We start from the raw sequence: 144,179 nt of genomic DNA on the forward strand, positions 1-144,179 counted from the left end.
TTTTGAGTCCTGAGGAGAAGGTTGGTAAGTGGAGGGATGAAGCTTTTTGACAACTGAAGGCTGTGGGCTCTGCCCAGCTCTAACCACACAATTCTTCTTTGCAGACTAATAATGCCCCGGCTGCTACTCTGTTCCTATAAATCCAAATGTGGATTTATTCAGCCAAAAAATACTTGTAGCCTAGACATGGGCACTTCTTAAGGCAAGACTACAGCCACAAAACTAAAACTGGATCTAAAGTTCTCAGCTCATTTCTGTTGCCTCAAAAAGGCCCAAACCACTGATTTTCTTCAGAGTCTTGGTCAGAATCCTGCTTGTGATACTGATCTGATGTTGTAAAGGGAAATGCAAAGTACATATAATTGAGGTAAAGATATAATGCCACACATCATACCCCTTTTCTCTCAGCTATTGTAACAACAACTCTGAGTGCTGGAAAACAAGCAAATGTTTTCATGCATCAGTCCTGCAAACTGATTTAAATACACACTCAAAATGAAGATAGCATTGCATTTGCCATTAAACTATCCTCTTTCCTGTCCAACTGCTGCAGCTGACATAACATGACTAATCACCACTGCCTTTTCTGCACAGAGTGAGTGTGTGGCTTCTGACACTTCAACTAATTCCCTTCAGTTTGATATTAGGTTGAACTAATATCAAGCTCAATTTCACTACAGGATGTGACATGTATATCCTCTAAAAATAGCAAGCCTCAGTCAAATGTTTACTACTTGCAAACTGAAATCAGTGTCTGAACTGCAGTTATTCAGAACATAGTTAGTAAGGAAAAATAGCTAGGATTTTGCTTAATAGACATAGAAAGATATTACTTATTTAAGAAAAAACAAAAAAAGCCAAAAACACCCTCCTTCCCCTCCCTTAAAAATCCCCAAACCAAACTCAACACAAATTTCCCTCCCTTTTAAAAGTTTCGGAAATAATTTGTTTTACCCCTTTTCCAAAGAAAAAACAACTGTTCATTCATTAGGAAACATTAACTAGAAAATATACTTTCTACAAAGAATTTAGCTAGAAAATTTGCTATTAAAAAAAGAGCATAGTTGCACCTTCCAGCTGGTAAAATTAGCTTAAATGATTAGCAGTAGGAGTGCAGAACTGAGACCTGTCATATCTGTTCAATCCCTGAAGTAATCATCAACCCCAACCATATAAGACATGTCAATTATGCTATTTTTTCCCTCAGCCTTTTTTGAGCAGCTTCCTCATTACAGACTTTTGGAAACAACACATTCTTTAGCCTCTTTCACACAGACATGCCCATTAACAAGCCCAATTAAGCACAAGCTATGTGCTACCTCACTTCATTCTTGTTATTACAACCAGTACCACATAACTCCTTCATAACCTCCAGTTTTCTCCCCCCATACTCCTACTTGAGTGTATTTCATTCAATAAGCATTTTTCCCAATCTCATCCTGAAGCCTGCCCACACACATTCCCAAACTGTTTATAACTTTGTTCAGTGCCAACAGTACCCTTTAATTAAAGCACTCATGTTTGCTTATGATGTTTTAATCTTACTCTACAAGCAGAAGTGCAAATGTACAGTCAGGCACAAGAAAATAAAACCTAGCCTAGTCCAGGTACAATCTTGCAGCCTGCAAACCAGACTTGGCAGTGGATGCCCAGAACCACATCCTGTGGCATGCACATTCTCTGGACAGACAGACATCATTCTGTCTCTCAGGAGAAGCACAGAGAGAAGAGCAAACAATCTTTGTCTCTGCTCCTTTGTTTTTCCCATGTGGAATGTGGTATGGAGATTGTTTACCTGCAGTTGTGGCTGGGTTGGATTCTGGTGAAGGTTGTTTGGGGTCAGTGACCAATGGATCCAGCTGTGGCTCGGGCTCTCAGCAGAGAGTCACGAGTTTGTAGACAGGTAAGTAAGAAGTAAGTGTGTAGAATAGTATGGTATCTTTTTAAATAGTATATTAATGTAATATAGTATTGTTTTAATAAAGCCTTCTGATCTGGAGCCAGATATCATCATTTCTTCCCTGAGTCAGGGCTCGCCACATTGTTTTCCAATAATATCCTGCATTGTGTTCCTGCAGAGGCCTCACCTGGCACCAGATTATCCCAAATGCTCACAGAATCACTGGGCTGGAAGAGACCTTCAAGATCATAAAGTCCAACCCATACCCTAACACCTCAACTAAACCATGGCACCGAGTGCCACATCAGTCTTTTTATAAACACATTCAGGGATGGTGGCTCCACCACCTCCCCAGAGAGGCAATTCTAGAACTTTATCACTCTTTCTGTAAAAAACTTTTTCCTAATATCCAGCCTGTGGAAATTTCCTAACTCATCCTCCTGCTGCATTTGTCACCATCACACTGGTGTCCATTGTGTGTCTGTTAAAGCTCCCAGCTTAGACCACCAAATATTCACCATTCCTTCAGTAGTCTTGGCTTTACCTTCTGGGCTGCCAAGTTAGATCCTGTTCTCATTGCTCTCTACTCCAAGGTCATTCATTTATTAATAGAAACCCTTTTTGGTATTCCTTTTAAATATGATCTGTCAAGAAGTTCTATTGACAAAGATTTTGGGGAGTTTTGGTGGTTTCCCAGCTTATTTCATTTTCAAAATAAAAGAAATATTGAAAAAGATCACAGAGCCATAGAATGGTTTGGGTTCGAAGGCATGTTAAAGACCAATAAATTCCAATTCCTCTCCCATGGAAAGGGAGAACTTTCACTAGACCAGGCTGCTCAGAGCCCCATCCAACCTGGCCTTGAGCACTTCCAGGGATGGAGCACCCACAGCTTCTCTGTACAACCTGTGCCAGGGTCTCACCACTCTCAGTGGGAGAATTTCTAACATCTCATCTAAACCTCTTCTCTTACAGTTTAAAGCTATTACCCCTTGCCCCTGTGCAAACACAGATTTGGTTTTGGTGTTCATCACAGTTTTGTGTAAGAATCTACTGAGCCCTGGCAAGCTGAGATCATTTAGCATTTATGCAGACTGTTAAGATAATTCCTGCAAGTAGTACAGATGCAGCCTGAGTTCAAAATACATCTCTTACATGTACATTTAATTTAAATAAAGACTAAATCCTGGGGGGCACCCCCACTACCTAAGAAAAAAAATAATTACTTGTCTCTCATTTTCTACTGTGTATGAATCCCTTCTACACAGTATTAATAAAGGAAAATATACAAGGCATATTTTACATGTGCCATTAAATCAGTAAGATTAAGTTTGCACAAAATATAATTGCCTTTTGATGTGAGTAAAGCACAAAAAGCCCAATCAGACACAGCACAATCTAATTTATGACACAACCCTAGAACTTTTTGGTGATTGGTGCCACAACATCACAAGTCTGATATATTACAGTGTTAAGAGGTACATAGCCTTGTCATAAATTATTTCACTTTTCGCTCCTGCTCATCCGAGGTGACAGAATGAAGGTAAATTTCTTTCTGACCATTTAGACAGCTCATTATTTCCCCAGAACTCTCCTGTGCCATCACTAATCTCTGTAATGTATCATCATTCATTTAAAATATCAATTTTCTGCAACCCATGTTTAGCAGCACATTTTGTTTTCTAAGTTCTTAATATTTTTGAGGACAACTTCCCAACTGAATTCTGCAGAGACTGACAAATGGCAACTCCCAAAACCCCAATGGTAAGACACCTTTATGAACTGGTTTCTCAGGCAACACAAGCTGTATTTTCTCCATTTCATCAGGGCTTAGATTGGTTCTCGCAGTAACCAAGGGACACAAGAGGCAACTTTATTTGGTACAAGCTTAACAAGCTATCAGCTTCTTGTTATAAAATGTGAAAGGACTCTTTACCCAAAAGCATCTCCCTAATAAATGGTAATTCTTGCAATTACATTGTGAGCATCAAGTATGAGGTTCTGCAAACAAAGATGCAAATATCAACTTGCACTGCAACAGAAAAGAACAGCCAAAGAAAACAAAGCCTCAAAATAAACTACTTCAACAAGATTTCTTCCATTTTTTTCATCTACAAGGTAATCAGTGCTAGGTGGGAACATCAGATTCCATCAAAGATAACCTCAAAAATAAATTTGTGAAGCAAAGGTTGCAACAGCTGCTCCCAGTTGTGAAGTTGCATCATGGAAACAGGCATGGAAAAACAGTTTTCCATATCCACTGCTGGAAACAACTCAGCAGAATTGCAATGATGTGTAAGTTTAACAAGTAGACAAATTATAAACACTCAGAACTATGCATTATTTAACATTTTCCTTTATCACTTGAAGAGCTGTGACTGCTGGGAGGAAAGAGGCAGCAGGATTGGCACAGTACCTGGGAGGGAGACTGCAGAGGTCTATGAAGTTTGTGCATCCAACTAAGGGCTGAACTCTTACAGTTCCAGAGCCCAAAGTGGGTTTTTCAAACATCATCCTCATTTCACGCCAAGTTCAGATAAACTCCTACCATCTCTCCCTTTCCCAAGAATCACTACTGTTTTTTGCAGTCCAAATTTTCTTGTCACTTTGTCCAGCAACATAACCTTGGCTTTATCAGGATCTCAGCTTAACTAGGAGCAGAAGTTTTTTATGCTTCCTTTTTGGAACAAAGATAGTTGTTTATAATTATTTTTCTTATTGAGGAGGACAGCTGAGGGACTGACTTGGATTTTCCCACAAATCTACATAAACCAGTGGGAGCTAGGGCATGTTCTGTGCCAGAGATATTATTGCCTTCTGTTCAGGAGCATCTTTTCTGTGAAGATCTCAAACCAAAGAAATCTTTCGTCTTCCTTTTTTGACAGAACAAAAGAAAAGCTCAGAAACACCTAAACACAGCTGCTTCAGCACAGAACTGTTGCTAATCCATCAGCCTCTGGGCAGCAGAGCAATTGTGCCTTCTGACTGCTTTCAAACTCAATTCATAACTTCCCTGCAAGAAACATTGCATGTTTCTCCATACTGGATGTGGCAGGTGGAGACGACATTTTGTAAAATTGACCTTTTTTTTTTTTTTTTTTAATTTGGAACACAGTATAATCAGCCTGTTCACACATCAGGAAAAACTCCTAGTAGGCAGAGTTTTGCATGCTTTGAAACACCATCAGAGAAGAAAGGTGTCTATCAAGAGCAGTGATAAAAGATGTCTTTTTTAAGCCATGAGGTACCTGAAAGGCACAGAGCACCTGTAAAATTGCCATAAACTCCTGCTCCCAGCCCAGGCACAACAGAATCCTTTGTGTTGCACCCAGGCTGAGTGAAGCACAGAAGAGGAAAAGGACAATTGTGATTTTCATGTTTTAAATATAATCCTAATCTTTTTGCAAAGACTTCAGCCTAGAAGACAGACAACAGAAGAGACTGCTTGTGCCAGGGTATACACAGAGGTGAATCCAATTCAGCACTCACATCGTACTGAAGAGCTGTTCAAGACATGAACAGTTTCACCAGGTGAACTTCAAGGGTGGCATTCAGCATGATTAAAATTATGCTATAGGTTTGTTTGATTTCACTGACAGAGCAAAGAATTAATTCATTAATACAACTTGAGCAACTTGAAGAACCATTAATTAAAAATGAGGAGACCATAAAAACTCTTTTTTACCTACACTTCTCTAGTTTGACTGAAAATTCCTCCCTGACAGAAAACCTTCACTCTTAGACAATGTTGTTCTGTTTGAGCTGAGATGTTTATTCTGAGCAATTGCTTTAGTGGTCTCCAAGGTTCTTCTTGCCAGAGAGTACCTGTAGGTGCCATCATAAATACATGGACTCTTAGTCAATTCCAAATTAACAGGTGAAGCTCATTTTTAAAAACTTACTTTACATATCAGATTTTTTTCCCATAGTACCTTGATTCCACTGATATCCCTTACGCAGAGCAGACTGCTCCAGAAATGTTCCTGAAGTTACTTATGCTTCAGATTTATTAAGTCTGAATAAACTGTCAAGTGTATTGACTTAACCTCCACACTTGAGGGCAAAAAAAGTCATACCAAATATTCCTATTTGAATTTATTCCATTACTGCTATTAACAAATGCAAATCTTGACTGTTTAGAAAATATCAGAATATCAAACTGATGTTAAAAGCTTTAAATGGGAAGACTTCTCACATTGATTATGAAGGGAAATATTCAATATTCAGCTGCATAGTGTAATACATCTTCCATGCCAGAAACTGGTGATGGCCATTATCATAGCAAACTTGCTTTCAAAGAGGGTGAATTCGAATAAAGAGAAATAAACTGAAAAATCACATCTGCTCTGCTTCCTTGCACCGAGTCTACAGAGAAAGGTAGGCTGCAAACAAGGAGTTAGAGCTGACTTTCAATAAAGAGTAAGTTTTAAGTTCAAAAAAGCCTGGAAGAAATTGTTTAGCTTACTGAGCAACAGACACAATTTGCCAGCAGATATCAGCAAGCTCAGAGGAAGCAGCAGCAGCACAAGCTCAAGGGGTTTCTACAAGGAGCAGCAGGAATCCCCACTAGCAGAGCTGGGGAACTGAGCACAGATAACTCAGTTTAGCCATATCCCTAGCACTTTGTCAGTGAGTAAAGAGCATTTCGTTCACAAAATCCTCTGTTTTCTTTCCTTCCTGCTGTATGTCCCCAAAGAATAAAAATATGAAGTGCAGTAATCGGAAGCTGAAATTCTGCCAAGAGCACGGCTGAGCAAGAGGCAAGTCCTGGAGATCAATACTCCCCTGCAGGTGCCTCTCCCAGCTGTCCTGCCAGGGAGAGCAAGCATCAATCTGTGCCCAGCAAACCTGCCCACAGAGATGTGCACAGAGACTGTAATTAGACCCACAACAGCTCAATGGGGAAATAAAAAAAGAAAGCACACAGCTCCAGAATTCAACTTCAAGTGCTGTTGTCCACAATCAGATGCTCAGCTGGGACTGAGCACACGGGTTTTAAATAAGCTCCCTGCAAAACTGAAAGACTTGAACTGTATTTTGAGATACTAAAATAGATGGGTGGTTATTTTTTTATTTAAAAAGATATTTAAATCTGCAGGATTGAGCCTTTAATCCAAAGTTGGCACCTAATGGAGAGCAGCTCCCTTGCCACGTCAGAGACCAGCCCAGCAGCACAAACACCCCCCAGGAGCCATCCCTCTGTGCCACAGCAAAAGTCTACAGGCCACAGAGCAGGGAGGACCAAAGGGAAAAACACAGCAAAGGCATACAGTTCTGCAAACAGAGCCCCACAATTGAAAAATACATTTATGGCACTTCAGTGCATCAGAAGGATAGCTGCAAAACAGACCCTCAGGCAAAACAGCAATAAGAGAAGCTGATAGAGGATCCTCCAAGAAAAAACCACCACCTAAAGGCAGCCTTTAATATCCTAATAGAGTCTGCATCTCCTGGGTACATTACTATATATGTCAGATGCACAGCCTTTAACCAAGCACACTGAAACAGCAGCAGAAGAAATTAGAAAATAATACTTGAACCAAAAAGAGATAAAAATTCAATAAAGGTGGTAACAGCATTCCTAAACAGAAGTATTAGGGAAGAAACAGTGTTCAAGTCAGTGCTGAAGTTGCCAGAAAGTCACAGAAATCCAAGTTACTTGTTATTTCTTCACTAGCACCTTAGTATTTGGTACAATACAGCTCCTGTACTTACAACTACCAGTATTAGCAGCTTTCAGCATTAGCAATTTCTATTGCAATAAATCTTGGAAGATCCAGTTATACGAAAAGTCTTTAGCTAAAGCAAAGGTGAAATAGCTGTTCAGAAAAAAAAAAAAAAGAAAAAGCAGAAGTCTGGCCTCAATTATTTTATAGTTTGTACAAATAGAAGCAAGAACTCTTGTGGGAGAACAAAAAAGTCATAGGTAATTTAAAAGATGCAATATCTTTTATTTTATGCAAGAAAATAGTTTTATTAGTTTTGCTATTGAGGCGAAAGGAACAAATGAATCAATGCAATAATTCTGAAAGAAAAATCAAGTTTAATAACAAGCAGCTGTAATATATTAACTGCTACTAGAGAGGCCTTCAAGATGGTAGATCTGTGCCAGCTTTTAATAAGATGTGGCTAGAAGATTATACAGTGCATTTTACACTGGTTTCTACTAAATGGTTACAGTAAAATTGTGCTGTTCTCCATTGTATCTGGCATACCACTACTCAAAAATGGCTTTTTTATTAGTCTTAAAGTTACCAAATTGTGTTAAAAAATATCATTGTACCTGCAGAAACATCAGCTCCTCCAATACATTCAATTACAAAAACAATAACCCAAAAAAATGCAAATTAAGGCAAGGAAAAACCAGCAACTATTCCCACAAGGAAGATATCGGACTGAATAAAATGAAACATCTCAGTGCTACTGCTACACACAAGACAGCAGAAGAGTTTAAGTGGTATTTTAAAGGTAATCTGATAAAAATCAGCCACCCTTACTCCACTGATTTCCTTGCTCTACCTTGGTCCCTTGATGTGTAAACTACCACCTGGACTGCTGGTCAAGGCAACAGGGCAGAGACAAGCAGATACCAGAAAAGAGAGGGGAGCCCATGCTGAGGCTCTGCCTCAAGACCATCCATTCAAAAGGCACAATTCACAAAGGAGTTCCCCACACCCACTTGTTCAGATGACGTCCAAAGAGAACCTTCTTTACAGAATCCAGACCCCCGCTGCACAGCATGGAAGCCCTTGGGTCTCCTGGTTGAGTGGTTTCCTTCAAAATTTATTAATGCATTATGCAGTACTCAGCTGCTCTAGCACCCCTGCTAAATCCTTTAGTCTCCTCAAGCTTTGTGTGTCATTTGTCCCTGCATGAGGGCGTTTGGCTCTCCTTAGATAGGCTCTGCATGCTCTTACAGCTCAATCACTAACACACAACCTTGTTTTTTCCATATCTGAACTCCATAAAAAGGAATAAACACCAAGACAGACATTTTACAAACAGACAATATACCTCCAGAGCAGCTTGTGACACCCAAGAGAAGACACATCCCTTACCTTGCAGCAGGCAGCTCAACAAGCAGCATTCTTTACACTCCTTATTAACATGGATTATTAGAAAAACCACCCACAGTTCTGGGGGGACACTGTAAGTCTACTCATACCTCAAATATGAGGTATGCAAAACCCAACCCTTTATCCTGCACCCCTCTGTTGCTGTCAAGGCAGGACGGGAATGAGAAGACTTACCAGAAGGCTGCATGAGAGTGAAACTCCGATTTATTCAAAATACACTGCTCTTTTATACAGAGCTTCGTGAGGACCAACTCCATTGGTTCTGAAATGAAAACAACCCACAGCATTGGTGCAGAGTGCTTGACGCACAGTGATAGAACTTAACTATAAACAATGTGAAAAACAAGAGAGATAAAGAATTATTTACATTCGCTTCTTGCCTGGCTAGAAACTCTTAGTTTCTTTCTTTGACTGAATCTGAGCCCCACACCCCTCCCTCCAAATCTTCCTTCCTGTAATGAGCCTTGGCCACCTGCTCCATCCTACCCTCCACGTGATGCAGGTGATACCAATTTTCCAAGGCAATTTGCCTTCAGGGGTTCCAGCTGTCCCTGGGGCTGGACACGAGACTCCTCACATGCATTTAACTTTTAGGATTATTATCTCTGCCTCATGGCTGTGCACTCAGCAGCACCGTGTCATAAACAACATGAATCCTCATACCAACCACACACGAGGATACAAAGATTTGTCAGTGTGCTCAAGAGAAGTTTAAATTTAACTTTTACAGCAGGTGAAGAACAGAAGTTCTCTGTTCTCTGTGTGCTTGGAATTGATATCACTTAATTTCACGCAGCTGGAGAAGAAAAGTATGCAATTAGTAGTCTGTACAGTTTGTATTTTGAGGTTTTAATATGTCTAGAGGAGAAGTTTTGGCTACTCCTGTTGAACAAGCACTATTCACTCAGCTGTCCTGAGCAATGTGCCAGGGTCACTAGCCCAAAGAATTTAGTGTTCCTGAGCTGGAAACTTCAGAACCATGAGATTTCAATTAAAAATTGCAATTTTTTACTCTTTGCCTTCTGATTATTTTTTTTTCATTTCCAAGGTTCAGTCAATACCTACTTGCAAGTTTCTTCACAAGCCCAAAAGCTTAACAGAAGCTGAAATTCTCATATTAATTGCCAGCAACTGGAAACTGATACCTTAAGCAGGACAGTAAATACTGTATCAAAGGAAGAAGTTGTAAAGTCTGAGTAATTCATATTTCCAAAACAGGCTTATGACTAAACTTGTGGAAGTTCTTAATTATTTAAATTCACCATTAACACAGGAGACTCAAAGCTACTCCCAGGGTTATCAGACTTGCTTCAGATTTTGAGATCCTCACTGAACATAACTGGCAATTTATATTATGACTTGGGTGGAGCTGTGTTGGTGGACACCAGGAGGTGATCTAAAACTTCACCAAAAAGAGATGTTATTTTCAGTAAAACTTCTGTTCAGAGTTAAAAAGGATCTGGGAAGTTACATTTTTGCCTATAAAACAATCTAAATACATCTGCACCTTGACCATGCTTTTCTTGAAATACTTGAGCTTTCTTTGATAATATCAAGTTCCAGTACTTCAGAAATGCATTTATCAGTCCTAATTTTCTACTCTAGTGACCAGCTTTTTCCTTTGATCTCCATGCAAGAGTTTTCTCCTGAATGCTCTTTGCTCCCACCTTTTCTGGTCTAATTCCAAGTACCAAACATTTTCAGTTCTCCCATTAGCTTTTAACTTTTGTGGATTTTGCTTTATCGGAACTGGCAACATGGTGCTATTTAAACACAGCTCCATCTGTCAGAGTCAAGTCCTGCAGGTAGGGTGTCATGTTTGATTTCATGCTATCATTTGTTGTGTAGTCAGAGCTAAAGAAAATAAATGTTTATTATAAAACAGTTACCTTCAGAAATTCCTTTGGGAATTGAATTAAGTTCATAAGGACCTGCTTTTGTCTTTGTGAACACAGCCCTTCTACACTGCCAGAGAGAAAACTGCTTTACTTTGCTCCTTGTTTCCTTCCCTTTTCTGCTTTCCATGTGTCCTGAGCATGTATGTGGGTTGGAATGGCAGCATTACAGCTGATGGAAAACACTGCAGGCTTAAAAGAAAGCTGACATTTTGGAGATTGAGTTTTCAGATTTGAAAAGGAATCTACTTTGATTGCCCAGCTTCAGAGCTGCTGCCTGGTATGAGGTTACATCGGACACTGAAAGAAGAGATATGGTTGATTTTTATCCCAGCAGGACAACAGTTGTACTTCACAGTCAGGGCTTCCCAGCCAGAATGGGAAGCAAAAACTTAATTTCTTGGAGCCTTTCTGACACACATATCAAATAGGTCTGGTGAACACAATTATTTACTTTTCAGTCTCCTAGATTGCTTCCTCTGTTCCTCTTTCTTCTCAAAAAGATATAACTCCAAAACCAGCAAAACTATGATATTGACTATAATCCTGAGACACCACAGCATATCTAGGAACCTTTGAAGCCCATTAGAGTGCTTGTCTTTTCACAAACAATATGCACATCTTGCCTTGCAGGTCTCGATGATCATTAAACAAAAGCATCAACATTGGAGTTTTTTTAAGCCAGATAGAAGTGGCTATTCAGGTGTAAGAGCTTTCCCGAATTTCTTCCTTTTTCCTTAGAACTTTCACAGTTGTTTTTTTTTTTTTTTTCTTCCAAACAGCAGCATGAATGTTTCTAGTCTGACATTTCTTCTAGTAGACCTGCAATGCACACTGTGTACAGCCTCACCAAAGCAGTGGTGCCCCACGGCAGAGAGCATGGCCAGCATCTCTGTGCTCTCCCCCTTGGAGAGACACCATGACCAAGTGCTGACAGACAATCCATGTTTCAGCAGTGAGAGAGAGATCCAGCACTTCCCAAAGGACTGACATATGTGTCCTCTTAATATTTAGGAGAGCTTGAGTGCTGTGGGGCTGTTCCCTCATGGAGGATATGGCAGTAACTGGCACTAAGAGGAGTGAAGAGGCAGAGCAGCTTTCCTGGCACGAGGACCCAGCAGACCTGAGGGGACAGAGGGGCTGGAAGTGTAAAGACAGAGAAGTGGGATGCAGGTGGAGGCTGGAAGTGTAAAGACAGAGAAGTGGGATGCAGGTGGAGGGCTGGGTGCAGCTCTCACAGATGGCTCTGCTGGCACAGGCACCTGCCTCAGCCACAGGAGCCTGGCCTGACTCTGCACTTGGAAAAACAAACAGCTGGGGAAAGGCCATGTCTTAAACAATCAAAGCTCCTCTGCTCAGTAAATGTGAGCCATAAATCTTAGGGCTTACACTGACATCAGCACAGCTGACCCAGTGCTAGGCTGCTATCACAGGATCTGTGCTTTTAGTGCAAATAAAATACCATGTCAGGGGCAGGAATCAGCTAAGCCCTCTGCTATTAGCTCTGTTGTCATTGCAAGCACTTTTCCAGGAAGTGCTGCTGGAAGCAGCTATTTCAATTCACCCACAATTTGTTCCAAAGCACATAGGACCAGATTCTCCAGACTGATGGAATGTAAACCATCACAGTGGATGGAGCGTGTCCAGAGCTGAGGATACACACACAGACTCATCAGTGGCTGTAGTGAGCTGGGGATTTGAAGAGTGTTGGTGTGAAAACAGTGCAAAAATACCATGTAAAACTAGAAACAAAACTGCAAATTGATAGCTTCTACCTTCACATGTGACTTGTGCTCCAATTTAAACCAGAAAAGGGCAATCCAAGCCCTGAACTAATGCATTAGAGTTACATTAACATTGCATTTGCTGAGGTAGGCTGCTGGGATTCTTGGGACACTGTTTTCTGGTACAGTAAATTTATCCATGGCCATCTTCCCTCTTGGTTATTTAGTGGCTGTCCTGCACACATGGGAGGAAGTGGGGACAGCTGAAAAGCCCTTACCCTGCAGCAAACAGCTCCCAGATCCTCACTGCCCACAGCCTGCAAGGGTCCCAGAGCCTGAGCCTGGCCTGCAGTGGTTCCTGCTTCTAAAAAAAAAGAGACAAGAGCAAACTCTGGATCATGTACAGCTCATGCAATAGGCCCTGAAGCTGATAGTACAACATTGGAATTAAAGAGATCTTTCATTTTGTTTGCCTTGTATTTACAGCTGCAAACATCAAAGGCTGGCTCTGCACAGACCAGCAAGCACTTTAAGTACCAGGTTTTGCAGAACAGCTGCTGCCTGACCAGGAGAGCCACCCTTCAGGGCCATTGTCATTAACAATTGTGTAATCTATACTGATGGCAGTGCTGGGGAAAAAACCCAACTGTTGTTCAGGCACTAGAAATCCTCTACTGGACAGCCTGTCTCTCTCCAAGGGTTGTATACAGCCTGCTCCAGTTTAGGGAAGGATGGAGAAATGGAAGATGCTGCTTGTCACAGACATGTTCCAAATAGCTGTCCCATCCTTGGGACCAGCAGAGCAAAGGTGATCACCAAGGCAGACCTGGCTGCACCAGCACCAACCAGGCTCTTTTATACCAGAATTAGAAGTTTGAGCTCACCTTCTGCTTGTTTTTAAATAACATGGGTGACAAGCTGATTCAGGGTTTGTGTGCAGTGATGTGTGAGCTTCTTGTCCTCACATCAAGCTGACATGACTGATGCCACTCAAGAAGGCTGTGACACGTTTGGGATTTGACACCAAATAGCCTGAGCACCTTCACCAGCATGATTCTGACAGCTACACACCATAGCATCCCACCAGGGCACTAAATCCCTGCAGGGATTGTACCAAAGCAAGCAGAAGATTTCCCTTTAAGGGTTGCTTTCTGATTTTCATCTGTACCTTTCCTCCTTTTGTTTCTCTGTACATCATCTTTTCCCATATTGGTATTTATAGTCTAATTCTCCAGACACTTCTGATTCCAGGCAGTGATGAGCTCCTCCTCACAAGTCTGTTTTGTCTCCTCTTTGTCTGCAGCTTTTAACACTGTGCTGCTTAACCAACATGGGACTAAAATAACCAGAAAAGCATTAGCATTTTTAATCACACAGACAACTCTGGGAGAGCTTCAAATGCCCTGTGATTAATGTAGAGATTCTGAACAATTTAAGGCTCCTTCCCAGGCTTTTGAGACAAAAGAAGCTACAGCTCATCACTTCTTAGTTTGGAGAGGACAGAAGTGAGGTGCCCTGTCTATAGGTAACACAGATGTAAGTAGGAGTGTGAGAGCAAAATGAGTCAATGGATATAATTCTAATTTTAGATAAAAGCAGCCAATACATGACATACAACTCCTTTCTACTCCATAGACATTTTCTTTCTAGATCCCTCTCTATATCTAACTTATCTGAAAACTTTCTCTCTACCAAGGCAGAGAAGATTGCTTCAGTAATGATGTTCATTCTTTTAATCCTATCTTTTCTTCCTTTCTCTCACAGAAAGTTCTTTCTCTTTTTTTTTTTTTTTTTTATACAAATATGCCTAAATCCAACCAAGTCAGACTACATAGTTGTTGAGCATAGTTACAGTGAATTTTCATTTCTGCTCAGGGCTTGTTGTTCACCAATTCTTTGACTTTTGGTTAAACTCCCTGCCTTAAATTTTAAACATATTCCCCCAGACCCTCAAGATAAGGCACCTCCAAACAATTTGTCATTGAAAATAAAACCATGATTAGGGGTAGAAAAGAGAATTAAAATCGAGGGATGAGTTGGCTGCTTCCATGTGGAACCCATTCAACAAAGTCAATACCTGTGCATGTCATACCCTGCTGTCTGTGCTTCACACACAGGAACACTGGGTCAGAGTTAGACATCAGGTCAGAAGCTGTTCTCAGAAAGGGAATGAGGAGGAAAAAGAAAAGTGTTCACTGAATGTGGGGAGCTGCTTGTTAGGTTTCCTCCTGAGATCTGTAAAGTTAGACCTCAGATCTCATAGTGCAGTAAAAATCTGCTCCCCTGAAATACCCACATTTTCAATGTTAGCAGAAGTCAGGAGGATATCTCAGACCCGAAGCTGATTTCCAAATGGACAGTAGTGTGTTGCTCAGCATTTTTCTAGCCCTGAAAGAAAAACTTAAGGATGAGGCAGAAAATGTGAAGTTTTTCATAAATTATAGCAAGTTACACACAAATGCAGTTGTGTGTTCTGTACAGGAAAAAGCACACAATGACATGACTGATATCATGTCCACAAAACAAATTAGCAGGGCATTAGAGCTTTCAACCAGTTCCATGGGAACCCTCTCCCTCCTACTCCTCCTGTTAAAGGAAGGATTTTTTAGCTACTGATAAAAGGTGCAGTGGATGCAGGGAATTATTCCAACACATTATATCAGGTGACCCATGGTGAAAGTGGGCAGTGCTCTGACAAGAGGCAGCCTGCAAGACACAAATGGGAAATGCTTCAGGAGGAAGAATGGGAAATGGAGCCTGACTGATGATTTTTTTCTCTGAGAGTCTTTCTGGAGAACTACAAATGACAAAACTTCAGGTGCAGCAGGACTGTAGTGCAGCATGCAAAGGTTAATCACTCTCTCTGAAGCAAAGGAACAGCTCTGTTTTTTATTTTTCTGTCTGCCTTGTGCATCTATTCTCTACTGGTTAAATAATAGCAAGTGTGATGTGTCATTAATCTTGCATTCAAATCTTAGAATTTTTTTAAGAGAGGAAATCTATCTACTATAGGAATAAAAGTTATGTGATTCCTTTTTTGATGACTTATCATTGGCCAATCAGCCAGAAGTATTGAGAGATTTTTGGTTTCCTTAAAAATAAGTGTTTTCTTACTCTCAGAGGAGAGTCTTCCAGAATACACTAAAATTTACCAAAAAAAAAAAAAAAAAAAAAAAAAAAAAAGGAAAAAGAGAAGACTATGACAATATCTGATGAAGCAAAAACCACAAAAATCATTGCTTATATAAAAAGCCTAGTTTCTTCCATTACTAAATATTAGCAGTATTTTAAATGCTGTAGATTTCATAATTAGTTGTGTTCATAAATGCACAATAATAATTTCCTACGAAAACCTGAACTGAGGCAATGATGAAATGCTGGAAACATTAAAATAATGAGAACAATAAAGTTAAAGCCACACACATTTGGAGCTATGACAAGACTCTATGATGTGAGCCTGAATGTGAGTGGAGAATTCCCATTACTGCAATTGTTCACCCACATGTTCACTTCATTAACTGTGTTGCACACCCAGAAATCAGACTGCCACAAAAGTGCCTGGCATAAATATTACACTCATCAGTTTTACAAATTAAAAATGAAATTTCTTCTCTTTCTGCACCAGGGTTTGTGCTTGGAGCAGCAATGGTTGGCTGGTGCCAGAAGGGCAGTGGACCTGGGACAGCAGGGCAGTGGGGTGGAAGGACCTGGCTGAGCAGAAGGAGGGACACTGAGATGGAAGTGGGGGTGAGGATCTGGCCCAGAGGCACTGGCCAGGGTCTGTCTCAGTCCCACAACCACTGGGGAAGTCCAGAGGGACAAGGCAGATCCAAGGTCAAGCCAGGAAGCCAACTCAAGACTGAAAGCTCTCAGGCTCTGCTACCACATTTACACCACACACTGCTCAACACTAAACCATTTTAAAAGGTTATCTATTTTTTTAGGATTATATTAGTTTATATTCTGTTTGTTATTTCAGAGGAGAATAAATTCTTAGCTAAATTTACAGTGGCATTGCAAAAAAAAATTAGAAAAGAAAGGAGGAGTCACCACCATACTTTGAGAGCTGTGACTGTGCTTCCTGAGTGCACCAGACAAGAACCACAGAGCTCTTCAATATTCATATGCATCCCAGATATACTAAAATAGAAAAGACTCATTGAGAATCCAGTGTGAGGACAATTGCCTGGGCTGTAAGGAGTCCAGGATTAGCTCCCTGCTGAGCCATTCTCCCACTTCCCACAGCTTGGCATTCCCTTAGCTCAGAATGTCATGACTGCTCTAGGTGACATCAGCCAATTTCAGAAACCTTTTGCCCTGAGAATACATTCCCAAAACAAAATTACCCAAACTTTTAGTTTCAGGAAGAGCTTGAATTTCCAGATATTTTCACTTTGGGCAGTAGGAGACACCTTTTAAGAAATCAAACACCTCAAAAGACAAAGATTCTGATGCTGCTCTAAGACAGCATACCTCTCAGCCTAAATGGGCAAGAAAGTAGGAAAAATAATTATAGTAGAAATAGTATAGAAATAGTAGAAAGAACAATTATTCCTTGAGAGGAGGAAAACAGAGAGGCAAAGAATAAATATTCTGGGTAACCATTTAGTTTGTACCTTATTCAAAAGACTATTTCAGATCTTTAAAATGCATTCCTCTCACTTTCTGTCCCATATAACAAACACCAGACAGATGCTGGCATTCTCATAAGTGTGAATTTTTAATTCTTCTTCTATCATCTGTTTTAAACAGTAGAGTCTGATCTTCCTGCGATAGAGTTGTAGAATCACCACATATAAATCTGTTTGTGATTTGTAAATGTCAGTAAATAAGGTACTTGGGCATTTGATTACTGGCTGCCTCAAGCATACAAACTAGCTTATTAAAGCCTTGGCATTCTTGTCAGAATTAACTCGTCTTAATGCTTCTGAAAACAACTCTCACACACAAAAGTAATTCCCTTCAAGGTTTTTCAAATATTCCTTCATTTAAGTCACTCTACTTGTCCTTGTAAATTGCAGAATTTGTTTCAAAAAGACCCAGTTGACAACAAACTCACAGGGTCACATGTGCAAAGTATTTAGCTCCTTTTATTTTGAGAGACAAATATGAAACAAACAGAAGCCTAAAAGTCTTCAAAGTAATCCCAGTCAAAGTCATACACCAGCACTGTATGCAACTCCCACAGCTGTGACTATAAATAGGTATTCAGGCCAAAGCTGTGAAGGAAAAACAAGTTAAAAAGGTCCCTATTTCCACCTGAAAAAATTTCAAATATTCACAAAAATGTAACAAATGCCATCATTTCTCTGCTGAAAAAATAATTATCTCTCCTCAGTTATCCATCTCTTGCTCCTCTTGTCATTTAATGGAGCCCCCTCAACTTTCTAATTCAGATTCTTCTCAGTGGAATTCATTACTTTTTACAAGTAATGGAAAACCATTACTTTTGCCTTCTTATTGCTATCACTGAATGGCTTCTCTAGCAAATATCTTTTTGGCCCAGTACAGATGAAAACTAAACATCATCTTCAGCTCCACAAGCTTGTAAATTAGAGCAGCCTCCATGCACCTTATTTTACCTTCTCTGTACTCAAAGAATGTCACTTCAGGAGCCATGCACTGCCACAAAGAGGTGCAGGGCAGCTCGAGTTTCAGTGCCAGAGGGACAGATAAAGCACTGTCCCTATAAAGCACCTGCTCTGCTCCATCTGTTCCAGTCTGTTCTGTCCTTACACTGCTCAAAGACACATTGATAAAGTTACACAGTGCAATATAATACACAGGTATGTAGTATAATGTTAAAGAGAAGACTTGATTTCTCTTGTCTGTAAAGACTACTTTTACATATTAGAGTTTAATCCTATTTTTCTCAGAGCTAATTCAGTAGTATGAAGATTAAGCACTAACTGATGAAGGTGAAAATATACTTAGAACCTAAATTATGTACTATGTCCATTAAGACAATCACTCGTGGATGATTGCAAACGTATTATTCAAAATGTTTTATGAAAAAAGCTGGACAAAAAAGCCATATAACTTCCAGGAAGTTAATAATTGTTTTATATGATGGGTTGGGTTTTCTCTTGTTCCTGAGCTTTAATTTTGGGCCACAGCAAAGTAACCCCATTTTCCATTTAATTTAGAAGTGGCAGCATGACACACCTCCAGAGAATCCTGCCTACTGAAAATTCTTGGATTTTATGTCAAGGGTTCATTTTTTTTCCAAATGAAAGTGAGGGATAGTTAACAGTAAAACAAAGTGTTAACAATTTGTCTAAAATTCTGCAATTTGTGGAAGCTTCACTGTGTCTCAGAAGACAATGGTAACAATTCACTTTCAATTAAATGGAAAAGCCATAGGAATCCTACTGTTCTGCCATGGGATAGGGAAAGGTTTCCATGGTCAGTGCAGTATGCAATTAGTGAAAACCATTACTTTGGAGTACATTGCCAGCACCCTGCAGGGAGAATTAGATCTTCACAGCTGCCACTATGCCTAATTTTTCACAAGCTGCATGGAAGGTTTCCTGCACTGAGGATTGAGAGTGAACATCAAATGTGAGTGACTTCACTTGTGCATATTTTTATTTTGTTTTTTCTGGTTAAGTTAGAAGTAGGAATTGCAGTGTGATACAATGATATTGGACACATCCACGTAGATGTTTAACTTACATAAGTGTGTTATTTCTTTGAAAACAAACTACGGGAACATTAAAGCAATGCCTAAGGATTCGAGAGGTACAGACATACCTGTCTATCCAGCCATGTACTGGGTTTGTCACAGGAGGCTAAGGAATTAAATATCTATTGCAGATGGCATTAAATTAGTGGATTTTCCACAGGAGGATAAGGAATTGAATATCTATTGCAGATGAGTTTGATTCTAGCCACTTTGTATGCCTCAGGTCTGCTTCCATAAATTGTGACATCCTCAATCCAGGAGGCCTCCTGAACATTGCAATATCTTCCTAGGGAGAGACAAAACTTTCACACCCATCAGAGACCTCCAGCCACTGAGAACTCTGAACAGCCCCACACCAAACTCCTGGAGTATCTCCCTTCCTTGGCTGTCACAGCAAAGGGCACAAGCTCAGTTTGGACAAACTAATGGGAAGGAGGGAGTGGGAAGCTGAAGTGTGAAACCTAATCCTGGAGCATTGCAAAGTCAGCCAGCAAAACCAGTGATCCTGCAGTTCCCTCATGCACACAGACATGGCATGGTAAGGCCAAGCTTTGCTTGCCCCCTGAAATAAGGATCTACTGCAAGTACCTGAGCAAGAGATTCAAATTACAAAAAGTTTCAGAAATAAAGCAAAGTGTCTCCAAATTCCTGCTTGCACTCCCAAGGGATGTAGCACACAGAGGCACGTGTGAAGTAGCTGCTGTGTGCTAAATCCCTGCAGAGGAGAATTATACTTGTAAGGACAAGTATTAAATATCCACAGAGACTTGGATGCAGCTCTAGTGATGGTCAGGTTTTTTTGCACCCTAAAGGAATATTGAATCCCTGTATAAAAAAAGGACAAGGGCTGAGTTTCTGTAACCTAGGTGCTTTTGGCAATGCAAAACTGGCTGACTGGGTCCAGCAGACAGTCTTGTTCTATTTTCAAGGAAGTGCTGATTATTTTGCTTCCCTTTTTTCTTGCTAGAGCTGAGACAAGCCCTAGAGAAAACCACACTGGGATAAAATAACCACAGATATTTTCTGAAATCCATAAGGATTATTTAAAAACAAAAAAGTTCTCAGGTAGCACGACACACCTGAGAACTGTGAGAACTATGCTTGTTTGGAAAGTAAATAAATATGATTGAAAGCAAGGAAACACATTTCCACTTAATTACTATTTGTTCAATACCTACTTATAACACATTTGTCTTTAGGAAATTAAATTAACTGTTCAACCTCACCAGTGAAAGTCTAGACTTGTGCATCCTGTGATTATAGCAATCTCACATTAATGACCCACTGATTCCTGATTATTAAAGTTTAATAGTTCTGTGATTAGCATTGTCAATCAAACAATACAATTCATGGAGCTGGCTGAGGCAGCAGCACTCTTTGTTGTGCACGTGCTCTATCTACAAGTGTGAGTTATCATTTGCAACTCCTCAGCAGGAGTGACACAGTCAAGAATTAGCCACACACTGATGAATTAAACCATGACTTTTCAGTGGGAACTTTTTAAATAGTCACAGACTTATAATCCATGGAACCTTAATTATTACAGGTTGATGCACATTAAGCACAAAATAAAAAAAAAAAAAAAAAAAGCTATAGACACAGCAACTCAAGAAAGGACTCATAATATGAAAATCACTGCTTAGCCAAAATTTTAAATCCCTTAAAATCCCTCAGGAGGCTGGATCTAGTGTGCTTGTTATGTTATGGAAAACATGCAGTATTATCTGTTTCATGTTGCTTATTCTTTTCATTAAGGGATAACATGCACTGTGCTTCCAACAATAAATCTGGGGAATTAATCCTTACTTCCTGTGAGCTTGAATGATTGTAACTTCTCTTTAAACATCACAGAGAGTAAAATTCCCCAGAGAGAAAATATCTCTTATTTCAATACTGAGAACTCAATTTCTAGGACTTCACAAATCTGTGATTCCTAATGTATGTGCTATCAATTTAGATATTTTCTTGCTACTCTCACATTGTATCAAAGTAAAGTTTTTGGTGACATGCATGCCATGAACTTCCACTGGGTTATGGAAAGATCATTTGATAATTTCAATTAGTCATTTTTATGGCCAGCCAAAACTGGGCAATAAATACCAGCTCTGTTTCCTACACTGGACAGAGACTGGTCAATAGAACACATGGCACATTGAAAAAACCCTGTAGGACTTTCAGAGAGAAACTCTAATCAAATAAAGCTCATTATGAGAGGCCAGATATTTTAGATGTCATCAGTGATCCTTCTGAGTTTACATAAGACTTTACTCACCCCTTATTTGCACCAAGAGTCAGCAGCAGTGAGGTCCATTCACATGAAATTACAATTTTAACATAAATACTAGGAATAGTCACAGACATATTGATCTTTGATTTAGCCCTGCCCCCATGTGGTCTTTTATGTAGTTTTCTTTTACTAAAACTACCCCTGCTGAATACTTAGTAAACTCAAGATATTTCTTGCCACCTCCTATTTTTATTTTTAGCTCTCTCCATCCACTTGTTCTACAATTTCCTCTTGATCTACCTACTGTCTTCACTCCTTCCCATTTCTCATTCTCTTTCAAGTCTTTCTGACTGGCCACTTCTAATAGATCCACACCAACCTTCCCACGATCCACACCCAGCTGTAGTGTACAACTCAGTCACTGCATTTTGATATGACTCATATTGGTTGAGCAGAGATATCTGAGCACTAAAAGTCAGAGGCAACTACAATTCACAGATATTATACTGGACAGGAACAAGAAGTGAGACAAATTTTCAAGTTTCTGTGTTTCTGTGGATGAGCTCTGGTCTCAGGAATCTCTTTCCTGCCCCATAACAATATAAAGTAGTGCAACAATAATCCTATCAACCTGGGAAATTCTGAATAATACAGTTAATTTGCATTTAAAACTCAAGGAAAAGCTGTGCAAAGGTTGCTATTGCAGTGGAATTTATAGCTTTTCAAGTTACAGATGGGCATTTTCAGAAGACATAAAAGGAAATTAGGACAAGGAAGCATTATTAATAGTTAACATCTTCTTTTGCTCCCAAATTTTCCACCTTCCAGGAGCAAGTTGGCACTGTGAACTTCGTTTTATCACAGAATGTTTTTTTCATCTTTGCAGAATGGATGACATGTTAGACTGAAGTTTAACAAAGAGGGATTCTACTGATATACCCTAGTTGTGTTCTTTTCTTCACAAACTCATCTGGCAAAATACTGTATGATCTTACTCAACTCCAGTTCAGTGAAACTCCTGAAGTTCAGTACAGGTTCCCTACATTCAAAGACTGCATTCAGACTTCTCTAACCCATTTTAAAGGGTTTTGATGTCATCATCTCTGGAGACACCATCCTTGCTATATCCCAGCTGTATCTCTAATGGTAAAACATGCTCATCCAAGCAACTTTTCTTTCTCAGAATATGCACAGCCTTTTTCCAGACACCAGCCTGGACACACATTCCTGCCTTCTGTCTTGTCCTCTTGACATCAGCCCTAAAATCACAAACCTAGAAATGAAAATGCTGCCTGTGAAGTCTGTTGCCCTCCTGTCCTGATCACCAGAGGACAATTTCCTTTTTGCTAGCAACACAGTTTTCACGTTCATCAGGAATATGAAAACTTCGTGTTGGCTTGAAACAAGCAAAGCAGAAAACCTTCCCATATGAAACAGTGTATTCAATTTCCCCAGGCAGTGCAATACCCTGTGTAACCCCAGTACCAGTCAGAAATAGTTATAAATAAGTACTTATGACTACATAAGCTGACTTCTGGTGATAAACTACTTAATCATGAGCTAATGGCTCTCTTACAGTCAGTTATTCCAGTGCCAGAGTCTGCTGGCTCAAGTTGCCCTATATGCCCTTGTGTTAATTACTTTGACTAACTACAGGAGTGACTTATTAAATTTACTGATTGCCCTGTCTATAAACCAATATTTTCCAATTCTTCTGCATCCATAATCAGGGTACTGCTCGTTTAGCACTGATAATTTTTCATTGGATTATATTGTTTTTTTAGAAATTCAGTGACATTTCTCTCTGTTTACAGGGCCAGATTCAGTGATTGTGTTTTGTTATAGCCCTCTCTAAGGGGAAATTTTTCTTTAAACTCCAAGGTTTTAACATTTAGCAATCAGTAAAATAGACAAATATCATATGCTTTTGATGTAAAGATATATGGGACCTCATTCAATTTACAACTTCTTCTAATGCTGCTGAACCATTCTTGCAATTTGCAGGGAGGCTGCAGCAGTTCAGGCATTATTAGCAGTGCCATTTTCAATTTCTTTCAAGAACAAGTTAATGTCGTTATCATCACTATGTATCAGTGCCCCACCTGAGCTGACAATTATGAAAGCAAGAACATCACTGGAAAAAGTCAGAGACTTCCTCAGCATTACTAATTTTAATGCCAGAGTGCCTGTTAGTCTGCATATATGTATCAGGGAATAAATTATTTCAGCCTACTATTACATTTTCCATCCTCTCCCATCAGTAACTAGTTTCTGAAATTCCTGCTTATTTTGGTCTTCCAAGAACACAAATTTAAATATCTTTGCTTAAGGTGTCTTGAAGCAGACTAAAAAGGTCACCCTCCTGCTAGGTGCATTAAACTTGTGTCTCTCAGGTGCAGAGTTGGTGAGTACCTTGCTCCCCTCTCAATTAGTATAATTACTTATCTCTGTGCTTCACCAGGGGCAGGATCCAGAGCAGGCAGTGAGACAGCATTGCCTCTGGTACTGCAGGGTAACAATGGCAAGGTCTCCCATTTATTTGAGACAACCTGAAGAGGAACAGAATTGTAATTTCTGGTGTCTCTAATGCATTACCTTCCATACATGTAATTCCCTTTAGCTTTTCAGACACTCTCCTGGATTTGGAGGTCGTGTGGCAGCACAGCAGAGGCTGCTCAGCACAGGAGAATTAAGGGCTCATTAAACACCTTGGGACCTCCTTCTGAAGGGAATGCAGCTTAATTAGGATAAGGACCCAAGGCTTTCCAATGTGCAGTAACTTCCCCAAACTGTTTTATGGCATTTCAAGATTGCTGAGAATTTCAGCAGAACAGGTTTGGGTTTTTTGGGTTTTTTTTGCAATTCAATTTCCCCCATGCAGCACTCTGCATACTTTGCAAAGGAATTTCCAGAAGGCAGCACCTGATTATACCTAAGACAATAGAATATTTCCATGGTCAAGTGATAGACTCCTAGGAGTAGTAACATTATTTATATTAAAAATATTTATACTGTATTTCAAGTACGGGAGCCATTGTAGAAGAATAAAACCAAAAAGCAATTTAATACATGTTAGTTTTGTCACTGAGCTGCTATTTTACCAGGCACTAGAATTTAATAGTTACCCTGTATCATCATGAAGCACAAAGTTTTGTGAGTCCACGCTGTTCTGGAAGTAAGCCAGGCAATGAAATAATGAGGGATTTGGACATGAGTCAGAGATAAATGATTCTGAATATTAAAGAAGGAAAGAAAAAAAGAAAGAATAAGAAATATAATTGACCACAACAGAATAAAAATCTCAGTGTTTTAGAAATCATTGGTCATTCTTCTAATGCCGCAGCCAGGAAGATAATGAAGAACCTAAACCCAAATGGCTTTCTTTTCAGAGATTCTGAGCACTCTTTCATGCAGCTGGAATGGTTTCTGCTCAGTTTAAATGCTATTTCTTTCAAAAAGAAGTAATTTCCCACACTACTGTCTGTCACCTTTCGCAGTGTTATAACTACAAGCAGTCAAAGTCTTATGATGACACAGACTTCTGTTGAAAAAGGACAATTAGTTCTAAAAAAATTATATTTCATGGTGAAGGCTCAGATTTGCAAATTTTATAAAGCTTTCCTGCTGGAAACCTGGGTCAGACTTTTCAACTTTGGAGTACATTCAACTTGGAAATGTTTAAAATATTGCTTCCAAGGAACCAGAAGCATTATTAATCCCACTGTGAATCAAAGAATTTAGGGTCAAGGCAGTGCTTAGCACTTCACAGATCTAGTTTCTCTGTCACAAAATTTTGATCTTAAAAATTACAAGCTTTCTGTTCCAAGATGATGATATTAAATAAAATTTAAAAATCTCAGGCCTACCACAACCCATATTTTCAAGTGCATAGTCATAAGAACCAATTATTCAGCAGTCCAGGTGCTTTTTGGAGGGTGAGGCTTCACCTAAAATAATATAAATTACATGGGTTTTGGTTATAATCTCTTGGAGATTACAGGGAACACATTTCATTTCACAAAATGAAATCTATCATGTGTCATTTATAAGCCTTTTTTCACATCTTTTCTGGATTGCAACTCTGGACCAGACATAAAATATTTTTTAAAGTGTGGGAAGACTCATAGCCAGGTTTAGACAGTGAGATCCCCAAGGACCACTGTTTATTTCTGTTTCTATAGAGCTCCTCGGGACCTCTTACTAGAATGCATAAAAATAATCATTAATATGGCACAGTAAGAGGGGTACAAAGACACGTGTAAGCTAATTTGCAAAGAGCAGAAGATAAGGATTTGTGACTTTTTATTTATTTTTACCACAAAGACAAATTACCTTTTCATCAATCCACACTCCAAGCAGTAAATTATGTGTTATGGAAATTATTGATAAATATGCATTCATATTCCTTGAGTAAGCCTTTCACTCAATGACACTCCCAGAATGGGGGAAAAAAAAACTTCTCTTGATACAAGGCACAAAGGATTGGGAGACTTTAGAACCACCTATGTGGAAAAAACTCATAAAAACTAATTCCTCATCCCCAAATCTACCTTGCTGAAAAGACTGAAAGGCCCATTTACTAAGTTCCCTTCCAGACATTTCCTAAAGCTTGTTCTACTTTATCTCCTCAACTGTTTGATCAGACCTATATGTTCCAAAAAAAAAAAAAAAAAAAGTGCTATTGACTTCTAAACCTTCTCAATACAGATGGATCAATAAAGCCTCCAATGGAAAAAGCAGCTCCTATCTCATTGTCCTTGCTGCACTTGCACTTACATCCACTGAGAGTGATCAGAGACACGGGGTCTCTGCTGATCCCCTGAACTTCCCAGGATGTGTGCTAGAGGGAATAGTGTGTGTGTGGATGGATGCCTGTACATCAGACACTAACAAAAACACAACATAAAAATTTTAGCTAATACATAGCCTACATAGGAGAAAATAATGTCTTTTATGCAAATTTTGTTAAGAGGTCCTGAGGATTCTTTTCTGAAAGTGGTTTCAAATCTTATCTGTAGATTTCTCTTTTCCTGCTTCTCAGTAATCAGCATTGATTGGCTGGGCTGTGTACAGTGTTGTGCATGCAAACCAGGTACAGAATTGTTGTTAGCACTGGAAAATCACCTGCCTTCAAGCTGCACTCTGTGGATGCAAATTTAGCCTGCTTATAAATGGAAAGCTTGAGAGGGGTACAGAATGCCCCTACAGCTACAGCTCAGAATATTAATCCTTTTGAAATATATTTAGACTGGATGAGCTGGGATTAATAACATCTCAGAGATTAATAGATCATTCTTCTTTAGATAATCGATCCAGGTTTTACTTTATTACTGTTTTATAGCAGCATGATGGCCCCTGTGAAACAAATTGGAGGTCCTGAAGTTTCCTGGTGAACAGCTTTGCCCACATGTCAAGGTCTTTCATCCCAAGCAGTATTTGTGGTCCCAGATGAAAGGTGAAAGCCTGAGTGAGCAAAAGTAGCCCAGGCTGGGATTTTTCACAGGCTGGATCAGGGCATTGTGTCAGATTCAGAAAGTTCCTTTCCTTCCCCTACCCAGCTCAGGGTTAGAGAGAGGAGAGGGCTGCTCTCCATGACCACCTCAGCACTGCCCAATTCTCCACTGAGCACCAGCAGGGGAGGCTAAGAGGGAGGACACCTCTGAAATGCAGTGGTTAGTGTTCTCCTGGCAATAGAACACATTAAACATTCCTCTGCATGCAAAGGGAGATCTGCTGAGCCACATCTCCTGGTGGGTACAGGCTGTGCATGAGGCCAGAGGGCTCCTGCCCTCTCTTCTTCCTTGGCTGGAACGTTGGGTCACACAGCAAGAGGAGGTCCCAGGCTCTGGGTGGTACAAAACACTGCAGCACTGTAGCTGTGCTGGCTCCCATGAATGAATCTGCACTGCAGCATCCCTGTCGGTGTTGAAATCCAGCTCCACCATCTCCTCCTGTATTTTAGCTGTGTGCTTCTCACACACCCTGCTCTGACACTGGCCTTATCCCACAGAAAGCCAGTACACCTCCCTAGGCATAAATGCTGTTCAGAAGACAAGTTTTGAACTAAAACATTGACTTAGCATCAAATCCTTTTGTAGGTCTGAGTCCAAGAATGAAAGACACCCAAATTCTGTGTCCATCTAGGTCAGGCAGCCCCTGAAGCAGCTTGCCTTATGGTCCCCTTTTGCTGTGTTTGACTCAGCATTCCTGAGGCAGGCACTGGGACATGCACTAGGATATCCACATTAGCACAGGCTCTGCCAGACCTGCAGCTCAGTGCTCTCCAGGCATTTACATGGATGCTTCCCATTGTTTTCAGATGAGTTGGGAGCTTAAATACCTCTGCAAATGGGATCCTGCAAGCCCTCTTTTCCTGGCCTCAGCCCATCAGGCTTTTGTTCTCCATGATAGGAACTATCATTTTTGGTTACAAAAGGCTTACACTCAGACCTTCCTGATGACCTACATACAGGACTTCAATTTCTGAGAAGTGATTTTGAAATATGAGATAAATATGCCACAGCTCTTATGCAGCATGGTTTCCAACTTATTTTACTGCTGACTATTAGCCTAAAATGAGATTTTATACAACCTAACCTAAAAATGGAAGTTTATCATAGAACTGCTGATGGACTCTCTGTAATATGATATATGGTAATGCTTTTAAAATTCCTTACCAACAATTTAATTTTAAGAAAATGAACAGAGAAGAATGAAACCTCACCACTAATACAGTCTTTTCACTGTGAAAAGATCTTAGGGTATTTCCATGCTTTACCCAAGGGTAATTCACCTTTCAGTTGCCAACCAAAAAATTGCTATCTCCATAAAAAGAATTGCCTCAAGGAACTTGACAAACTTGAACTATTCCATTAATGAGATTTTAATGAGCTACCCAGTAAAGATAAGGGAATTTCACAAGGATTTTTTTTCTCCTGTTCCACAACTACAGTTGTATCACAATAGACTAAACACATCTCCACGAAAACATTTGTCATTCTTCCTGGTTTTACAGAAGGGCTAAATTAGACCTAATACTTCTTGTTGCAATTCTGTAGTGCTAGTTACAAAAACACCTTTATGCTTTTCTCTCAGGGGCAGAAACCTTGTTATTCCAAACACTGAAAGTTGACATATTGGATGCATCTTCCAGGCTATGTTGTGCAAGTCTTGGCAAAATAACCTCAATGCAGAATTTCTTTCTTCCAACATTGCATTTAGTTACAACACTTCATTCTTTTGTCCCTGAAAAAGGATCAACAGTCTTTTCTCAGAAATTTCAGGTAATGCTCATGATCTAGATTTTTCTGGTGTTACCTTCAGGTCAAAATCAGTATGTTGGGTATTTCCTTATGTATGAACTCATCTGGATGTTTATTCTGCACCACACAGATCCCCTTTCCATAGGATCCTGTTTCCAGTTTTAAGTCAGTTGCTGTCACCAGCATTCCTCTTCTCCAGCTTATTCTCTGTACCCAGGAAGGAAGATAGGATTGTGTGGGACTGGACAGCTGTGGGCATTTCCCAACACAATAATACAAAGATCTTACTTGTCAGATATCACGCCCCCCTTCAAAATAAAATGGGAATCTCCACAGACACCTCATTTGCAGTAGGGAAAGAGATAATATTTTTAATATTTTAAAATCAATGGAAAATAAGAAAGAAATTTTTATTGAATTCAAGCTATTTTTGACAGTTACAGCTTTTACATACTTTTAATTCCAGATCCTCTCATCTCCAGCTGTAACAAATTTTTTAAGCAAATAAATAAACATTACCACAGAAGTAGAAGAGTGCTACATACTAATTACACTCATAATTTGCGAGGAAATTAAATTGTTGTGATCACTGACAGGGAAAACAATACACAATACAGTATTTTTTTAGAACAAATATAAAAAGAAAAGCCAAAACCAAGCAAGAGTAACGTTTCTCTTTGAACTCCGAAATTGTTTGTTTCAATTAGAAACTAACAGGCAGACACAGCAGAAGCTGACCATCTCAGAGAGATCAAAAAGGACTTCTTCAGACCTCCTGAGAGGACATTTGCAATTGCAAATCAGACCATGGGACAAGCACAGAGCAGTAACAGAAACCTCTTCTAGTCTGAATCTAATCCAGCTCTGTGACACTAGTGAAGCTAATTTAAGTATCTTGGTTTACAAACCTCTTTTGCGATAAAAACAACAATAAAGAAGGTTTAGCTAGTAGTTTTTATGAAGTGTCTTAATATTTAGTTTTCAGGTAAGTTTAGAAATTGGGTTTGTGTTATTTTCTTCATTTTATCAAAGGCCACAGCACAAGATCAGCTGTGTTAGCCCAGGCGGGGAGGGTCAGCAGCAGGGCTGGAGCAGCAGTGCTCAGCTCAGTGACATTTCATGGTCCCCTGGTCCAGAAGGCAATCAGAAAGCAGAGGCACCACAGCTCCCTGATCAGTTTGTCCAGAGATGCTATTTGTACCTCTGGGAGCACTCTTGGCCAGCTAATCTGGAGGGCATACAGTGAGGAGCCAGAATCAAATGCTTCAAACATGCTTCAAATTCTTATCCTGAGCACCTAAGAAAACCATAAACCTCATTCAATGTATGTCCATTTTCCCTTTATGTTAATCTATAGATGGGCCCTCTTCACCATTCTCCACTCCAATCAGTGTATATGCATTACTCAAAAAGTCCCAATAAAATCCAAGTGTGGCTATAATTTTTCATAAACTGTACAAAATCTGTTCCTTTTTGAGATGACACTTTGTTTCAGTGTTGGTTTCTCCACTCCAACACACATTTCAGATAGCATAAAATGGCACAAGGACTCTGTTGAGCATGATTTATTGCCTTGATTTATTGAACTGAGCAATGACAGAGCTCCCACTTGACAAGTTTTCGTTTCTTCATGGCAAGTAATTAGCCTTCATATTGCCAAAGGGCCCTTCAGCTGCCCTGTCAATGCTGCTCCAACCTAATGAAAATACATCATCTTATCATAGTAAGGCATTTACATTATTCACATGCTGTTTTCCAGTAGCCTCTCATTAGCTCCAGCCTGCTGTTTTATTTGTTGCACAACAAAAATATCATGCTCAAGGAGGAAGGGAATCACCCAGCTACAACATTGCCTCTCTGCTGGGTTAAAATGACATCTTCTGCCACCCCCATGCCAATGATTTTGAAGAGAGAATGGGAGGATATACACCCCAGCACACATTCCTGGCTATATATTTTCTTTTTGGCCTTCACAGAGCTGCATCCTGTCATTAGGCACAGTCACAAATAACAGGTAGTGTTCTAATCCACACTTCATCACAGTCATAATCCTTCTCCTACCTCTTCCTCCTGACAGGTGCTTTACAGCTCTCTGATCCTGATACCGACCTCATCTCCTGCCAAGCTGCTGCTCTAGCAGCGAACAAAATCTATAACCACATCCCTGCCTCTTCCCTGACTGCCTGAAGGGAGGATAAATGTCAGTTCAACAGCCCTGCTAACTCTTTCAGGCTGGGACTAGGCCCTGCAGCAGGCAGTCCAGCTGGGGAGCAAGAGGAGCAGAGAGGGCATGTGCCCAAACCACAGCACGAGCATGGTCTGCTGAGAAACCCCATAAAATCACACAAACAGTGCTCCCCCTGGAGATCTGCAAAGTACCTCAGCACCTTAGCACACATCACACACAGGCCTACCCAGATAACTTTAATACAGCCAGTGCAGCTGCCAAGAGCAATTCTGTCCAGCAGCAAAATCTTCAAGGCTGTACCAGACCATCTTGGACCCCTGGTTAGGGAAAGAGACAGATTGTGCAAGAAAAATCACCTGGTGAGAGTGAACAGACAAGCTGCCACACAATATAAATTTAGCCAGGCTCTCTCATAAACAAATAATGATAGATCTTTTGAGAACTCTTTTAGCATTCCAATCCACAGATTAAGATTTTCAGGCACTTTCTCCACCTTGCAATTATTTTGTTCCTGTTTCTGGGACAGGGAACATTTCCACATCCACATAGAACTGGTCTGTCTCATGACTGGGAATCTGGACTGCCAGAGAGGGAAATCTGAAAGCAAGGCATCATTACAAAGAAAACCTATTTTTTTTTCATCTGGAATGGATTATGAAGAAAGATTAATTTTACCTTGTAGACTTTACAGTTATCAGTGAATTGCTTAATGTATAGCAAGCATTTTCAGTCTGCCACCAGCAAGTATTAAGAAGAGGGATGAATATTACTAGGAGACAAGTATCTGGCAAAGATACTTCTACAGAAAGCTGCTTTCTTTGCAGAAGCTATCTAATGGTCCATGGAGTATTTAGAGAGTTTACATTCAAAAAGAAGCTAACTTCTATCTGGACTGCCAGAGCCTTGTTTTGGTTATGCCAGATAATAGTCTAACCCTAGGTGGCAAAAGGGTAAAATAGGGAATAAGGTCCCCACAGCTCTGCTAAACTGTGGCTTGTGGCTTTCCTCAGACCTTGCCTTTTCCAGGAGACATAAAAGAGGGAAAAGCAAATCTCACCAGCCTCTGCTTAAGACAAGGACAGTGAGGAAAATTGAAGCACATTCTCAGTCTCTGCATTCCCACTGGATTGCACACCTGAGAAATACAACTGGAAATATTCATGAACTGGGCATATTGCTCCCAGCAAGTGAGAGATAACAGATAAAAACAGTGTTCTCTAAACCCTACATTCTTCCCCACAGATCCTTTGGGGGATGAGAAAGACACATCTAACTCCAAGTTCTGGTTTTCTGCTTCTGCCTTTTACTGTCCATAGAAGGAATGCCTCATCATCAGTCTGCTACTTACTCTTTTTTTTACTTCAGCTTTCAGGACAAAAAAATCCCTGATGTAAAACAACTGTCCATTAGAGCGAAGCCCAAAATGGATGTATTATTCTGTTTGCTTGTGTTTATTTTCACTGATATTGCCTTTGATACTAACACTGTATCTTTCCTTTAATCTTCAAAGCACTTAGAACACTTTCTATGGCCCACTTAAGAAATATAAGATACTCATAAAACATTACTTGGGAGTAACAGAAATTAAGCTGTCTTACAGCCATGTATTCTGACCAAAAAAAAAAGGTTTTATTAAATTCATGCTATAGAGTTTAAGTGTTGCTATTCCAACTGTGAGCAACTAGAAACTTCATCTTGAGCTTGCTTTTCAAGGCAATGCCTTAGGAGGGTCTTTAGTCATAGTTCCCTCCTCATTTCAGAAGTTTCCCCATGCCAGTGCTATTATGCATAAGCATCCTTAGAAGCCCTAGCAGAAAGCAGATATTGGGCTTCTACTATTAAGGCCAAAGGCTGCAGATAAATAAGGCTGTGAGGACCCAAGGGAATATGCTGTATTTCTTCTAATTGCTTTTTTCATTTTCAATCTGAATGTACAGTGACAAATCCTGCTGAAATTTCAGGGTAGGGGAAGAAGGGTGAGAACAGAAAAGTAATCACTTTTTCAAGTTTCCTTGAGCCCTGAGGAAGATTCAGTGTGAAGGCTTGAAAGTCAAAAAGTAGGTCCTGCTTTTCCATCTGAGTGATCAGAAAAAAATAAATACGCTAAATTTGCCTGATAATTAAATCCTAAATGTAAAAATGAAAAAAGTAAAAGCTGAGAGTTGAGAGAAAACTAAAGTATATTTGTAAGGATTTTAATGACAAAAAAATGTCTTTTATTTCCTTTGACCTACTTCAGTAGGGAGTTTTCTTGTAGGCTGAGGCTGTATGGCAGATAAACAGGCTCCCCAAGATATGGGGGCTTTTCAATATCATTGATCCACCTTTGTCTCCCTATTCTGCATTTCCTTATAAGGCCTTGTTATATTTCTGCCAAGTCTGGAATTCTTATCCCTCCACCTTGTTTGTTTGTTTTTTTTTCCCCCACTGGCATTTTTCTTTCCTTTTTTTTTATTTCATGAGAAATCTCCCAAATATTTCATTACTTCTCCTTTGGTCACACCTTCCTTCCTCGATTCCCTGTGGTGAGGGGATGCTGCTGTTCCCTGTTGCATGTAACCCACCCAGGCAGTGACAGTGGGCAACCCACCCATTTCCCTTCTAAAGTACATTCCATTGCACAGCTCAAAACCAGAGCTCTTTGCAACAGCCCTGGATCTGGTTTTCTCACAGAGCTCCCAAGTCCTGCTGAACTGCAACGAGCTGTCCTCAGAGATGAAAGTTCACTTACAGACAGCTCATCTCTGAAAAGCTTTTTGTACTCACCTTGAAGAACTGCTGAAAGCAAGGGGAAAAGCTGTGCATCAGGGACTTCTTTCCTGGTTTAAATATTGTTCCATGGCTCTGAAACTACAGGCCAGTTTGCAAAGGTGAGGTGCAGCCAAAACAGAAAATGTAGGTACAGATGGCAGCTGGAAGGCAGTGGCAGGACTGAAGATGATCTATTGTTAGATCTTGACAAGCTAGCACCAGCTCCTACAAGCTGCTGAGTTAATGAGTCATGAGAATAGGACTGGAATGAAATTGTCCCTCAGGATTACACTGATGGCCTTCAGGGACTGAACCAGAGGCCTTGGAGAGAGGCTGGGTCAAGAGAAATTGCAGTTAATCAGTATCAGCTCTTCCTGCTGCAAAGCACCCACAAATCCCTTTCATTGTGAAAAGGATTTCATTTCATAATTTCATTACCACTCTGTACCTCAGAGACCTTTACAATACACCTTTCTCAAGCATCCTCAAGCACAGCAGACTCCTCCGCAGAGCCCTTAACTACAATTTTCAGCTCACCAGTGTATTACAGTTCTTTGTGTAATTCATGTGAGTCAAAGAATGCAGAGATTTTGCTTGCAGCAACAAAGTAAACACTAAATCCTCTTTTTAATTCATGTAAATCTTATGCAGAGCCAATAGGATTTTATAGCATTGCCAAGTAATCAAATATTCTGCTTTTTCCTTCTTCTCTTGGTCTTGCAGAGTTCCTCCTCTTTATCTCAATTGTGAAGACTCAAGTAGACACAACTGAGTGTCAAAAAAGGGAAACAGTGCAGGGAAAGAAGAAAAAATTCAAAAGAAAGAATACAGGCATGTTAATCCATGCCCATCCTGTAACAAACAGAAGGAACCCCATCAAAAAAGTTTCACTTCAGTGGGAAAAACAACCCAAAACCAACCAACTTTAAAAAGGAAGAAGCAGAAAAGAAATTTCACCTTCAGATAAAAGCTACCAAGAGAAAAAGAAAGTACAGGATGTAAAAGAGTATTTTCTTTAAAAAAATATTTTACATATTTCAATTCTTGTGTTTCCCTTGGGGTTTGCATATTTCAGTCACACAGTTATCCAATTAAAATAAAAACTCTGCATTATCCTTTAGGCGAGGACAGCTGCCAGCTGCTAAGTTTTATAAAGTCTTTAATCTTGTCCATAAATATTTAACAAGAATTGGTTGGTACACAAACCAAAGTAAAATAAGAAATCAAAGGCATGAGCTCTGCAATAACCTCTGTATTGTCTGAATGGAGATGAACTACTTGAACAAAATTATGACTTTTCCCTTTTTATGTTAAAATTACTATTAAAATGTATTCAGGCAACTTTTCTGATCATTTTCCCCTCCTCGTGTAATGTAAAAAAGAGAAACGAAGAACTAAACATTTCAAAACCTAGATAAATCTGTCTCCCAAAGAGTGCTCACAGCACAGCAAAGCACCAATCTCTGCCATTTTATCCCATGTGTTTAGGTGTTAATCAGCTGTTTCTCAAGCACAGCTTTCAATAAAGGGTAACATCTCATGGTGCAGGTGCAATGAGCCTGCAGGTGTAGCCCACTCCAGGTCTTTGCTTCTTCAGCAGCCTGGCACGTGGGATGCTGCGGAAAGCCTGCAGTGCTCACAGCCTGCTCATCTCCACTGATATCCACCAGTCTGAGCACCAGGCTGGCAGCCTAAGTCACACCCAGGAGCGAGGAGGAGCCCTGTGCTCTCTGCTTCCATGGATTATGTGCACAGGAATGTACCTGGGAGGAAGGAGTCTCCAAAGGCACATGTTTGAGGAAAGCAGTGACGCAGCAGCCCCGTGCCAAGCCAGGGAGAATTGGCAGCTCTTGCTTGGACATAGAATATTCCCACAAGTGCTGAGCTGAGGGACTTGTGCATTTACATTTTTAAGGCTGCATGCCTTACATAGCCTCATTTTCCCAAGAAGCAGAGGAATGTTCCTGTTGGCTACAAGGAAATGGTGTCCAGTTCTCCCTGGCAGACCCAGGCCTCCAGCCCAGTGTTCTGTCCACCAAACCCCATTGCCATGGCCTGGGCTATCTGCTCCCCAGGATTTTACACCTATGGCACTAGGGAGAACAGAAACATAAGGAACAAGGATGAAACAGCATCTTCCAAGTTCTCTCTATCAGGGATGGACAATCCATGCCCAAGATAGAGAATAACGGCTGCTGACTCACTCTCTTTCCCAAATATTTGCAGACAGAGTAACATATTTTTGTTTTACTGTTATTTATGTTTTATGTGCCTAAGTGGATTTAGCCTGATTTCACCTTCACCTCAAGGAATTATTGTAGTTGAATTTTTGCTTGGATTAAATATATGCTGCTAAGTATAATCAAACTGAGAAAAGGTCCTTTATCGCAGCCTTCAAAAAATAACAACCAATTTCTTGCCTATTCAATTATTTGGCCTGTAGAAACTCAAAATTGGGAAACAGTACAGTGAGAGTAGTCTCAGTCTAATAGAAAATATACAACAGCAAGAACTGCTCCTAATCCTATTGGTTTGAGAGTAGCTCTTCAAATATCACACTATATTGATGGGAAGAATATTGAAACCTGTAAGCACAAGCTCTCCAAGCACAGGCCACTGAATAAGAGGATCACCCAGATGACCCTATGGCTCTATCTCTGTGCCGAAAGCAGGTGTCTGTCAGCTGTACCCAGCTCAGGTGAGTCAGAGAGGTGCTCTTAAATGGATTGGTTTTTACTAAGGCAGCTGCAGCAGATATTAAAAAAAATATTAATTTTAATTTCCATAAAGACTGTATCATTTATAAAAAAATAAAATAAGCCTCTGTGTCAGAAAGTCACCCTTGATATAAACAGTTAGATATTGGAACTCCACCCAGAAAACCACAGCTGCATATCCTATAAATTGGTTATAAGGCAGTCCCTGGTGCAATGGAGCAAAGCATGCACTAGAGTTTAATCCTCCTGCTTTCAGAATCAATAGAAATATTCTTCTTAATTTAGCCGGATGGGATGAAAACACAAGACTCAACTTCACAGAAATGGCAGAATGAATTGTGAGGAATGCTGGAGATGAAAATAAATTAAAAGGGTCATTGCCTTTGTGAGTGACAGGTGCTTTTCAGAACTTTGCATTTTCGGTTTTAATTTGAAATCTGTAAATAAAGAAGTCTGACTTTTCAAAACAAGATATTTGACCATGTTATTTAGGTGGGAGGCTGGAAGGGAGACAGGCAAAGGGTTCTTGTGAGATTTCTGGAAATTAAAGCCTTGGTATATTCAAAATCACCAATTATTAATGAAAAAATATGACTCATTCTCCCATTTCTGTCACTGATGAGTCAAGAAAGCTTGAAAAATTATGGTTGGAAGTACAAGTGACTGCAAGTCTCTCTGAAGTTAATGAAAGCTGCAGAGATGAAGCACAGTGAGAAAAGTCAGGTTATTAATATCCCTGCACTAAAATTTCACATATTTAGAAGTAATTCTGAGGCAGTATTGACTTACCTTCTTCAAGTAATTAAAATCAAAACACAGCCATGAAAAAAATGCTTTAATTCTTCTGAAGACAGACTTAAAGTACAAAGCCTATGGCATATCCCACCCAATCTGTGATTAAAATGCTATTTGAACTTTTGAGTCCTTCACAGGACTGTGAATTATTGAACAAAAGAATTCACTGCTATGGTCAAGGTGAGCAGAATTTGATAAATATTTTCATGGAGGAACTTATCCTCATAAGAAAATTTCATAGCAGAGATTCCTCTCTGACATGTATTAATTATAGATGAGGGAGCTCAATGCAAAGATAAGCTAGGCTGAGTAGGTACCAGGAAAGACTCAGAAAATTTGCACTTAGCCTATCGAGCAAACCCACTTTGGTCAATGCAGAGCTCCTCAGGCTCACAAGCCCTTAGGGCAGAGCTAATTATAAAGTTCAGACAGAGCAGCAAGAAGTGAAGAGCTTGACAATTCCTCTGATGGAGAAAACATTCCAGGGGACACCCATGGAAGGCTGAACATAATCAACCTGAGGTGGAACGTATCAAAACTGAGGAAGGCCATATGAAAATCACTGATATCTGGGTGAAAAGAGCTGGGTAAGCAGGAGGCAGTCCCATACTTTGTAGTGAGGGGCAGACAAAAGCAGGAAATTACTTCTTTTTTTCTATTCAATGAAAACTTTTCTTCAGCAACAGCACAGTTTGTGTGCTGAAAGGCAGCTTGACTAACAGCCTGAATGAGCTGCACAGAGCAATAAATACTGTTGGGTGAAGCCATGGCTCTGACAGCAATGCTGTGAGTGCATGAAAACACATGCAGTTCAGCTGTAGAGGCTGACAGGGACACAGGGTGGCTGTGAGCTGAAATGCTTCCCACAGCTACTGTGGGACAGGGAGGAGAGAGGGAGCTTTTCCCCTCCAAGGTGAGGAACTGTCCAGCAGAGCAATATTTGTCTGCCAGAAGAGAGGCACAGACATTCCCCTCCAATTTTAGATCTCCCCTGTAGACAATACAGATAAGACGTACAAGACAGAAGCAACTCAAAGTGCAGGACATATTGGAATTCTATTTTTACCTGATGCTACATTGAAAAGGATTGCAATTAAGCAAATAGGGACTTCCAAAGCAGCACCAACTCCCTTTAACTGATACTATTACTTTAACTGACTCCTTCAGCAAATAGCCAGCAATTGCCTTTATTTTCTAGCTTCCTCCCCCACAACAGTAATCGAATCCTTGTTAACAATTTTCAGGAGGAAATCTGAACAAACTAATCTCCAATAAAGCGCCTCTGCTCACAGCTGTGCAAGCTAACGTGTTTCTTAGAGAGAGACATATTAAGCCTTGAAATTCTTCCATTTACTATCCTCATGCCAATGAGAAAATGGAACATTTTAATTGACTTTTGAAAGAGTGTTTGCAAACTGCTGACCTAGAAGGAAAGCCCTGCAAATCATTTGCCATAGATTTCTCACACGACTAGCAAGAAATCTGTCAGGAAGCAAAACAGCCACAGCCACAGCGAGTGAGTAGTGCATAAAGATCAAGGTAAACACTGTTTTTCATAAGCCTCAGCCAGAGCTAAATGTAGCTTTGATTCAGCAGCAACTGAAGCATTTTGCACCACAGTGTCATGTGCACCATTTAAGTTTTTCTTGAAAAGGGAAAACCCAGGAAAACCCAAGGAAATAGGAAAATATAAACAGTACAGATGATCTGGTTCTGTTTACAGTACCAGATCATTTTTATCTCGGATTTTATAGTGTACGTCTCTCAGGTAGATATTCAGACTGCTTAAGCAACTATCTGTTTGTTCTCTAATTTAGAGGGACTCTACACAAATTATCTTAAAACTTAGGAATATAGAGGATACTTTCATCTCATTCTGATAAAAATTGGTTCAGCATAATTCAACTGCCTTGAACAGACCAGTGCAGCACACCACCATTAGGCAGCACACATAGATCTTCTGTAATAAATAATTTGGATTTCATTCTAAAACTACGTTTCTGATAATGAAATGTGCTACTAAGCTCAGAGATGCTTACAGGTGCAGAGAAACACACACCAGAGTCACCAGGAAGGAAACGCATGGAATGGTACAAGACACACTCTTGCACTGCCAGACCAAGGGATTATATTTTGGGTTATTTTGACAGGCTGGACTGCAATACTTCATATTTTGGACAGAGCATACTTGTGACTTATAGTGATGGTTCCCTTCTACTCAGCCCTGATGAGACACATCTGGAGTCCTGTGTCCAGCTCTGGATTCTCCAGACAAAGTACACGTGATGCTCTGAATCTGTGATATAGTGATCCAGCAAATAAACAAGGACTAAAAGGGGCTTTTAGATACAAGTAGAAGATGAGAGAGCTGAAGTTGTTCAGGATGAAGAAAGGAATGCACAGGGTAGTCTCAGCAATGCATAATAATACCAGATGGGAGAGTAAGGAAAATGGACTCACACTCTTCTCAGCAGTGCCCAGTGATCAGACAAGAAGCAATGGCCACAAACTGAACTACAAATATATGTATGAATAAGAGAAAGCTTTTTCACTCAGTGGGTTCTCATACTCTGGAACAGGCTTCCCAGAGAGGCTGTAAAGTGTCCATCCTTGAAGCTACTCCAAACCTGACTGGACAGGATCCTGAGCAATCTGCTTTAGCTGCCTCTGCTTTCAGAAGGGCAGCAGGATTGGATTATTTCCTGAGCTGCCTTCCACCATCAGCCATTCTGGGATTATGGAATTTACCATTTTGGTTAATTTTCTACATATCTTGAAGTGAGGTAGTTCAATAAAATTGTGAGAAGTCTATTATTTAATTTAAGAAATGTGTATATGCCACTAGGCAGGACACATTTGATGCTGTGTTTGACAGCTGCAGTCAGGGAAATGGTTTTGAAGTATACTTTATATTGCAGTGCATTAGTGTGACTGCTCCTACTGTCTAGGGACTGTTATTAGACAGAAGTACCTGAAAAAATGGATGCCATTGCTCTTTCCAAAGTAATGTGCCTAGGAAAGAGTTCAGCCTCTTTGGTAATGCACAAAGAAACTGTAACTCATATTTTATATATTTTAAAGCTTCCATAATTCAAATATACCAGCACTTATATGTTATTGATTATACTTACAGCTTCTAAATTCTGTGAGTCATTTCTCAGAGCCAAGGATCACCTTTTTTTTCCCTCTAATACATCCATACTTTTCACTGAAGAGCTGCTTCACCCACAGGCAAACACTTCAGTTGCTGCTTAACAGCAACCACTGCCTTTTTGTTTTTCCTCTTATCTTTAGTGTGATCACAACAGCAATTCTGTACTGATTGATCTTACTTAAATGTAGTGTATATATGTCTCAAATAGCACAAATATCGAATTACAAAATGCCACCTACCATTCTGGTATTTCTCTGCCTTGGTTTCCTTTATGAATCTGCTAGTCTCATCTATAAACTTTCTTGGATCAAGAAGCATTTCAACTAGGTGGACAGAAAGAATAGGAAATATGAGCAATAAATCTCTCTCACTGCATGCTGAAAGAAGGTCTTGACTTCTCTCTGCATGTGCACCTTCAGAAAACAGATTGAGATGATTGAACACAGGAAGACTTTGCCATGATGGGGAGGGAATATAATCAAGTAGGACTTGAATAAATATATTAAAAAACAAACTAAAAGGAAACAAAGTCCCATTTTCTCTAGAAAATTCAATATCATTACTAGCCTTCTCCATCAATCTCCTCCCTGTCAGAAGTATCAATGCTGATATGGTGCCAACTTAGCTGGTCAATAGTGAGTGGCTGGGCTTGGGTTTGGCGTGGTGTCATCAGCATTCAGTAGAACTACAGCATTCTGCAGGGATGAGACAGGAAGGGGGAGGAAGAGGAGACACAAGGAAAAAGGATTAGGGCAAATACTATTTCTTAAATTACACAGTAGGTTTCTACGTTAATGGATATCCCCTTGCAGACTTCATGATAAGTAAAGAAATTGGCTTGGAAAATACCAAAGACACAAGCATGATTATTTTTGGTGGTTACACTTTGGCAGGAATTTTGGCAGCAATTTTGGCAGCTTTATTCTACACAGACATGCAAACATATCCTTCACTCTGTAAACAAGCCTCCATTAGAGCCAGAACAATTTCTACTCTTGTTCTCCACTCTCTGCTCCTCCAACAACACCAGCTTTTCTTGAGCAAAGAACACATCCAAGGTCTTAACAGCACTCCAGAGCCAGACCTTTTATTTTGGTGCTACCAGACTTTTTATATATAATTGTATTATACAATTTTTGAGGATTTTATGTATTTATTTTCACCCTTAAAGCTTTTTCAACTGGGCCAAAAATTTGGTAGTTTATGCCTTTAATGAAACACTAATCTTTTCAAGCAAATATCCACCAAGCTTAGCACAGTGCCTGGACTGCCACCATGAACAATTCCATACAGAGCAGTCAACATATTTCCCTCTGCTCTTCTGGCAGTCCTATTATCTAGAACCTTCCCAGTCCCACCCTAACCAGCTGTGTGTGTGTGGCTGCTGGGGTAGAATGCAGTCACAATCCTACTTTCACCTCCACAGAATCACACAAAATTTGGTAGGTGGGATTAACAGTACAATTTCTTCTTAAGGATTTATGCCAAGTGCATTCACTGCAGAAGAAAGCAGAGGGATGGAACTGTGATGAAGATATGGCTTTAAAGTTCCAACTTGTAGCTTCACAAGGTGTTATTGTGAAAAGAAAAATAATTTCCATGTAAGCCTCCTCTCTCACTAATATTGCTGGATATATCAAGAGATTTCACTTTCAGATTTTGTCACTTAGAAATTTATAGACACATCTAGAGCTGGTTATGATTGATTGCTTTTATCTGTTTCAAACACCCTACCTGAAATTTTAAAAAATATAATGTCAGCAGTTAACTGCAGATCACTTAAAAGGGACCATAGATTTCTAATTCCCATTTGTATTGAAAATCAATAGCTAGGCATAAGATAAGAGATTTGTTATTAAAATGGAAAATCAGGAACCCACAAATCTAGGTTCTATTTCTGGGTTGAGTCTAGGTGCCTGTGGGTCCAAGTATATAATTTCATTTTTTGTATCTGCCTTTGTAAAATGAAGGATTTAATTTGCAAAAGGTTTGCAAAGGTTATCATTTATAAGGGTCTTGAAGTCTTCAGGTGGAAGGGCAGTCTGGTGTCACCAGACTAACAATAGGTGGCTGAAAAATTGAATATAAAACAAGTGAAATGGGAAATAGTAGGAGCAAAGTTGGGCAGGAGGAAATTAGTCAAGGCCAGTTCAGTTGCCCTGATTCCTTTCACTTTTTGAACACTGAATAAGGCAGGTACCCTGTAGAGAAATAAAATAGGATGTTATAATTGAAGATACTGGAATATAGTTAATGTTGCATGGACAACCATAAATGCAGCAATTTTTAGTCTTGAAATACTTAATTTTGCAGTCTAAGCAATTGTCTTAATGAACTTCATTGCTCCAAATAAAAGTAGACTGTTAATACAGGCAAGTGGCATTTTGAAATGGGAATAAATGTAAATAACATACCTTATATTTAATTTTTATCTGTCCCAAGCTTACATCCCCAAAGTAATTTGTTAGTCATTCTGTGGACACAGCTGCCAATCCCACAGCCCCATGCCACAGGGGTCTGCCTTTGTTTGCCTGAAGTTACTTCTGAATGTAGAAGGTATCACTGAGCCCTGAAAGGCTCCCAACCCACAGGTCAAACAAGCATTTACCAAAGAGATAAAATGGATATAATACCTCTTTACCTCCTCCACATTCTGCCTTTGTGTCATCCCTGACTTTGCTTCTGTCTGAGTAACACCAATCCTGGCATCCACATCCTATGCCACACCCCAGCCATTAGCACCTGGAATTGTCCCAGAGACTGCATTTAATTCTTGTTTGAACTGAACCATGCCTTCCTGCGAAAGAACAGTCTTGCTAGGTAGAAAAGCAGAGAGATCTAAAGCTTACACTGCCTTGCTCTTTCTTGTACCACCCTCTACTGGAGGGGGAGGCTGTGGAGGTGGCAGGAGGTGCCCGGTTTCCCCAGTGGAACACCCTGGCTGTCAGTGTATTTGCACAGCTGTGACTTAGCAAATGGGTCTGATGCTAAAGAGAGACAAGGAAAGGAGTGTTTTTCTTTGTGGTATTGGCTGAGCAAACCTCACAGGCACTGTGCTAACAGTGAAAAATCATTCTGAGGTGTCTTGTCATGCTAGCCAGTATTAAATATATACTGTGCCTTGTCGAGAAGAAGCAATCATTACATATATACTTTTTGATCTCCACTGTATTTTAAGGTCAAAGTATGTATTTGAAAGTGAGAACACAAAGACCAGTTAGAGAAGAAATGCTGCTTCATCTGGATTGAAACCAACAATGGCAAAAAAAGATGAGACTATCATGAAATACTTTCTTTTGCAGCATGAGCAACCAGCTTCAGCTCATGTCCTTCACAAATCATTGATGGCTGACCCAGACCCTACAGAAATGAACAGTAGATTTCCATACAGAATGTTGCTAGTTTCATCCTGCTGTGACTGCAGGATATATTTATACATTTCTTGCAACAGACACAGCATTTTGTACCTACTGACAATCATCCACTGTCATTACCCAGACTGTAGGAGGCTGACTGCCTTCCATTATATATGCAAAATATGTAGAACTAACTAGGCTGTGATCTGGCTGCTTTCACCTACTTGTTTATCCTTGTGGAAGTGTTGCATGATTGACAGCAGAAAAAAAACAGAGTAGGATCCTTCATAAGTGTGCTTTTTGCCAGGTCTCCTCATTACAAGGGTGCAGTTTGGACTACATATGGCCCACAAAAAAAATGTATATATGAATAACTCTCCCAAATGGGCTGTACCCAGCCTTGTCTCTTGGATTCATTCTTGTTAAAACAAGCACTTCAGCTTATTCTGGAGAGTTGCAGCAATCAGACAGGTGTCCCTCCTGAAGCGGCAGGAGTGAGTGGCATAAAACCTTTTTAACCTCTCTTGGCATTATATATATTGTCTCTGGAATAAAATGTAGAAACCAAATAAATGGCTGGAAAAGTACAGCTGCACTGAGCAGGACAGGTGGACCTTCATTCCCCACAGCTGTGCTCTCAGTCCAGCCCAGTCTCATCTCCCCAGTGTCAAGGACAAACAGAGCACTGGAGTTTCTATCTGTAACGTGCAATTTTGTACTGAACCAAAAGCAGATATACAGACAACACACACAATGTGTGGAAAGATACTACCAGCTCCTAATTCAGTTCATACTTGCATTAGTAGTTTGCAGAGTTTTGCCTCCAAAAATCTGGCATGTTTTGAAATTGTCTCTAGAAATACAGAGGTAGAACAGAATAACACAGAGGAAAAAAAAGGTAGTTTCAGCCATTAAAAAAAAAGTTTGGGATTTAAAAAAGTAGATTCAACACTAAAATTAGCTAAAAATCTTTGCAACTTTTTATGTGATTTTTGCAAAAATGTGCTATTTAATCTTTTTTTTTTTCTTTTTGACAAGAAGCAATTGATATGTGCCAAAATTCCCCTGCCAAGAGGGGGAGCATTTCATTTGTCATTTCAGTGTCTTCATTGTGGGGATTTAGCTTGTGGGCCTTCAATGAAATAAACTCCTTTACAATACAAACACTGCTGTCAGATGGACACTCATCAATCAAAGCACCAACTTGCTCTTTTCTGTGGAAATCCCGAGTCACTCCTTTTTATATCAGATCTCAGATACAGCAAAGTGGCTGTGTCAGCTGCCCCCCTCCAAGAAAATGTTTGATTTATTACAAAAAATACTTGAAATTATGAGAACCCACTGTCCATGACAGGTAGGTGAAGGATGAAGGCACAGCAAGGGGAGAGATGCACTCTGCTGTGTCCCATGCCTTCTGACTGTACAGGAAAAAGGAGTGCTCAGGCTGCCTCTACAAACTCTTTAGGATCTAAGTCAAAAATCACTTCTTAAGCTTTTTTCTGCAAATACAGACAAATCTAAGGGGGGATCAACAGACTATCTGCTTGAGAAATTGTCTTTATTTCTATTTAAAAAGCAATGCATATTCAACATAAATATGGAGCCAGAGGGGGATCTTTTTATTTACAACATTCTGGTTAAGATTGGTTTCTATGGCAGCAGAAAGGAAGGGGTTGGTTTTTTTTCTCTATACACACCCTCCCAGAGGAATTATTCAACTATTGAATTTAGGAAGAATTATTTAGTTTATTAAAAATATTTTTTATTCTTTGATAATATGCAAAAAGTGATAAAAGATCAGCTACTTCTTATCATATCTCACGTTTATAATTTCCTTCAATGTGTCTGCGACTGTACTTTCTTATTGCAGTTCTGTGTTTCAAAAGAGGTGTTTGGAAATACAGAAAGGGCATTTGATTATCCAGCACCAGCCTAGGTCAGAAAACCACACTGAATAATGATACTATGCTGAGGAGAGTCACAAAATTAATTATAATTTACATCAAACCTTCAGAAGCAGATAGCTCTAGGTTGATGAGAATGACATTAGAGTTTGTATAAACAGCTATATAGCTGAAGATCATTTCTCCAATATAAGTTATATACATTTACAATTTCTACTCTTGTGTCTGATGGCAAGAGCTATAATCACCAATTTACATCACAGGTAAGAAAAGTTACATTCTAACATGTTCAAATTAGGTAAAAAGTTGCAGACAAAATAGAATCCACTTTAATTTTCCACCTTATAGACAGGCATTAGTGGGAAAGTGCAATGGCTCAAAGACTGTGATCTCTTTATGTTAGAGGACCAATATATTCTCATATGGCCAAAAAAAAAAAAAAAAAAATACAGCCTGGCAATCAGCAGTGGTGAAATACTACAAGGGCTGGTTTAGGATGGCAGCTCAGGATTATTCACTGTTAGGCACTTGAGATTGATCTTATTTCCACTGAAGTGAACAATTATGTTTCTCTTCACGTCCATGGTAGAGATTTGACACTTTGACTAAATAGTTTCCCTGTTGTTTGACAGTCTTTTACAATAAAATGCATCAAGCTGCACAGCTTCCCAGCACCAGAGGTGTGTCTATATATAACCAACATCTGCTCAAACTTGTGCTCAGTCCAAACCACTACTGTGTCCACATTGTGTGGACACAGTTTGGGTTTAAATCTGCATAATCCTTTGATGTGTACTGAAAGAAGACAGTGGGAAAGGCTGGATCCCTGGTGTCCCTTAGCACAAGTCCAACAGCATCAATATACAGCACTGATAGGACAGATATGCTACATTTCAGCTGTCTGCTGCCACATATCCCACTTGCTCTTGGAGCAGTGGCTGAGCTCAAGAAGACTTCTCATCTACAAAGTCGTTTCTGAGACCCTTTTGTGTGCACATGGACAAACATTGCAAGGACTCCTGTAAGTGCAGGCTATAGGCAACAATCTACACACACATCATATGTACAGCTCAGTATTTACCTTTCTTTCATGGCAGAATTCCTGAAATTCACAGGAGAAGCAGCTTTGATGCAGTGAATATTATCTATGAATATTCATTCCATGCTTTGCAGAACCTCTTCCACTTTCTCAGCAGCACCAGACTAACATCTGGAACATAACAAGAAAATAAAGGCCTTGTTCAGGGTTTGTCACATGAAAATATTAGCATTAGCATGGTCTTGAGTCAAAGAACATTGCTATATGGACTTTATACCCTGTATTCATAACTCTTTTAGCAAACCTGACCTTATAACCTTCAATTCTCATGCCACAAATATTTACACAGATAAGGAGATTCTGGGATAATCTAATTTTGCTCAAAATGCAAAATCTCACATTTGAAATACAGTTCAGCTATCTATACATCTGTGTGAAAAGGGCTGCTCAGTTTGGAGCACTGCCTTTATCACACCAATGCACTGAAAGTGTAACATTTCCTTCTTTTCCAGGATGCCATATTGTTGAGATGTGCTCTGAGAAACTCTACTGGACAAACATCATGTGAAGCCTTTCACTTCTACAACTGCTTTATTGCAAGGCTCTCCAGGCACAAAGAAGAGTGGTACCTCATCCCATTGACTGCACTGTGAATTACACTTCATTCCTTTACAAACCTCTCTCCTCCCCCTCTGAGATGGAAACTGTTCAATCTCTGCTGGAAAGAGAAGAAAAAACCTGGATTAAAAAGGCAGCAAAGTGTATGGTGATTTGCCTTTTTTCCTGTCTACTGAGAACTGTCCCAGAAATGTTCTCCTAAAGTCAGATGAAACGGAATAATATATTTTAATATCACTGAAGGCGAAGTTTGACCTTTAAATATTAATATTTAAATATTAATGAAATAGCAGGAGAAAGCAGACTGACAGGTGTAATACAAGTCAGACAAAATAGTACTGTAAAATTATTTCATGCATTGAAATTCTCATTAGTGATAATGAGAAAAGGACCTATAATCCATGATCTGAAAATGTACTCCAGAAAATTCTAGTAGAATAAATGGTCAGAAAAATTTGCTTGAAGTAATTATTCTTATTTTATAACTTAGGGGGAAATTCTGAAAGAGAGGGAAAGTGAGAAACCTGTACTAATCCATGTAAGTGGACTTTCTCTTTAAATTGGACTCTACTGGATTTGTTTCCTGAAATATTTTACTCAATGGTCTATTTCCATTCCAATAGCATAAGAAAATCTTAATCTTTCTACAGTTCTTCTTTCTATATTAGTTCACTAGACTGTTCTTTACTGATGAAAGTGTATCTCTCAAACACACCCTGAGTACTGCTTATATCACTAAAACTGTCTGAGAATAGCAGAAAACTACATGCTGAAATTATAAACATTTTCCCATTAAGTGCAATACAACAAGAGGGAAGCAGAATTTTGAAGAGGATCGGTTCTTCATTCTGCACTTTCACTGTTAGATAGAAAGGCAAAATCAGAGAAGTCAGATGAAGACACTGTGAGCTTTCAAATCACACTTAAAATCGTGTATGTTAATCTACTAGATTATTTGAGTATGAAATTCACAGAATCTGTTTTAAAATCGATGAAAAAAACCACAATAATAATGATGGAAAGATTAACATATCCACACCTGCTGTCTCACAGGTCCGTGTCTCTGCTAAAGCTGTGCTGTTTAAAGGAAAGATAATATGATGTTGGAAATTATGTAATTAAAAATCATTTACAATTAGTTTGTTTATTCTTCTTAAAGATAGTTAACTATCTAGAAGGTGTAAAGTTGCAGAAGGTGTAGATGTGTAGAAGTGCACAGTGGAGGTGAGGTTTAACTTCCCTGGAGGAGGTAAATATTCACTCAGTCAGGCTGGCCAGGGAATTCAATTTGATATATCTCCCAGTGTCTCTCAGCATCACCTCCTGTGCCAGACTTATTCAATGCCTTATCTTCTGTCAGACCAGTAAAGTAAGTAACACCATTTCTGTGGCACAAACACAAATGTCTTTACTTTAGCAGATAAATTCCTATCCCAAATAATCAGACTCTGTAGAAAGCCTCATAGTGACCAACAAATAGCTATACAACATCAGCCAGAGTCAAAGTACTGCAAAATCATGTACATAGAATACAACTGAAAACGGTGCTTTCAAAGGGGATGACGAATCTGAGGAGGCCAAGATCTGTGTGTGCCCTAAGTCTGAACTGCCAAAACATATTCCTGAGAGGCCAAGGGCTTAGCAGAAGAACACAGGAAAGCCCTGCAGACCGTGTCTCTAACAGTGTACAGGATTCCCTTACATGTCCTGGACCCTAGGCAAGGATTGATCTTTTCATGGATAAGCAAGCATAATGGTTACTGAACTCTATCCAAATGGTATGAGTGACACTCTAGGGCAGTACATCATTTCAACTCAACCAGGTAAAACTCAGAACCTATAAACCCAGATGAACACCCAGCATAATTTCCCTAACTGCTCAGAGGGAGCCCTGAGAGCCTGTTCACTCTGAACTCCCAAAAGATGGAGAGAGACTGGCACCACTGTGGAGCTCATGGGACATTGGAACTGCTTGGAGTGAGGGTTTAACACAGGCTCTGTGATACTGTCCATGGTTACACAGCAGGAATGAGGCCAAGAATGATTTATTCCAATCATGCACGATGTCTGTGGCAAAGGTAGAAGCTCCACATGTATTTTCTGAGTTCCAGTCCTACAGCCAACACAGCAATTTGGTTATATGATTAATGTTGTTTCTTTACACCTATCAGTTTACATGAGAATGCTTTGAGCTGTCAGAGAATGGGGTAGTATAGAACCTAGTCTGTATACCATGGCTTTCTTCTTTGATTCATGCATAACCTCCAATAAGGCTCTATAATTCTAATATCTGGTGTGCTCTTGCATACCCAGTAAATGACCTGTGTTTTACCACTATAAAAGTAGAAATGGAACATTTCTCTTTGAATGACTCAATGATTTAATAATTATTAATGAGACATTATGCTTTTAAACATTTCTGGCAAATGATTAAGCTAAATGTTTGACATGGCTTTTAAAGGCCTGTAGCATGATGCTGCCTAGCAACTGAAATGTCATACAATTTTTCTGATATTTTGTGACGCAGATAAAATAACAAACTTTGGTAAATATACTCAGTGCCATTCATATGTCAAGGAATTTTGCCATACCAAAAAGTTTTACACTTTCAGTGTACCGAAACTTTCAGAATTCCAAGCCTGTACCCAGATACTCTTCACCATGTACACAATTCTCACCTGCAGAATCCTGGCAACTCTAGATACTTGCATTCTAGATGTGAACAGATCATCTTCCTGCACACCAAGTTAAAAATAGGGCTGTGCTGTGAGAACCAGTCATCTGCAGGATGTCTACAGACATGGATGCTCAGGAAAACAGCGCCAAGACATTGAGTAATGTGCACCAAACTGAATAAGGTGAGCTGTAGGAGAAAGGTTAAGGACCTTTACACAAAAACATGACCTGGAGGTCTGTTATCACTAACTTGAAAAACCAAAACCTTTCCCTTACACTACTGACAAATATGATAAGTAAGAATACGGCTGAACATTTGGAGCAATGTATTGGTTTTGCTCTGTTTGGTTCTGCAACAAGATCAGGTAGCAATCAGAATACTTAATAAACATTAGCTAAGTTCTCTATCTGCTCCCCTTATTTAACACTGTCTAAAAGAATGTACTCATTTTATTATTCTAATATTTCTTTTAGTCAGATAATTTTAACTATTTTTAAAGGGCAAAGCAAGAATTTGCCCTAGTGAAAGGCAAAGTGTTGGTCTTACTGCAGTTTACGAGAAGCAGCGGTAATGCTGAGAGGCAGCTTTGGAAGTCCAAAGGCCATGATGACTGGGGAGATACAAGATTATTAGTTTGTTAGAATTAAATCTATCACAGGTTCTAATAAATAATTGAAGACAGATCATAGTTTTGCTAAGCTCTGTTTGAGTTGCACTTTGTCAATAAAGACAAAGACTTAATTTAAGCCATGTTTGTGCTCTTCTGTGACACTTTCTGGTGCTTACTCTGCAGAAAAATATATATAAAGGTAAGAAGATTCTGTTCATGCTTGCAGCCAACAGCTCAAAATAACCTGGTATCTAATACCTCCATTAAGTCATTATTTCTCCAGTAAGAGCAGACAAACACACACCAGGACAGTGTTATACCACTGAGTTATAACAGATAATAGTTCTAAACAGTGACTCTGCCTTTTGTCACATTACATAACAGAGATCAAAAACACCACAACCACCTAAAACCATCTTGATCCCCTGAGGAGAAACTGAGTTGTCCAAGAATGGTGACACATAAATTGAGGGACAAGTTGACAGTGAGACAGATTAGGTCATACAGCCTCTGAGTTGCTAAGCTTTTGCTGATTAAATATAGATGAATGGATGGAGTTTTGTTTCTAAGCTGGTTTTCAGTGAAATGGCCTGCCTTCAGACCAAGGGCATGGTCTCAGAAAGGTTGGCTACTCACTGGCTTCTCGTCTACACTACCAGGGAGCAGAGAACTGCAATTCAGGTGTGTTGAAACAGGCAAGTGAGAAAACAGCATTTGTGAACCACTGTTCCCCCTGGATTTGTATGACAGATCAAGATCTGACAACTGAAAGAAAAGCCTCGGGAAGATACCAGGGCGTGCAATGGTTTCCTGTGCCAACAAGACAGGAAATGTGGCACTTCCTTCACCTCATTTTAGATTTTTTGCCTATCCTGGGGCACAAGAACAGAAGTTGCAGTCACCAGCAGATAAAACCGTGATCCATTAAGAAAGACTGCCATCTCCTGGTTTCTATCACAACAGCCTTCCTTGGGAAAAAAGTTGGTTTAGTTAAAGCTTATGGTTGATCATAAAGTCGTGCTTGCTCTGAACCTTTAAGGGAAAATGTCACAGTTAATAAAGGACAGGCAAGTGAAAGCTGGAAAGGCTAATGCATTATGACTGCACGATATAGGTTAAGCCAACGTGTGCAATAATTATAACTATCATAGCTTGACACAGTTTATAAAGGCCTGAACTGTGAAAGCTCAGAGCCCAGTAATACAAGCTACTTAAACATTCTCTTCTGGAGTGCTAACTCTCCAATCTTCTGCTGACTTTCAATCAGAAAAAACAATATCATAATAGTTGATAAGAACCAACAATTCTCATTCTCAGGGACATTAAATCTCCTTTAAATGCCAATCTGAAAGGGTCTTGAGAGTTAAAGTGACTTACACAAGGTTTAAGGACATGCAGAATCATGCAGAGCAGAAGACTACAGTAAAACTATGAATGTACAAGCATGACATTAGGCAAGGGAGGGGTGAGCCACTCTAAAGAAAATATGAGAATGAACCCTTCTGAAATTTTCCTGAAGTTGTTCAAGAACGGAGTAAAATGACAGCCAGCTGGAGGTATCACAAATTATTTGACATGATCTGTGTTCCCTATTTTGTCTTCTCCTCTCTCCAGGTTGATGAGAATTTGTTCCCTCTAGATGTATACTTTCCAATAAAATAGTATTTTACTATGACTTGGATATTTAAGTTTTGGTGGTTAAGAATTACACACTTTTCTTTAATCAATATTACAATAGTGCCCAGAGCTCCCTGATACGCATGGGCCTTCTCTATCCAATATAGACTCTGTCTCTTTAGGTCCTATGCAAATACCTGTTTTTAAATAGTTCTTTCTTCAATGCCTTGCAATCTAAACACAAACAGGCAGTGGGAGTGAAGTATGGCTATCTTCACCTTACTGATGAAGATATTCCATTGTGTGGATGACATAAATGACATGAAAATGACAACTTAAGGTAAAAGGAGCACCCAAAACTCAACAAGACATTGAGGTCTGTCCTCACACACTTGTCTTCAAGGAAACAAACATTTAAAGCATAAATGTCACTTTGAACATAGGCCTGCTATCTGCATTACTGAATTCAGAGGCCTGAGCTCAAGGAGTTAAATTATAATTAGAAGAATGCTAATATCAATGCTTTGTTTAATTCAAGATTTTAAACCCCATCTTCCTCAAAGGAAGAATTATGTATTGCTTACAATAAAGGTAAAGGGAATTTCAAACTGTTACATACAGAGAAGATTACTCTTCAGCACAAAATGGCTCTCTCAGCACATTGAAGGAAGAAATTTGACAATTTATCTCATTATATTATCTGAAAGTTTTTCACAATAGTTACCATTCCATTCTTCTATAAGTTCTAAGACTTCCAGGTAAATGTATGAAAATTAATGTTACTGAAGAAAACTCAGAAATATATGGCACTTTATTCTCCATTGTCTTTTTCACTAACAGGATAAGAAATATAGGTTTACTACTCAAGGAAGTAAAACCTGATTCCAAATTTCAGAACCTACTTTTAAAAAGCAATTTAATAAATTAAAAGTGGCACGAGAGAATTTTCCTATAAATACTCAGCAAGGTGTAGAAAATTTTGCAGTGAAAGAGTGCTCCAGGATAGGCAAATGAAGGAACATACGTGATGGACAACTGTTAAAAAAAAAAAAAAGTAACCTCAATCCTTCGTTCTCTTTCCTCTTCATCTAAGGGTGTTTGTGTGTTGGAGCTCTCTCACAGCGAGGGTGACATCTTGTGTTCATTCCAACCACAAACTGCCTCTCATCAGCCTCCATCCAGCTGCAATGCACCCAGAATATCCTTCCCCTTCAAATTTTACCTTCAAAAGAGCTCGAAAGAATTTTAGCTGACCCTATATATTTCCCTTACTGTATCAGATTTCATATTCTCTTTGAGTTTAATCATAACTTTTTATCGTTTGAACAGAGCTATTTTAAATGAAGATCTGTAAATGATGAAGCAATATAAAAGACACACTCCTGAATAGGAGACAGTAATATATTTACTAGTATTCTTTAAATTAATGAGGGCACTGTAACAGGAATGCCTTTTATGCCTGAGAAAATTATTATTTTAAGGGTTTATGAACCTGTCAGTCTGTAAGTTATAAACTAGTTGCTATACCTGAAATTGATTAATCTGCTAATAAATCACTTGATCCTACTTGTAGCCTTTGCAGCATTTTGAGAAACCTTCACTAGGTTTGCTAAAAACAGGAGATAAAAATTGGATCTTTGTAGTTAAAAAAATAATATTGTGAATTTACATGCTGTCTTAATAAAAGTGGCTGTTGTTTACTGTCATGTGCAAAACAGGCTATTTATCAACACCTGCTAGGGTTTGTGGAACAGGGGAAGCAAATGTGGAAACAGTCTCCTAAAACAGAACAGAAAATGTTTGAATATTATTTCATCTGATTCAGAAAAGCAGCTTCTGAGGACCCTAAAAATATATTGTAAATTTAAATTGTAAACATCAGAAACAAACTTTAAATTAAAATAAATAAATAAATAAAATAAAATAGAGTCTAACCTCTTCATCTGTGTGCCATAATTTTGCACTTCAGTTATCCTGAAGGTACCCTCCTGCCTGCCAGTGGTACATTACAGACTGCGCACTGTTCTTGCATTATGCATTTTTTGTTCTCTCATTGCCTCTGTGAGGATAAAAATGTGTATAGCACCTTGTTTTTCTGAAGATTTTTTGTTTGCAGTGTATAGATGATAAACATAAAATAATCTCTTACTGCAAGAAAGAACTCCAACATTTCCTACAAGGTGGGATTTCCTGATTTTGGCAGTTCCTGGACTTTGGTCCTCTGTGTGTCAAAGAGGAGATCATGAATTAGAACACTTGCAATAGTTTCAGTTCCAGCTGTAAAATATGGGCTGAATGAGAAATAAAAAATTCACTGATGTGATTTGAATCCAGCTCTACTGCCATGTCCACAAAGTGCTGCTGCTGTCAGTTATAACTGAGACCAGACTGCCACATGGCACAAGGGACACATTAGCTGAAAGCAGCATTAAACCAACCCCCGAAAAAGATGTGATTATGGCAGCCTGCCTTGCTTTTTCCAAACATGGATGCCTTACTTTCCTTGTAAGTCATACTTTAAATTCCCTCACAGGTTCAGTGATATTCAGTGATATCCTATAAAGACATGATTTGTACCAGCAATTTTTAACTCACATTAACATTGACATGTTCTATAAATCAAGTCATCTATTCTCTATGTGATTTATCTGAATATATCTGTATCTATGCCATTTATGTCAGTTCAGATTTGGGTAACTTTTCTCTGTCAAAGTCCACATTTCAGAATTATATATCTCCATTAAATTAGAAAATTGATTATTTCTGCAGACACCGTTGTATCCATCATTTGCATATGTACACAGACTGGTAAGGTAGGCACATTTGAAAAAAAAATCTGATTTTAAACCAAGTCCCTTTGTATTACTGTCTGACAGATAAATTTGGTCTAGCATGGAAAATAATAATTTGCTAAAAATTAAAAGACAGTTCTGAACAGTGTTCCAGTTTGTGGCTGCAAGCTTTAGTTTTCTAGTTCAGAACTTTTAGCTGAATGGTGCAGATGTTCATAAATTACATCAGTGATTATTTTCTTCTTGTTCAACCAAAGACATCAAAAAAGCATTTATTCAGAAATTCTGATTTCTGAAAATAAAACTTGTCTTCTTTAATTTGGCTCTGTACCCAAAACTGTGTATTAAAAAATGACTACACACTTTTGTTTCACAACCTTTTCTAGATGGGATTTTGGCACCTTTCGTATAAATTACACCTTCTATTTAAAATGATACAACTGAAATCAATTACTACTTCTATGTTACATTTCAATCAACACAAGTTAGTTTATGGTAAGTAGGCACAAATATTCTGAATTTGGCTATAAGGATGATTTAACTCTGGGAGATAAAATACTGACATTGGCAGCCCATTAAAAATATTCACCTTTATCTCATATGGACTTATTCAGCTCTATAAAGGTTAGTCACACAAAACATGTTTCCCTACAAATCTTCCTGCAAGATCATGTACAGAAAATTTGGGACATTTTGACAACAATTCAATAACCATTTGAGAAAATCCAATGGTTACTAATGATTGCCTGATAATTCAAGCAATTAGGAATGAAAGTATTGGACAAAAATGACACTTGTACTAGAGGGGATTTATGCGCTAAGAAATGCCAAAATTCAGAGAAAAACTATTAACATGAGTTAGAGGTTTAAATTACTGTCTAGACCTGTCACAATAATAGTATCATTATTATCTTCTGAGTCTTCTTTTTTTTTTTTTTTTTTGACTTTCCACAATAACATCTTGAAGAGAAACAAATAGGCTCAAAGAAGGAAGCTCAAAACATGTTTTAAAATTTCCAGAGAAGCACATTTGTTTATTAACTCTAAGTAGCATGTTTTACAAGATATTGAGAGAAAGCAATTTTGGATGTCATGATAATTTTCTACCAAAAAAAAATCTGTAATTACTGAATTCTTATACGGCATGTCCTGACATCTGTGTACACAGATGCAAGACCATCTTTTGTCTATAGTTTCCCTTGTGTGCCATGCTGATTGTAGCCAGCAGACAGCAGGTCAGTGGGGTCTGACATAACCCCCCAGCTTATCAGTGTGGGCCTTGTGCCAAACTAATGTGTTATAGGTGCACACTATATGATTGGCTTTTAGCAAATATTAAAATGAATACTACATGTGTTATGCTAGAAAGTTATGCCATATTAATCTTTTAAGTAGAGTGGTAAAAATAGTTTTTAAGCTATAGCATAATATTAAATTAGAAACTATGTGATGTAAGATACTTTTTGTAACTACCTCAGAGAATGGACAAGGCAACCAAGAAGTTCTTCGTATACAGAGAACAGCAAAAAGGCACCAAAATCCAGAGATTTATTGCCTCCTTATCTGGACTGTTCAGACTTCTTCCAGACTTCTAGGAGCCAAGAAATTGATTTACAAGATGAAGGAGGTGGGCAGAAACTAAGCAGAAGACATCCTTTGTTTGAAAAAGAATTTTTGAATAATGTATGAGATCTATGAATATGCAACAGGCTATTGCTTCTAAGGGATAATCCTTTGTTAACCAGGTGTGCTTTTGTAGCAAAGTGTCCAAGAGCATCCGGACATCCGTAATTCTTTGCTTTTTATTGTCCCTTATTGTCCTAACTCTGATTGTCCAAATTCTTATTGCTCTAATTTTTATTATTATTTTTATAACTATCCCTCTGGCTGCCCTGGAAGGCCTGGGACCCTGGACAGAGCCCCCAGAGACACTGTCTGTGATCTCTGTCCATGGAAAAGAGTTTTCAATCTTACAGGATGAATTACAAGCTCTGAGTGTTTGATATAAGTAATAATTAAATGTGGCACGATTTTATGATTCTAGATTTGGGGTTCAAAGGGGACAAGATGAAAGAAATTGGGTGTGTCTTGTCCTTTTTCTTCTCCTTCATGCCCTCCATGTCTCACTGTGGTGTTGGCATTTTTTTATTGGTTCAGGCTGGGGACACACTGTTTAATGTAGGTGACAGATATTGCCACATTATTGTAAATATAGCACAGGTAGTTCCTGGTATATAATGTTTGTAACAGCCTACTGAGGGATGTTACATTGGCACATTATTGTAAATCCAGCCCAGGGAGTTTCTGGTATTTAATGTTTGTCACATCCCACTGAGGGCAGAGCCCCACACGCTGCCCTGCAGGACAGAGCTGGGCAGGGCAGCAGAACATGTTAGAGATAAACAGAATAAACAACCTGGAAACCAGCACAGACCAATTACGGCTTTTTCTTTGGCTGCGGGGCTCAGAGACTTCCCACAACCTTGGAACCATCACTGCACAGCCCCCGACAGGGCGGAGGCCGGCCCCGCGCGGCGCTGCCTCCGCCGGGCCCGCAGAGGGCGCTGCCCGGCGCCCGTCGGGCCCCGCGGGCGGCGGTTCCGGCGCTCGGCCGCGGTCTCCGCACGTGTGCGCGTGTGTGTGTGTGTGTGTGTGTGCGTGTGTGTGTGTGTGTGCGCCAGGAGCGGCGTTCTGCTCCCGCCGCCGCGATGTCGGTGCCGGCTGCTGCCAGCAACCTGCCCATGCGGCTGCTCCGCAGGAAGATCCACAAGCGCAACCTGAAGCTGCGACAGCGCAACCTGAAGCTGCAGGCGGCGCAGGGGGCAGGTACGGGCGGGCGGCGCCGCGGAGCCTCTCCCCGGCTGAGCGCCGGCCGAGCCGTGACCAACTTGGTGTTGTCTCCCCTCTCCCTCCTCCTTCTGTCTCTGTCTCCGCCGTGCAGCGCCCTCGGCCAGCGAGGCGGCTTCGCAGGGGCCCCCGGAGGAAGAGGAGGAGGAGGAGGCGGCGGTGCCAGAGGCGCCAGAGGTGGCGGCAGCGGCCCAGGAGGGCGCGGAGCCTGCGGACGCAGCCGGACTCCGCAGCGGGGAAAAGAAGAAAAAGAAGAAAAAAAAGAGAAAAGCGGTGGCCAATGGAGGAGATGGTGCGTGTTCTTAGCAAGGACAGCGTGTTTCCCAGGGCTGAATTAGTCTGGGAGACCCCGCAAGCGGCTCCTTAGTGCCGCGGCGGCGGGGAAAGTTTGAAATGCCATGTGCCGGTCAAGTGTGCGTTTTAAAGTCCCTGAGGTCTAAGGATTTACCCCTTTCATTCCAGCTGCGATGTTTGAATTCTTAATTCATACTAGTAACCAGTTTATTTGTTCCATAGGATTGTGCTTTGTAACGTTGACGGGATGTTTTGCTTGTTTATTATTCAAATACATGCCCTGTGTTTCAGGGCTCTGTACTTGGCTGTGCAGCCAATACAACTTTGTAGCAATATGTCCAGCGTTTGGGAACATTTATATATTATGAAATTGAAATATACTTAAAAACTACCAAAAAAACCCTAAAAAAACACCACACAAATATTGCTAGGTTTGCACATGTTTTTATATGTCTAGATTTATAGATAGATTTCTAGACATACATGAGGAATAGAAGCTTTCAGAGTTTTGACATTATTTAATTTTTTGGGACATGCATCATGCTTATGCCAATGAAGAGATGCTTTAATCTCCAAAGATTCAGGTACCTAAAATGCAACTTCTCACATACCCTGAGCACAAACAGTGTGGGAAATTTGGTGTTTGCATTGCAGATGGGAAAGAATTTTTTAACCACTTTAAGGACAATTTATCTTACTTTCACACAAGATGTCATATGATATGTGTCAAGCTAAATTTTATCAATATGTAAAATGGGCTGTGTGGAAGAAACTTGGAGATTTTTTACTATCAGAAAATTCCATAGATTTTTTAGAATCCATAGATTCCACAGATTTTTTTACTCTCAGAAAATTCCATAGAAACCTTGTCTCTCCTCCAGCCCCCTTCCAGCCCATGGAAGATCAAGATCTTTGTACATGGTTTACAGACTAAAGGAAATTCAGTCTGTGGAACAGCTTTTCATGATAACCATGACCTTTGCATTTCTAACTGGTCTTCTGTAAAAATAACACTCCAGATACAGAAACCAAAAAAGCAAAAACTGAAGAAGATGAATCTGCAGAGGTAGAAGATGAAGATAAGCAGGACTCTGGAGAGAAAGAAGTGGAAGAGGAGGAAGATGAAGTGCCCAGTTTGCCACTAGGTGTAACAGGTATCTTGTGTTCTCTTCTTCATGCACGGGCAAAATCCCAAGGTCTAACACTTTCCTTCCAGAGCAAGTTGCAGTTTTCAAGTGAGCTTTGTGAGTCAGGTGTTTGGATATGTGATGTGACACTGGCAGCTGTACAGCACTCACCCATCTGCTGTTCTTGGAAATTTGCATTATATACACATCTGTTGGTCCTGCAATTACTAGTGAAAGTGTTTTTTAAACCTATATACATATAAGCTTATCTGTAAAGGAAGAAGTCCATGAAGAGCAAGCTGGAGGTGTAGAACTAGTAAATCTGACAGAAGAAGCAGTGCATTCATCTTCATTTTTGTTAACTCTGTGTAGTTTTCTTATTAACTCAGTAATACAGAGTATTTTGCCAGTGTCTTTGGATGTTGTGGTAGAATGCAATAAGAAGTCCTTTGATTTTTTTCCATATAGGTCAATTTGAACTGGTTAATCTCAGATGGCAGAGGAAATAGAAGAAATAAGTTTAAATATTTTTTATTCTGCCCCTCACTTCAGGTGCTTTTGAAGACAATTCCTTTTCTTCCCTGGCTGGTTGTGTCAGTGAGAATACATTGAAAGGCATAAATGACATGGGGTTTACACACATGACCGAAATTCAACATAAAAGTATTAAGCCTCTTCTGGAAGGCAGGTAAGAAATAGGGGTTTTAGTCACTCTAATGACCCCAGGTGTTTTGTAAATTTTGCTGGCAAACTACATACATGAATCACAAAATCAAATAATGGTATTAATGTTGGAAAATACCTCCATGATTATCGAGGGGCCTTCCACTGACTAATTGCTGTGACCTGCCTTTTCCAGCAAGCTCCTAGTACCAACTCCACTGGTCTTCTTTAAGCCACGTTAGTTTTTTACATTGTCAGCATGGATCAGAGTGAGATTGCTCTTCTCTTGGTATGGTCAACTAAATACTTCTTTTTCTGTTGCTGATTACAGGGATATTTTAGCAGCTGCAAAAACAGGCAGTGGAAAAACACTTGCGTTTCTCATTCCTGCAGTAGAGCTCATCTACAAGCTGAAATTCATGCCTAGGAATGGTAAGGCTCTTCATTGCACAACTGAATTTTACTGCAGAGCCATTTAGGGGGTTGGATGAGTTGTAACTGACTCTCTGATGCATTTTTTAGGTACGGGTGTTATTATTCTTTCTCCTACTCGAGAGCTGGCTATGCAAACCTATGGAGTTCTTAAAGAACTTATGAATCATCACGTTCATACCTATGGTCTGATAATGGGGGGCAGCAACAGATCAGCAGAAGCACAGAAGCTTGGAAATGGAATCAACATCATTGTAGCAACACCAGGAAGACTGCTGGATCATATGCAGGTAGATACAATATTGATGTCTAATCTGTTTGTTAAAACATTAAAACTCTTTTCCCTGTCTGACTGTGAGTTTGTTAATCTTCTAGAACACTCCAGGTTTCATGTACAAGAACTTGCAGTGTTTGGTAATTGATGAGGCAGATCGAATCTTGGAGGTTGGATTTGAAGAAGAAATGAAACAGATCATAAAACTTTTACCAAGTAAGAAAAAAAAAAAATCTCTCTTTCCTGGAAACCACTTGACTAACATTATGTCTTCTTTCTGGCTCTATTATTATAGGAGAAGTTATTAATTTTTATAGTTCTGTAAATTAACTTCATAGTGGTTTTCTTACTCTGTCCTTTTTTTCTGCTAGCCAGTATACATTACTTATTCATTATCATTTATCTGAAGAACAGAGTTTTCAAATGCTGTTCAGAGATATATTTCTATTCATATAAAATCCTTTTAGTTTAATGTTTCCATTTTCTCATTCATTGTCCTCTGTGTGTTTATTTCCTGCAATTCATTATTTCCTAATAAGGTTTAAATTCAAGGAAAAAGGGCTTCTGACTTGCAGGTCAATCTTTTTTGATACTTCTTGGAGAAGTTTAAGTATTTACCTTAAATTTTTATTTTCCTAATTTTTCATGTAACTATTCCTTGTAATTGATGTATTAAACGCAATTTAATTGTTTTTTTAAACAAAAATATGGTAGTATTCATGGATATTAATTTAGAATTAGAAGATTAATCTCAGTTTTGTTTTGTGTCTGAATTGGATTGCAAATGATTATTAACATTTTTACAGAGAAAGAACGTTGTGTTTTGATAGCAGTTAGGATTTTGGGGGTGAGGACAGCTGAAATAAATATGGTGTACATCCCATAATACAACTACACCTTTTTGTTTTGTCAGTAGCAGTATGTTTGAATTAGAATTTAATTGGAATATTTGCCCAGGGAAGTTTGCAAGTAGATTTTACAGAATCACTGTTTGAATTCTTCTTTAAAAAGTGAGGCTGTCTTTCAAATATTTTCCAGAGCGCAGACAGACGATGCTTTTCTCTGCCACACAAACCAGAAAGGTCGAAGATCTGGCAAAGATCTCTCTGAAGAAAGAGCCACTGTATGTTGGGGTTGATGATAACAAGGAGACAGCAACAGTAGATGGTCTGGAGCAGGTAAGAGAAACATTTGTGAGAGGGTTGAGATCTCTGAACACACCAAGCCCTGTGGTTTTTTTTACTTGGGATGCTTCAGGTGTATAACTGTTTCGTTAGGATTTTTTCACAAAGTAGCTCTTCCCTGAGGTAATTGTGTTCCTAAAACACAAGTTTGCTCCTTACTACTTTTATTTAACAATGTTTAAAATTTTTGCAGGGTTATGTGGTCTGTCCATCTGAAAAAAGATTCCTTTTGCTCTTCACATTCCTCAAGAAGAACCGGAAGAAGAAACTGATGGTATTTTTTTCTTCATGTATGTCAGTGAAGTACCACTATGAATTACTCAACTACATTGATCTGCCTGTTTTGGCCATTCATGTAAGTATCTTATTCATTGATTTATTTTGAATTATTCTGATAACACCTGTAAGCTGTTATTGGCTTTATCTTTGTCTGGTTTGTTTCAGTCCATTTTCTAATAAACAGACAGCCTGCTCACAAAACTGATGATGGTCTTGATTAGTCTGTAGAGGAAGGAAATAATGCAGATTATATAATAAAGCTTCAGTAATCATTCTTGCTATTTTTTGAACCAGTGCTGAACACAATACTAATTTATGCTCTCTGTATAGTAATAATTCTGTTTTCTTCCAAGAAGTGACCTTTCACATGCACAAAAATTCAATGTGTGGAGCAAATTTTTTGCCAGAGAAATTCAGAGTCTTATGCCTGAAGTGTTTGATGCTTTTCCTGGCCAGGGTGATGTTTGGATTTACTATGCCAATTCTTACCATTTGGATGGCTATTGTAAATTTTTTATCAAAACCACAAAATGCACAGTTTAGAACAATGAATTGACTGAAAGTCTATTAAACACTTGCAACTAATCATAAATGTCCTTTTTTATTTTGTTTTCGGGGGAAATGTCTTGCTAGTCTTTGATAGAACTGTGACAAGTAATCAGTTTTGTTTGGTTGTTTGCTTTTATAACCTGTAATCCGTCTAATATAATGCTAGACTTGCAAATGTCCTTTTCTTGAATTTGAAACATGTTTGTTGGGCTCGTGAGAAGAATGTTTATGCAATTTTTAATGTTTTGGGAGATAGAGTGATACCCTCTGAGGGATGCCGCTTCTTGTAACTCTGTGTGGTTTATTTTTTTTCCTTTGTTCACTTCAATATAGTCCTGCTTGGTCTATACAAAACCACGATTTGGGATATGTCTCAAATTATTTTTTAGTTGATATTCATCCCCAGTGTGTTTGTTTCCTTTCAGGGTAAGCAGAAACAGACCAAACGTACTACAACGTTTTTCCAGTTCTGTAATGCGGAGTCTGGAATACTGCTGTGCACTGATGTGGCTGCCAGAGGATTGGACATTCCTGAGGTTGACTGGATTGTCCAGTATGACCCTCCAGATGATCCAAAGGTAAGCTAAGGAAATAGATAGGAACAGCAAGAAATCAAATCCTGTCTACAAACTTAGTTGCAGAGAAGAGCTGAAACTGCTGCTTGACAGAGGGCAGGATTCAGACATGGGCATATCCTGCTGCTCGTTTCTTTCACTGCCCTTCACCAGCTCCTAGGAAATGCTGCTCCTAGCCAAGACCTTGGTTGCCTTCTTGAGAATTGCATTTTAAAATATTGTTTGTGCTGTGAAATTAAAATCTAATCAACTAAACAGCCAAACACTTCTCAAGAGGAGGGCGAGTTTACGTACGCATCCCTGAGCTTTCTTTTGTTTAAAGATAATAGTCTTACTTGAATAAAAGTCTACTGTAAACAAGGGAAATTTAAAAATCTCTAAAATCAAGATTTAATTTTCAGTTACTGCAGACTAAGATCTTTTTTCCTCAGTAAAAGATAAAATGCTTTAGTCAGGGGCTCTGTCTCAGCGTGATGTTGCTGTGCGCCTTCAGCATTTGTTTTCCCTTATCCATGTGTCAGTGCCAAGAAAAAGTTTTACCAAATAGTGAATGATACCTTACATTATATTGAGGTTAACTTTGGTGTATTTTTTGTTGACGATTAAGACTGCCTGACCTTGTTGTCTGTTATTCTTTCCAAAAGGAATATATCCATCGTGTTGGTCGGACTGCCAGAGGAATAAACGGAAGAGGACATGCTCTGCTCATCTTACGACCAGAAGAACTGGGCTTCCTTCGTTATCTTAAACAAGCCAGGGTAAACTTCTGTACAGTTTTTAAAGGCAAAACCTGTTGGTTTGGTTTGGTTTTTCAAAGATCAGTTTCATTTTATTTGATTCCAAAGAAACATAGTATTCTTTTAAAGGTAATCATTTTAACAGAGCTGCTTGATTGCTGTCCTTATGGACTTGTTTTGTGACTTTTAACTAAAATTATTTAACTTCTAAAGCAAAAGTGGTAAAAAATGGTGTCGTACTGAGTGTCTCTATTACTCTGGCTTAAAGGAAGTGATAATACTGTCATATTGATGTAAAGGCACTTCACAGATACAGCTGTGGTGTTAAAAAATCTGTTATCTAGAAGATTGTTTTCTATTTGTCCTTGGTCTTAAACACATTCAGTATATTTACACAGTTTAAATCATGTTGATGCTTCATTTCTTCTTCTGTTTATAAGGTACCGCTAAGTGAATTTGAATTTTCTTGGTCAAAAATCTCAGACATCCAGTCTCAGGTATGACACGTCAACTACTTTGTTTTCAACTATCTTTGTTACAATTTGCATGGAGAATGTTGCAGTCTATAATGACTGCAACTCAAAATATTTTTGCTTCTTTAGGAATATTACTATATAAGCCCATGTCTTAATAAAGCCCAACATCAGCTAAAATTTTGTGCTCCTGTGCTACAAAAATAGCCAAGGAACACAGAGTTGAGTGGAATAGCATAGCTAATTCTGAAGATACGAATTTCTATTGTTGATTACTTCTGTGAATCATTCTTTTGATAAGAGGTCTGTAAAGCTTCTTTGCAGTAACTTGAATTTAAAATAGCAAGTATAGGAAGCAGTGAAGACAGTCCTTACAGAGAGAGGTTCCTAATTAAGCATAATCAGGAAGAAGTGGTACTTAATGTAGCTTATTTTTAGAATGCTGAATTAATGTATGTTAAACATCAAATGAGACACTGGGATCTAATGAGTATTGGGAACTTGGCCCACATCAAATAAAATATCTTAGTCTGGTGTATCTCCATTTTTGTTTAGAATTAATAACTGCTGACGTCACAATGAACTGGCACCATAATAGATCAGGCTGTGCACGGAATTGCATGGAATCACACAGTTCAGGTGTCAGGCTGGCTGTTCTCATACACAAAGTTTCATGGTGTGGCTGCAGGTGTATTGTCCTTGATTAACTTGTTTGGGACAACCCAGTGTAATATTTCTGTAAATTTTCATATTGCTGAGGCTTTGTTTGTACTGTAAGTCAGCTTCAGGATCTTTTGTCCCTCTACATGTTTACAAAATGTGCATTTTGATGTCCCAGTTTTGCTGTAGTAAGGAGTGAATGTCATTGCCGCTCATACAGTAAAAAAATGTCTGAATATAATGTATAGACTTTTAACAGTTATAATTATTTATGTCTCTTATGGTTTTATTTTCCCCTCACCAGCTGGAAAAACTGATAGAGAAGAACTACTTCCTTCACAAGTCAGCCCAGGAAGCTTACAAAGCTTATATCAGAGCTTACGACTCCCATTCTCTGAAGCAGATCTATGATGTCAATAATTTGGATCTTCCAAAAGTCTGCCTTTCGTTTGGTTTTAAAGTTCCTCCGTTTGTTGACCTCAGTATCCTTTTACTGCAGTGTTTCAAAGCTGAATTTCTGCATTATAAATGTTCAGTGCAACTTGCTGAATTCCTATGGTACCTCAAGTTCTGCTGTTTTGTTGTTGGGGTTGGAGTTTTTCTGCTAATAATCATGAAAAAGGAACCATGCTCCAAAAGTATTTCATCAAAGAAAATGTAAATATTGCAAATTATATAACTGCAAAAATACCTACAAACATCTCTTTTAGCACATGTCCATGGTGTACATGCTTCAGTTGCTGTCAGGCAGATTTTGGGATGTATCCATGTTCCAAAGTATTCTTCTTTGAAACCTCCATAGAAGATTATTTTCATTGAAATATATTTGCTTCAGTTTCATAGTCATGGAATACTGGCATAGAGGGGCAAGAGCAGGAACTAGGAGACTGTATTTAAATTGCTGTCAAACCTGACACTGAATGGAAGCAGTAGTGCATTGGATAGTTTAATTGGACAGCTGGAGGAATATTTAGAACCACAAGCACAAAGTTCTGGGTTTCTCTGTAATTAGGCAGCTCAACTTTTCCTCATATCAATAACCTTAAGTAAACCCAAAATGTAATATTTCGAGGTACTCCTTTTTAAGTTCTTTAACCAATGAAATTTCAGATGTGAACAGCAACCGTGGCAGAAGACTACAGAAAAGAGGTGGAGGTGGGGGATTTGGCTACCAGAAATCAAAGAGTGTCCACAAAGCAAAAATCTTCAAACACATCAGCAAGAAATCTGACAATCGGCAGTTTTCTCGTTAATCCTGGTCATTAAAATGCCTTGGGGCCTTGGAGTAGCTTACCTTGATCAAAACCATCTGGCAGTTACTTCCAATTTAAACAGCTCCTTTCCCATTTTTAGGTCTCTTTAAGGATTTTTTTCTTTTCTGAAAACATCTTTTATTTTTCACTTCAGGAAGACTCTTCAGAACTGAGGCTAAAGGAGAATATGGCCAGAAAATTTTGCCATGGTGGTTGTAAGGAAGAAGATCATTTAAATTACCTAAGTCAATATTACAGAGATTTTTATTAAAGAAATGGAGAATACCTTTAGGTTTTATAGAAGAATTTGCTTTACATTTACCCTTCTTTATATGCATACCTCTGAAAACTGTTAGAGTGGACAACATAAGGACATTGTGAGATAAAAAGGTTTTGCTCATATGAATCATTGCAAAGGGTTTTACTGCTCCAGAACTCTGCTTTGGCCATCAAATATGCTGAAGAATATAGGGAGATTCCTTTAGAACTGAACCATGGATGAATAATTAAGGCTGTATGAGCTTGTGAATAATTTCAGACATGGTTATCTGTATAACAAGTAAAGTGTCCAAAATAAAATAAATATCTTACATCAGTTCTGGTACATGATTAATACTGGTTAAATGTCATATAATAGTAACACTGAAATATTTGGCTTTCCTTCATGTCCAGTTTAAATCTGAATTTATTAATCTGGGGACATTTAGAGAGAGACATTAATCTGGGGAGGTGGAGAGACTCAATAAGTGAAAAAGTGAAGTGGTTTATAAATATACTAGAAGGGAAGGAGGAATATAAAAACTGAAATGGAAGAGGGTGGAATACACATTGCAGACAGGAAAAAATGTGAAGGCTTCAGTACAAGAGTACACAAGTTGGGTAAAAGAGTAATTGCTTTACACATTATTTCCATCTCTCTGCCATTGTAGCAGTAGGTAACTGCTCTTACAAGACTACAGTGGTGGTGAGAAATGTTCAAAAAGTTCCTGTGTCAAGGAAAGACTAAAATGTCACAAAATCCAGAAATGTGGGCCACCTGTGATTACCGTAAAACAGCTTTTAATTTACATTTAAAATGTAACCCAGGAGCAGTTACAAATACAAAAGCATAAGTAGTTATTCCAATATAAATTGGACTGTTATTTCTTAGATCTTCTGAGGTAGCATATCAGATTTGAAACTGATATATTGAAATATTTTTTAAAAGTCAGTGGACTTCCTTTTCATCCTTGAGGAAAGCAGACGGGGAGAAATAATAAGACCATTCTGTTTCTAGTGCTTCCACCATTCAGAACTGAGCATTGTCTGGTTTTCCCTCTTATGAAATGGCTGAATATAGACCCTAATTGGCTTTTAGGATTTTTAATGTCAAAATAATTTTGTTACTAGAATTTGAATATTTTGTGCTTCTAAGCTTGCAATGAAATAGCAAAAGCTTCTCTGGAGTGTAAGTAGTGCTAAATATGATTCCTGTCATTGAGTTCTAATCTTTAATTCTGGGTTTTCTTAAAAAGTCAAACTAATTTCCAGGTCATTAATTTAATTTTAACTCTTAGAAGTTCTCTGTGAGATGTACATCACCATACAGTTTAATGCTTCTGTTTATACCTGCCAGCTGTGCAGTTACTTTATGGGAATTATCTCTCATTAAAGCAAAAGAAACACTGAGGGACTCATTAGTTGAACTGCAAAATTAATTACCGGGAAAGAGATGTAAGCAAAGTTGCAGTAAACCACTGTGAAGATACATGTGGTTATGTGGGTGCAAGCAGTGGTTGCAGTAGTGTGGAGTATTGGTTTGGAACAGGAAAAATTTGGGATGTGGAGTCAGTGTGACTATCTGTCTGACCACGTGCTCATGACCAGAACTCATTGAGCTTAAAAGTGCATGAAAATTCTGCCACTTCTAAAGTCTGATACATGGAAAACTGATAAAGAGCCTGCACGACTCTTCCCTGTGATACTTGGGTTGTATTTTCCTAATTTTCTAACACAAAGAGATCTTTGAAACAAACTTCTGTAGGAGATGGAAGGACTGGATGTATTGCTCTACAGTAATAGTAGCTTACTCTGAATAAAAAGTTAAAGTTACTTAAACAAAGATGTGTAATGGCTCCACCCTGCCTGTAGTAGCTACAAAGTCAGCCCTAATTTCCTGATAAAGCAGAAGACAAATTCATGAGCTGGAATTAAGTGGGAATCAAAAGCTTCCTGCCTTGTGCAGATGCAATTACCTTTTGCTTTTTTTATGAAATCGTAAATGACAAAGTTTCTGATGAAATATCTATGTATTGGGCAGCATCTATTCCACCATGGTATTGAAAGAAGTGCAAAAGATTGTCAGACTGGAAATCTAGGGTTTCCTTTGCAGCTTCCCCTGTTATCAATCCTATGAGCAGTTAATAGACCTCAGCCATCAGGCTCTCAAGGCTTGTCTCATAACAGTGACCAATCGCTTGGGGACTAATACCATGTGCCTTGAGAAATTGCTTTCTTCCTCTGAGAACCTTGACAAAGCAATTGGACTCTTTAAACCACTTAAGGGGGTGATCAAATCTGTCCTGCTTGAACTGGAAGATGTTTTTGACAGTTCCTGGAGCAGGCCCATAAAGGAGCAGTCTGCCACCGAGTTACTGCTCGTATTTGTGAAATATCTCATCATGATCCGAGTTTCCTGTGCTATAAAAGCTGCTGAGTTACGGACAAGCACGACGCTGGTCAGAAAGTGTTTCCATCAAATTTCTCAGGGTGAATATCACAGGTAGAAGGCACCCTTATTGACACTGTAGAGTAAGAGTAGTTGAGAACTAAGATATTATCTACTGAGGTCTGCTGTAAATAAGAAGTATGTTTATATTTTGGCAGTAATCAGCCTTTCTGTTTGATGTATGACTTGATGATGACTCAATTTAAGTAAGTTACCAAAGCTCTGATGATTTGCTTTCAAGCCAGTGACTTGAGGCTCAGGGAAAGCAACTCACAGGAAGGGTGAAAAGGGCTACGTGATTTTAAAAAATAATATTTTAGTAGAGGACCCACTGTGAAGCAAGACATGGTGCTGACAGGATACTGCACAGGTCTGTGACTTTTGGTTTTAGTTCTGCCACTGCTCTGCTTAGGAGATCATTGCCCAGTCACTTCAAGTGCCCAAAACTTAAAAGGGGTTTTACAGAAGAAATGTAAACAGCCAGACAAGAGGCAGTTATTAGCCCTTGAAATGTGGGTCAGTTCTTGGGTTTGCGTTTTTTTTTCAAATTAATGCTGAAAGAAGCCTATAATCAATACAGAATAAAATTGTATTACTGCTCCTGGCTTTTGCTCTATTAGCTTGATTTTCTCAGGATTTTAGCTGACAGGAGAATTCATACAACAATTACCGAGGCTTTTGTTTGTCTGATGCTTTTAGATTTATAAAATATGTTGAGCCCTGACAATAAGAATCCAGCCTCTTGAGCTGGAATGCTCTTAGCTGCTAAAAAATCTGCTGGCTTGCATCAAAGTCATAAATACCATGATGTTGCTTCTGTCAAATCTCTTTATTGCACAGCACAGCCGTGTAGGGAAGAGATTACTTTTGTTTTTTTCTTCTTAGCCACCACAATAAACTTTTGGTATGGAGTTGTGAGGAGAGGTAGAGGAAAGATGCCATTAGAAGAAGGGAAGACAAATGGAAAGTCAGGGTCCTGTCTAAAAACACATTCACTTTGCTGTATGTGTGTCATCTAGCTTAAGAACTACATTCACTTTTCAAAAAAAACCCCAAAACCTTAGCATACTCCTCAGCAGCAGTCCATCTTCCCAGACACTTTTGTAAGCTGCAACACTGAAAAACATAACCATCTACTATTTTTTCCCAGTTGGTCAGAAATTAAAAAAGAAAAAAAAGGAAAATTGTAGGCTCTGCAAAATCTTGTGTAACAGTTACAAAATTTCCAAACTCTCTATTCTGACTATCAATTAAAGATGTTGAGGGCTTTCTGGGCTCCTCTATGAGTGGTTGCAATCACCTGTAAGTGTTTTTATTATTAATAAAATCAATACTACCTGGCATCTGTATGGCACCTAGATTCTCCATCACATTTTCAATAGTAAAAGTATGGAACCAGCTGTAAAAGGACTTTGGAAGGTTTGTTTTTTGTCTTGAGCTGAAATTTTCTATGTATTTCTTAAATTAATTTCAGGATTTATAAAACTGATTTTTCTTAAAAATACTTTTGATAGGAGGCTGATTTTCTACTAAAGGGATGGAATAAAACTGCATCTGCTAGAACCCTTTTTAGCACTTTTGAATCTAAAACAAAAAACGGAAAATATGTAAAGATCCAAGTTCAGTGTAGTCCTTTTATAATGGTCTAAAAATAATCTGCCTCTAATTGATAAAAACAAACTTCTGGAAAATGTAACATTAAAATTTTATATATTTGCTATAAAAATACATCATCACTTCACAAAATGGGCTGGAATTCTGTTATATCTGGATGAGTCATCACCCTCCAGAGCTGTTACTAAGCTGTGTGCTGTCCTTGTCAGTGCTTGGAAATGGTGCTGTGACAAAGCTGGCCTGGGCAGCTGCTCCCTGGGGAGGACAGACGCCTCAGCACAGCTGAGCAAAGGGTAGCTTGGACACAAATTACAAGGATGCAGGGAGGATTAAACCAAGTTAAGAACTTTCAGACTGACCGAAAGAAATAGTATGACAAGTCTGAATCTGAAAAGATTCAGTTAAAGAGAGTCCTGAAGTGATGTTTGGTAAAGTGATGAGGACTAGGAAATATGTTTTGCAATTCTTCACCTTTGTCACAAGTCCTTTTATCATCAATTCTGAGGTCAACAGGAGAAAGTGAGAACAGATGCAAAGGAAGATATAAAGTATTTAGACTTACAAGAGATTGCTACTTTCCACCCTTTTGTGTTTTGCATCCTTCAGACTTCTCAAAAGTGCCACAAAGCACCAGACATCCAGATGGAAATACGACATTCTCTTGTATTCACTGTTGATTCTATTGTCCATCTCCAAGCCCTTGGTCACATACTTGATCGCTTATTTTAAGGGCAATGAAATGGTTGGTGGAGCACTGGGGGAACATGGCAGGAAAGGGCTGTGAAGAGAAGAGGGTGTCCTGTAGCCTCATGGGGTCCGTGGGGAGAAGGGGGTGTCTCGTCTCCACCTGGGTGTGTGGGGACACAGACTATTGCAGTCAAACTAATTTCCAGGTCGTTAATTTAATTTTAGCTCTTGCTGTCTAACTCTTGTTTAGACTATTGCTGTCTACTCGGTCCTGGTGAGGCCACATCTGAGCACTGTGTCCAAATTGGGGCTCCTCCGTACAAGAAAGGCAAGGAGCTACTGGAGAGGGTCCAGCAGAGGCCACAAAGGTCATAAAGCATCTCTTATGAGAGAATGTGACAGATAAACCTGTTTAAGTCTGCAGAAGACAAGACAGAGAGGGGATCTCATTAATGCACATTAAGATCTCAAAGACGGGTACCAACAGGATCGTACCAGACTCTTTTCAGTGGTGCCCAGCGACAGGACAAGGAGTAATGGCCTTAAACTAAAACACAATGAGTTTAACCTCAACAAGATGAAGAACTTTACACTGACGGTGGCAGCGCACTAAAAGCTGCCCAGGGAGGGAGGGCGCGGATTCTCCCTCTTCGCAGACATTGCAAACCCAGCTGGCCGTGCTCCTGGTCGGGACGGCGCCCGCAGCCGCCGCCTCGCCCCTCAGGGGCAGCGCCGGGGAGGCGGCGCCTCGCCGCCCCTCGCGGCCCGGCCGCGCTGGGGCGGGGCGGCCGCTGGGGCGGGGCGGCAGCGGCGGTGCCGCCGCCCCCGCTGCCCGTGCCGGGGCCTCGCCGCCGTGCCGCCGTGCCTCCCTCCCTTCTCCAGCCCGCCTCCCTTCTCCAGCCGCCCGGGAGCCGCGTCCCGGCGCGGAGCTCCGCTCCCCGCGGCGGGGCTGGGAAGGGGCAGCGGGGAGGGGTCGAGCGCTGGTGCCGGGCATGGCGGAGACTCTGAGCTCCTGCTCCCCACGGGGCCAGTGCCAGCCCAGCGTGGGCGCCAATGCCTCGTCTGCCGGCGTGGACGCCAACGCCTCCTCCTCGGTGGTGGGCGGCAGCGCGTGGAGGGGCCGGGAGCCCTTCTCCATCCTCACCGTCCTCATCCTCACCCTGCTGGTGCTCCTGACCGTGGCCACCTTCCTCTGGAACCTGCTGGTGCTGGCGACCATCCTGCGAGTGAAGGCCTTCCACCGGGTGCCCCACAACCTGGTGGCCTCCACGGCGGTGTCGGACGTGCTGGTGGCGGCGCTGGTGATGCCGCTGAGCCTGGTGAAGGAGCTGTCGGCCGGGCGGCGGTGGCGGCTGGGCCGGGAGCTGTGCCTCGTGTGGGTGTGCTTCGACATGCTGTGCTGCACGGCCAGCATCTGGAACGTGGCGGCCATCGCGCTGGACCGCTACTGGTCCATCACCCGCCAGCTGCGGTACACGCTGCTCGCCCGCCGCCGCGTCTCCAACGCGATGATCGCGCTCACCTGGCTGCTGGCCGCGGCCATCGCCCTCGCCCCGCTGCTGGGCTGGGGGGAGACCTACAGCCCCGAGCAGCAGCGCTGCCAGCTCCGCCAGGAGCCGTCCTCCACCATCGTCTCCACGGGCGGGGCGTTCTACCTGCCCCTCTGCGTGGTGCTCTTCGTCTACTGGAAGATCTACAAGGCGTCCAGGTGGCACATGGGGGCCCGCAGGAGGAACGCCGTGCTGGCCCTGCCCGAGGCTGCCCAGGTAAGGCTGGGCAAGGGGAGGGAGCCCCGCTGCTCCCCTGGCACTGCCAGCCTGGTTCTGCTCAGCTCCGGCCCTCGCCCCTGCCATGGAGGGTCCGGCACGGCGAGAAGGCTGCCAAGTGCCCCGGGGCTCCCGTGTGAGTGCGACTTTGTCACAGACTGGACGTGAGCATAATTAGCCAGCCAAAAAGTGCAGCTCCTGGAGAGGAGCTTTATTCTCATTTTTCCCTTGTGTGTTATAAAAGTAATGGACAGGCGCATTCACTGCCAGTCAAAAAGTGCAGCTCCTGGAGATTTTTGTTCTCATTTTTTCCTTGTGTGTTATAAAAGTAAGGGACAGGTGCATTCACTGCCAGTCAAAAAGTGCGGCTCCTGGAGAAGATCTTTATTCTCATTTTTTCATTGTGTGTTATAGGAGTAAGGGACAGGTGCATTCACTGCCAGTTGGGAGAGACACTTGAAAATTGTTCTGGATTTGCCATTCCTTGGTTTGTTTGGTTTTGGGTTTTTTTCCTCTATATTCTTCTTGTGTTGGTGGGGTAAAAAAAAGACATAAACAGATCCCCAGGTCCTGCACCGAGATAAATGTGCATTTATCTACCAGCACAGACTTTGTCTCTCTGAATACATTCTGGTAAGCAAATTAGGTATTATTCACAATATAAACTTATATATATTTATGTTCTTGGGCTGTTTTTCCTTGGATGCTGCTCAGTGCATAGTGTTGAAGCAATGAGCAATCGTTTCTGATTTAAAATTACCTGTTGGTTTCAAAACCATGTTCTCCTTATCCCAAATATTGTCTGTAATCCTGCAGTGCCCTAGCCATCTGGGAGGTTTCATTCATTTTGGGGACACACTTTGCTGACAGGAAAGCTGTGTCCCTTCAGAAGGGTTTGGGTTGGCTCCTTGTTCTCCCTGGGTCTCAGGCTCTCTGCATGATGCTGCTGTTGCCCATTCCATGTCTCCGCCGTGCTTGGCTGTGCTCTCTGTAAACTTTCCCTGCTTTCTGTCACATACTCTCACTCCTACCAGTCTTTATGCTTTTGTGATTGAATGTTGCGCTTCCTAAGCCCAGTCCCTTCCCAGTAGCAAAGATGAGCTGTGTAGATGTTAGAGAGCATTTCTGTTCCATTGGGGTTAATCCTGCAGAGCCTCATTCCCCTGCAAAATCCTATGTTTGATTTGGAGGCAAGGAAGATCATTATTATGGTCACAAGTAAGAGTCTGTAGTTTGTGTCCCCAGATGCTTGCAAGACATGCACTGGTATAATTGCATTATTGCACTGGCATAATTGCATAATTGCACTGGCAATTATGTGTGATTAGACTTGCAGATTTGGATCATAATGTCCTGAAGCTACTTCTAATATATATTGATTTATGAAGGTTATCTTCTATGAAAAAAGGAAAAAATTTGTTAGAACAGTAAAGAATGTCTCATCTAGTGGCATTTTTTTTCCTACAATCTTCAGGCCCTAGTTTGCACCAAATTTCTTCCAAATTGTTTTAAGTATGATGAAAGTATTGCTTGGAGTTAATATATAATCTCTTCAAGCACAAAAGCCAGCTGATTATTTGTACTTTGCATGTTCTATCTTTTACATACACACATACCCATCAGGACTAGTTTGGAATCTAAAATTCTGGGAAGTGAAATGAGCTGAGACATTGCTGCTCGAGCCAGTGGAGGGACACATCCCATGCCAGTTTTAGCAAGACAGAGTCTGGCTGCACATTGTCATAGTTGTGTCTGCAGGAGGCCCTTCCTGGGCCCAGCGTGGCTGCCAGGTGAGTGTTTTTTGTGATGCAGCATCTGGGGGCTGCTTTAGGCTGCACTGGCAAAAGGGCTCTGTCACAGTGAGCTACACACTCATTTTGGAAGGATTATTGCAATACCAGCAGATACTCAAGCCACTAGGTCTTCTTTCTCATTGTTGTGATTGACATATTAACTGTGATTGACTTCTCCTAACAGGGATTCTTGAATCTGCAATTTGTGTATAGTGGCAACTTCCTCTATTGTCCCAGCAGCTCTGTTTGCTAACTTCTGTGATTCAGATGCAAACTTTGCTCCTCACCTGAAAGAAGAGCTGATGCTGTACACATGTACATTATGTGAGCTCGTGGATCAAGCATGCTGCCATCCAGGATGCATTTCCTGTTTTCTTTCTAAATTAAGAGGCTGAGATTTACTCACCGAGTGTTATCCTGATCCTTTTTAAGCTTGTGGTAGTAGGATCCATCACTTTCACAGGAATAGTAGCAGTTTCCCAGTGAATTCTGGAGGGGAATCTTCACACATATCACTACTGTTCTTTGGCAAGAACCCTGTTTTTTTTTAACATGCAAACACAAAGGTAACATTGCCAAGCTTCGCTTCCTTGCATGCAGGGGTGATCAGGCTGTCAGCATCAGCTCTGTCCTCACTGATGGGGCAAATTCTGTTCTGCTTCTCATGGTTTGCCCATCAGCTCATTCTAATTTTCCCTTTCTTTCTCCCTTAATGTCCCTCCTCCCTCTACTTTCTTCCATCTCTGTTCTCAGAGAATGCTCACCTGTCATGCTCACCCTGGCAACATTTTCCTTCTGTCACTGTGACTCTGGATGTGAATTCCCCTCTGCATCTATGTCAGTCCTCACTCCAGGTGCCCTGCACCAGTTGATCTGAGGAATATTAGCAGGGTTTTTTTGGCACAAGGCTGGCAGTGCTTCCCAGTCAGGAGGTGAGCAATAATAGCAGTGATCCCTGCTGGGAGAGATGTCTGTGTCGCACTCAGGAATGAGCTGTCAGGTAGTGCTGGACTGGAACTGCACAGCAGGGCTGCAGTTGGTGGCCTGAGGTACAACCAGCTGGTTAATTCTGGCAAGTCTAAGGTTAGAAAAGGTTTGAGTCATAGGACTCAGATGCCAGTAGGGATGTCTTGGAAAAACCAGTACACCAAGTTGGGCTGTGAGGGTAATACCTTGATATTTGTCAGCCAACAGAGTCAGGCACCAAAGTGCTTCGGAGGTTGCATATAAATATAATGCATAGAATGCATTATATTATGCATATAATATAATGTATTATATTATGCATTATATAATGCATATAAATATAATGGTTGGTTGTTTTCACAGAGAAAGGTCATTCCTTTCAAACTGGGAGTGGGCATACATACCTTATGTTCCTACACTCTAACAGAGCTGCAGAATAGAACAGGTACAAAATAACTATTTTGAGTCATTCTTTTGTTAAAATTTTACTTGTGTTTTTGAAAAATACTTTTCAAAACCTTTGAAAAAATTCAGGTGAGGGAGATGGATGTGAAACATCTGAAATGCTTCTGGTTTAAATGAAAGCTTGGTTTTTGCTTTCATTTGAAATAAAATAATTGCCACATTGGGGTCCTAAATTAAGCTGGTGCTTTTATAATTTTTTGCTTGCCAATTATGAAACTACGTGAAAAGTGAATTCTGCAGGCAACGCTGACATGGGTGACCCTCATTAAAAACCTAGTGACATATCATCACTGACAGAGAGCTATGCTCTGTCACACCTGGTTGACAGCAGGCAATAATTCTCTCTCTAAACAGTCCAATTGAAATAAATGAGACTGCTCGAAAACCAGCAGATACTTCTGGATTGTGAATCAATGAGATCAATGAAATCAGTGAAATCACAGCATAGGGATAACCCAGCAAAACCAAGGATGATGGGATTTGAATGTTTGCATTACTTACATGTAGCAACTGCAAAATTAGGTTTAAATGTTCATATGAGGAGTTAAAAATCAAGTTCTGTTGATGATTGGTGGAGGTTTTGTTGCTTTGTGTTTTTTTTGGTTGTTGTTGTTTTTTTCTGTTTATTTCTCCCTTCTCAAAGTACTTATATAGTGTATAAAAGCATTAGGCATGATCCAAAGCTTAGAGTTTTGTGAGAGCCCTTCCCACTTTGGATAACATCAGGCCCCAGAGCTCCAGAAGTGCTGTGCTGCTCTGCACCTTGGCTCATTCAGCTTCTCCAACTCACTTAAGTCAGGACAATGTGGGAGGAAAAAAAAAAAAAGATTCTCCTTTTCTGAAGGGGTCACCGGCCTTTTGTTTCTTGACCCATCTCTTCTACCTGTACAGAGGTACAAATAAGAAATAAAGTTCAGCTGTCTGAAGAGGTACAAAAATGTCCAGAAAAGAGTGAGGCAGGAAGCAAAGTAGAGTGGGTAGTGATTTCCTGGGAGAAATACATTAGTCTTGCTTACAGCAGAAGAAATTCCTGGGAGAGAAAGCAGGTGTTCTTCTCCCTGTCAAATGAACTGTTTGTTATGTTGATGGAGAATCCAAGAGAGTGTAGACATTTCTCTAGTTTGATCCTTTGCATTTAGTTTCTTGTGCTCTTGTTCAAAGAGCAAGAAGTGCTGCACTGAGGCTGTAATGACCTTTGCTGAACCACACTGTGACAGGCAAAGCTCTAAATTTGTGGCGCTAAGCCAGATTTGATGGATGTTTATCATTACTGTTGTTTTGTTATTGCAGGCCCTGCAGGTGCAGGACAGACACACACAGAGCACCTGCCACGAAGGAACAGTAATAACAATCATTAAAGCTGTAAGGAACATTGTAAATCAAGGGATTTTGTCAGAAGCTCCTTGGTGGCGTGTTTTCTATGACATTCTAGGAGCACAGGAATTGGGAACATACAGCTCTAGGAACATGTATCCATTTGTGAGTAGTAATTTACTGGGGACAGACAAACAAGAGAAGAGGTAGTGAACTGTAATTGCATATCAGTGTACAGAAGAATAAATTCTGGAACTAAAACCAAACTCCTTTGTGACTGTAGAAGGATTTGTACTTGAGCTCATTTCCTTCATTTACTTTTTAGTAGTCTCACAGAGCAGCAATCATCTCTGCAGTTCTCACAGCCCGTTGTTCTGGAAATAGCTGGTTTCATCAGTTCAGAACCAAATTCTGGCCTCAGAGGAGCAGTCCTTTCATGCCAGCTATTTCCCCAGTGCTCCTGGAGCAGTGCCTGGGCAGATGGAAGGAAGTCTGTGCCCGAGGCAGAGTGTGCTGCTAGACACTGAGTGAGAGCAGTGTGCAGCACTGCAGAGATGGCTCCAGCATAACCCAAGGCATCTCCATGGACTGCTCTAATTTACAGTCTGTGACCACCTCTTCTGTCACAGCCTGCTTTCTAGTGCTCATCAGTAAGCCCAAAATGGGGCCAAAGGTTCTATACTTGTCCTTTGTTCTGTGTGGTATGGTGATAAAGGTCAGCTGTTGTGACTTACATTGAAAATTGGAGTCATGAAAAACCTCTGGGCTGGCACTGGGAACTGCAGATTTGATACATCTAGAGGTGAGTTTAGTTCTAGCAAGTAATTTACAAAACATACTATGATACAGTTTCACTTGCTGTTTTGTTTTCAGAGTCCTGACCTAACAACCAGGGAAGTTTGTAAAAACTCCTCTTACTTCAGCAGGAGCTTGACCAGGCTGCAAATGCAGGCTTCATTGTGGAAAACACCTGAGGACTGAGGTATCTTCGAGCAAAGGAAATGAAATAACCTTTTCTCACAATATGTAATTAGTGATAAAAGGGTCTCTGCTAGTAAATTCTGCAGTCAGTAGTGAGAAGGCTCTGATTCGATTTTGTGATTTGATGCAAGCTCTATCATCTGAGCAGGAGTTGAAGGTTAAATAGAGTACCAAACTGTGCCTGATGCTCATGAGGAAGTCCTTTGTATGGCTGTTCCCAAGAGGCACTTGCATAACTGTTCCTCAGGGCTAAGACATAATCGTTCATGGTTGCTTGTCACAGATTGTCCTTCTGTCATACATTCATCCTTTTTTGCAGAGTGTGATTAAGGACGTGCAGAGCAGGTCCTTCTGCAGACAAATGGTGTGATCCTTGCTACACGAGGGGTGTCCCATTTTAATTGTCAGAACTGATGTGATTTTCATTTTCCTCCATTATTTGCCTGTGCCCATAATCTGCCGCTCTTACATTCCACAGCCCCATCTCGTGTCTGAAGGTGCAGACAGGGATATCCATCCTGAAGAGTGATTGTTCAGCCACTGCCAGTGCTTCACTGTCTGAATTGCTGTGCTCATACTGAATAGAGGCCCTCCTTCTATTGCAAGGTAGCACATGAATGTGCAATATGTAGCTAATTTAACAATGGCCCATATTTGGAGTGCCTGTGAATTGTCACTCAGGCAAGTTTTGCAGCCTAAAACTGTTGCTTTTATTGCACTCTCTTCATAACTGTAGTGCCTAGAAGAACTTTAATATCACAGACACTTCACAATCTTGAGATTAAAATCTCTAGGGAGTGTCTTCATCTGGTCAGACTCAAAGCACACAAATAACTTCTGCCTAGAAGCTGTTTGTCTCCAAGAACTGTGCTGTACTGACTGCAGAGCTGAATGTCTTGCCCATAGTGAGAGGAGACAAGAAGCACTGTTGACAGCCTGGAGTAGCTGAAATTTTTTCTTCTCTCGTATAGCCCCTGCTGAAGCCAGAGTTTGAACTGAAGGTCAGTTGAAGTGGTGTTTTTCTGGCAATGATGTACTTTTTGAGAAAGTTCAGAATTACAGGACTTGGAAGGCACCTCTGGTGATCATCTAGTCCAAGCCCTGTTGGAGCAGCTCAGCTTGAGCAGGTCTAAAGGCCATGTAGCAGCATGAGTCTGGTACAGGGATAGGCAGCAGACACGGGCCTTTGTTAGCCTGCCTTAACAACCTCATTTCCCCCTAGTTATGAAGGCATCCAGTACAATAAACTGAAAAAGAGTCCCACAACACACATGGCACCAGGTACTCTTTATTTAGCTCTGTTTGTCAGTTACACTTGGCAGCTTTTTCAGTGTAATGAGTTTGGCACTCTGGGGCATTTTCTTTCTTTTAGCATGGAAGGAATGAAGTTCAGGCCTTTTGTGGTAGGTGCACAGATGTTGTGCTGTCATTTAAAAGTAATACTTCACTCAAACTGTCTTGGTAAGAAACTGTGTTTGCTTTTGTTTGAGGTGAAGGAAGCTTCGCAGGAACCACAGATGGTGTTTACAGCTCGTCGTGCAGCTATCACTTTCCAGACAGATGGAGAAACATGGAGAGAACAGAAAGAGAAAAAGGCAGCTCTGATGGTTGGCATCTTAATTGGAGTTTTTGTACTGTGCTGGATCCCTTTCTTCATCACAGAATTAATAAGTCCCCTCTGTTCCTGCAACATCCCGCCCATCTGGAAAAGCATCTTTCTTTGGCTTGGCTACTCAAATTCTTTCTTTAATCCTCTCATTTATACAGCATTTAACAAAAATTACAATAATGCCTTCAAGAACCTTTTTGTAAAGCAAAGATAAAAGGGGACACAGAGGAGAAAATTATTATTGCATAATAGGAAATAGGCCTGTGCTACGTACAGTTTTCATGCACGAGACCTACTCGAGCGGATTTAGGAGCAGTGAAAAAGAAGATGGAAGATGTCTGGATATAAACCTACTGGAGAGTTTACAGTTCTCCTTTAGAAATACAGATGTGCTACGCCGGTGTTTGGCAAAGAAGGTGGAAGCAGGGAATGCCTCCTGTCTGCTGTTCAGTCACCACGGGCTGAGGGCTGCCGGCCGTGTGCCCGGGGCCGCGGTGCCACCCCAGCACGGCTGATCCCGGCCCTGCTGGAGCTCTCCTCATCAGCAAAGGCACCGCTGGGAGCTGCTAATTGAGCAATACTGACGTGCTTGTGATACGGGCAGGATTTATTTGGAAGGGAATAAACATGCTGCAGTCAATCAGTCCTTGAGTTGATGTGAAATTAAAGTGGATGACCAAGCAGCTCAGAAACACACCCTGCCAGGACTGAGGGGCTGTGTGCTCTGCAAGCAGCAGGGCTTGATGGGCAGGCTTGGTCACAAAGGGGTCAGCTGTGTCCCCTGGGGTTAAGTGAACCTTAAGAGGCAAGTATAGAATTATTCAGAGCCCCTGAGAATGTGTTCTCAGTGCTGCCACAGGAGGATCTAGTAAGGACTTTTCACTTGTGTTATCCTCTCAGTCTGCCAGGCTCTGGCTCTCCCTGTTCTATGAAACCCAGATGAGCTCTAGACACCAACACCTCCAAGTGAAGGGGGACTGTGTGCATGGTTATTTCATGCTACCATAAAAATGAGCAGGCATAAGTGTGACGAACACCAAACAGGATGTTCAGTCAAACCAGGTGTGCTGGCTGCAGCGTGTGGCTGCTTGGCAGTGGTAGGTGAGTGCCTGCACTGTGTCTGGGGCCCTTGAACCATAAATGTGCTCATCACCCAACCTGGGTGAAGTCCTTCTAGTGTAACAAAGGTCTTGATGCCATCAGGTCTAAGTGACTCCCCAGAACCCAAAGAACTCAAACCCAAGCCTTAAATAATTTTCCCAAGATCTTCCAAACATCCCTGACCCAACAATATATACATAAATAATCTGTTTCCTTTCCTTGCATACTGCCAAGTCCATCTTGCTCCATATTTGTTTTTCTGGTGGGTTTTACTTCCTCCTCTGCTCTGAGTGGGAGAGCTGACAGCTGAGTATTTCTAGCATGGCAGCTTTTTCCTGACACAGTCCCAGGAAGCTGCATGTCAGGAGCACAGTGTATGGTGAGGTCAGGCAGTGCTGTACCTCACACCTGCAGTGCTGTGACAGTCCAGTGTGACTTACTGTGCCCACAGCCACCTGTGTGTCTTGCATTCCTGCAGAGGAGGCTTCCCTCAATTTCAGTGGGAATTCAGAAGTTTTAATAACCTAGAATTTCAAAGAGTTGTTAGGCAGTGACTCAGACTTAAATGCTGATTTAAATAACTTTCCCTTGTGACTCTCAACTTGCCTGCATACGGAATAGCTACCACTCAAACCAGGTTTTGGAGGCTTAATTAAACCAGAAGGAAGGCACATATGTAGGAGACTAAATGTTACTAAAATCCGCAGCCTCATTCAGAACCACTGACAAATTTTTCAAGTCAATTCATTTTTTTCATGTAAGATAGTCACCGCTGTAAAACCTTTAAAATCCAAACAGATGACATGGAAGAAGGAAATGCAGAGGTTGTCTTGAGCTGGTGTTGAAAAGCATGCAAATCTGCATGTGGCACCCCTGAAGTTTCTAATAATTGTGGTTTGGACAAATTTTAGTGCCTGTACTCCCTCAGCCTGCTAAGCCAAGCCATTACTCTCACACAAATCCAAGGCCAATGCTGGTGCCCATCCCGGTCTGGCTGCAGGAGCTGCAGTGATCTCCAGCTGCACATTCCAACTGACTGGAGCAGCACCTGGCTATGCAGGCACCTTCTGCCATGGCTTGGCCTCTGAAACCTGGGAGAACACCACAGAGCTGCAAGGCCCCTGTGCAGTTCCTGCAGCTGCACACGTGCAGGGCAGCACTGCAGACACCGACGTGCAGCAGAGTGCCTTCAGCAAGCGGGAGAGCAGCAGCAGGGCACTGACACAGCTCTCCTCCTCCTCAAGGATGAATTTAGCTCCCTTAGGAGGCGAGGCTGGGCCTCTGGAATTTTGTTGTGAGGAGTTCTGAAGAGAAGCAGCCAGAGCTCTGCCCACCCAAGGATCTGTGCCAGCAGCGAGTGTTACAGTGACGGGCTCACACAGCGGCCCCGTGTGTGCCCAGAGGCAACGAGAGGCAAGCAGAGCTTTCATTTCATTGCAGTGGCTTTAGGAAGCTCTCAACAAAATCAGCTTCCCACTCCAGCTCTAAATGCAGACTGCATTTAGAAGAGTGGCAGCACAGGTTCTGGTTTTTAACAGCTCACTGTGGGGCAAAGAAAATAGGTTATCAGTGGTTGTTGCCTAACCTGCTGGATGCTCCTATATGAACTAAGATTAATGACACAGTATCTTGACTGTCTAACAGGAAAAAAAAAACTATTCTAAAGGGACATCATTTAGCACAGCTTAGATGTTATGTATTTATTTCCCCAACAGAAGCTGCCAATTTGGAGTACACCAATCATCTCTGCTTGTAAGCAGTAGACTACTAGTTTTAAACTTTATTTCCTGACACTGAATTCGCTCCTAAAAAAATTTACTGAAGCCTATTGCTCAGCAGAAGGACATTGTTGCATCCTGCAGCAGCTGTGCTGTGCAGAAATGAAAGGGCCTTGGAAGATGAGTGTGAGCAGACAATGCTAATAACCCTAATAAAAAAATTAGGTTTTGCTGCAAGTCCCATAAATGTTACTTTACAAGCCTTATAAGGTAACACCAAATGAGTTCAGGGCAAGACCTTTCCCTTTCAACAAGGAAATCCAGCAATACTGAAGAAAAATTTTGAGAAAGTCTCAGTTCCTCACTTGAAACCACCCAAGATGCAGAATTAAGACAGGTTTTCCTTGCTTGTTGGTTTCTCCCCAGGTATAAGGAGAAATGGCACCCAGCGCACAGAGCCTGTGCCAGAAAGCAAGGAACAGCTGATGGAACTGTTTTCACACCCTCACCAGCCTCCTTCTTCTCCTTTTCACATGGGGCTCACACCAAAGGTAGTGGCCATCTGCCCTGGGCTCCATCTACAGCAGTCAGTTATGGTCTGGACTCTAATTTACCCTTTGTGAGCAACAACTGCATTCTACAAACCTCAGATTCATATCTTAGTCAAAATCACAAGCTCCTAGTCAGAGCACTGGATCTCACATTTTTATATTTCTTCTGGAAATTTCCAGATTACTGTGCTTGTAGCAGGTAAGCATAAATTTTAACATTATACTGAACAAATAATGACATCATTATTCTTACATGCAAGTTCATTATTTATTCTACCTAGGAAATTTTGCTTGATGCTAAAAAGCAATTGTGATTAAAATGATAAATCCCAAACTGAAATGCCCATTCAAGTTATTTTTTTAGAGTTGCATGGTACACAAACATAGCACAGCTTGAATTCCCAAGCAGGTCTCCTTGGTGCCAAAGCTGAGTTACTCAATTTACAAACAAACTAGAAAGAGTCTCACAGTTTTTATAGAGGGCAAAGTTTGTAGACAGAAATGCCTCCTAACATCAAAGCTGACTATAGAAAGTCTGCAAGCAGCACTCAGTGCAGGTTTCCTTCTTTGAAGGAATGTTGAATCTAAGTTTTTCCTTCTTTGAGGGGACTTGCCTTCATTATTTTGCTAGCCCTGGGCAGACTGACTTTTTGAACAGAAGCAAGAGGAGCATGCCAGATCTATTCCCTCACTAACCCGTGTTGGGGAGAAGGTTCCAGCTGGCTCAGTGGGAAGGTTTTCTTTCTGTTTGTGCTGTAGGAACAGGACATCACAAAAACAGTGACTCATTTGATTATGGACACAATTCACCTTTTAATGCACTTGTAACACAGGAGCCTGGGAAAGCTTCTGAGACAAGTTCCACCCTAAAAAACACAATATCAGAATGCCACTGGATTCCAAACATTCTTTATTTTAAATCTGCTGCCACAGACAGTGATCGAACAGCGCTGTCATCAGTGTCAGTGGGAAAAGGAACACGGTCCTCTTCTCCTGAAGATGTCATGTACATCAGAAGTCAGTCCAAAATCCTGGTGTTAAGTACAAAAAGCAACTGTTTGAATTATAAAACACTGTATATACAGATATAAAAATGTCTCAGAAAGTGTCCCACAAAGTTTCTGAACTTCCAAGAGCAAATCTTCAGCAGGGTAAGTAGGTTGTTGTCTTCAAAGGTGAGCATCAGTTCATTAGAGCAGAATGTCTCAATCTTTATCTTCCTATATTACAGGTCACAGACTCTGATTTTCATCCCAGCCAGGGATAACGTGGTAATCCTAGTATTAAGGTGTTTTTTTCCTGGAGCTATTAATTTAACAAGCACACTCTCCATATATAAAAATGAAATTTCAAAGAAATTTATACAGCAGCTAGACTTTATAAAAATATAGATCTATAATTTTACACCAGGAATTAGCCAAGGTAAGTTTTCATTTTCTTAGCCATTAGAAATTAATTGTTATCCTTTGCAATCCTATATATGGCTAGAGTATAAACTAAAATTATGTGAAGTTATGAGCTGGAAAAGTGAGTTTGAAGAATCTTGTTCTGTGTGTTATTTTTGGGCCAAAATTAACAAAGTACTGCATTTCTGCAGTGCTCATCCTGTGGAGTGGTGGACATACTACACAGTACATGTAAATTTATTCCAGAATTTTCACCTAATTCAGTGTTAAAACCCAAATAAAAAACATTCCCACTGTCCTTCTGGTAGAAAACAAAAATAACACCAAACCCAAATAAATAAAATTAGACAGTATTTCTATTTTGCTGTACTGTGTTAACTCTTTACGGTGTAGTGGAGACAATAATGAATAATAGAGCCATGTGATGAGGGAATGTAAACTGAACACAGACTGGAAAAAACAGACTTTTACACCTGTGTGTATATATATTTTATATATATATATCTATATATATACATCTATATTGCAGTTATAACTGTCACCTCACAAGAGAGATTCAATGGACTGAAGAATCTTCTATAAATTTCCCCAGCTGGAGTTCTTCAGGAAGAACTGGCTTTCAGCTTGGACAGCAGCATTTCATTCTTACGGCATTCCTGTTAACAGAGAGCAAACAAGTAAGCAGGAATTGCTCTTCACTCTGCTACCTGTATCTCCACATCAAGAGAGCCAAACCCTTTCTTTCATTTTGAAACATCTCCAAAATCCAAAGCAGCCTGGAGTGAATGATTAGTTGAAGATAATTCTGATTCATCCATAATGTTATTCCAATGGCAATATTCTTTAAACTGTGACATGCAAGCCAGAGGGAACACTGCTTGACCACCCATCTGAAGTTTTTACATGTAGCTAAAGCAAATTCAGCTTTTTACTTATAAGTAGAATAAATCTGAAATGGAGATTACTTATAGGTGATCTGGAACTTCTCAGGACAGTTTGTAAAAGAGTCAGTGCTCAGGGAACAACTCTTGGACAGGAAATACATTTACATAGGTACACACCTGTGTTCAGTACCACAACCATGACTTTTGTTTTTAAGGGTAGCAGAGTTGAGCAGAAATTCCCTCATAGCAATGGAAGAAAAATAGGTAAAAAAACCTAACAATAAATCTACCTAAATTCTGCAAGTAGGATGTAAAATGCTGCATGTTGGACAAGTAGCTGAACAGCCCCTGTCATTCTGCCAGAGGTACGCTGTCTGAAACAGGAAGGAGCTGTCTCAGAACAAAGCAGGAATAATTACACAAAGATGTTTTTCCTCGAACATATGAAGCCAAATGACAATTTTGCCTGCAGCATTTCTTCTCATTCATTCATTCTCATGGAGACAGCAAGTAACAGAAGCCCATGATGATTAAATGCTTGGGAAAGGCTAAATCAATGAAGTGTTATACAGTGCTTTCACAGTCATTAGGCAACAAGGCTGGTTCCTGAAGATTAATGACCAAGACCCTGCATTTCCTCCTTACTCACACACATTTCCACACCCATCTTTGCTGCAATAACTAACTGCTCACAGACCTTCAAGAGATTCCACTTAGAAACCTAAACACACCACTTGCATGATAACCTCTCCTTGTAACATGGAGAGGTTCCAATCTAGCAGTGAAAGAACTCCCAGAATCAAATTCAGAGTCCAAGATTCACATGGAGAAAACAACCAAGGTACATCATGAACATTGTGTGATAATCATATCAGGAAATCGTGTGCATATATTAATGCACAAGTCACATCAAAATGGGTCACTGAACAGGACAGCTGAACATAGCAAAAGTGTTCTTACCTCTTTAAATTCTTTCACTGTTTTGAAGTAAAGCCTCTGTTTCTCTAGAAGCTCTAAGTATTCATCATTCAACTGGTCTCTTCTCATTTTGTTTTCTTGCTTCTTCTTCTCCATCTGTTGGTATGCAGGAAAGGTAAGAGATCATATTGTATGGGATACACATGGACATACTGCATAAGGAACAGCTCTTTATAACACACAAGGGGAGACAGATACTTCATAAATGATACCCCTGGCTCGTGCTTGAAATGTAATGCACATTTAGATCAGCTCTTAAAAATTAAAAGCCTAATGCTGAAGTCTCAGTACCAGTGGCACTACAGGTGCAACTGAGACAAGGGCACATGATGGTTTGGACTCTGAGGTGCTGCTGACCCTCTTCAGCAGCAGAAAGCAGCTTCAGTCAGCTCCCACAGTCCGAGAAACTGTGCCTGAGCTGCAGGTCTGACTGCACCCACACAGTCCAAATGGAAGAGTTCCCACTGATTTCAGTGGTATTTGGCTGTCTTCAGGCATTTAAATCACTGCAGTGCCAGTAATGAAGTAGAGGGGTATAAGATTCTGTCAGGACAGAGGTGTTATAACACCTCTGTCATACGCTACTCCTTGACATTTAGTGGTGAGAAGTTTTTGACGAATGTGAAAAGAAATAATACTTTTTAGTTGCTTGCCTAATTTGCACCCCATGTAATGGATAATAATTGTGCATAGCAAGATCCAAGAGGCTTTGCTGAGATAATTCCCAGGTTCTAGCAAAGAAAGTGAGAGAAGTCAGACCTTCATTCGATTCTGTTTGATGCCTTCTACAATCTGCTCCATCTGCCGCAAAAACTGCTCCCGAGATCCGGACGATGCCATGGCTCTGGAAAGAAGAAAATGGAACACCTGACAGGGATGTGGGACACTGTGTCTCAGCTGCTGCTGTCTTGCACATCTACCCATGTCCAAAGTTCTCATTGCTTAGTGTTCTGTGTAAAAAATCATCCTTTTAATCACTGGTACCACTGAGAGTGCAGCTCTTCGGCTGGTGTAAGCTACCAAAGAGATGGGCATAGAGAGAGCTCAGAGCCCATCACAGGTGTGCTCCTATCAGCTCAAGTATTCCTTGCTCTCATGTGCTGTACAGAAATCAACTGCTAATAACTAAGCAAAACCATAATTTTTTAAGAAAAGCCTCTGTTGTGAATAGTAAGAAGGTGAGTAGAGGTCTAGGAGAACAGCAAATGTTCATGTGAAATGTATAATTTCACACTGTAACAGGGAAAGCCTAGAAGTCATTTTAGACCTCAAAATCATTAGAGAAAAATAAACACTGGCTGATTCACAGACTGATATTTGACTATGAACTTCCAAGACAACCACAATTTTTCACAGACTCCACAATACATCAAAATCTCCAAATACAGATGTAGTTTATAATAAACATGTCTGAAATATGTCCCAGTCTAATGTTTTGTACATAAGGTAATAACCACAACTCCACAAAAAGGAGGAAAATATTTAAATTAACTCCAGGAAAATTATGACTGAATTTCCACATCTAAATAGTTAGATATTAAAAACATATGTTGGCCATAAATGTTAGGTAATTCCAAGTCCATGATTCCCCAAATTGGCTTAAACAGAGTTAATAAACTATTCTGTAAATCAGTTTACGACTATAAAATCTTCTAACAAAATTTTTAGTCTCTATAACTGGTGCCCACTTCCATTTGTCCAACCAACTGTACCACTCTTTGCAACTATCACGAGTTAAAGAACCATAACTTACTGGTGGAAGTTGTCATGGATAGAATTCAGTAAGTTAACCTGTGAGTTTGAAAAAAAAAAGGAAGAAAATACACATTTGTCTCTTCTGGTATGAATTTTCACAGACAATAAGATAAATTTAATTTTAAAAAATGTTACTATACAGATAATGCCCTCAAAAGAAGACAGATGTACAAAAGTCACCATGAGTTTTCTTTCAGAAGGTAAACTACAAATCTTTTTGATTTAGTAATATCTATCCCACTAGTTGAATGACAAAAGCAGAAGTGTTGGACCACAACTGATATTTTTAATTTTACTGGCACTCAATTATACCACTGAGTTTTCCAGCATGATGCCTTCCCAAACAAAAGCAGTAAGTTAAAGTGGCCTGTACATGTGTTCAGCATGTGTTGGAATTTGACATAAAAGCAGATGCTGCTCCAGTGTTCACCACTGACTGTTGACATGTGCACAAGCACATCACAAATAAACAGGGAAAAACCACTTTTGCCTTTGAGATGGGAACCACTGAACAGATTCTATTTCCACACAAGGGCTCTGGAGACTCCAAGCAGTGCAGGAGCAGCAGGTGAATTCCTGCAGTGCTTTATTGTGCAAATGAGGTTTACAGATTCCCTACCAGCCATGCATCATTACTCACTTTGCTTATGTGTATCTTACTGGGTGCTAAAAGGTGAACTCATAAAAAGTACAGATTGCCATTTCAGAGGTGTGGCTTTTCTTACAAGACAGTAACATTGCACTGAATGAAGATAAAAATAGACATTTGTAACAGCATCCCAGGAATATTTTGCTGCTTGTATCAACTCCCCCAACTAATAAAACTATATGGAATACACCCTATGTAACTGCCTTTGATTTATTTCCTGTTTTTTTTACATATTGCGGAGAGCATTAAAATTCAACAGCTAGAAATTAATGTGATCCTTTCTCTCAGCTTTGAATACATCTTGCAAGTCTCCTGTGGTTAAGCCTTCCAAGCAGTTTCTCCTTTTGATGAGTACTTGAAGAGTTCTGCACTAAGAAAACCCAAGGGCTGAAACAATCACCTGCCCCACTGCCACAGAAAGCTGAACTCATCTCTCCTAAATCTAAAATCCTCCACCTGAATGAGATAGCAATAAGCAGGCATGGCAGAATCTGCAGGTGTTCCTGACCTTTCCTTGGAAAATTCAAACAAATTCTGAACAGACCCCCAAGCAGCCAAGGTGCTTAAGAATTCCTGTAATTTACAGCAGTGAAATTATTGCATTACTTATCAATATTTGCCATATCCCTGCCTCAAGATGCTTCCACTAAGCCTGTGCTTGAAAACATAATTGCAGTTTATACATATTTATATACATTCAAGGCAGGAATAGTAACCCTGCCCAGCAGTGCTGCACAACCATGACATAGGAAGAGTGAGGATGTGTTACACTACAGTGAAATCAGCATACACACCCCAAAGTTGAAAGACACTATGAAAAAAATTATTTTAAAAGCCTTTTAAAAAAATGCATCTTTCTCAAAATAGGGTTAAATATGAGCCATGATCACAGAGACCTTTAATGTCAGAAATAAAACCCTCATAGCCAAAATTCAACTGTACAACAACTCTCACTATTGTTTTAAAGCAAGGATGCTCAGTGTGTTTTACAAAAGGACTGGTTAAGGGAGGAAAAAGAGGGGAAAAAATCTCCCCAATATCCAGGAACAAGACAAAGTGCAAGTGTGTTCCAGAAACCTTCATGAAGCACAGATGCCAAAGAAATGTTTTATACACTATTAGACAATATTTACTTGCTGAAACCTTGGTTCTAATATTAAATGCATCTTAGGGAAAACACAAATATATTATAAATTTAACTAAGTTAAGATGGCATCAGAAGACATCCAGAATTCCCCCTGTGAGCCCCCCCAAAGGCATTGAATTATTTTGACCAAGGTACTCCCAGTTTCACAAACTAGAAATGTATCTAAATAATGCAAATCTCACTAATCTGTTCTTATTTTATTAGAATAAACAGAAAAAACTGAGGTATCAAAACATTATGTACTTTAAAAGTAAAGTTGTAATTTTAATTTCCTCTTGTTTCCTCCTATTCTTCCATCTTTACTGAAATCAGACACTTGTGATTGCAAAAAAAGAAGACGGAAATCACTCAGTTATGCCCAAGAAAGAAGTGAACTCTACATAGATGGGAAAGAGGAGGGGAAAAAAAACATTCCTTCATGAAAACTATTCTTCTGACCCAGTAAAATCACCAGCAAATTAAGTATAGGGAGCTGAGACCCTGAGAAATAAATCTGCTGCTTCTGACAGCAGCTTAAATTTACTCTCCGAAGTTACTGACTGTGGTCTGGGTTGATAATAAAAGATATTGACTAAAAAGAGAGAAAAGGGTAATTTGGTGCTATGATTACAGGTATTTGCTGATCAAATGTTACTCAAGTTTTGAGAGCACAGTGAGTGTTTAAACATGCTGTACTAAGAGCAATTCTTTTGCAACACAGACCATTGCCCTTCCAAGATTACAAATATTCTTAAGAATCAGTTGTTCCATTTTTGTTTACAGACCAGTAAGTTTGCTCTGACAAGACTGAATATGGTGAAAACCAAGCAAAAACTTTTCATTTCCTTCCCCACAGACTGAATACTTAAAAAATAGTAATAACATATTCTTACCTCCTTTTCCAAATATACTTTCTTATCATCCAGTGTATTATAAAGAGTAAAAAACTGCTTCGTTTCTTTGTGAGTTGCTGAGACTGCAAACAAGAAAAAAAAAGGGGGTAGAATAATAAAAGAATATGAGGTAAAATGGAATCTGTAAAAATACTCTGTAGGCTTTATATAACATATTTTCCACTATCAATAATGGAACACACTTGCTAACATACATGCAGAGGGAACATCCTTCCCAAGTTTCTCTCAGCAGGGTTTCCAGCTATCGTCTCTTGTAAGAACAACACAGCTCAGTGTCTAAATTAAGCCCCAGCTGCTGACAGCTCTTTCTACCAACCCATGTTGGCACAATCAGCTGCCTGTCTGTGCTTCCTTCCCAGCTTTACCCTGACACCCCCAGGCAGCTGTGCTGCTCACAGTGGCCTTGCCTGCGGTGTTGGAGGGGCACAAGCTCAGCAGGGACAGGGAAGAGCAGATAATTTTGGTAATACTGTGTGGAAAAAAAGTGCATTAGACTATAAATGTCAAGCTACACATGTGCAAGATCCCCAACAAAGCTGCTCCTGTTTTGAAGCGTTTTTATCTTCTTATAATCTATATGTGGTGATACAATAAAATAATAGTATCTGGTTTAGGTGATTACAGCAGATGTTGGTCAGAGCTCAGCTGGGAAGGCTAGGCTCAGACATGCCTTCCCTTTGGGCCTACAAGATGATACTCAAATCTGCTGAGTCTTACTGTAGCCTTTAGTTCTTGCATGCCTAAGGAAATCCAGTATATTTGTGACTCCCAAGGAAAGAGTTCAACAGGCAGCAAAAGTAATTCTGGCTAGAAACCACAAGCTGGAAAAAATGTATGGGTTAAAAATTATAAACCTTGGTGAGATCTTAACTCATTAGTCTGGGACTTGCAGAACTGCTGCCAAATGAAAGAGGCCTTTCCCAAACAATTTCCTTCATGCAACTCCTTCTGCTCTTCCAGCAGCTCTGGTCACATGTCTTTCATAAGTGGATTCCACAAAAACTCAGAAAACCTTTCCAACACAGGTGAAATCTTGAAAGTTGTGCCAACTTATGGAGCCTAATGGGCACCCTTACCAGAGGGTAAAACAAAGGGAGAAGAGGAAGAGGGAACCAATTGGTTCATTGATTCTCTTAAACATTTTCAATGGAAGAGATTCAGTTAGGTCAAAACCAAAACACTGAATATTGTAACTGAAAAGGATTCTGGTACAAAAAACCCCAAATCACTATGGTTTAAAATTTCTGCTAAAGATTGTCCTGTCTAACCCCTTGAAGGAAAGTTCAAAAAAAAAAACATGTTTTGGCAACTGAAGGTCACCTGAATCCAGCTAAATGAAAAGCCTCTAAGTACCTCTAAAAACACAACAATTCACAGAAAAACTGGCTAGAGATTTCCAGCTCATTTCTCTAAAAGCTTAGCCCGTGCAATGCAGGTTTCCAACCGTGACTGAGATACTACTCACACTTTGTACTTTAGAAAACAAAGTCCCATAAAATTCAAAGCATCTTAAATCTGCACAAGTCTCTTTGATGCTAGTCTCTCTGTACTTCAGATATAAAGGAAGCTCCATCTTTTGAGCAGGTAGCTCTGACCAGATATGACAGAGAATGTGCAGAAAATTTAAGGAAAAACAACAAAACTCGTTATAGCTGGACTCGATTAAATAAACTGCATGGCACAGCAAACAGGGAGAAGAAATACTGGACTTGTACTCACATCTATTCCATGTATTTAGACAATACACGTGGAGAACGGCACAGAACTGTGCTACTGGAGATGTCTCACCAGGGCAGGGGATTTGGATCCCACTCAGATAACCAGTTTGGAACTGCTCACCCTTCCAGAGCTTGCTTCACACATACATTTAATAAATGCAGAATACCTCTGAATCATTAGCTAGGTTTCCTTAGGCTAACACACAAGTTAGTTAAATACACACCAGCAAGCATACTGGTCTGTTATCAGTTTAGTGGAACAACTTTGAAATTTTATTCCATTTGCACCTTTTTCAGTTTTATGATTTCTGACCATAACATCTAAAGACAATTTGTATTCTGCTCCTTCCAAGATATTGCAGGATTGTGTGAATAAAAGATTAAAGAAATCAATCCCCCCAAGAGACTGTTTTTACTTTGTAGTTCTCAACATAGTTTGGATCAGAACCAGTTATGTCATGTCAGTGGAAACAATAAAAGCAATCTAATGGTAAGGCAAATTAATTAAACACGATTCAAACTTACAGCAATCTCATTTGTAAATGGTGAATTAAGGACTTTCAGAACATACTGGCCATTAACCTAAATGCCAGAACCTGCTGCAGACAAAATTTAGTCCAGAGATCTTGTGCATTGAGTTTCACCCACAGGAGTATTTTTAGAGCCCAGCTTATAAAACCTTGAAAACATGATGTGTAACATGAATACCAAAAACCTTTAAAATACCACCAAATTAGTAGGTGCTGTTGTTACATGCCATATGCTTAAAATGCAACTGCCCTCCTTTCAGGGCCTTAGCCTTCAGCAGGATGGTCCTGCTTGATATACATACCCTGACTGTAAAGTTCAATAAATCTCTTCTGATACTGTGTGAGCTCAGCTCGGCTGGGTACTTCATCAATCTTGCGTTGTAAAATGGCTATTTCTCTGTTTCTTCGTGCCTGAATAGAAAGTTAGGAGGGGAGAAAACAAAGCCTCTTCTTGTTCTCTTCTTAAAATGGATGAAGCCCCCCCAGCAATACTTTTGTTATTAAATAATTGATTTTAAAACCAAAAAGCTTTGGCTGAGGATCAATTTTTTTTTTTTTTTGCAATTGATTTGTGACAGGAAGACTTGTTAAAATTAGAACAACAAAACAAAGTATTAGAAGTTACAAGGTAACATAATCGTCAACAATTTTGCACAAGTAAAGACATAAAGAGTAACTCACCAGAAGCAGGCGGATCTTTTGAAGTTTTTCTTTCTCAGCTTGGTACTGCTGTTCTATAATCTTATTTGTCTCCTGGAAAATGAGAACCCAAAACAATTGTGTATTACAGTAGCATATGGGAGCTGCAGTGCAAAAAATGGGCAGATTGGGTTTATTTTCTGGTTTTGCCTATCTTTGGCTCCCACAATAACACCACCATTCCTTTTTCTGGGTTTTTGGTTAGGCTTTTGTTTGGGTTTTTTTAAAATAATAATTCTTTATGTGTATTAAAAGCCTGACATCATTTACTCTAAACAAGGGCTTTTAGATGGTTTTTAACCTTTGATATTTTAGTTTTTAAAAGTTATCAGTAGCTTTTGCACTGCTTTACAACAGTCACACTTTAAATGAAGATAGAAATTCAAAGATTGTCAGTACCCCTTGTCTGAGTGCTTATACTTTGATTCAGTAGTGGGGTAAAGAATAAACAAGGCACCTGAACAGAACATAAACCCTCTGACATGTGTTCTAAACTTCCTGCAGTGTGGGCTACAAGGTAACTTCTTGCTAAAAAATTCAAGATTTTGCTTTGCACTTTAATTTTTTTCATGCTGTGTTGAGGAGGACAGCAGCATCATGGAAGTTGTAATCTGCCTTGTTCCAGAGGCATGAATGCATCAAATGTTTATCCACTGAAAATAAAGTAATTGAAGCTTTTCCTTTTCTGTTCATTCATTATTCATTGCCATCAGTCTGGATGCACTTGTGTTAAAGTCTAACTTCTGACAGCTGCTCACTGCATGCAGTGCACCGAACCACTGAAAGCTCATGCTTTCATCCTTCAGATAACCCCACTTCTAAGAAAAAAACAACCAAACCAGGCTTTCTAAGGCAGACATGTTTCTGTCAGGGATACGCTTTTAGCACAACACCCAGAGATTCTTCTCTGGTACTACAAAGAAAGAAGTAAAAGGCACAAAAGCATCTACGAGCACAGCTCCATGGAAAAGAACAGATAATGCTGTTACTGTTTGCAGACTTCTGTATTTCTAGGATTATTAGCCTGAACTGTGGCTTTACAGAGCTTTTCAAATATTCCAGCACATACTTTAAGGCTTACAAGAATGTCCCAGAAGTCAGAAAGACTTAAACAAACATTCCAAAATGCAATTTGAAAATAAGAAATTAGACTTTTGCTATTACCTGTTCCTCCCCATTTTCCGCTGCTTCAGCTTTCAAATTCTCAATATTTTGTTGTAGTCTCTCCATTTCTTCCTTTAAAAGAAACAAAAGTTGATTTTTTTTAACTAAGACCTCTTCTCTTAAGAGAGGATGGAAGGATCTTGGCAACACAACTAACAAAATTTCAGAGCTGACCACACACATAATATTTAAATTTGGAAGATTAAATAGCATTCCCTGCTTAAGGGTAAGGCATCCATTAATATTCATTACATTGAACTGTCTGCTTTTAACAATCATGGAAACAGATTCATTCCTTACTTGCAAATATACCAGATCCAGCTAAGACAGCTAATGAGTGACAAGGAAAATGAAACAGAAGAAGCAAAGCAACATTACAACAGTGTGACATGGGAAAGTGATGTACGGCATTTGGAGAAATGAACGATCCAAAAGTTCCTTGCAATGAAGTGTCCAGTACAATCCTTGAGAGCTTTCCTAAGGAGTATGTATGGGAAAACAAGGTTCTACACTCAGTTTAGGCCTTAGAACATTACTTCTTTTCATTCTATTATATCCCATCCGCTATTGTTTGAACAGAAGGAGATGAAAACACTTCTCTCTGGTCCAATCTCTGGGCAATCCATAAACACAGCAGTAGCAGGACCCCAAAAAACAGCACTTAAGCAGAGAAACTCAAACATGCCCTGAAAACTGCAGTAGCTCCATTCTGTTCTTGTCTCTTTTGGTGGCTTGCTCCAAAGGTGGGGCCTGGCTGACCCCTCCTCCCTAGCCCCCCTCAGGTCACTGCTGGCTGCATGAGCCAGGCAGAGATGATCCATGTCAGGCTGTGACAGCACAGCTGGGTGTCCAGCACAGCCCAGCCCCGCACGTTGATTTTAGCAGAATGGGAATGGGAGGAAGGGGAGCCACAAGAGCCAGGTAAAGGCAGGTGTGGTGTCTAGGACTGTTGGGAGTCCAGGACATCCCTCTGGCCGCCCTGGCTGTCTCGAGACCCTGGCAGGGGTCTTGGAGAGTTTGGCAAGAAGTCAAAAACAGCTGTGGCTTTGGTTTTAGCCTGTGGAAAAAAATTACTAACTTTGTGTGAAAAATTACAAGCCACAAGGGTTTGAGTAGTGTGATATTTGAATTAACATAGGGTGGAAAAGTAGAAATTTGGGGTTTTTTTAGAATATAATGCAAGGAGTCAAGATGGAAGAATTTGGGCACATCCTAACCTTCTTTCCTTTCTTCTTGTCCTCCACGTTTTGGTGTGATAGTGACACTTTTCTATTGGTTCAAGGTAGAGATTCACAGTCTAACATAGGTCATAGGTATTGGTAAAGAAATTATAAACATATGATAAGTAGTTTTGACTATATAATGTGGGAGCCGCCCAGGGCTCAGGTCAGAGAATGCTATGGCCTCCTTGCCAGCCAGAGCTCAGCAGATCAGAGAAAGAATGTTTAGACAAAAGGAAATAAACAACCTTGAAAATGCAATCGGACACATTCCAGGCTCCTTCTTTGGCAGCACGGGCTGGGAAAGAACATTCACACTGTTGGGGTCTCACCACTGCCCCTGACACTGGACCTGCCCTGTATTAAGGAAGGCCACACCAGCTCAGATCCTTCCTCACTCCTCCCTGCTCCAGGGGTGCTAATTCTCACTATAAACCTGGAGTCAGCAGTACCTGGGGATGTGGGACAGATGACAGACAAGCACACACAGCACAACAACACACCAGGAAATGCTTATTTACCAAGTTTTAAATGACTCCTTCTAGGAGACACTGGAACTTACCCTACAATGTGCTTTGAACTCTTGCTCCTGGCTTTTTAGGTTTTCATTCATGGCCACCAGTGCTCGGAGACTCTGTAATGTGCTAAATTTGAAGATCCAGTAAACTATGTTAGTTTTTTAGTTTCTAATTTAAACAGATCAAGAATTAACATATATTAAAACAAGCTTAGGTCTAAATAAATTTACAATAAAACCTGGGTAAATTAAAACCCCAAATATCAACACTGATATACCAAGGTTAAAATAAAGATGGAGTGTTACACTGAATATTCTGATGGCTTTGTTTTGTTTTAACCTCATTACTGTGAAAGTTTTGAGAGACTTCTGTTTAATTTATGTGAGACAAAGGTTTCAAATATGAACAAAATAAATCAAGAAGGCCTCATCTGCTTGTCAGATGTGTCTAGGGTTCTGCTTTAAAAACCAACAATTATTTTGAACTACAGACTGACACTTTTCATTCTGACTGAATCCTATTGCAATATTTCTGTCTCTGGAAAGCAAACTGGAGAATAATTTAATTTTTAAATTTTAGTTAGTTGTTAAGGTTGACAAACCAAGAAACATTGAATGATTAATTTAAAAACCATTATTTTTCAGAATTTCAAATGTAACAAAGGAAGAAACTTACTTAGAATCTGCTTGGGATTCTATTGCTTCTAAGGCTGCCAATTCCTTGTCCAGCTTTTCACTGTAACTCTTAACCTAAGGGTTACAATTAATAATGAATTGATACTAAATTGATTAATAATAAATTGACTGTCCCACACCATGAGATCAGTGAGTTCAGCTTCACTGAATCTTCACTGTTTAATGCATCCCTTCACAAACAGAATTTCTCAAAAAAGTTTCAGATACAAACAGCACAGAAAAAAACAAAGATTACCTCTGTTAATGTCTCTTTTGCTTTGGTACATTTTTCCTGCAGATCAGCACATTTAGCTTGCAACTGTTACGAAAGAGAAAAACAAGAGTTGGATTCTATATTCACACTAATTACACCTATAATGGAGAACAGAGAATATTTGAGCTGTTCATAATGGGTGTCTGTCAAACAGCAGGCCAAGCATAACAAACACTGTCTTTTTCTGTCAGCTACTCCTGCATATGAGTGCAAGAATTCTGACTGAATATTTAATTACTAATAGCAAACGTTTACCACCTGATCCTTCAAGTGTATAAAGTCCCAGAATAAACAACAGCTTTTACAAAATAGAGGCCAACAGAGTGGTGACTTATTGGATAGAATCTCTTCTAAACTGCTCAAACTTTTCTAGTCTGGTTGTACTGGCCTAGTTTCACACCAGGCTAAGAATGAGTCCCATTTTACACTTCTCCAAATTAGTCAGGGCAATTCAAGACTTGCACAGAAGCACCATGGCACCAAACCACAGACTTCCACACTAAATAACCAAGCTGCTTTATAGTTTTCTTCTGTGTAACTATGAAAAATCTAATAAGGTAGTGAGCAAAATATTATAAACAAATATTAGATATTCCACTTGTGAATTAATTTACAGAAGCTAATTTTAGAAGAACATTCTTCTTTAAATTCCCTATGATTTAAGACAACATTGCAAATAGTAACAACAAAAATAGGACATGGTTTACAAAAATGGAGCAAAAGTAAGCAAACAAAAAATGCACATGTAGCTCAGTTCTACTTCCTTTAATGCTGCTTTAGTTTGCTGTTCACAACACAGAGTTGTGGCTTAATGCTCCAATCTTCCCTTTCCACAGCTAAATTTATAAAAATAAAGCTTTTTAATTGTTTTTCATAATTTTTCACCAATAAATTTTATTCTAACTAAAAAAATTTAAGTCTGTAGTCTATGTCTCATGAAAACTGACATAAATTGTTAGTTTTGAGAAATCTTGCCAAAACTTACTGCAGTATTGAAGCCAGAACTCCATAAATATTTTTTCAAGACAGGGTTCTTGACTGTCACTGATTTCAAAGCTGCTTTTGGCAAGTGGTAAATAAAATTGAGCCAGGAAATTTTTACTTTAGTAAAGTGATAAAAGGATTATATTTGGCTAACAGCTGTCAGTACATTTTTTCCCCATATAAAAACAGCACTGAGATTGTTACGTACTGAAAACAAACTGCACAGAATTAAGGGGCCCTCAACTGTTAAAAGGGCAAAGGCATGGTCCTCCCTAAAACTAAGGCTGTGCTAACTGCCCCCAAGAACACAATCTGTTCTCACAATCCAAGGGCAATGCAAGCAGAGAAATCAGTGTTCAGCATGACAAATTGCTGGTGCAGAAGATAGATTGCAGATATTTTCTGGATGGTAAAAACTTCGTGGTCAACCACTTTTATCAATGTTTTCTTCTTTACTACACACACAATACTTACCTCTTCAAGGAGTTTGGTTTTTTGCAGAATCTGCTTGTTGAGAGATGCCACCTTCCTTCTATGCTGCTGGGCAGCTCCAAGCCTTTCTGGTCGCTCCTCAGCAGAAAGCTCAGATTGCTGAAAACCCAATAGCAACAGCCTTTTGTTTTGCATTGTTTTCTCACAGCATTGTTTTCTACTTCTTCAGAAGCTCAGGTAATAGCTCAGGTAAAGTGGGACACACTTAGGATATTCCTTATCAAGAACTGTATCCCACTATCCAAAAGAATGACTTACTGATTTACCTCATATCAAAACAAGGAAGCAGCTGAACAACTGAATTGTATTCCAAAATTTACAAATAAAGTAAACTAAAAAAGTCAGGTGCCCTGGGACAGGTGGAAAATACTACAGTGCACAAGAAGACTGACAGGTTTTTTTTTGCATCAGCACTATGGTTAAACCTGGTAGAGTTCTTCATTGGAAAAAATACAAGCAGACTAAAAAACACCGTAAGCCATGGTATTCCCAGATGTTCCACACCCCAACAAGTAGCTCCAGAATTTTCAGAATTCTTGAACAATAGTGCTTTCTGAAATAGAGGCTTGGATGCATCTCTATCTGAATGATATGACATATTCAGTGTGGTAAACGGATTTAGCACTCTGGGGTTTATTTTGTGTGTGCACATGTACTGCTGACACCAGCCTTTGAGAACTACTCCATCCAGCATGCATTGCCAAGAGTGTCTCATAAATGCAAAACAGAGACAGCAATCTGGATCCAGTCTCCTCTCTGAATTGTGAAAGCAAAGCTGACAGAAGCATTCTTTATCAAAAATAACAGAATAGAAATTGTATATTTGCTGTAGACAAAAGAATTATTAAAAACCAGTGAGATCTTGATCTGTAAGGGATTATTTGCCTAAAAATTATTTGTACCTTTTGGAAGTCTTTGATACTTACATCCATCTGTTTTTGTAATTTGCTTCATGCACTCAGACTTCTTTCACTTAATCCATTTTCCAATATTTCACTAGAAAACCAGTTAATTTTCAAGTACCTCAAGTGCTAATTTATAGTCTGTCAAAGACTTCAATACTAAGTGCTTTTTGAATAATTACCAAATGTTGACAACTGCTACAATGCATAATCAGCTAAAATGCTATAAGAAGTGTGATATACTCCTCACTCATATTTGCTGCTGGTTCCACTCCAGGCAGATGGGTAAGCAGCTTAATTTTAAATGGAAATAAGAGGCAAAGCTTGTCTTCTTCCTCTACATTTTCTATGTAATTCATATTGAAGAGCAGTTTAATGATCTGTTATGTTTTTACATCCAAAACAAGAAAAGACTAATTCTGATGGCTTAACCCAACAATTCAGAGGCTTTCTTTGCTTTTGTTGTCAGGGAAGGAAGAAATGCCTCTAAGCAACACCTGTGACCCTGAACTACTCAACAAATACACACTCAGTCTTATTTATTCCTCTCATTATTTAGTCAAATTACATTCCTTCATCGTGTTATGCATTCCAAAACCTCATCCTTCTCACCACATTTATCCTCTCATATGCATGATACAAATGGAGAACAATGGAAATGCAAGAGAAAGAAACATGAGCTAAACCAGTCTGAGACTAATGTTTGCAGAAATAGTAAAATCCATGTAGTACAGCTTTGGAATAAAAAAATGGATCGTATTTCAAGAAGTGAACTTTACATCTTGCTTTTTGAAAACGGGAAAGAATAAGCACTAACGTCTCTAACTGTTTAAAGATGATAAATTTGCTACTCATTAATAATTTTCTGTCAGTATTTTCAGAAGGTGAGGAATGACACTACAATCCTTCCTCCAGTTTACTCAGCAGGTTAACATAGCAGCAGAATGGACGGGCAAATGCAGAAAATTCTAAGCATTGATCTTCTGCAAAAATGCCTCTTGTAAGAAAGGTCCTGGCCCTGCTGTGTTTCTCAGGCTATGTACAGTTACCAGGGTCTAAGATTATTAGAATTATATCCAAACATTGCTGATGCTTGGATAAACTCTTTGATAACATCCTTAATTCTTTTCCTGGTGCATGCATATGTGCACAGAAATTCTATTTTTTTAATCACATCCCATAGATTTGAAAAGTTATCTATTTTTGGTTTTATTTGAATCAGTTCTTACTTTTCAGAGTATTAATCATTGCTCTACTATAACAGTCAAGGTCCTGCTCCCTTCTCTCAGAACAGAAGAAATGTAACATTGAAATATGACCCTTGGACTTCTGTTCTTCCAATCTTTTATAATAAAGAAAGGCCAAGAATTTGCTGTTGAGCTACAGGGTTTATCTCCAAAATAGGAAAGCTCCATACCTCAAATGTGTCAACAAAAAGGAAGAAATATGAGAAGACTATTGGACAAGTAAGAGCAACCTATAACTCATATCTGGCAGTGATGTATTGGATACATTAATTGCTTGAAGAGCCAGATTTTCTTTTCACATTATTGCAAAAAACAATCACAGCTGAACACAGTAACTGGAGCAAACACACACATTTAATTGCTTTGACTTCTCAAAGCAACAAAGGTTTGGGTTTGATGAGATGAGATTCAAAACTTGAGATCCAGGGCATGACTGAGAACTGGAGTCCAGTGCAAACATCTGGAAACCTGAGTGAAGGAGGCCTAGACTTTTCTATGAGCAGGCCCACGGAACCGTATTTCTGTGCTTAACACTGAACATTTTAAAGCATATCAAGAATTTAGGCCTCTATTTGGAATAGATACAACTCAGGCCCCTCTTCCTCCATGAAAGCATTCAGGCATTTGCTTAAACCCAAATTAGCCACAGATGCAGTTCAGGGATATGTACTGTCACACCAAAAGCCTGGGTATGTTTAAGTCTCTTTAAAGTACTTTCCTGAACTCTAGCTGTGCTGCTGCCCACACCACATATTAAAATGTGTTTCAAGAGAGTCATGGCAATGAAGTTGGCAGCTTAAAGCCTAAATTAAAAAGCTATCAAACTTAAAGCCATTCATGTAACATACTTACCTTCTCAGCATATTCAGACACAATTTGCTTGATCTCATCTGACTGGAGCCCAACAATTTGGCCAACTGTGCTGGCTGTCAGTTTGCCCTGCAATTGTATCAAGAAAATGCTTGGAGCTTTAGAACTGCCTGTACTTTTACATGACTATTTCCAGTAAGTTCTAATTTTAAACAGAAATTTGCACAATGAGTAAAAATCTCAAATAATGAAACATTCCACCCCCCAAACATAATTTTGCTGATAGAAATTTCTCACTTAAATCTTTTTAGCAAATTTTTATTCATATTTCAAAAACTTTTTATTCTTTGTACTGAATTTTGCATTTGCTTAATAAACCTATAAGCATACAGGCATGTGCAAGAATTCACCTTTAAACTTCATGCATGTATAAAACCAGCTTTCAAACAGACCTAAATTCTACAATGGATTTCAGCAGAAAGTATGTCAGTCAACTCTGAGACTAGACTAATTATTACCTTTTCTTTCATGACTCCAGCATGAACAGAAACAATGTTTAACAACTGAAATTATTTCCAGTCCTTTCACCCAGAAATCGAAGAACAGACTACAGGTTCCACTATATCATTAAATACAATTAAGAAAAGAAGATACATATGCAGTATTTTCTGTGTCTTAGACTAATGTTGCTGTACTTCTAAGTGCTTTGAAAAGAACCTTGAAAGGCACAGTTTTCCAGCACTCTCCTCAGTAATCCTCTGAATAATTTCACAAGATAAATAAAGTAAGATAGTGCATCTTGGGTAGCTGCAGAGTGATGTCTTTCCTCTGAAATTCTTGTGGAAACCATTTGAAAGAGGCATTTATTTATTCTGTCATTATCAATTCAAGGCAAATGATGAACTAATTAGCCCTGTAAAATTTACTGTCTTCCTAATTCAACCATTGCACTATCCTTATGAAAATTTAAGCAGTCATTCCACGACTTCAAACCCGAATCAGCAGTCTAATTTTAAGAATAACTGCCACAATCAACTATAATTTCAACAAAGCTGTATCAGTTTTAAATGCTACTGACCTCTTCTGTTGCCATTGCAGCCATTCCAGTCATCAGAGTTTTAATGCGAAGCTACAGCAAAACATGAAGAATTATACACAACAATTTAACTCCTATTATTTAGCCATTTTTCTCACAGGAACACATACATCTAATTATCATATAATACATCTAAGTATCATATAATGGGTATTTTAAAACATGTGATAGGGCACTAAATCTGTGAAGAGGCAGCTAAAGTTACAAAATTTAAAGTTACCAGTTTAAAGTAAACTTTCACTCAGACTATTCAGCTCCCACTGTCAACCAAAACTCAATCTTTTAAACAAATTCTTAGATTCAAGGAAAAAAAAAGGTTTTTGGGTGTTAAACATCAACAAGCATTAATTTTGTGCATCAATTTCAGGCTATGTATTCTCCTGTGGGAAACAACTCTCACTTCAACTAACCATGGAAATTTTCCTTCTCTTGGAGAATGACTGGGCAGTGAAAATTGCTGCTCTTTCACCCAGGTTAGTAATTTCCATGCCTACTGTGTCTGGGGCTCACCTCTTCAGCAGCCTGAAGGTCATCTTCATCACAAGGCTCAGCTTTTCCTGCTGCTGCAATCCCAGGAGGTAGCACTGCTTTTTTATCTTCAACCTTTTAAAGAAAAAATAAGACATTATTATACCTAGTTCCAATATTCTAAGTTGTTAAGAAAGACATCAAGGAGAAAACTGGAATGTAGCTTTTCTAAGAATACATTTCAGCTACTGGAACATCCTCACCCTCCAAACCATGCCAACTGAAATGTAAGCCTTCCTGGTTTCTCAAAAGTATTCCAACTGTGTCTCTGGCTTCCTATGGACTTATCTAGTCTGAAGATTCCTTATTCCACAGCCTTCTGAGAGCTGCCAACCTCAGGAGACATCCCAGAATATGATGCCTACTACACAGGACAAGACTGATTTTTTTTTTTTAATAAATTGTTTTTGCAACTAATTATTGGTATAACAAACATACAACATAAAAATTGCAAACATGCCTGGTTCAGTTAGAAGAATTTGTACCACTGAAATAAAGAGAGCTGGGGACAGCCAGACTCAATTTCTAGGTCAGCCTACCACACATATTTCACTGTCCACTTCTGCCTTACTGGAGGCTCAGCTGCCACAGTCGTGATGAACATCTAATACACAATATCCCAAAGGCAACAGAACTTTTGAAGAAACAAAATGAACTCTATAAACATGAATAGTGGTTACTGTGAGGGGAAAACAGGCATGCCTAGATTGGGAAATATCTCAATTTATAAAAACTTAAATGTGACATCTGTATGTAGAATATTGAGATAATGAAGAAGAGCAACTTTAATCTACTCAATGGATTGCTGGAGCCATGATGTGCTTAATGCACTATCTTCATTATCTCTGTCTGTAATAAAAACTTGTAGTCAAATTAATATCTGCACTGAAATCATAAAACTGCAGGCACCCTGCATTTTATGGACATTTTAAGATCCCATAATCATCAAAAGAACAGCAAGGATGCTAATTTTCAAGAAGGACAATGATTTATTTATAATTTTATTTGTTTATAGGTTTCTCTATCGCATTAAACAAAGTGCTTTGTAATAAATGTCTACAATATTTCTTACCAAGTGTAATGTGTTTTTTAAAAAGAAAGACCCTTTAATGATCACATTATGGAACACTCAGTTAAAAGATACTAAACAGACAAAATATGTCACTACCTAGCAGTAAAAGTCAAACCAAAACAAACACAACACCCAAACCCTCTTTCTTCTAAACAAAAAATAAGTTTGCAGAATGTGATCTGTGAGCAGAGATGAAGGAAATCCCTTAAAAAGGGTAATCAAGTCCACCTTTCATGGCATGCAGATTTTTAGTTCCAGTTATAGCTGTTTATTGTGCTATATTCTTTTAAGATTTAACAGTAACCAACACTTCAATAATGCAGTCCTTCCCACAATTTGAATATTTTAAATTAGTGTATTTTTTACCTGTTCTGTTTTTCCTGCTTGTCTGCTAAATCCATATCTCCTAAAAGAACAATAGTAATATGAAGGAAAAATACTGTTGTTTATGACTTCCACAAATACATTAAGTTTTTATCATTTTTCAACATAAGATATGCACCAAGGGCCAGGATCAAATTAGTTTTGAAATGTTTCAAGTAAACTCAATTAGCTGGTACTGGAGCATATTTACAGAATGGTTTCAGATCCCTCATCCGAATATTCCATATTCCTTCCATCAAGATTTGCAAATCTTGACTTTCCATAAAATACTGTAATGGAAAGTTCATGAGAGGAAAAGGCAATGCCATCTTCCCATTTGAAAGTTAATCCTGAGCTATTACACTACAGTCCATGTTACTGTTAAAAGGAAAGTACTCAAAACAGTGAGACAAAAAAATTGAAAAAAATCTATGGCTTTGGGAGAAAAGAAGCCCCAGAAGATATAAAATGGAATTCAGATGTAATCTGCACTTGTTAAGTATTAAGAGCTCAGACAGCAGACAAGATGTCCTTGCCACTAAACAGTGAAAAGAAAACTGGAAATAGAAACTAGAAATAGAAGCTCTGTAACTTCATTTTTATGTGTTTGGAGAGCTCTCAGTAAACCAGAGGGACTTTCAGAGATAATGGAAAAGTGAATGCCTTGGTAACTTTGTCTCCAAATTAAAGTTTGCAGGAAAGTGAGAAGACAAAACATTCAACCATGACTCAGCCTCCTCATGCAGCAACCACATGAGAATGAGAAAAAGAAGCAACAGCAACTGCAGGTCCTTTTTCACCAAGTTTTCAGTGGATTGTTTGCAAAAACCTAATATTGATTGATATACACTACCTGGATGGATGATGTATTCAAGCCATTTTTATAATAAACAGGTATGTTTAAAAAACACAACTTAGAAGGAGGAGCATAAGACCATTGTACAAAACACAGCTCATAAATACGAGGACTGTCTAGCCCCCAGAGAACTTACAGGGTAAGGAAACAAAATCTGAAACCAAACAGGAGTAAATCTGAAATTGCTCAATTCTGACATAGTAAGAAAAACTCTACCACAAACCAAATTTTATCTGTGCTGCTCGTAGTACACAATATAAAACCCAGAGAGAGCTAAATGAAGCTTTTCACCTGCCATATTCCAGAAGTGTAGAATGAACCTTTGATTCCTCATCCAGCAGTTCCTCAGCTCCTGTCTGACGTTTGTATTTTCTCTGGGGTTTGTAGACCTCCTGCAAGACAGTGAATGAGTTCAGAGTTTGTGAAAGGGTTTTCTAAAATAAACAAGGAATTGTCATCTAAAGTGTTTGTTTTCCAACTCAATATACTTACCCAAACATCTTTCACTTTCTCTTTTTGGAATTACATTATGCAACCTTACTGAATTAATTTCTAAGCAATTTGCTATAGAATTTGTCTACGTTTAAAAAAAATTATAAATTGCTCTTTAACATGAAACAATGCCTCAACCATCTCCCCTGTCATGTTTGAAAGAAGAGTAAAAAGTAACACACTCAACATCTGTTAAAATGATCTGGCTAATGCCACTGTCTAGAAATGTTACCTTCTTTGTGAGTTAATTCTACTTTTAAACTCTGATTAGATAATTAAATGCAATTATTATTTAGTCAATAATCAGAAATTACAATGGAATTAAAGCAGATTTTATTACAAATTAAGGGAAAAAAATGTGTCAAGAAGTTTGGTAGTAAAATTATTTTAATCTCCTGCTATCCAAGTGTAATCAGTAGCTCAACAACAGCCCATCAAATAAAACAAAAATTCGCGATTACTATTTTGTACTGATAGAGCTGCTTCCAATTTAAAAACAAAAGGGAGAACATTTCTTTTTTTAATCTGGCTTTCCACACCACACAAACTATTATTTTCAACAAACAATTCCTGCACCATAACACTGCTGAAATGGCTTTCCGTCTTTTTCAAAGATGTAACCCCAAAGTGGAGATTTCAAACAAGTATAAATTGACAATATTCCTTGGCAAGCTTCTCCTGAATTTGTCAGTTGCCCTTTACAATTTTTTCTTCATTTATAATGCATCTTTGCTTGTAGCTATTCGATCTTGCTACACTTTTGACTGTCACATGAAAAAGCTTTTTATGACCAAGGATATCCCACTAAATGTACACATCTAAAAAAGGCAATATAAGTCATAAAAATAATTACAGCTTTATGATGACATTCTCTTTTATACCTGTGCCACATGAAGTGTAGGCATCACACCACAAACATTAGTCTTGGCAGCAGGTAATTGAGTGGTTGAAGAAAACCACTGCAAGATAATCCCAATTCACCAGCCAGTCACCTTTCAGCAGCAGTGGTCCTTATTCCAATGACCATCACTGATATTTAACATTCCCTTTTCCAACCTTAATATCATGACCTTGAATCTTAGTGTAGAATCTTTCTCCCTTGAGGAAAAAGGGTAGGTCCTTAGATCAGTTACAATAATGAATTCACACAACTGACTAATCTTTCACACTTGCTGATCCTCCTTTAGGAGAGTGGATTTCTCTTCCAATTCCAGTGCAAAATTATTCAAAGGTGACCTGCAAAAGAACCTTCATCTAATGGCCACCTTCTCCTCCTTCCAGTTCCTATGGATAGATAGGAAAGCTTGTGCACATTCTGCCTTGAAAAATTCATCCTGTGTGTTCTAGACTGCACTCATGCCTAAATGCCTCAGGAGATCTCATGAACTAATCTTTCATTAAGAAGATCAGGTACCAGGTGTAGAAGACATGATCCTGAGAGAGCTCATCTATTTAATGAAAAGGTGTTTGACTAATGACACTCCAAGTAATGATGAACAAATGTCAAAACTTTATGTATCACGAAGTTGCACCTGCAAACTGAAGATACGTGAGACAGAGTAGAAGACAGAACACAAATTAATAGAATATAAACACTAAGTCCTGCAAACCTTCTGGTTCTCAGTAACCAAAGGCAACCCTTCATCACTGTTAATTAAATATCCTCTTTATTTTTATAAATTACACTGAAAACTTTAAATACTGGTGTCCCATAACAGTATTGTGATTATTTTGTTTCTGCCTCTTCAGTGACAAGGTCAAGATCAGCCACTTGGATACAGACTCTTTAGGGCTACTTAAAGAAAATGCAGAAAAAAAACCTACTTAATACTTAAAGAAAACCACTGTGAGTCAGAAATGGTGAATTGATGGTCCCAAGCAGAGGGAAATTAGAAAGCAAGGACAGAAACTCCAGTTGCCAGCAAGACAGCTGAATTCAGGAATGAGAGTGAGAGAGCCTAGGTATTTTACCTCTCTGTAGCATTCATGAACAAGCTTTCAAAAAATCAATACAGTTTATCCAAGAGTTAGAAGACTCGCATGTGAACAGGGAGAACACAGGTGAGACCACCTTTCCCAACCAACATCTGCTACTTGAAGAAAATATTTCTGAAGTAGTGTGTGTACTTTTGCTGCTAATTACAAGAAGTGAAAAAAATCAAGTTCTGAAATGCAGATAATTGAGATCATCATTATATTAACTAATTTCAAGACAAATAGCAACACTGCTGATAGCTTCAAACACACATTTAAGTCTGCTAAAGGTTTAATAGTCTGCAAGTTACCCTGTGACTTTTGTTTGATAGTGTGGGATTCTACACAGCCCATGCAGGCAGTGGATATGGTTTATCTCCTCATACACTGCACACCTAGCAATCTGATATATTGGCATTTGAGACCTGTCTCAAGAATGAAAATCAACATGTAACTTAACTGGGATCTTCTCATGGAAAACCCAATTAACCCAGAATTAACCACCTCCATTTCATTACTAAAACCACTCACTGGCCATAAAAAAAAGAAAACTAATATACTTACAAAGATATCAGTAACTGTTTTGAGTGCCTTCTCTTTTCTTTGCATGAATTCATCATCCTGAAAGACATTAGTGGAGATAATTAAAAATACCAGGAATGAAGACTAAATGTCAAACATTCTAATGATCCTGTGAAACAAAGCTGTCAAACAGTTTCTGAGCTGCCCAATGATTTGGTGAAATGTTACTGATTCGTTGTAACAAGAAAAGTACTTGCTTCTGCCTTCAGATGGGAGAGAGATCATCAAAACTGTGTCCAGATCAGCAGCCTGGCTTCTCTCTGCTCAGGCAGTACCTGACACAAAAGCAGTCCCAGCCCACTACTGGAATGAAGCTGAGATAGACTTGATGTGGAAACGAGAGGTTTCCTCTACTCTTTAGTTTCTAAGCATTAAAGATAATAATTTTTAAAAAATCAAAATCAAAACCACCCCAAGTTAATAAAACCTATGTATCCCAGTACTAGGGACATCTGCCTTTAATCCTGTTACTAAGGGACAAAACTTGGGTTCTAGAAGTTAAAAACAGAATTGTCTTGTGGTAAGTATGAACAGAACTGATAGCTTTGCACTACAGACACATATCTAAGCTCATCTAATCTCTCCTCCTCTACCAAAGAAACTTCATCTCATTGCTGAGTAACAGTTCAATTACAGAATTAAATTTTTTACAAATCTAGCTTTCAAGAACAAATTTTGGAGTTTGGATACAAGACGACAAGAGGTCCCTTTCAGCACTCTGAAAGATACACCAAATTATAGAGTATTAAGAGCGTATTATTTCTCAATTAGCTACATTAGCCTCTCCACAGCACGCTTGGTGTTTCTGAACAGCTAAAATAACATAAAAACATCAAATACTGCAGAAAAATTAAGGTAATCATTAGGCAAAAGTTAGCCAGAATCTACAAAATTTCTGTCACAATAATGCCTCAATTTTTCCCCAGATAAATTTTTAGGGGATTCCTCTAGGACTCATTCATAAAACAATTGCAAGAGCAACTCTGGTGAAGTGTGCAGATTTCAGAGCTGTGAGGCTGGTACTGCAACTGAACATCTGACATACTATAACAGAAAGAAGATGTGCCTTGATCTTACCTCTGGCAGTCTGTGAGTTTTTTGAAACTGTGATATAGAGTAAGAACGGACATAATCTCCCATTTCTTCCCTTGTTTCTATTGCACGTTTCACCAGCCACTGAAAAAAAAAATTGTATTAGCTGAAAACAAAAGAATAATAGCAGAAAGCACCAAAGTATTGCCTAATTTTGTAATAGATGATAAAACCTAAAAATATATTTTTAAGCACAGAAACAAGAGTATGTGATTTATTTATAAATATGGCAACTCTTTAGCCTAATCCTAACAAAATGTATCAGTATTTGCTACTTTATAAACATTTATTTTTCTTCTGTGCATATGCTTCTTCTATGAAATTCTCCTCCTATAGATCACTCACTGGTTTAAAAGACTACAGCTCCACCAGGAACAGACATATCTTCAAGCTTCTGAAGTGTTCATAACAACCCACGCCTGTGTAAGAAAAAAGGCTTCTTCTGACATTTATAAGACCACACAAAAAGCCACAAAATACTGAAGCACATTTTAAACAATGTTGGAGAAGATAAATCTTGCAGGCTGTTGACAGCCTGTGCAGGAGGTCACAGAGGAGATGAGATCAATTGTGGGATCCAAGTTTGAACCAACAACTGTTTCCTGTGCTATAACCATGAGCCCCTGGAAAGTGAGTGGAACATGATGACAAGAAGAGATGAAAATGAAGACTATTAATTATCAAGCACATCTCAACGCAAGACTATGTACATACTTTTGCCTGTGATCATATGCAGAACTTATTAGGAAGAACAGCAATATTTCTGCCCAATTGAATATTTGTTAGATTTTTTTAAATTTCTTTTAAAGTTCTGCTACAGTCTATGGCAGTGAGCCAACTCAGCCTAATTTCTTCCTGTAGGGAAGGATCCATCTAAATTCTTGCACAATATAAGAGCTAATGGGACACAATGCCAGACTTAAGAGCAAGCATTTGTAGTATTTGAAAACTGATTTGAGATTTACAGATAGCAAGTGGAATCTTAATTTTCAACAGGGCATTGAATAAAGTGTCATTATCAAACACATAATTCCTACATGGTGTAGTCAGCATTTTATCTTTTTCATGGTCTTTTTCAGAACACTGTATTCTGGTGACACCAACAAGTTTTCTTGAAAGTCTTGGCTGGGATGAAATGAGGAACCTGCATATGTGGAGCAGGCAGAACTTCACAGGAACCTGACAGAAAGCCACAAGTTTTAAACCAAGATCCTCTCCATACCAAAAACTAAGCCCATCAAAAAAAGACTTGTATGGGTCATCTCTACCACCTACTGGCCAGCTACAAATACTGCTCTTGGAGAAACCCAGAAGTAGATTTTCTCCCTGTTTGGAATTAATATTTCTCCTTTCCAAAAGTACTATCCCAAACCAGGATTTGCAATACAGCACATGAGAGAAAAGAACACCTTGTGCTATTGTTTTTGCAGGAGGAGGAACATATTTCCTATGAAAGAAGCCTAGTGTAAATGTAACTATTCCTTGCCATCCAGTGACCAGGGCAAGAAACTCACCTGGGTTGATTTTTTTTTTTTTTTTCCTGTGTAGGAAATAAGGATTCAGAAGAAAAAACTCATATTAGCAAGATACAAACTTTCCACTTTAAGCAACATCATCACAGCCTGAAAGCTGTGTAAGAGTAGCACACACCACAGAATGTTTTGTGGGGAGTGCAGTTAAGTGTGGTTTTCCTTAGGAGCCTCCAACTAGAAGATAACAGGAAAGAGCACCAGGAAGTTTTCTGCACTTCTTACAGACTGAAATTTAGATTCTTCTTACTTGCTAAATTCCTTCATAGGCATGTGGTAAGGAGATGTTTAATGGAAAAGAAACTTGCTTAACAATCTTAATTTTCCCAATCTCTCAAAGATACCTTTCTGTGTATAGATGAAAGGAAAATTTAAAAATGATAACAACATGCCAAGGATTCTCAAAATACCACATGTAACTGGAATACATCAAGTGTTAGCTTAAATCTTAATAAACTTGAGAATGAAGCACTTGGTGAGTTAGTGGTGCTCAACAAATCACAGTAAGAGGATCACTTGACAGAGCACAGTTTTTAAGTTATTGGAAAGAAGGATGAATTATGCTTAAACAAATGACCCAGTGGCTTTTGCCTTACTCATATCCTTCTGATTCAAGGTCTACTGCATAACTTGCTCCACAAGCTTAAGCAGACTGTAAGGCATTTGTTCTATTTCCTAGTCTGTCAAAGCAGACTATCAGATTCCTCAACAATATTAAATTTAGGATTCTTTAAAGCAGGCATCCCACAATAGGCACAATCTGACTCCATTGCAAAGAATTCAGAGAGTTTGTTTTGTTTACTTTCTAAATGTGGATCCAACACAATACTTAAAAATTCTATCATCCATAATGTCACTTCATTCTTTAAAAACATTGTTCTATTTTTTATGCAAGTTTTATAGCCTTTTTCAGCAAAGTATCAATACACCATGAAATTATTACCTGTACAACAGGAAATATATGAATGAAATCCAGTCCCTGGATCTGATGTGGTTCCAAACGATGTGGACACTTCATTTTTGGTAATACTGATACAATTTTTTCAGTTAAGGCACTATTATAAAAACAACAAAAAGACAGATGTATATATGCTACAATTTTCTTTTGTAAATTACAGATTATTTTTGCAAACATAGTAGCTCAAAGATTCCATCTAGTAACTTCCACTATATATCATGAAAAGCAATCACACTCATTTACAAAACAGCTTTTGCAGGCACTATTTATATCATTGGTCTGCAAAAAGGTGATTAAGCCCCACTTACAGGCTCCTACCTTGGAAATTCATTTAACTACTACAGAAAGCTTCAAGATCTGCATGTCTGGACAGATAAAATATCCATATAAAATACACCTACAAAGATCTTTGCATGTTATAGGGTACACCCAACATGAGGAGACAGTAGCTTTAAGAACAGTTATATTAAGTAAGAGATGTGCACTCCAAGGAAGTCCAGAAGCAAATGTAAGGGCTTAAAACTTTATTTAGCAGAACTCTCAAAATAAATATTGATGCTACTTCTTGAATTTAAATACATACTGCACTTAAAAGCAAAATACACGGTGCACTTCACATACTTTTCAAGTGACTAAAACTGAATTTGCTGGCAGAAAACTCATTTTAGAGCTCAGTAAGAGCTAGTTAAGTGAAAGGATTACCCTGCCACAAGGGATCCATGTGCAAGAAATTCATCCTGTTTCCACTGAATACCTAATTTTAAGGCAAGAATTTCTTTTGCTGTCAATGTTGGCAAGTACAATTTTAAAGCAGGTGTAACTACTGAGAAAGAAAACTTTACTTGGAAAACCAAAGCTATTTCCCCATGAAGGAAAAAATATGAAATGGCCCAGTACGGACCTCACTGATATTTAGTACTGTCCAAATGGACAACTAAGATCCTGGTTGAACAAAAGGGGATCAAAAGATATGAGACAGTGACCAAAATCTGGGAATAGAGCCTGAAACGTTTTACTTCCTAAAGGGAAGTGAAGCACAATCAAAGCAAATGCAATTAAAACAAAAACTATTTATCCAATAGATGCAAGATCCTCTCCTAATGTATGCTTCCATGTTCACTTCAGCCCAGCAATTAAATAACAGGACACCATCTCAATGGTGTAACACCATCACTTTGGAATAATACTGAGAAAACACAGTTTAACTTTTCTTTAGCTTGAAATCACCACAGAAGCCCTGAGCCTCAACCAACACAAACATTACACAGACATCAAAACAGCCTTGCTCCTATGAGTCTGAACATTTTGGATATTTTTTTTTGCATTCAGTCAGCTGGAAAAATAACAGAGCATTCTGAGAAAAACTTAACCATTTCCTACCCTGTTGTTCTTAAGGATAACAGTGATAAAAAACTACTACTACCATTTTCATTCCTAGTCTCCACTTAATTCTTTGCACTCAGCAATTCTTTATGTAGTTAGCTATCTATGGTGATTTGAGTGTCTCCAAATGCAATTGCAATACCCACAAATATTTACTTTGAAAAGCCTTGCCAATGCTCTATAACTTTCAAGAAACACAGAAAGATGTTCTTTTTAACTACACTGAGTAAATAAGTCTCTTCATGTAACTTATCAGGCTAAACTTATTTCCTGCAAATTCTAATTATGGCTCTTTTATCACAGATACACATACAGAAATAATGGAGTTTAGAATGTGTTCCCATTCCCAGCATAAACAATGTCTATAACCTCCCTGGTACAGGAATTAGCTGGCTTATGAGCAAATTCCATGCATAAGAAATGAATCAAAACAAAATGTTCTCATTGGGTCACCCTGAGGAAGGAAATCCTCCTCCTCAGTATGGGGCAGGTAACTCTTTTGGCAACAGTGACATGCTTTAAATTCTGTTTGCTGATGCCTACACTTCTAAGCCAGAGCCATAAAAGGGAGTCAGAGGTTATTTACACAGCAGACTGCAGACACAGGGAACTCAGGGAAGGTCTTGTAATGTTGCACTCCAGCTTCCAGCAGCGTGGTCTCCCTCTGCCCTTTGCTTTGGCCTCTGCATCATCCCCTTGTGCCAGCACAAGCATCTGCACAGCTGCACAGAGAACTGGATCCAGGAATTCATTCATGTTAAAACTATTTTCTTTTTTTTTTTTTCTTTTGGGTTTTGATTTTTTGGGGTTTTTTTTGGTAGGTTTTAATTTGGATAAGTTCCCAATTCAGCTCAGTGTGGAGCCACATAAAGGCTTTCAGTGCTTAGTAGGGATATAAGAACATGGCAGCCCAAAGGGAATAACCCTGCCTTTTTTGAAATAAGCTTCTTTCTGGATTTAGAATTTGTGGAATTACAGTCTGAAAAACCCAGAAACATGTGTACTATTTTGTAAACAGGCAGTCCTCAAAAGCAGGAAATTTGAACTAAAACTCTTAGAAACACAGCAGGTAATTTCTTCTTTCCCCCCCCCCACCCCCTTATTTTCTAAGAAAAAGAAGAAAAATCCCCCACTTGCCATTTAATCAACTTACATTTTTTGACCAATAGTAGAGTTTTCCTGAAACAATAAATCCACATCGATATCAAAGCTGCAGGTAGTGATACACCACGTCATGCCTCCCACCACCTGGCAAAGGAGCAACAGCATGGTCAGGGCCATTTTAAACTGAAGAGCCCAAATACATCTTTGAGGCTTTATTTATTTTAGAAACTACATCTCAGTAATCTCACCATCCTCAGTGTCCTCTCTGCTACAAGACAGACTCAGATAACATAACCATACCAACTTCATACAATACTATACACAATATACGTGTACAAGAAGACAGAAACCAATCCAGCAGTTACTGACAATCTAAATTCCTCTCTTAGCTTTACATACTAGCTTTGAAACAGCTCTAAGATTGAAAAAAGAAAACCAAACAAACAAAAGGATAAAACACAACAGTATGTTAAATGTCATGACCTCTAAAAAGTGACCCTATCAAAGTTTGATCAAGGATCATAATTACTGCAGTCTTATATTTACCTTTTTATACACATCTTTGCTACTATTAGGTCTTGCTTGCTGACACGTGCAACACAATGTGCTAAACACAGTATCAACACAGCAATGGAAATCCCCAGCTCTGCAGAAATCTCTATTTCAGGCCCTATTCTGACATGGGCATATTTAAACTTTTGAGACATTTCATCAATTTTACATAAATATTTAAAGACAACCTTGCATAAACATGTGCAAGATAACCTAAATGTATGCAAAGGCAAAGAAGAGGAAAAGGGATTAAAATGTGGGCTAACGTACCATCATCACACAGCAAATCAGGAACCTTGGTTTCTAACAATGTTTCTGATATACTCCCCCTCTCACACTTCCCTCTATGATAACCTACATACCCCTTTTGCATTAGCAGTGCAAGGCTCATTACAGTGAGGTTGGGCACTGCCATGAAATGGTAACTTTGCAATTGTACTTAAGTAACTAAAAGTGATTTCTACACATAAATGCAACAAGGTTACATCCTAAAGCAGTCTCCTTGAAACTCCTCTGTCTGTGAGCACAGACTCCTGAGCAGTGACTGTTACCAATACCAAGGAGTTTGAATAAAATAAAATTGCATCGCAAAGTGAGGCTGTGCTATGATCAAAGAGAGAGCAGATAAAAGAAGAAGCCATTTCAAGGCTGCTGTAGTTCTGTGTTTTCAAAGCTTGGTTCAGGAATTTCTCACAGAGTCAGCATTAAAGCAATTCAGAAATCTCTCTTCAACCTGAACTTTGCTCACGGTTAGCATTACACACTTCCTGTCTAGGACAATGAAAGGTTAACAAATATGACATTCTAAAGATATGTAAAAACAGCCCCAAAATAATCTCACCAGGCTGTTCCATTCTTACACAGACACTTCCCCATTTCTCATCAATGCTGTTTTTAAAATCACCATGCTATCTCCAAGTATCCCAAGACTAGCTATTCTAACTGCTGTTGGGAGAGAGAGGAAAATTCCCTGGACACAACTCTAGTATAGGCCATGGCACCCAAAAAAGCAGACAGCAGTTAGTTTGCATCAAATTGTTTCATCTAAAACAGGCCTTGCTGCACAAAATGTCTTTCAAGACTGAGGAGGTCCTGTCTGTCTGAAATGAGGTCATTTGCAGAATTATTCAAACATGGAAGCTTCATAGGTTGCAACTGTCTTTTGTAAAGTCACCCAGAATTGTTCAGCAAACCATATAAGCCTCTTATACTTAAAAGAGGGGTTTGAAATACTGTAATGGCCTCACCTTGTCAAATGGTGATAACCCTTTGATTCTTGCTCGAAAATACCCTGCAGCCACCAACAGTTCCAAGATTTCAGTCAACTTGATGTTTTGTTCCTCATCTTCTCTTGTTTCAACCTGACAAACAAACAGCAAAACACTAATTCAGTTTTTCTGAATTAATTGTGAATTGTAATTTAAATTCATTTTGAAGAATGAGCGTTTTCCGAGCCTTGGCACAGACCACGTATCAGGCCTTCCATTATCAGCTTGGTTGTTCATTTGAAAGACATTAAAGAAACATTTCTACATGGACTTAACATCACATATATTCACCCAGTTAAATACTTTAATCTGCTTTTGCTGTTCAAACTCCTGGTCCACTGCTTGCCTCTAACTACTAAGATTGTCCTCCTGCCATAAGCCAGTTAATTTATTCTCCATTTCACAGATATCTTTCAATTTCAGGGTTCATAAACTCACACACCTCAATTTAACCTCTATCCCAGCCGAAACCAGGACACGCTTCTCTAATCCTTCTACAAAAACAGGAGGAGACGCTCACACGGAATCCCACTTTTTTGGGCAATGCAATTTCAAAGCACGGCAGTAACAAAAGTAAACCGCGACGGGCAGCCCGGACCGCCCCAGCAGCACAGCCAGCCCGTCCCAGGGCTTTTGTCCCCACCTTGGAGGGTGAAACCCCACAGCTGCGGGGACACACGCGATTTCCTAGAGGCACAGAGTCGCCAGCACTCGGCCCTAGGCCGGAGAGCCGCAACCCCGAGGGGCTGCACACCTGCGCACCCTTCAACGCTCCGGTCCCCCGGGCACCCTCCTCCCGTCCGCTCCCTCCCACGGAACCCGGCGAGCCGGGCTGCCAGGGACACGGGCAGGCGATGGTGCAGCGAAGGTGACCGGCAGGGCGCTGCCGGCAGCCCCGCAGGCCTCCCCGCGCCCCCGGCACCGACCCCGCGCTCCCGGCCAGGGCCGGCAGAGGGGAAGGAACAGGCGGGGATCCGGGGACACCGGCGCAGCGGGGCCGGAGCAACAGCGGCCGCGCCTCGGCAGCGCCCGGGGGGCTGGGAGAGACGCGGCTGCGGTACCTCCTGCGGGGCCTGGCGCTCCTGTCCCCGCGGCACCCCCATCGCCCTCCGCCGCCGGCCGCGCCGCTGTCACGTCCGCTCCCCGCCGCCGCAGCGCCCCGGCGAAGGGGTGTTCCCGGCCGGCGGCTGCCGGGTTCCCCCGCCCCCGCTCAATGGTTCGCCCGCACCCTCCTTGCGTACAAGCGCATCCGGGCCGTGCCATTCGCGGCCGGGGGGTGCCGGGGAAGGAGGGCGGTGGCTCATGTGACTGGCTGGCTGCGCGGAGCGCAACGGCCGCGGCCCCGCCCGCGGGCTGCGCCCTTGGGGGCGCCCCCGGGTGCCCCCGTGCCGCGGCCCCTCAGAGCGCGGCGGCTCCCGCGGGCCCCGGGCGGCGCCGCGCTGCCCTGCGCCCGCCGCGCTTTCCTCCTTTTCCTCCTTCTGCACGGGGTCCTGAGGCCTCCCGCCAGCATGGAGGACAAGTTACTGAGTGCTCTGACTGCGAGGCGCCTCACGGCCGCTCGTGCCCCGCTGGGCGCTGACACTTCTCATTGCCAGCCGTGTTTCCTTTGGTGACCTAACAGCAGAAGTGGGGTTTAATTCTGTTTTTTCTCCCCTGCACACAGGTCACAGAATAGTGATTAGGTTGGAGAAGACCTCTGAGATCAGCAGGTCCTACATCGAACGCCACCCTGTCAACTGGACCTTGGCACCAAGGGCCATTTCCCGGCTTTCCTTAAACACTTCCAGGGACGGTGGCTCCACCACTTCCCTAAGCAGTTCATTCCGATATCTAATCACTCTTTCAGTGAAGAAATTTTTGCTAATACCCAACCTAAACCACTCCTGGCACAGTTTAAGATTACATCCTCCCATCCTGTAGCTTGTTGCCTGGGAGAAGAGCCCGGCCGCCCCCTGGCTGCACCCTCCTGTCAGGGAGCTGCAGGGTGATGTTATGTGTAGTGAATGTAATTAGCACCAGTTTTAATACGGTATATGTAATATTTAGTATTTTTAGAAAACACACATCTGTATTAGGAGTCACCCCCACATAGGTGAAACTCAATCTATGTTGAAACCTCATTTACAAGTAAATGTATGTGGGTTTTCCGGAGATAAGCCATATCACAGAAATCCTCCAGGCTGATACATCTGAATGCCGGGTTCTCTTAAATACATCAGGGGATTCAACAACATTGGACATTGGATTGTTCCACCCCAATAAAAGAAATTTTATCAATATGTGAGGCTCTGGGAAGAAAAGACTGATTGCTGAAACCCTGGCCTCGGGTGGAATTGTCCCTATAAAAACCGTTTGTACCAAGAGGGTGGTGTGTGGGCATAGAGGGAACCTCTGCTGAGGTTGTCTTCTTTGTTGCGCACCCAGCGCCAACCCCGGGCTCAGCACTGCTCTTTCCTTGTGGTTGGCTAGATAGAATTTGATTGCAAAATAAATATTTTATTTTTCACTTTAATTTGGCTGGACAAATTTTCATTTATAACTGTGACAAGGTCACCCTGGGCATCCCCCAGGCCAAACACCCTCCACTCCCTCGGCTGCTGCTCATCAGATTCGTGCTCCAGTCCCACAGCAAGAAATGCCCACAATCTGTGTGGCTCCCACTCATGGCACATCACAGGGCCATATGTGAGCATCCCCTGGTGGGAAGGTGGATTTGCTGGAGCCTGGCCTCCCACCCTGGCTTTGGTAGCACCAAAGCACCATTCTCCTGCTGTAGATCAGGCAGACCCTGCAGGGGGATGGGTGTGCTGGGGCCTGGATGCTGTGCCCAGGCTGGTTGCCAACACACGTTGTATTCATTAATAAAATCACACCAATGCACAGGGATTTGATGGGCTGAACAACTGGATACCAACCATGGCAGCATTTCATGGCAGCATTCTTGTTGGCAATGGCTTAGGAAATACCTGACAGAGGTGTCTTTTCAAGTCTATCACAGGTGTTCAGTTTCCAGATTCTTTGCCACACAGAGAATATGAAAAAAAAAAAAAATAAATAACCTTGCACTCTGCTGTGGCTGGAAGCATCTCAATAGGGTGAAGGAACAGGAGTGCAGCATTCCCATCCTTTGGAGGGCAGCAGAACATACATGAGCCAGTCCATTCTGATGCTGTCCTGACAGAGTGATCAAAATAATAGTAACAATAATAATAATAATAATAATAATAATAATAATAATATAGCAAAAATAGGCCAGACTAGCTCAAGCCATGCACTGGTGTAACCACAGACCACATCTTAATTGGAGCTGCAGAACAGTGCTCCTCAGCCCCAGAGGTTAATGTGGTCAGCACAGCAATATGGGCTTCCTGTGTTTTGTCTGCCTTCTCATCACGCCCTCCTTGCATAGAACTGTATGCCTCTAATTTGAATGCCATGCAGAGGAAGACTGAAGCCCTCAAAAAGCAGGGACAAAGAGAAGGGTTGAAACAGAAGAGTGTTAGGAAGGGATGTAGATGATCTTCAGATGCAGCAGCAAGTGCAGCTTGTAAGGTAATTGCTCAGAAGAAACATCAACTTAAAAAAAAAATCTTTCTGAGCCATGATGCAGTCATAAAATTCCTTTTCAATGAAACACAATAGAGAAAAATGATAAATAAAAAGCCAAAGGTTAGTATGAACTAGGGGTTTAAGTAGTAACTGAGTATCAGACAAGGGAGGGAACTAACCTACCCTGGGAAATAGAACTGTTTCTCTGGCTTTTTAAAGCACAGTAAGGCAAAGGAGGGAGACAGGGGTAATTCACTCCTATGAGCTTTAAACCTCATGCAGCTGGCCCCCAAAATCACAAAGCTGACGAAATGATGTAGTTACAGAAATGTAATAGGTTTTTCTAATCTTCTCTATGTCTATGAGACCACAAGGACTAGAAACATTTTTCTCCTTTATAGGCTGGAATTTTTCTTCATGTAGTTAGGAAAGAAAAGAGTAAGGCATGAAAATACAAAAATCTATGGCCATTACAACTCATCTTGGATCACTTGAACCTCAATAAAATACTTTGCAAAACCATTGCTTCCCAACACCTAATTATGGTGCAAATTCACTCAGTTACCCAGACAGAGCTGTTGTCTTCTATGACATTTGGATAATCAATCTTCTAAATACCAATTAGTTTTAAAGAGTCCCATGAGGGGTACCATCGGAAAAAAGAAAAAAAAACCTCCTTTCCTTCAGATTTCTCGATTTTGTGCTTGCAAATCTCTAGCAGATTCAACTTAGGCTTTGTTTTCCCTTTCCCTACTTTATTTTGATCTGTGAAGGTAAGTGAGCTCTGGTTCTTGGTGCAGCTGCTTTCAGCAATCCTGTCTTGATTTTTCTATTTCATTAATCTTGATCCCACAAAGCTGAGCTAAAAAGCCTCCTCATTTTTTATATAGCCATGTGATTCATTTTGCTGCTCAGCCTGGACTTGTGACAACATTAACCTCAGTCACCACTGAAAATGTAGCAGTAGATCGCACTGTATCTTTTAGCACATATTTGTTTCTTCTTGTAATAAGAATAAAAGCATCAGATGGAGTTGTAACAGCAACAGCAAGGGCTCCACTGTTGGTACAGCAGACACAGTTAGATAAAGTAACTTCAGTAGCTTTCTAATGGTCTCTATTCTGAGAATGTCTAAAAGAGGTTTATTTCCATTCTGCATGATAGAAAAAATAAAGTATGTATAACTTCCTGTGCAGTGGTCCTTTGTACAGCATCTTCTCATTAGGGTGCAACATTCTTTTAAGGGTACCATAAAAAGTGTCACTGACAGATCTTGGAGTACCTGTGATGAAGGTTTTCATCCAGCTTTTTGGAATTAGCAGTACTGTTTGCTAGAGCACAAGTATGTTCCTCTACATGCATTTTCTCTTTTAATTTGTTGTCTTGGTTATATCCCATCTCCTTACAGTTACTCAGTTCCCCTTCATCTCTTTCCTGAGATGTTGTAGGCATAGAGAACCATTCAATGGGCAATTGCAAATTCCCAATTATTGTCAGTGAAAGTGAGACTGTGCACTGTGAAATGAAAAAGTCACAGGCCTGTTACAGTGGCCACTTGTGTTAGGGGCTGCAGCAGACCATTGCATCCCATCAGACCAGCTGATATTCTTTGCAAGGTATTGTGCCCTTTCAGCACTTACATATAACAGGAAATAGTGGTGTTTTAAACATGCTCACTGTTGTACCTGTGGGTGACATTTGGAAGGTCCAGTCCAGTCAAGGTCCTGCTTAGTCCATCCTCTGAACAATTCCTATTTTCAGCACTTAATAGTTTAAAACATACAGGCAGACAGGAAGACATTTTTTTCTTGAAAATTATGTTTGTGTCATTTTTAATATTGTTTTGTAAGACTGGCAATACGAACACAAACATTTTTAGCTCATTTACTTGGAAGAGGAAAGGCTTTGTGGCCTGTGGAATTTGTAGAGGAAAAGGTAACTCATAGTGGAAATATTAAAATTCTGGTAAGAAAAAAATCACAGCTCCCTCATGGTCTACATGACAGAACTTGACAGAATTGGTGGCTGATCTCTACAATTTCATCTGTGCCACATCTAGAAGTCTGCCTGGAAAGAAATGAGAATATTATAATTAAATATGTGATGAATATAAAGCTTTTACCAGACTCCTCTTTCTGCAGTGTCATGATTTTGATCATACAACTCAAAGACTGTAGTCACGATATGCAAGTAGCCAATCATTTTGGTTATTTAAATTTTTGAGAGGCTGGATTTTCAGAGAGTGCTACTGTGCTCTCTTTGAAAATCAGGCTGCTGAGGAGTTTCTCTGTTTCTACGTGGGTGCACACTGCAAAGTCCAGGCAAGGACAGGCACAGCACACCTTGACACAGAGTAGTCACCCACAGAGAGGTTTGTTTGGGACAGTGCCTTTGCACATCTTTTGTGAAAGTCTCAGGCCACCTGTAGCTGTTGTGCTCAAAATAAATTAATCTCCAGGAGAATTAAGTGGATCTTTCTTACTCACATATTATCCATGGGACAACTAATTAAATCTGATTCACTGAACCTCAACCTGAGAAGGAGCAAACAAAATGAGAACCTTTGCACTGTAAGTGCATCACAGACTCCTTGATTTGGGCCAGGATATTAAATTTCAGATCACAGCTCTGTGAAGAAATGCTTTCCTTCATTTTTATATTGAGACTGAGCAAATCTGATATGGAATTGTTGGAAAACAAAATGCCCAGAAACTTATAATGTATTTGTGAAAGGTAAAATTTCTCCAAACAGGATCACGAGTAAGATTTACTTGAAGTTCAAAGAATAAGAGACTACAGGTCATTGGGTTACTGATTTACATATCTTTACAAAGGGACTGAGAGGTGTAGATTTTCACTGTGGCATTCTTAGGCAAAATATATGATTTTAGACTTTACCTTCTACATGCCATAATACTATGACGCAAGACACATCCTTCACTTAAAATAGTTGTAAGAATGAACAGTTAATTTCCCAATGGAGCGAGAGAGTCTGAAACAGTAACAGACTTCTCACAGGTACACCTCACTCCCAAGAGAATGATGCTCTAAGATGGAGGAATCTTTTTATCTTTTCTTCTTCTATGTTGATTTTTTGAAAAAGAATTGAAAAGGCAGATGAGTGGTAAGAGAACCAAGGTAAAATATCAGTGATGTAGAGATAAAAAAGACAGAACTGTAGAGATTTGAGGTGAGCATTGGAAGTGTAACCTTGGACAGAGCCAAGCAAAAAGGAAAATAGCCTGCAGGAAAAAAAATGTCTGTGTACCATCTGGATAGACATCCACTTTAACATCAGTAATTTATAGATGTGTGCATTTTGAAATAAAACAGCCCCACCAAGCAATGTTTTTTAGGAATTTCAGCCTGACTGCATCTTAACCCTAAATGAAAAGCAAACTTTGCTGCCATTCACTACCACTCCCTCCATCTTCAGGCTGCTCCTAAGGAGACTCTGACATAATCCAAAGCTGCCGGTAGATCCAGGCGTCTTTTTAAGGCTCCGAGCTTGCTGTCACGCAGGCGAGCGGTGGCAGAGCCCCCTCTGGTGACACAGGCACGCCGCTGTGCTCCGCTGCCAGCGGGGAACGCAATCCTGCAGCGCGGGCGCTGCTCCGCAAAGCCGCCCGCATGTGCTTTATTGAGGATGCTTTAATTCATTATTCCGTTATACATAAGGAGTACAAGAGCGAGCCTCCTGAAAACAAATCAGGGGTGACAGTGACCTTACTTCTGTCTCTTAAATCACCGAGTTCTTGTAATTTGAATCAAGTATTTTCTGAATTGTTCTGAGACATTTTTTAAGAGGCTTTGGAGCAGGTTTTATGGGCACCATGAAATGCAGTCCCAAGTTTTATTGCAGTGGACAGTTCAAGGCTTTTCAGAGTGTGAGCCAAGTGTTTTCTTGCAGTGTTCAAGAAACTTGGCCGAGCTGTCTTCTTTCTTTTTCCACAGAAGCAATTATTAAGAAAAATGAATTACCTTTTGCTGTTCTAGCTGTTCAGAAGTAAGGAAAAAGGATGGATCTTAACCTAACTATTATTTCCAAATCATGCCTCATTTCAGTACAAATAGAACCCAAATATGCTAACAAATAAATACACAGTTTTTCTGAATGGATTCTTCATCTCAATGCTGATGGCACCCATTTAATTAAAAATTCAAGGGCAAGCTAATGTGAGCTTCATCAGGAGTTAAAAGCAATTAGTGTTTATAATAACTTCAGGAAACACTTTCTAGAATTTTAGTCTGCAAAGAACTGGTTTTCTAAGGCTGGAGTTTGTGCAGACTGATTCTCTCACACTTCAAAAGTTGTGCAAAGCCCCTAAATATCAGGGAACCTTGCAAAAAACTAGGTAAAGGTAAAAAATGTTGAAACCATGGAAGTTCTTCATTGCAATTAAGTATGTCATTCATGACAAAATGGTCATGTAATTACCAAATTATTTTTAAATTAATCATATGAATCTGGTCCACATAATAATGATTTCATCTTTTATGTAGTAAGATAATACAGCATTACATCTCCAAAGTGTAAAGATAGTTCTCAGAATGTCACCTAGCATTAGAATAAATCAGCAGCGAGCACCTCATGGTTACCATGAAAGAAAAGTGATATGTTGTGCTTCCTCCCAGCATCTCAGAACAGTAGGTGGAAAAATTGAAGAAAACCTTTGTTTCTTAATTAAAACAGAGACTTTCACCTAATCCCTTGATTCTGTGAGCTGGGCTATAAACAAACATCAAATATTGAAAGGCTCATAATAAAAAATAAGAATTGTCAATGCTTTATTATGCAAGGCCACTCAGGAGAAAGATTTGCCTCTAAGATTGTCAGCATTTTTCTTATCAGTCACCTCAAAAGGAGCAGCATGGCTGACTCCAGTGACTGTGTTGGACTTTTTTACAGTTCGAGGCTAATGAAGTCTTTTGTTGTAGAATTCTCCTAGCAATTCCTCCACCATCTCATGTTCATATCCTCAGGATTTTGAAAAAATCTGGAAGTAATACATTTGGAGTTACACTGCTTATCTCCAAGGCATGCCCTCTCATCTGGAACTATGCCTTCTAGAAACAAGGTGGGAAAGGATGCCTTTTAGTTTCCATGACTTTTGAAATTAGGAGGAAAGTTCCTACAGGTACACACAGACCTGGGGTATGCCATGTGCTGCCCAGTTTGTCTGGAATGGCTGTTAAAGCCACAGCTCAGCCACAAGGCAAATGTTACAAACTCCTGCAAGCTCTGCTGCCCACTGCTGCTCCTTCTTCCTTGGGATGCATGTTAGTTTTACTCACTATAATAAATAGACATGCAGCTACATCCTGGTTCCTAAATCTGTCTCTGTGAGGGAATAGAACCTCTTCCAGCTTCCTATCTCTCAGCCTTGCTCTGACAACTTACCATATTCCAGGCTGTGATGCCTGCAGTTGTAGAGATGTGTTTCTTCTCTTACTCAGACTTTTTGTAAACTAAAAGCCATGCCAAACTTTTCCTTTCCTACAGATGGACTCAGCAGAAATTACTTCCTTCCTCTTTGGGAAGCCTGGGGCTGGTGGCAAGCTGAGCAGTGAGCATGGAGCAGTGCCATAACTGGAGCCACGGGGAGCAGGAATGACTGAATCCAGGAACTGCTTCTAGGGAGGAGATGAAGTTGCTCCCATTAATTCAGGGACTATCACTTCCACCAAAGGAATAATTAACCTTTTACCTTGCCTACTGTTATACTGAGCTTAAAGCCATTTCTCTGTCTTCATCTCTTCTGCTGAAACTATCTCCCAGTTCCCTTTTTACTGCAGATTTAAGGAAAAAACTGACAGTGCATTTTCCTTTCTGTCAGTCTCTGCTTCCCTAACTGGCTGCCATCTAGTCAATCCATTGACTGTACTCTTCCCTTTGTATAGCAAAAAAGAATCCTGCAATTTTTTTGATGTAGAAAGTAGGATGAATTGTGTGCATATGCTCTATCAGAACATCACATCAGGATTCACCTGCCTTTATTTCTGGAAGTGTGTACGAAGTGAAGCAGCATGTTTCACAGTGGCTCAGAGAAAACAGGTCTGGGCTGGTCTGTGAGAGACAGAACAGCCAAGCCTGCTTTCAGGAAGACAAAGTGAGCTGGGAGTTCCAAAGTGAGAAGGACAGCAGTGGCTCTTGTGCCATGCAGTAAGTTAGAACTGTCAAGTACCAGAAATTTTCCATGAACTTGCCAACATACAGAATTTCAAACGTTGAGCCAGTTCTGAAGAGATTTTTAGCTCATGAAGTCTGCCTCCACATATGCTGAGTGCTTGTGCAGAAGAGTGGATGTTCTCAGGAGAGCATCCATTTGTTTCATAGGAGAAACTGTGGAAACACAGAAATGCACGGGAAAGGTTAGATACAGAACAAGTATTTAAAATATTTTATGGAGAAATAAAGCATAAAGGGAAAAAAAAAGCAACATCTCTGGCCTTAGACCATGGTCAACTCTAGCCCAACTCTTTTGCAAAGTGTTTTATATAACCATTCATTTTAAGAATCTTTTGTTCCACATCTCATATTGAGGTTTTTCAGGAGATCTGGACATGAGTTTGCCTGTCACTACATTCTGCCCACCAGAACACACTCTGTGCTAACCAAATGCTGGACAAGACTTTTTCACATACATCTTGTTGCCCTGAGGGAGGTTGTTCTACTAAGGAACCAGCACATTGGTGTTCCATTCTGATGCTTCTTCACTGAACTCCATATCAAATTCACTCCATTTATAAAGCAGAATAAAATTTTCTAAAAATTTTCTGCCTGGTCTGCACTTAACACTGAAAATTTCATCTGAAAATTGAGCTACATATTTTCAGCTATATAGTTCATAACTTAGCTTTCCTTGATAGCAACAGATATTCTGAGATCAGGACTGAAAGGCAATTTTATTGTTTGGACTTAAGAAGACATAGACTATATGTTGCTTTTTCTGCATCTGTAGTGATCATCAGCCCTTTTAGTATTTAAAAAAAAATCAGAAAAGCAAGGAGATTGAAAGCATTGCCATGAGTAAATTGCCATTTACTACCAGAGTAGTAAATTGCCACTGACAAGAACCTATTCTTGACATTGCAGAGTAAAAACATACTGTTTGTAATAAATGTACATAACTGTAATATCATTTACCTTTCAAGACCATTAGGTTAATTATCTAAATACAACATTTATATTAATCTTCAAGTATCACTTTATCTTCTACTGTAATTTTGCTAGTGGTCTCAGCCAAAGCCTGCTGTGGTCAAAGGAAAGTTTTGTTGCTTTATATTGAATCAGGCCAAAGAATTAAGTCATTGAGTCAAAGCTGGAAACATAGTAAGCAATAGAAAATGTAATGTTTTACAGACTTCCTGTCTCTAACTGCACCCATCAGCAGAATATATCCCACTTTTGACATCTCTTTTCCATAAGCAAACTATTTTTTCAATTCATACCCTAAATATACATATATATTTCTGGGGTTTTTTTGAGCGGGTGAAGTTCAGTTGATTGAGTGTCTTTTTTTTTTTTTTTTTTTTTTCCAGGATGGAAACCATTATCCACACTGAGTCTTATTTTTTAGATGCAGTGAAAATGCCAGGATCAAGTAACTAGAGTGGAAGGAATTTTTGACATATGGAATGACAGGAGCTGATGATCCATCTGCTCCGGTGCCCTCTGCCTGATGGTGCTTCCATGGCACAAAATAAAAGATGGCACAATTACTGATTACTTTTCAAGCCCTTGTTCTATGTATTTTTATGCTGGGTGGAAAAGGTGTGATTTTCCAGGATCTGTTTGAAGGAATATAGGGCAATAGTGCTATCAAAAAGAACATGAGCAGAAGTGGGAGGAAGATGCAGAAGGAAAACGTGCCCAAAGAGTGGTGGCATCACTTAGCTTGGTGTTGCTGGAGTATTCACAAGGTGTGACAGGAATATAAAACTCCCTTGGATGAAATAAGGAGGCACAGGATACAAACCTCATGAGCACCAATTTCCTTCCTGTCCTTTACAGCACAGTAAAATTGTGTAAGAGTTGGAAGGGCTTTGGCAAGCCATACCTGGGCACATCACAGCTATTTCCCAGGCCTGCAGGCCAGGTTCTCTTCCTTAACAGCAGATGGCAGTGAAGTTAAACAAACGAGTGGAAATAAGTCGAGAAAATATATTTTGCCTGGTAGCTGGTGCTGCTGTAGATAGCTCAGAGAGCTCTGGGCATATTCAGACAGTGCAAGGTTGGTTTCCAATATATAGGTCTCCTGTAATACATTCAGGAGGCAAAAGATATTAATTCATCCATAGCTGTTTGTAGTCCAAGTAATGTTTGTTTTGTTTGTGATGTCTTTGTTGACAGTAGAACAGAGAGAATCTGTTATAATTTCTTCCTTACATCCCTCTTTCATACATTTAAAATCTATGCATAGCTGAATATATGCGGATGAAGCTCAGTTTCAAGTGAGTACATTTTTACTCTTTATTATGTCTTGTGCTCCCTTTGAGACAATGAAGATAGAGCACCATGGGTTGCTTTAAAACTTTTATATTGCCAATTATTTTTTGCTGCCAAAAAAACTGTGTGAAAGGGTTATTAAGGCCACAAGAACAGAGACTGAGAGTAAACTTTTACAGTCTTGCCTTACACTTTAAATTAGCTTCACTTCTGGTGGCAGGATGGGAGAGGGGGCTGTTTGTTTTGCAATTTTCATCAGGCAAATGATGGAACTGTCAGAACAGATATTTGATTGCAGCTTCTAAGTTCTTTTCCTAAAGTGAAGAAGGGATGAAAAGTATTAGGGATATCTACATAATGTCATTAATAGCTTAGTTCCATGGCAGTGTCATGAAAAAGGTGCTTGTGTGGTCTGTGATTTCCAGTTAGATGCTAAACCATCAAATAGACCATCTACTTCCCTTAATTTCTCCTCATGTTGGATCCACCTGAGGAAATCCAGGAGGACTCTCCCTCCCTCACATTCCGAGGTAGTCACTCCTGGAGGACGATGCAAAGCACTGAGTGCCTCGAACATGTACCTCAAAGGCCCAGAACCTCATTTCAAAACCTGTTCAAGACAAAGCAAAGCTGTGGGTGAAGCCTTGGCTGCTCTCAGTGCTGACCTGAGTGTCACTAGTGGGACAGCAGGAGGAGAGGAGCCAGAGGAACATTCTTGCCCTGCTCTTTTGGATCTCTAATGCTCTGCAGCACAGACTGGGACTCTGCAGTCCTGTTCTTAAGAGACGTGCCAGGCCAGTGGGACTGCTCAGAGAAGAGAGGGCTGCTCCCAGGAGTTTGATGCCTTATTGTGGCATCTGTAGAGAAAAGGGATTTGGGGCGGGAGCGCGGCAGCCATCCATAACATATATTCACTTTTCAAGCTCATATTCACGCATGCTATAGTTCTTAATATGCTTTTAATCTTCCTGTTGTATTAAAACTTTTAGTTAAAAAATTCACGTGACACCTCAGCAGACATATTTATAACAAGCAAGGGTACAGGCCTCAATCACTTGTGAAGAAGCAGCCCTTCGTAATCTGTCAGTCAATCCATGCACAAAATGCACAGAGCATCAATTTCTTTTTAGGTTATTCACTGTGACTTCTGTATCTGCCAATAAATCTCAAATACAGGTCAAAGAATATGTAGCTCAAGTAAATCTATAAATGTAGCAGAAAAGCTTCACTAACTACCTCAGATTGCCAAAGCTGAGGTCATTTCCTTGTTGTGAAAAATACCGAGTCCATAAATTATTTTTATCACCTCTGGGGCAATGAAAACAGTTTCCCACAGATGCTGAAAGTATGATATGTTTTTTTATTTGATATCAGAACACCACTTTTACACAGCTCTTAAAATACAAGGTCCAAGATTCTGCTTGTGCTTTAAGGCCCCAATTCAGCAACATATTAAAACAGATGCTTCAGGTCCTGACATTAAACACGTGCCAAAGTGCTTTGTTGCATAGTCACAAATTGCTGAATGGGAGCCTAAAGACTAAATTCTTTTCCCATGAAATTCTGGACTTACCTTCTGTTTTTCTTCAAGGAAAATACAGCATTTATTCAAACATAATATATATAAACATTCAAAAACATTCAAAAATCCTTGTTTTTCAGAGGTCACTGGGTGAGCCACAGCTCTGGAAGTAAACCTTCGACAGAAATTGATGTAGTTTTTTTTTTTTTTGCAACAGTTTAACTGGTGTTTACTTAAGATTTAGTTAATGTTTATTTCCACAAAGAAAATAAAAATATTATGAACATGTGAAGACATAAGCATGAATGGTGAATGTCCTACAGAGAACTTTGTAGAAAACACCACTGAATTAACTTACAGTACATTTGTTAAACATGAGCAGCTCTAATAATGACATTTCATTTAACAATGCCCTTTGTCTTTTCAGTTCATCAGTTACCTATTTCAGTAATGAACTGCAGTCATACCATTCTGATTTTCTCCTAATGTAAAGGCTGAGATCACTTCACTTGCAGTGAAGCGTGATGCTATTATTCTGTTTGTGGCTTGGGAAAAAAGCTATAGAATATATCACAATTGCAATTGGCTAACAAATATTAAAGTCTGTGATCAGAAAGGATACTAATAACTTTGTTTAGCTATTAATTGAAATAAGTAAAATTAAAAAAAAATAGAAGAAATTGTTGAAAATGATCAGAATATCTATTCATGAGCAGAGGAGCAAGTATTCATCTGGGAAAAAAAATGAACCGCGCATTAAACGTTATTTTAATTTTTTATCAAGAATCCATGCATAGAACTTAACATCAGCATTTTGAGATAGGATGGATATTCTCAGTTGCAAAAATAAAATGGAGTTGCCTGCCTATGTAAGGATTTTCTAAAGAACGAGAAGAAGTCAGATTAAGTGGATAATATCCTACTTTGCAGTATGTAAACACAAGAGAGATAAAAAATATCATAGGTCTACTTGATATGATCCATAAGTCTTACAAGGGGTAATGGAGCTTACTTTTACTCATTTGCCTATCTCTTTTTTTGGGATTCTTAGATTTCAAAAGCTTTTTCATTGCCTTTCTAGCTGCAAGAGAGATATTTTACCCAGGCTGCTGTTTTCACTTTCTATTCATCGTGATCCATTCAAAATATTTTCAGAGCTCACCAAAAACATTTAATTAGCAGCCAGTGGTGTCCAGCATTTCATAATCCTTTCCCAACTAAACCAAATCTGCACAATTTACAATAGATCTTTGGAAAACTGCTTTTTACTGTGTGCTGCATCTATAGATCTCTCTCAATTACCCACAGTAAATTTAGGCATTGTACAAGAGCAAATTTTACAGTCCATGAAGAGATGAAGTGAAATCTAGATGAAATTCATTGTGACAGATTCTCAGTTAGTGCCCTGATGTGTCTGTATTACAGAAGATAGACATTCTATTAGCATGGAAGCTCCCATAATGGACTGTGAATCATTTCAGGTAATAGAGATGCCAACTGGAATGACTGAAAAGCACTATTGAATTCCATTAGAGCTCTTTGTTTTTAAATCAGTCATTTCTTTGTGAATATCCAACTATATACTTCTTGACCTTAGCTGAGAGTAATAATTGTGAACTAATATTACAAAACATTAATCTGAGTTACTGTTCAATTAATGTTTCTTTTTAAGGGTTATTTTTATGCTGCAAATGTGAAGGAGACTGTGGCTTGTATTACAGATATGTATTTGGACTTGAGCTAGTGCAGAATGCAATTTTCACTTATATTTCTCTCTCCACTGTATTCAGTCTCATCTCATTAGCTGTAAAAAGACTCAGGTATTGGCTTTTCTTTTTCCGTGTCATCTTACCAGAATAAAATAACTATAATCAACAAATCTATAAAGATAAACATTTTTATAAGAGATGCCACAAATAGTCTTCTTTCATTTCAGTGCTTGGTTAATTATCAGCAAAATAACTAACACCATATCCTCTTACCCAAACAGCCCCACCTTATCTATCAATCATGTATGATTTATCAGACTTGATAATTGCTTGGATAATTAACAGAGAATTTAGGTTTATTCAGTCTGCTGAAACCTCAGAAATGCCTGCATAATTGCCATTTGTGTAGTAGATGAAGTTATGAATAATTCTTTTTCACGTAAATATGAAGGCTGGATTGCAGGCAGCACAATTTCCTCACCCTTAGCTATTAATGCAGATATTATGTCACACAAGGGCTATGGTATTGTCACATGTAAACTATATGTACATAGCTCAAGTAATTAAAATGAAAATAAAGGGGAAATCTTTGCCTTTGTTTGTAGGCACTGCATGCTTCTCTCATGAAGAAACACAGAAGGAGAATGAAGGAAAATTAGTCTGCTTGGTACAGAAGCAACCAGAATCGAGTCCCTGTAATATTCACACATAAATCCTTTGGGAAGACTTTAAAGAGAGTAGGTTCTGTATCTTCTGTCTACGATCATCTATTTTCACATCAGAATGAGCAACATTATCCTTATATACCAGGGTTTCTCTGTCTACAGCTTGAAAATGAGCCTCTCCTTACTGCTGTAATGACAGGTGTAAGATTAACTTTGTTAGGTGTCTAGCCACTCATGCAAACTAAATTAAATTAATGGAACAAATTTCTCTCATAATTAAGATAAAAATTCATGTCAGCTGTAACCTTGCTGTACACTAATTATATACAAATGATTTATCATCTGCTTCGCCCAGAATATTAATCCTCAACTCATTGATAACTGCAGCCAGTGTTAAGAGATGAGAGTTGATTAACTATGACAGATTGGGCAACCACAGTACCAAGTGCCTGAATAACCAGTGAAACCAATAATATTCAAATAGCACTTCTTATTTAAAAATGCATTCCCATGGAAACAGATGCATGTTTAATGAGGGATACGGAGATTATTTCAATAATGACTGATATTGGAAGAGTGGGCAGAACTAATCAATAATAATTAAGTCCTTAGCCTGGATAAGATATGGTTTTATAAAGCAGGTTATGTACACATTAGTGAGGTACTAGTTCAGGCCATGTTACCTATAATGTCTTCATGTATTGCTTTTGGTTATTTATTTTCCTACTGCAGCAGACATTAAAGAGTTTACAGAAATTAAAAAGTTTACAGTCTAGTCTTGGGTCACACCAGCTCAAATAAAAAGAAGAAACTGATGCCAACAACTGTCCTTTGAAAGTCAACTCCTGCAGTAATACTGCTTTGGGAACTTTCTTTATAAAAATGTCAGTCTACAAAAAACCCCAAACAACACTTGAAGCATCACCTGTTCAGAAGGACACTTATTCATCTCTTGGAATATGATGTTATATTTTTACTTAAAATCAAAATTATTAAAATTAACTTGTAAACCTTAAAAAAGTTGTTATTAATTTTAACCGGTGATATATATTTGGGGAAGATTGTTAGTTAATAATGTATCCTTTGATAAATAAAAAGAATAACAAAATTGCAGATAGCTTGAAGATTTTCAGTTTGGGCCTTTTTAGTACAAATTCTGTCTCCTCAGAACAGCTTTTTTAAACTAATTGCTCATTGAGGCTCCAAGAATCCCTGTCAGAATGAAGAAAAAACCCAGTCTTGATCCTAAGCACTAATAAGGCACAACCAGCCAGCTGGATGAACTAAGTAATACTGCTGTAAAATAATTACTTTCATGAAAAGCTGGTGTGTCTGAAGACAAGTTCTGTATGAGAAGGAAACATTTGCAAAATGAAAGACAATTGCAAAATCAACAAAGAGGATGAGCAGTTATTCCCAGTGGCCAGGTAGGACAAGCCCTGTGAAACAAGCCCGGGGTGGAGGGCCTGGTCTGCAGGGAATGCAGCGATGGCAGAGTGGGGACAGGTCCCAGGGCTGCCCCACCCAGGCGCTGCAGCCACAGCTCAGGCTTTCCTGCTCACCAGGCTGCTTCCATTCTGACACAGAGGAAAATCCAAGAAATTGGCTCCTATCCTGTGGCTGCTCAGGGCTGGGTTCCTGAGAGCCAAGCTTTGTCTGTCATCCTTAGTATGGGGACACCAATTGCTTTGGAACTGGAGTGGCCTCTATCACACCACCAGGATTATGTCTTAAATGAGAGTTTGAGCCTTTTCTTCTGCTCCCACGTTCCTTAACACCCACGCAGCCTCTGGCAGGACACAGGTATTCCTGCACAGGTAGCTCCAAAGCTTGGCTTGGAGAACAATTTGAGCTCCTGCTGGGGACTGGAGCCAGCTAAAGGCCAGCCACAGCAGGGATGAGCTGGACACAGCAGATGGTGAGGTGCTGCAGCCTTGGCTGTGCTTTGTGGTGACCTTGTAGGCTGGTACTGAGCACACAAAGCTCTAGAGACACCCAGCATTGCTCCCAGCCCAGCTTCAGCTGCCAGGAGAACCACAACACCAGAGCCCAGCCACCCCAGCACCAGAACTCTCAATATGTGGATACAGACTCAGCCTCTCAAAGAGTATTTGAATCACCAGCCTAGGAAGCAAATATGCTATTTCATTATAATGGTCCTTTTCAGCCTCCTGTCCCATGAGGGATGTTCTTTTTCTTTTTTTTTTTTTTTTAACACTTGTCTTATGTGCTTCAAAAGAAATTAAAGTTCCACTTAAATGAAAAAGAAAATGTGAACTTTATGGGAAATAAAAATTCAAACATTTCTTTCTCTACATTTCTAGCTATTTCAGGGCTAATTGCCTTTGAATTTGTAAATGCAGATAATGAGAAGAATCCTATGTATATGGAATTGAAGAGAATATATGCAGAGCAAGTCAAGTACTTGATATCCAATTTAACTTGGTATTGGATATCAACTTTAAATAAGCAAAAAGGCCTTAAGTTTTTTCATCATCTTATCCCTAGAGGATACATATCTGCTATGAACCTAATCAGCTACAGAACACCACAGATCCTCTAATGAACATTCCTGTGGTGGAATAGAGATGGATCATCAGCACTGCAGATCAGTGGGGTGACCAGACACTGCCCCACACACATCTACAGAGATTCAGTTGATGCAAAAGTTTGTGAGTAAACCGCTTTTCAGATCTTGGGGATCACCACACAGAAGCAAACCACCAGTGGAAATACTTCGCAATGAAAGCATAGAAGAAATTCCTCATGTAAAATTACTTTTCTGAGCAATTGTAGTGACACGCAAACCGTCACCTACCAATGCTAACAGCATCTAGTGAGATGCTGAGCTAGACTTTGTCTGCATCGAAGCCATGGCAGAAAGGGCTGTGCTGCAGCTCCCAGAGTCAATCCCCCTTTGCAGTAAAGCAAGCAGCAGGTCCCATCAATACAATGGTCCCATCCTACACTCTGGTCCTCCTGCAAGTCCCACTGCTCTGGTGGTTGGAGTAAACAGCGACCTGTCTTTCCAGAGCAAATAACAGTTAATGGATCAGCTCCAGAGGAAATGCCATGTGGAGCCTGTGGCACTCTTTGCTTAGGAAAAGAAGTAAACTAGAAAGAAAGCACTAATTAGAGAGAAGGCATGTGGTCATTTAGCACATCTTTTCTAGCAGAGGTGCAGCACAAACATTTGCCAGTGAGAGTGTCTAAATGCAGCCTTCTAGGAATGGCTAAAATGGTTCTATATTGATTAGCGCTACTTTGGCTAATTGCTGGAGGTAGGAACTAGAAACCCCTGTAGTCCTCATTGGCAGTCAGACCTATAGCTGATAGACACAAACTCTGCTCATGCTGATGCAAACAATAGCACACCACCCTCAATGGGGCTCCTCCAGCTTAACAGGCACAAGGAGAAACTGATGCAAAAAATGGAGTGTCCCTGTCCTCAATCTCTTTTGCAACTGAATTATCTTGAGCACCTTCTGCCCTTTCCACTCAGAGTAAGAAGTGGGATTGTGCTGCCTTGCCCAGCAATATCACTTCATTCCACTGATCAGGCTCTGCAAACAATGCAATTACCTCAGAAGGGAATGCAGCGAGCCCTGGTTTTGCTACTTCCACTTATTACTGAGGAGCATCAAACTACCCAGCCATTTTCCTGCAGCCATCTTTAAAAAAGGCAATGATCTCAATGTGCTGCTAGCCTAATGAGGGCTGTGTGTGACAGAGCCATAGATACATTTTCTCACTAGCCTAATGAGCAAAGTGACAGACAGTGAAACAGTTCACACTTGAGTAATTTTCTAGTCATCAGCAACTGCAGTGTTCATGAGAGCAGGAGCCAGAGAGGGGACGGAGAGTAGTACAATAAATACACGCTGGCTCCATTGGCCAGAATAAGTTATCACTAGGATAGAGGTCTTGGGGCAAACTCCCTTAGGAAATTCAAACAAAAAGAGTCAATTTAAGGCATCTCTAACAGTGCATTCAATTAGAATTAAATTTAAAACGTAGGATCAGCTGTTGGGCTGTTAGGCCACCTGCCCAAAGGAAGAAAAAAATTAGAGATGTAACGAACCTTTACGCCTGATGTCTGCAAGCTGCTCGTGAATCACTGAATAGTGATGCTCACAAGCATCCATTCAGCACAAAGTCCAGTTCTCCTTTGTCTCCCACCTCAAGAAGGAAACCAGCAGCATGCAGCTCATTATCCATATTGACAGCAAGTGTTTCTGTGAAAAATGCTGTCCTTCTTACATTGTTAATGTACTGGCAATTTCTCCCAGTGAAACCATTATTTCTCAAAGGAATGTTACTATGAGCCAGGCCTTGGAACATCCACTGGCACAGGCTCCAGGATAGAGTCCACAAGGAAACAGCAAAAGCCATTCAGAGCTATGCAGTTCTCCTGGCACTGTTAGTGCATCCAGCACCTCTCACTACCCTGATGATCAAGTATAGAAGTGGAGAAGAGACAAAGCCCAGGTGGAAGGGAAGGAGCCATTCCCAAAGATGGGAAAGCCAACTGGTCCAAGGAGAAGCATTTTACCTGCCAGTGGTGTGACCCAGGTCTTGAAGAGAAGCCACATCTTCTTATCCCTCCTTGATCCCTCTCCTTGGATATTGCCATTTTTACCACTGATAAAATATGCCTACCTCTCTTCCTTCTTCTCTGAGATGAAGAGAGGAGACATTTGATGCTGCTGGGACAAATACATCTGCAGCTGCAGAGTCCACCCAAAGCTGTCTTCCTGCAAACTGTCAGGAAATAAAGATCTTGCAGTTCCTCACATGGGTCCTGCTGCTGTGACCATTCTTGCCGCATATGGGACCCAACATGTGGGCAGAGGGACAAGTCCTGTTAACATTCCAGCTGTGCTGGAACCTCTCCATGGGGAGCTGTGGACATGCTTTGGAGGTGCAGAAATCAGGTGTGGCAGAGCTCATGCTGCTCTTCAGACCTGGTGCTGCTCCACAGGCAGCAGTGATCACTGCAACTCTTTCTTTGAGCTGCCCTCCAATTAGGAATTGGGAATTGGTTGATGCTCAGAACACCTAAACTGCTCCAGTGTCAATCAGCTTCAGCTCATGGGGCTGCCTTGGCAAGTACAGGGGCTAAAGTGCGCAACAAAATACCCCCAATGACCTCAGCAGCAACAGATGAGCCCTCATGCAATTCAGTCCTACCCTGCAAGATGTTGGAGACAGACATGTCTCAGAGTCTCCCACTGAGGGCAGAGCTCTTGCACAGTGTTAGTTAGCTAATTCTCCACTCAGTAAGTCATTTCTGCCCAGATTTTCAGGCTGAGGGATTTGCCAGGAGCCACCAGAGGCACAGCTGCAGTTAGCCAGGAAGGAAACTCAAAGGTCTGGGTTCTGCTCCTCAGCACAGGCTTCTTGGCCAAAACCTATTTATCCAAATCCACTATGAGCTTGGCTGAACTGTTATTTTGTCTGATATTTCTCCCTGCACATGTGAAAGAATCCCTTTGGTTTGAGAGAAGGTTCAGGAAGTGAATGGGCTCTGAGTCAGGTGCCTCTGTTCTACTGTGTCTGCTTCTGCTTACCTGGGTCACCCAAGGCAGGACATTTAAACTTATTGCACCACACTTTTCATGTTATAAGAACCCAAAATTTATCCTAAAGTAATGTTGTCTCAGCTGGGGTAAGCTGAGGAATAAACACTGGGATCTTTTAGGGAATTCAGCACTTATCTCTCCCTGACTTTCACTGGGCCTCATCATTCAATTCCTTTAGGATATTTTAAAGATCCTTGTATAGAAAAATAAACTGGCATTTATGGGTATAGCACAAATATAAAACTACTTTGAATAACTCTCCATGTGGAACTGCTTATGTGCAACAAAAATGACAATGTTTTCCAGTATAAATAATCACTCATTTCTTGAAATCATAAATCATTCACCTTTTGAATTATTTGGATGTCAAGGGATAAAGTGTTAAATCTATATTTAGTATCTAACTCAAAGTCCTGCCTGGTCGTCGGAAGTACTGCACACTCTTCAGCTGGGAGAATTTGTACATCAGATCCTTTGGATAAAAGTGCTTAAATTTGAACTTATGTACTTACATTTTAAAATTCCACCCAACATTTATGAGTACTCAAAATTATTCAAAAGCTGTTTTGAGCATTTTCAAAAATTACAAAGTGGAAGGCGTTCCAGGTGAAAATGCTCATCACAGATATCCTGGAACACAAAATCCTGTCTCTGGCCAATGCTCTGGATCACTCAGAGGCAGACAGTGAAAAAGCCAGGCTTGAGTTGAAACCAGCCAGCTGTTCCAGGGACATGGGATGTCAGGATGGGGCAGGGATTGTGATGCAGCGCTGCAAAGGAGAACTGCACCACCCTCGTGGTGGGAGATGCCAGCCCACAGTGTAACCCTCACCATCACCATTGCTGGAGTGGACAGGTCTGTGCACCAGTAAACAAACTGCAGCCCAGGTGATTTCATTACCCTGAGCTATATGAGCGTCTGCATAAAAGTCTGTCCCAGACTAGATATGGTGCAAAATTTTTAGAGGGGCCTATATGAAACTGTTCCAGCCCCTGAGTAGAGATGGACACACAGAATCTGCCAAAAAAAAAATGTCATCCAACCAGAAAGTGTCAAGAGGATTTTATACAGGAAAAAAGATTTGCAGAAACTCAGTGGTTAAGGAAATGTTCATTTTACTTTGTAATTCACCTTAACTGATCCTGTATGTGAACCAAAACCCCTGAGACAAGAAATGTGTGCAAAAGATATAAACCTGTGAAATGGTGGGACAAATAGTTTCTCCTCTGCTAGCAAAATGAAACACCAGCTACTTGGGAAAAGAATCCATCTGCCAAATCTGTAAATATGCTCTACCTCTTTTTATGCTGCTGCTATAATTAATGTAAGAACCTTTAAAATTCCTATCTGATACTTACACTTGTTATAGCAACATATTTAATTCCAGAACTACATCCTTTAGCACATTCTTTTACTTCATTCAAATTACTAATCTTTTAGATTCTCTCTGAAAGTCTTTCCTCCCTCACTCCCCATGCATGCTTAACCTAATTAACTATAAATGAGAAAAAATGCTATTCACATAAAAAGAAAATGTTAACCTATAAATTATCCAGTGCTCCCTCCCGAGGCTGGCAACACCTCTCGCAGAAAAGCTCAAATGTTGGTGCAGTATTCTTGGCTTCCTATCCAGTTTCTGCCACCCAAAATCATGTTATACAACACATTACTCTGCCATTTTGTACATCTGGCAACGTTTACCAATCCTAAGTCGTCTCCCGTGTTTTCAAGATTACACGAAGGAGGATTTCTAGGATGATTAATTGGAGAGAGAAAATCATCCCTTTATATTTCAAGGAACATTTGCAGAAGACTAATGGTCACTTATGGAAATATGGCCTCTTTATACCCACTAATGTCTTCCAGTGCTCCCTGTGGGTCACACAATTAACCACTCCTTTGTGTTTCTTTGCTGCTGTCATCCAAAATCCTCTTAGTTGTTGTCATCTGTTGAAAATCTTCTGCTTTGCCATGGCCAGATCAAAAGCACACTCAGGTTTGTGGGACTGAGCCATCTAAGAGACCTTATACATTTCTCCTCAAAATACATTTTTTCCAGAGGTTCTCAACTGCATTTTGCCAAATTTGACCCTGACAACTATTTCCAAATATAAATCCAAATAAAAAGTAGAGAGAGACAGTCCTTCATTTTTTAATTCTATTCCCATGCTTTTGTGATTTTATTCATCCCACTCTCCAGTGGTGATGGAAAAGGTTTTGCTGTGCCTGGCACAATATAATTCTGGTCCAGAGCTAGAGCTCCAAAGTACTGTTGTACCTTATTGCTATTGTCACTAGTGTTACCGTTATTTGGAATTATAGCAGCCCCAGTGAATCCTGACATAACAGATCCCTGACCAGTGAATTTGTGCCCAGGTACCAGGTCCCATCATGGGCACCACCAGGGATGCTGGCCCCAAGTGAAGACTGGCATTAGGCACTTATGAGGGAAATTACCTTTCCATCACATTTTCTGTAGCTCCCTGCTCCCTGTCCCTTCTCCCAGTCACTGCAGGGCTTTGGCTCAGTGTCCCGAGGGCATTAACAGGCTCTGATGGCCCAGGGATGGTATCACAGAGTTTGTTGCCCAGTTTGTTTCCCCTTTGCAGCAGACTGACCTAGCAACAGCCTCCTGCCAGGACATTTGTGTACCCCTGTTTTGGAGGTGCCATTTCACCAGCTCGTGGTTTAATTTCCCACCAACTCCACTGTTGGAATTTGAGGTGTTGATGATTTTGAGATTGTAAAAAGTCTCTGTCTTTTTGTTTTGTTGTTAAAGAAGAAGTTATAATTTGTTTGTGTTGGTTTTTAAGGTTGTTTATTTTTGTTTATTTATAACATGTTCTGCTGCCCTGACGTAGGTTTGTCTTACAGGGCAGTGTGTGAGGCTCTTTCCCTCAGCGGGATGTTATAAACATTATATATTAGAAACTATGTGTGTTATATTTATAATAATGTGTTAATAGTTAATATTTATTATTTATGTTGAATAGTGTGTTTTTAGCTTAAACTAATAGAAAAATGCTAACACTATAGTGAAACATGGAGGGCATGAAGAAGAAGAAAAAGGACAAGATACACTTAATTTCTTTTATTTTGTCTCCTTTGAACTCTTAATCTAGAATCCTAAAATTTTACTTTTGCACCCGTGCCACACTTAATTATTATTTGTATCAAACACTCAGAGCTTGTAATTCATCCTGTAAGATTGAAAACTCTTTTCCATGGACTGAGATCACAGCCAGTGTCTCTGGGGGCTCTGTCCAGGGGGGTTCCTGACCCCTGCCAGGGTCCCAGAGCTGCCAGGGCAGCCAGAGGGAAGCCCTGGATTCCCACACTCCACTGCATTCCTCAGTGTTCACCTGAGCCTTGCCTGAGCTCCAGCAGTGACAGTGACACTGTCACCTCTGCAGCCACATGCCCTGGTGCCACCAGGAGTGACACCACGAGGAGGCTGATGCTGTTCCAGATCATGCCCGAGTCATTCACAGGACACCAGTCCCAGGCACTTGTGGTGCTGTCACCTCCCAGTGGAGATGGCTGATGCCAACAGCCTCTCCAGAGGGGCAGAGGATTTACAGCTGCCAGCCAACACCAGGGATGGGTATCTGCTGACAGCTGGCCTTTCTTACAGCTTCCTTTGCTACCCCTGTAACCTGTTCCAGGTATTATATGAAGTGAAAAACATCAGCACTGGGGTTTTTCACCCTTGATATCAAAAAACACAAACCCAAATATGAAAGAAAATGAGAGAGAAAAAGGAAAAATGAGGGCAACACTGATAAAACCAGGGAGAAATGCTAAACGAAAACAGTGTAAGTTAAAAAAAGAGACAAATGGCTTATCTGTTCATTCCCAATTCCCTGAAATTGTCTCCATTTTGATGGTGCTTGATCACAAGCTGAGAAGAGATGGGCTTTCCAGCTGTGAGGAGACAGCCTCATACCAGAACAGGAAAGAGAAGCATAACCTACTTGCCATTCCTGAATACAGAAAAGACAATTTGAGGAACAAACTGCTGGCATTTTGCTTTAGCTTCCTGCATAGCAAAATCAAGACAGATTTAATGAATGTGCGTGTATTATATGGAGCAGTAAGCACTGTCACCATTACATAAATTAGTTGAAATTTTTATATGAACACAATTCTACTAAAATATTCTTATTAAAAGTACGTGTAAAATTCAGGAGAATATAAAGCCATCTGATCTCTTCTTACTTTATCATTGCTTCGGGATGATTTAGAGCACTTCAGCAGAGAATTACAAAAACCATCCATGTACATTCCCTTATATTTTTACCCTGATTTTCCTGCAGGAAGCCACATGCTTTTTTCTGTGGTCACTCCGAAGACTGAATCAGCACCACAGCACCTTGCAGACAGACTCCCATCACACCTATCCCCCCCACTCTCTCCTCACAGTCTCACTCACCTTTAACACAGGAATTTTGTGTTCTCTGAGCTCCTCTGGTGCCACACCCATTCCCTGTCTCCTGTTTCCCATCAGAGGCTGAGCCCATTCCTCCAACCCTCTCCAGAAAACAGCAGCAACTCCTGCTTTTTCCTCGAACCCCTCATTCCAGTGCCTGCACAAACCCCAGTTGCTTCCTTTCCTGTTCACTGCCAGGAATCCCCTTCATCAATGGGTTTGCAGCACTACAATTGCTAAGAATTTTAGTTAATTGGTCCTAATTATAGCTAAGAGTAACTAGAGGTTCATTCACAGGGGGAAGGGAGGGCTGAAGGGGGAGAAATATAATTCAGTATGCTTTCAGCTCTGTACACACACTTAGCTGAGCAGGGTTAATAAGAGCATCAGCCTGGTTCCCGAGCACACAAGAGGTAAATAGAAGCCATTTTTCATGTTTTATTCTGCAGGCACAGTTTCACCATGGCCCGTGTTACAAGTGAGGTAAATGAGTCATAGAAAAAGCAAGTAGCTTGACCAAGGCCTTGCAGTAAGACATTGGCAACACAGAGAGAGCACTGCAGGAACTACTTTCCAGCCCACTTGGTCCTCATGGGAACAAAACCTTGCTTTATTTTTATTGTCATTATTCCTGTGTAGTAGCTACCTTCATCTGCAGGATTAGAAATTTTAGGCTAAGCTGTGGTACAGCTGCTCAATTGAATTTGAATTAATCAATCTTTTATCTCTGATTAGGTAAGCACAGCAAGAAGAAAATATCTGAAGGAAAGAAAACTTCTATCAGAAATGAAACTATTATTGGAGAGGCTACCATACTGCATCAGTTTACAACTGATAAGATTCAATATGCAGTTGTGGAAAAATATTAGAAAAT

At 39.9% G+C, this 144,179-nt stretch overlaps 3 protein-coding genes and 1 long non-coding RNA gene across 5 annotated transcripts; 3 read left to right on the forward strand and 1 right to left on the reverse strand.

Moving 5' to 3' along the window:
* The first annotated feature begins 57,572 nt into the window (after window positions 1–57,572).
* DDX18 (DEAD-box helicase 18) lies at window positions 57,573–66,929 on the forward strand. Its single transcript, XM_021548691.4, has 14 exons — window positions 57,573–57,813; window positions 57,929–58,126; window positions 59,148–59,282; window positions 59,808–59,943; window positions 60,250–60,350; window positions 60,441–60,640; window positions 60,726–60,840; window positions 61,663–61,802; window positions 62,002–62,163; window positions 63,062–63,214; window positions 63,856–63,969; window positions 64,389–64,445; window positions 65,386–65,563; window positions 66,192–66,929. Exons 1-14 carry the CDS (start codon window positions 57,696–57,698, stop codon window positions 66,332–66,334), a joined length of 1,950 nt encoding a protein of 649 aa, XP_021404366.3. The 5' UTR covers window positions 57,573–57,695; the 3' UTR covers window positions 66,335–66,929.
* Window positions 66,930–72,141: 5,212 nt separating this feature from the next.
* Window positions 72,142–80,879, forward strand: LOC110480627 (5-hydroxytryptamine receptor 5B). The gene is made up of 2 exons (XM_021548719.4): window positions 72,142–73,108; window positions 80,118–80,879. Exons 1-2 carry the CDS (start codon window positions 72,335–72,337, stop codon window positions 80,448–80,450), a joined length of 1,107 nt encoding a protein of 368 aa, XP_021404394.3. The 5' UTR covers window positions 72,142–72,334; the 3' UTR covers window positions 80,451–80,879.
* A 2,786-nt stretch (window positions 80,880–83,665) lies between these two features.
* On the forward strand, window positions 83,666–85,640 carry LOC146766881 (uncharacterized). The gene is made up of 2 exons (XR_014956696.1): window positions 83,666–83,805; window positions 85,542–85,640. It is a non-coding gene; the product is annotated as an uncharacterized LOC146766881 (long non-coding RNA).
* On the reverse strand, window positions 85,477–118,610 carry CCDC93 (CCC complex scaffolding subunit CCDC93). 2 transcript variants are annotated; one of them, XM_021548718.3, is made up of 23 exons: window positions 118,461–118,610; window positions 117,379–117,492; window positions 115,629–115,723; window positions 113,078–113,189; window positions 110,591–110,689; window positions 109,496–109,552; window positions 106,757–106,857; window positions 105,613–105,652; window positions 104,157–104,249; window positions 103,629–103,679; window positions 102,593–102,679; window positions 99,574–99,690; window positions 98,098–98,160; window positions 97,843–97,916; window positions 97,212–97,293; window positions 95,430–95,501; window positions 94,248–94,319; window positions 93,869–93,977; window positions 91,298–91,380; window positions 88,628–88,665; window positions 87,634–87,718; window positions 86,857–86,970; window positions 85,477–85,668 (listed from the first exon to the last, which is right to left on the reverse strand). In XM_021548718.3, exons 1-23 carry the CDS (start codon window positions 118,500–118,502, stop codon window positions 85,615–85,617), a joined length of 1,854 nt encoding a protein of 617 aa, XP_021404393.3. In that variant the 5' UTR covers window positions 118,503–118,610; the 3' UTR covers window positions 85,477–85,614. The 2 variants fall into 2 exon arrangements, with proteins under 2 accessions (XP_021404393.3, XP_085441002.1); XM_085584876.1 differs by lacking the exon at window positions 118,461–118,610 and adding an exon at window positions 117,842–117,861.
* Window positions 118,611–144,179: the final 25,569 nt, after the last annotated feature.

The sequence above is a fragment of the Lonchura striata genome, chromosome 7, assembly GCF_050655825.1.
Source record: "Lonchura striata isolate lonStrDom1 chromosome 7, ASM5065582v1, whole genome shotgun sequence".
NCBI lineage: Eukaryota > Metazoa > Chordata > Aves > Passeriformes > Estrildidae > Lonchura > Lonchura striata.

What these genes read in the sequence shown, in the direction of transcription:
- CCDC93 (XM_021548718.3), bottom strand. Translation starts at nt 118,502, where the DNA reads ATGGGGGTGCCGCGGGGACAGGAGCGCCAGGCCCCGCAGGAG. An exon ending in ATATATTTCCTGTTGTACAG is followed by an intron (nt 110,690 to 113,077) that starts GTAATAATTTCA and finishes TTTTTTTTTCAG; the next exon opens with TGGCTGGTGAAACGTGCAAT. An exon ending in AAACTCACAGACTGCCAGAG is followed by an intron (nt 109,553 to 110,590) that starts GTAAGATCAAGG and finishes AATGTCTTTCAG; the next exon opens with GATGATGAATTCATGCAAAG.
- LOC110480627 (XM_021548719.4), top strand. Translation starts at nt 72,335, where the DNA reads ATGGCGGAGACTCTGAGCTCCTGCTCCCCACGGGGCCAGTGCCAGCCC. An exon ending in CCCTGCCCGAGGCTGCCCAG is followed by an intron (nt 73,109 to 80,117) that starts GTAAGGCTGGGC and finishes CTTTTGTTTGAG; the next exon opens with GTGAAGGAAGCTTCGCAGGA.
- DDX18 (XM_021548691.4), top strand. Translation starts at nt 57,696, where the DNA reads ATGTCGGTGCCGGCTGCTGCCAGCAACCTGCCCATGCGGCTGCTCCGC. An exon ending in GTTATCTTAAACAAGCCAGG is followed by an intron (nt 63,970 to 64,388) that starts GTAAACTTCTGT and finishes TCTGTTTATAAG; the next exon opens with GTACCGCTAAGTGAATTTGA. An exon ending in TCTCAGACATCCAGTCTCAG is followed by an intron (nt 64,446 to 65,385) that starts GTATGACACGTC and finishes TCCCCTCACCAG; the next exon opens with CTGGAAAAACTGATAGAGAA.